The sequence below is a fragment of the Varanus komodoensis genome, unplaced genomic scaffold, assembly GCF_004798865.1.
Source record: "Varanus komodoensis strain SLA01 unplaced genomic scaffold, ASM479886v1 scaffold3, whole genome shotgun sequence".
In the NCBI taxonomy this organism is placed as follows: domain Eukaryota; kingdom Metazoa; phylum Chordata; class Lepidosauria; order Squamata; family Varanidae; genus Varanus; species Varanus komodoensis.
This window is the reverse complement of record NW_025335761.1, coordinates 45,128,256-45,272,434: the sequence shown is the minus strand read 5'-3', so window position 1 is coordinate 45,272,434 and position 144,179 is coordinate 45,128,256. Positions and strand designations below refer to the sequence as shown.

Below are 144,179 nucleotides of genomic sequence, written 5' to 3'. Positions count from 1 at the left end.
AATATATGGCTGGATACATAAGCAAAAATACTGACAGATCGATTGATCTCAGTGAGAGATTCAAGTTCTCTATAACCTTGCATCTTTGTTTGTGTGCGTGTGTTTTAATGGACTGGGCTGTTTAAGTTACTGGTACTACTGTCCTTTTAAATCCAGTTTGCTACTTTAAGACAGACCCTTAGGGCATTTGGCCAAGGTGCGATTAATGTATAGCCTGATAGGCAATGAATTATTTACTACAACCGTCAAGCCAAAGCAGCTTTATTTTAAGATCATATTCAGCTCTTGATTATTTATGTTCTATACAGCTGGGTTATATTTTTCCAGTTTTTCTTTAATTATTTGTTGAATATATTTGCTTTCATCTTCACGTATTTGTATCTTATGACTGGGAGTAAACTCTTTGATATTGGATTTATCTGATTAACTTGTATACTGTGGCCAAACAAATCTGGAAATTTTAAACATAATTATGTTCTTTTGTCTAACTGCATCAAAGTAATAGTGATAAATTTCTGTAAGAGTCTGTCTGCCAAGCTGTTATTAAAATGTACAACTTTAATCTTTTGTTTAGTGTGTTTTGATCAAAATAGCACTGCCACATTCTCTTCTTTATTGTATTTTTCATGTCTCTAGAAATGTTTTTCAGATGTATTTGGCCGAGTAGTGAGATAACAGGAGTGCACTGAAACTTTGGATAGAGAGCAGAAGGGAGTTTGTTATGGAGAAGTGTTTTATTGATATCATGAAGTGTCATGGGACTGGTTAACCAAGCCGAATCGCTGTGCTGGAAGGCAGACCTTTCGGTATCTTGAGCCCAAGCTGCTCCTGGTTTCAGATCAGGTGAGGCAACCTGTAGCCTGCTGCACAGTTTGGAAAGTCCTCTGTGTGTAATCAGCCTGGTCCTCTAACAAGAATGATCAGTCTTTTTCATGACAGCCTTCTACATGGGAAGGAAGAAGTTGGCACAAGAGAGAAAAGAGTGGGAGAAAGGGAAAGAGAAAAGGGGTGACTTATCTTCTTTTGGTTCTGACCGTAACCACTGCTGGCTTTGGTCCTGGCATCCATTGATGTGTGTCCCTGACATACTGGCCATGAGGGAATGTGGCCCTTGACAGAAAATAAGTTTGCCCACCCCTGCTTTAGATGTTGTGAACAGTACTTTTGAGCTGAATTCAGGAACAAACCACCAGCCAGGAAAGAGCCTTTAATATTGGACAAATATGTTTGTAGCAAAATGTACCAGTTAACATTGTACCAGCCTGGCCATCCCATTCTTTATTGGCTGGACATTGTCAAACACTTTTCAAAGACAGGGTTATGTATAACACAGAAAAGTAATGTCGTTACTGCATGTATCACTATGGGCAGAGAGGTGCTGTCCAAGAAGTGATATAGCAGATGTACCAGCCAAAACTTGCAAAAGGCAGGGTGGCTGTCTATGGGTAGCCTGTGCACCGTGTAGTGAATTTCAGATCCACTTTGAAAGGTAGTTTGACCACAATTGGTTACATTTAAGATCCCAGCACAAACACCAGAGTGGGAGAGGAGGATAGTGCAATTTTGTGACTGACAACTCTGGCTGTTAACCAAGTAATTACTTTACCAACCTATCATTTTTATGCTTAATCATCCTGCTTTTGGGAGGCATGTGGGAGGTGAGAAGTATACATGCTTCTCCCTGAAATAACAAGAGGACCGCACTGAGGATTTTACAAGCAGACATGGTTAGTGCTGGATGAACAGTTGCATGTTTGTTCCTTATGTAAAACCACCATGATGAACTGGACAACTTTGCAGCTCTGAATCACAGGATAAGGAGGAAGTACATACCTTCTCTCTGACAGGGGTGCTGGTGCTCTGAGGACTTTACAAGTAGGTAGGTTTGTACAGTTTGCCCCAAGCACTATGTTTAACACTACATGTGTGACTCTGCCCTGGACGAAAACAACGCTGCAAATTGCATGCAAAAGCTCAGAATGGGAGTAGGGCAACCCTGTTTGAAAGCCTCAGCTGCTAAAGCTCTCCAGCACAGACAGAGCTGCACTAAAGTGTCTGAAATTTGGTAGGCTTCTTCTCCCTCAAAGTGGCTAATACATCTTCACATTTTGAGCAATTCTGTGAAAAGCTACAGCCATTTATTTATTTAAAACATTTATATGCCATCCTTTGCAACAATGTTTCAAGGCAGCTTACAACATTAAAACAACAATAAAACATCAGTAAATAGAATAAATAAGAATAAGAAATAGCAAAAAAATACAATCAGATAAAATTAAATAAGAAAAAGACTGTTAATTTCTGAAATCATTAATTCTAAAATGACGTTCAAAGAAAAAGGTTTTCACCTGGCACCGAAAAGAATATTATTATTATTATTATTATTATTATTATTATTATTATTATTATAACATTTCTATGCCGCCCCTTGCCGAAACCTCGGGGCGGCTTACAACATGATAAAATACATTGAAATACAATAGCACATAATAAATTACCATTAAATATAAAAATACAAAAAATACATTGATTTACAAATATAAAATTAAAATTATAAAATTATTGTATAAATACAATACATTATTGTATTGCAAATTAGTAAACTACTGGCATCACCAGTTTACAACTCAAAATGCTATCCCCCCCCCCTTAAAAGCCATAGTCAGTTTTTGAGACTGAAAATGTGAGTGTGCAGACTGTAGGGGCTTGGCATGTACTGCAGCCGTACTCCAATGTATCTGTGCAGACAGATTCAAATTGTGAAACCAGATTCCAAACACATCTATTTGAACATATCTAGTATTCTTCCAGCTTTCAGGAACTATTCAGGTTTTCTGATAGCATAATTAGGGTTCTTAATTGTGAAGAGGCTTCTAAGCACATTCAACCTGATGTATTTCAGAGCTTTGCACTCAGTGTATGAAGTGAATGTGAAGGTCAGGTGTAGAATGAATGGACCTGGTTGCACGAAGAAGCTGTGGGCAAAGCAGGCCCAGTGCATCTCCTGGCACACTCCTGTTCTTCTCAGGCAATCTGAACAGGGCTAAAGGCTAGTGTGCATACTAGTGTGCACACCGCCTCTATGAGGAATTAGGAACACTGAAGAATTTGCACCATCACTTCACCTATTGCTAGCTTCACATAAATCTGTTGAATTCATATTCCCTAAGCTCTACTGGAAGAATGTAGAGCTTAGGGAATGTACATTTATGGTACTTCTGTGTCTGCTACTGGCTCTTTCTGTGATATGAGAAATGCGTCCTGTGTTTAAATAGATTGTTCTGAAGCAATTGAGCCATTCCTTGTGATGTCATCCTTATGGGTTTGGATTTCACCATTTCTCTCTGTCTTTTCTCCTTTAAGATAGCTCTTGAAATAATTCTGTAGCACTGTATATCTGGAAACCTGCTTTTCTGGATTTGGAAGGTAGAAGGGCTGGGTAAGATGACTCATGTTCATTCCATGAAGCTAAATGGTAGAGATTCAGTTCTCCTTCACATAGTGCATATAGTTAATCTATGGAATTCTTTCGAGGGGATGTTGTCATGGCCAACAAATTGTATGGCTTTAAAGGAGTATTTGACAAATCCATGGTAGATAAGGTGATAAGTGGCTACTGCTCCTGATGGCTATATGTTATCTCCAGTACCAGAGGCAGCTAGTGGGGGACACAATTGGGAGGCTGTTATTATAGTTATGTCCTGCTTAAGGCTTTTGTATGGACAGCTGGTTGGCCACTGAATAACAAAATGCTGGATTAGATGACCCTTGGTCTCATCCAGCATGGCTTACCTTGGTTGCTTAATGTACTGGTTTTATAGTGAGACACACAGAGTGATGATGCCTTGTGGGTATGTGCAGACCACTTTTTTAAGGATTCGCAAAAGTCTTGTTTGGGCTCAGAGTAGATGCTCCTGTTTACCATTAGCTGCTGATCTAATAAATGGTATATTTATTTATTTTATATCCCACCCTTTGCAGCGTCTCACGGCTGGAATAACATGAATAAATAAGACACAGCATCACAATAATATATAAAATCAATACTAAAAACAATACTAATGTTTAAAATGCAGGGAAAATAAGACTTGCCTGGTCCATTTTTCAGAGCAGTTCTCATTATCAGTCCAGTCAGCATACCTGAACATATCTCATGTTTTGCATTTCTAAAAAACCCATAGCACTGCCCTTATTAGGAAGTTGAGGGAGAAGGCCCTGACATAGTTGAGGTGGGTGGGTCATTAAAAAAAAGGGAAACACTTAAGACAAAACCAACACTGCATATCACACCTTGCCATTGATATTGCCATGTCAATAAAATGCAATTGTACCTTTTTGTCTCTGATATATCTAATTTGTACAGTACATATTCCTCTTGCTTAAAAAAACCTGCGATGCATGGAGTGTCTTCAGCTGCTGCTCTTGGCATGATGTTTTCTTAATAGCACAGTGTGTGTTTATATGAACATGACATTTTTTAGAGGTTTTCCCCCTTTGTAAAAATTAAGCTTATTTCCTTATAGAAGCACATTTTATTTAAAGGTATTTCCTTGTAAAACAGAAACTAGGCGTAGTAACAACAAGGCCATATGCTGCCAGTCTTATTCTTGCAAAAAGAAAAAGCTGTCTGTTCATATTTAGGAAAGGAAAAGTTAGCTGTGTTATAGCTGTGCTGCACAAAAATATTTAAAGTGTTTCATGGGATAAATTAGCTATGGAATTTTGGGGGTAGCTGCATGAGATCTTGAAACCACCAATGGTGGTTAAAAATGTTTATCATGGGTTATTCCTAGGCTGTCTGCATTAGCAAGCTGTCAGTCAGGCTCAAGTAAAAGGTCCATCTGTGCCTTCCTGACAGTGTTTGTTCTGTGTCTCACAGCAAGAATGAGAATGCTAAAGAGAGCTGTGCTAATACCAGGTTTGGGACAACCTAGTCTCTGCTTATTGCATTGTACCCCATTTCCACTGTAGACAGTTGAGAACTCACGCAGGCCAAAGATGGGCTATTCTGAGATAACTTTGCACATAAATGTTTCTCATGCACCCTTAGAGTAATTCCATATCTTGCATAGCAAGATAGTTCAATTAAATTACACTGGACTATTCTAGATGATATCCAATCAACCCTTCCCACTGATGGATCTTCTATCATTGGAACAAGGAAGTGATGATTTCTCTTCCTGTTTGGAGCAGTCCTCCAAAGCAGGTCGTGTCATGAAGGCTGCAGAATAGAAGAGAGATGGGGAAGGTACTGTTGCATGAGTGGATGTCCACTTGCTCATTATACGATTTCACCCTTTCTCATAAATATGTATAAAGGGCATTTGTATAGTCAAAATGTATCAAATAGCCCTAACATATTGGGTAGCCCACCACATATGTCAAGAAGTATGACTGTCCTTTGTGGCTTACATATTTTACTGTGGGAACCAATTTGGACAGCTTTAAGAAGGGATTGGACAAATTTATGGAGGAAAAGGCTATTAATGGCTAATAATCCTGATGGCTTTATGCTATGTCCAGTAGCAGAAGCAGTGTGTTGGGAACATGGGCACTCATGCCCTGCTTGGTTTGCCACTGAATATTGCATTAAGTGGACCTTTGGCTCGCCTTATGTTCTTATGGGAAACAGCAAAGTTATGAAGCATCCTTTAGGCAGTATTGACTGATTCATGACAGCAGGAATAAGCTGCAGCATTCCAAAGGATCTTGCCCAAAAACAATTGCCTATTTCACTGTATTTATTACATTTCTGTACTGCCAAACTTTTGTAGGTGGTTCACAAAGATTAAAAACCTTAAAATACAGTATTGCACATATATAAGAATTACATACAGACATGTAAATAGATCTCTCACACATATTTTTTAAAATTAACAGCAAGAAATTCCAGGACCCAACTGAAAACCTTATTGTATGCTGCCAAATACCAAAAGTAAAGGGAAATCTTAAACTGGAGCCATAAAGATAACAATGTTGAAGCCAGGCAGGCCTCACTAGGGGTACTCCTTTCATAATCTTGGGAGCCACAGTTGAGTGGGCCCTGTTGTTATCTGAAGCAGGGGTAGGCAACTTGTACCCCTCCAGATGCTTTGGCCTACAACTCCTATTGCCCTAGTCAGCATAGCCAAAGATGAAAAACTATGGAAAGTGTAGGCCAAATCATCTGGAGGACCATAAGCTGCCCACTCCTGATTTACAGTATATTACAGAAGTGAATACACCCCTCACATTTTGTAAATATCTTTTCATGTGGCAACCCTGAAGAAATGACACTTTGCTATAATGTAAAATAGTGAGTATACAGCTTGTATAACAGTGTAAATTTGCTGTCCCCTCAAAATAACTCAACACACAGCCATTAATGTCTAAACCGCTGGCAACAAAAGTGAATACACCCCTAAGTAAAACTGTCCAAATTGGGCCCAAAGTGTCAATATTTTGTGTGGCCACCATTATTTTCCAGCACTGCCTTAACCCTCTTGGGCATGGAGTTCACCAGAGTTTCACAGGTTGCCACTGGAGTCCTCTTTCCTCCATGACAACATCATGGAGCTGGTGGATGTTAGAGACCTTGCGCTCCTACACCTTCCGTTACAGGATGCCCCACAGATGCTCGATAGGGTTTAGGTCTAGAGACGTGCTTGGCCAGTCCATCACCTTTACCCTCAGCTTCTTTAGCAAGGCAGTGGTTGTCTTGGAGGTGTGTTTGGGGTCGTTATCATGTTGGAATACTGCCCTGCGGCCCAGTCTCCGAAGGGAGGGATCATGCTCTGCTTCAGTATGTCACAGTACATGTTGGCATTCATGGTTCCCTCAATGAACTGTAGCTCCCCAGTGCCGGCAGCACTCATGCAGCCCCAGACCATGACACTCCCACCACCATGCTTGACTGTAGGCAAGACACACTTGTCTTTGTACTCCTCACCTGGTTGTCGCCACACACGCTTGACACCATCTGAACCAAATAAGTTTATCTTGGTCTCATCATACCACAGGACATGGTTCCACTAATCCATGTCCTTAGTCTGCTTGTCTTCAGCAAACTGTTTGCGGGTTTTCTTCTGCATCATCTTTAGAAGAGGCTTCCTTCTGGGACGACAGCCCTGCAGACCAATTTGATGCAGTGTGCGACGTATGGTCTGAGCACTGACAGGCTGACCCACCACCCCTTCAACCTCTGCAGCAATGCTGGCAGCACTCATTCATCTGTTTCCCAAAGCCAACCTCTGGATATCACGCTGAGCATGTGTACTCAACTTCTTTAGTCAACCATGGCGAGGCCTGTTCTGAGTGGAACCTGTCCTGTTAAACCGCTATATGGTCTTGGCCACCATGCTGCAGCTCAGTTTCAAGGTCTTGGCAAACTTCTTATAACCTAGGCCATCTTTATGTAGAGCAACAATTCTTTTTTTTCAGATCCCCAGAGAGTTCTTTGCCATGAGGTTGAACTTCCAGTGACCAGGATGAGAGAGCGAGAGTGATAACACCAAATTTAACGCACCTGCTCCCTGTTCACACCTGAGACCTTGTAACACTAATGAGTCACATGACACCGGGGAGGGAAAATGGCTAATAATGCCCAATTTGGACGGTTTCACTTAGGGGTGTACTCACTTTTGTTGCCAGTGGTTTAGGCATTAATGGCTGTGTGTTGAGTTATTTTGAGGGGACAGCAAATTTACACTGTTATACAAGCTGTATACTCACTATTTTACATTGTAGCAAAGTGTCATTTCTTCAGGATTGTCACATGAAAAGAAATAATAAAATATTTACAAAATGTGAGGGGTGTACTCACTTCTGTGATATACTGTATAGTTAACTTATTTTCTAACTAAGTGGGGTGGAGAAAGAATACACTGTCTCTGTGTCTTACTGTTGGCTACCAGCAGAAAGAGGTGAGGTATTCATTTCAAGCTCAGTACATTGTGAACAAACAAAAAAAGAGGCTTGCTAGCACTAGTGTGATATTTAGAATATCTAGAGGAATATTTTGATTGGGAAATCAAAGCAAGCTGTCTGTACAGACATATTTGCTGTGAGTGAGGCAATCCTATCAGGGCTAATGTAATGGGAAATCTTGGACCCTGCCAAGGACTTGTACTGTATCAAAGTCCCACTGAGAAGAGACCCTGGACTTGCTTTTCTTCTTCAGTATTACAACCTACTTATTCTCTTGCCTCTTACTGTGGCCTTTCCTACAGGGAGAGCTGAAAGCCAGGCAAGTCACGGTACTTTTTGGGATGTCTGGTTTCAAAGTGGGCTACAATGTGCATTTTTTTAAGCCAGGAAATTTATGTAAATTCCAACCACAATTTGCACACATTTCCCTGGCTTAAAAAACCAGCTACAATTGTAAGGCCGCATGCTGGCTAATATGCAACTCCCATCCAGAATAGAAATGTCATTCAGCATTTCTAGCAATAAGTATAATTGAGTTAAGGACAGAATGTTCTGACTTAGATCCCCCTAAGTTTTGCCTGAGGCTTTAAAAGAGTTAGTTATGGACACTGATCACTAATGATTAAAACATAGTGGGTAGCAGTGAACAGGGAACCAAAGGAGAACCATTGCATCTGGAGAAAATACGTACTGTGGCTTGCTGGCTACTGACACAATGGCTTTCCCACGAGAATGTCAGTCTTGGAAGGGGATAATAAGGCCATCAGGACCCACCTTTTGTTCAGAGCAGAATTCTTAAGTTAATGCATCCCTAACGGGGGGCTGCCAAGCTGCATCTTGACGGTCTTCAGTGTGGGAGAGCCTACCATATCTCTGGGTAATTGGTTCTATTGTGTTATTGTTCTAACTGTCCAGATGTTTTTCCTGATGTTTGGTTGGAATCTGGCTTGCTCTAACTTATGCCCTGCTGGTGATTGAGAATGATTGAGGATGATCAAGAAGAGATTCTGGTCCTCCTCTGGGTGACAACCCTTTCAATACTTGTAGAGTACTATCATATCTTTTCTCAGTCTTCTCTTCTCAAGGCTAAACATGTCCAGTCCTTTCAGTTTCTCCTCATAGGACTTTGTTTCCAGTTCCCAGTTCACCTTTGCTGCCCTTTTCCAGCTTATATGCATCCAGTTTATCTGCATCTTTCTTAAACTGTAATACTCGGAACTGTTCGCAGTACTCAAACTAAGCTCTAACTAGGGCAGAGTAGAGGGGAACTAGTACTTTACATGATCTGGAAGAGATATTTCTATTAGCATTTGCCTTAGTAAAATAACAGGAATTACCTAAATTAGAATGTCTATCTGCTAGATCTTTGGAATAAGAGATAATACCCACTGTTTTTAAGTTTTAATGATATAACCAACCTTTCTAAACAGCCTTCATCAACCGATGTTCTGTTTTTTGTCACTTTGGTAGTCTATTCTTGTCTCATATTTGCAGACTTGACAAGGAGAGGGTGGAGTTCTCTCCAAGGTATACATAATGATCTCTTAGCTGGCTGATTTTCCACTAATGCACAGCAGATGATAAAAACACATAGTTTCACTGCAGAAGCCTGCTGCTTAACCCCAACTGCATGCAAGCTGCATATGCTACCACTGAGCTACAGCTGTAGCATAGATAGCCCTCAGGCAGATCTATTTCCCAGTGGGAGGAGGAGAGTGAAGAGGGGAAAGATAGATTTATGCTCTACTTTTAGCTTTTGGGGCTACTGAGGTTAAAGAGAATGAAAAGGAAGCAGACCAATGGCCTCCTTCAGTACCCCTCTCATTGGGAAATAAAGAATGCCTGAAGAGCCTTTGCAGTGTTGCCATGATTTTAGATGAGTCTCCTGTTTCCCAGTGGGAGCAGCAACAGAAGGAGCAGAACACAGGTCTCCCATGCTCAGCTGTCTTTGCTGCCTCTTCTCAACACAATTCTCCTAGGAGGAAATGTCATGGCATATTTGGTCACTTGGTGTGCCCTCTACTGAACTGAGCTGTGGCCTCTGCATTTATGTAACCATGCCAATCTCTGTTCAAGTTCAAGTTGCCACCTGGAGCTGCCTCTCTAGTTTTGAGGTTTAAAGCCTCATGCATCAGTGACTCTGATATGAAAGTAAAAGGCTTTTCCAAAGTTTACTGCATGTGTGTTAATTTGCTGCTAGGAATTTGGACAGGCGCTGATGCTGTTCTAGTCCTGCTAGGCAGAGAGAAAATATATAGTACATTTTCAGTAAGAATCCAGTTGTTGTTATCATAAAATATTCATAATGTTTCCAGATGTTCCCTTTTATATACTCTTTCGAGTAAATTAAACAGATGTTTTGAAGCTTGCATGCTTTTGTGTGTGTGGATGACCCAATTTCATATAAATTATGTCATCTATTTAGAATATGATACAAGCAAAAGACTAGTGCGTGTGAAAGCTGACATGAGATAAATGGTTGCATGAGAAATCTAAATAAAAAGATGTGGTATCTTGCAGTGTGCATGGTAGTACCAGCTGGTAAGAAAATCTGATATTAGTACCATTGAATTCTTCAGATTTTGAGGACTTTTATAAATGTATATTGGTTAAGAGGAAATTCTTATTAGCAATAAAAGGAACATTTCAATGATGATGCTAGCAGGCACTTTCACACAATAGTGGGTTGGCTTAGCATGCTAACAAAATATATTAGTCTGCATTTCCATGCCGTTTGTGAAGGAAGAGAAAGCCATCTCCATGGCCCACATGGAAATACAGGCTGCTGCCTTCCTAACAGCAGTATTTGCCTTCCACCAAGCGACATAGCAGCGGAGCAGGCAGAGTGATTGATCATTACCAGCTTGACCAGCCCGTTATGATCCATCCTGTTCTAGCTTGTTTGGCTTCTGTGTAACTCATGAGGGACGTGGGCAGGCCATTTTCCTAGGGCAGCCAAGTTGTTAAATACAAGACTGTAGTAGTAATTTTTGGTACTTTTCCATTGCATGAAAATTTGCGATGTAAAACCACAGTTCTATAGCTCTTGCTAAGACTCAGTTTGAGATGCTTTTTTAAAAAAATAGCTTAAATATATTTCCTAAGTTGGGAAGATCTGTATATCTGCAATATGTAAAAATTGTTTCCAAGGCTAGAATGGAGACTCATATTCAAAGTGAATATGGGAGGAATCATTTGTCAGGAGCACCATAGTGGGATGTTACAATGGGCACAGAGACTTGGAAAGAGGACAATATGAAAGTTTTTGTTTGGTTTCTACAGGCTTCAGGGCATGTGGCTATTTTGCCCCCCGCCCTTTAATTCCCTTCATAGCTTGAGACACACTTATCTACACACTCCCCCAGTAGATTCTTTCCCGTGTGAACAGGTACCCTGCTCAATTATTACCTGAACTCAGTAACAGATAGGGCTTTTTTGTAGTGATGGTCCCTTTGCTGTGAAGCAGCCTCCTTAGAAGGTCAGTTAAAGAGCTTCACCTAATGGCTTTAAGAAGTAGCTGCAAGACCTGACTCAAAAGGAGTTGTGGTCCATTGTGCCAAATACTGAATTGCTATTGTTGGGGACATGTTATATTATTGTTTTGTTTTGCTTTTTATACATTTTTTAATATAATTTTAAAATCATGTTTTCAAGTCATGCTTTTTGAGTTGATCTGACATATTGTGACCTGAACATATTACAGTGGTACCTTGGCTCACAAACTTAATCCATTCTAGGACTCTGGTCATGATCCAAATTGGTCATGAGCCAAGTCAAATTTCCCTATGAGGTTCAATGTAAATAAGGTTAATCTGTTCTGTAACTATTTTTTTAAACACAAAAATTTGAAGTGGGAGCACTGGGTGGGGGGGAATCTCCCATCTCATCACCACCACCAGCGTGCCCACAATCGTCACCCGATGCAGATTTCGCGACCTGAGGCAAAATGTTTCAGAAACTTCTGTTCGCTACCTGATTTGGCTGTGAACTGAAGCGTTCATGAGCCAAGGTACCACAGTATTTAAATGTGTTTATTAGTTAATGACTAGTTTGTGGGATATAAATAAGTTAATAATGACGAGATTGTACTTAACATTGTCCTCAGTGAAGTAAATGCCACCCATCTTGTTTTATTTCAGGTGTCGTGCTCCTAACCACTGAACAGAACAGTATACAAAGTGGGGGAAATGCTATCAAAAACAAAGATTTCACCTAAATTACTGTATTTTGGATTATTAATTTTCAGGGCTGATTTCTACATTGGTTCCTTGGCTGTACATATTCCATCTTGCATTAGAAGCAGTAATGGCAACCGAATGCATCAAGAACTGTTGTAGGGCATGTTTGTGTATTGAGAAAGAAAAGCATGATGGTGAGTTCAGCTAAACATCATATTTTGAAAAATATTTGAATGGACATATTGGTATATACTGTAAAACAGCAACAAGGAATGAAGGAATTAGCTGATGAGTACTTTGTATGGAAGACTCCACTCAGAAGGCATTGTACAATTAGTTGACCCCCCCCCCCCCACCCCACACACACAGACACATACCCACTGTATCTTCTGTGGTAAGAAAAAAGACAGAAGAAATGGTAGGGAAACCTGGAAGGGTTACAAGGGGAAGAAGATGTCATCTGGATCCCCACTAAAATTCCATGAATGAGGTAGGGCAATGGCACAACAAAGGCCTCACCTAGAAGCACCCCCTGTAGAATGGGTGATTATCTAGTTGTCATCTCATGATATGTGATCCTTAAAATGCAGAGCACAAATTATATATACATTTAGGGCAGTAGGCCCAATTCAATAAATGGTTTAAATTAATTGATTAAGAAAAATTTCCAAGACATTATCAGCAACAACAACCGTAATAATGCAGGTGGGATGCATTATGGTCATTCTCACGTTCTGCTGCAGCATGTAATAGTTACAAACACTTGAGAGGATACTGTTTTCTTAAAAACTTGTGACTAAGTTAGTGCAGAGGCATACAGATATGACTGACTGAGCCATCAATTGATTCAAATTTTTTTGATCATCTGAAATTGCAGTGTCAGCCCTAATACTAGTGTAGCAAACATTATTATCCTAGGATAGATAGTATTTTCCCCATCTGCTAAATCTGATGACTGCATGTAACTGACATTTTTCTGGTTTACCTACATTGTCATAACTGCTGAACTCTCATCTGATCATGGTTATTCCATTCTGTACCACTGAGGAGTTGAACTTATTTCAGCTCAAGGACTGAATTCATTTCTGAAGTTCTTGGGGCGGGGTCATCGTGGGGGTGAGTGATGTGAAGACAGAAAGAATGGGGTCAAATGCCAAAGTGACAGGATTCAAAATGCAAACATCTTTTAGCTTAAGTTTTCTTCTGCCAGTAACTAAGCCTTAGGAGAGATGTTTCATTCTTTCAGAATTGAAAGAAAAACCTGTGTAGAAAAACAGGGAAGACACTGAACACCCAGTGGTCATAGAAAATGTGGGGAGTCATCCAAGGAATCCCCAAGGTTCTGTACCCTAAGTCAGGATTGGGATGTAGATCAGTTATAACAGGCTCACGAATTTGAAGTTCAACACTCCTTCTCTACATACGTGTGTGTGTGAGAGAGAGATACAGAGACAGAGACTGACTTGAAATTGAATTATTTAACCCCAGTTATTGAGTTACTTTTTCAAAGACCTTTTGTTATTATAAAGGTAAGAATCATGTTTAGTGCTTGTAATTTTGAGTTGATCAATAGCTTACCTTTATTAATCACCATCCTAAACCTTACTTGAATCAGCTGCTGTAACTGGAAAACACAATTGGGATACAGTAGTTTACATCTAGTGCTACTGTTTTACTTAGTATCTGCTGCTCCCTTTCTCTTAATGCAACAACAGGATGGAACAACCTATTTGTCCCTGATCCCATTAAAACACAAAAGATCATTTCAGGCTGCTCATTGAAGGCTGAATGTGCGTGTCATGCTTCTTATGTTTAATAACAGTCTCCCTGGAGAAGGAATCTGAAGTTGCAGCCAAGTACAGATCAAATATTGTGGAGAAACCTCCCTTGTCTTCTGCATCAGTGAAACTTCAGGTGGGCTGTTCAGAAGATTATCTTCTTTCCAAGCTTCCACCAGCTGGCAAGGAAGTACCCTTTGTGGTTCCTCAGTTCAAGCTTGCCTACATTCAGCCCAAGAACTTTGGTAGTGGACATCTTGGAGGAATTCAAGGTAAAGAACCCAAAGAACTGTTTGGTAGCTGTCATTACATGTATTTGTACAAGGATGGGGGATATCCATGTTTCTTCTGAGGAAGTTAATGGTGGTGTTGTCCTAAGTTAGCCTACAATTGCAATGAATTTTAGTGACATATTGGAGAATCAGTGAAGTCCAGGTCATCAGTATTCTCTTGCTGCCGAACATGAACTTTTTTTCTTTCCAAACCAAAGTGTGTTCATTTTTAAAATGGCACATTCAAAATGTGCAGTCTTCCCTAGGTGCAAGTAGAAACATGCACATTTTTAAAATGTGCAGTTTTAAAAATGCACTTCTTTTAGATAACATTTTTAAATGTTTATCTTGAAAATTACACTCCTATTTGCATTTGTTTTCAAAGCTGTAAATGGGGCAGATTTGAAGTAAAAATGAACAAAAATACCATTCTCAAATATCACTGATATCACCAGGTTTGAGCAATATATTCTTGTGTATTGTTTTAGATTGCTTTGTAGGCCACTTCATGCCTTAAAGGGCCTGTGCAAGACACACAGCTGTAAAGATAACCACCTTTCTTCTGGTTTTGTGACAGTTTGCCTCAAATGAAAGCTTCTGACTTTTATTGGGATTGGTTTTAGGTTTTTCAACTTCTTTTTCACCTCTCTAAATATGTGAGCCAGTAAGAGTATGAAGTTAGGTAGAGTTAGATCTATTTTTCAGGCCATCATTCAAATTTCTACTATTATTTCCACTAGCTAGTTTGGATTGGAAGGTACAGCCAAGTTCTTTTTTCAGGCAGATAAAGTTTCCATGACAATGTGCTCTTTTGTTTGTCATTTTTAAAGTTCTAGTTCTGGAATTCTTGAGTGAGAGAACAGTATCTTATTGTGAAATTCATGCACCAGTCCTCAACCACCCTCAACCCAGGGTGGATTTTGCAAGACAGAAGTTTCCCTGTGCAGTGCATTCCTGAACTTGCAATTGAAAACCAAGCCAAATGTTTTGTTGGACTAGAAAACCCTGCAAAATTAAGATTATATATCAAAAAGACATAATGCAGTTGAAAATTTAGAAAAAGAGAATGCTTGGACTTTCTTCTTGTTGCTGAAACAGATCTAAAATGTTTAACTACACTTTAGAATTTGATTCTTCAAAAGTGGCCACACCGGGACAATGAAATCTCAGTTTAATTAGCTGACATATGAGGAAACTTGTGTAACCATACCCAGGCACTTTGTTCCTCTCTTCATATAAATGGAGAAAAAAGCCAGGGAGCAACATTAACTATAGCTTTATTTAAAGCTATAACCTGTAACTTAAAGATTATTGCAGTCCAATTTATCTTAATGTATTTGCATTTTAGTACAAGATCCTATCCATTCCTATAGATAGTATCATCTGAAGTAAAGAAAGGACATTGTACAGCAAGAGGCTCACCCATCAGAAGTGTTCTGTTTGTGTTTTCATGTTAGGTTGGATGCAGATTTAGGCATCTGCAACTGAATCGATTGAATAGATTTCCCTGCTGCCTCCTTAAAGCACCCTCTCTGGAAATGCTGTACAGAGGCTCTGTTTGCCCATAATGCAAAGCAGTGATGTACGGTTAGTGAGCAGCATGGTATCTCACCTTGTATCCTGCATTCATACATTCATGCAGGATACAAGGTGTAAGATGCGGTTTGTAAGCATGCAAGGCTTCCACGCTTCTCTGTCTTCCTTCCAAATGGCAACTGGTATCACCACTGTGACTCAGCATCATTGTACCGCTCCTGTCTGTGTTGCCTTCCTCTCTTTCATTGGCCCGTACACTTCGCTGGACATGGCTCAGGCAGCTGCCTTTTGGGGGTTTTTTCCCTCCTCCTTCTGCTCTATGAAGCAACTCTTGCTTTAAAGGAGCACTGCAGGAATGCTTCCCTCTGCTGCCTTGCTCTGTGGCAACATGCAAGCACACACCTGTCACCCAAATCTGGGAAACCTTGTAAGGCAGTGAGCTTGCCTGCTGTGCCTGACCAGTAACAGATCTGTGGAGACAGCATCTTCAAAAGGAGGCAGCTTTCTTCAGGAATAAAGGGGACTATGCACACACAAGCAAAGCAAGGTTCTCGTGCTAACCCCACCCAAACTACACAGGGTCCTAACTTTCATACTGCTGACTAAACAATCTGTTCCCCTTCCCTCTGCCCCTCCCATTGTTCTAGCGACATGCTCTAGCTCCAATTGAGCCTGGCTAGCACTAGCTTCAGCTGTGCCATCTTTACGTATCTTGGCATTTGGGAAGGACTGTTTCCCTAATTCACACAGGGATTGGCTGTCACTGAGTTTGTGGCAAATTGGATTGCCTCTGAGACTGAAGGCCAATGATTACAGCTAATTTGTCTGTCATACTCACACAGCCACCTCTTCCCCCTCCCTTGCTACGCACAGGGAGGTCTATCTCCTGTGTGCGGGACTCACACACATGGCCAGGGGTCACCTCACCTTGCACCCAGAAACACAGATGGCTTCTGCATGGGCACCTGTTCCCCTGGACAGAGGGAGCACGTGCTGCCAGGCAGACTTTCCAGAAGGCACCTGTCTGGGCCAGCTTTCCTGGGCCTCTGTCCAGGAAAGCTTTCTGGCAGACTATTAGGACAGCGTTTGTCCAGCAGCTCTTGTGGGGAGGGCTTGTTGGCAGTCCTCGGGAATGCCAGGGAAAAGGGAGGCATGGCAGGGAGGATGGGAGAGAGAGACAGACCTGGGATTCACAGGGCAATGCCCTTGTACAGCTCTCGTGCTCCTCTTGTGTGAAGCCGCCTTCACAAGAAGGGAGTGCTGGCTCCCCAAGTAGCACAAACCTGCAGCCTTCCCAAGCACTACTGCACAACCAGACAGGAGCACCGAGTGTGGCCGCTTCCACAGTTACTGCTTCTGGAAATGGTGTGGTGTGATGCCCTGCTGCCACTGATATTCCAAAGCTGTGGCTGGCCATTGGAAAGAAGCACAGAGAGTGAAAAAGCGGCATCAAGCACCCAATCAAATTGCAGCTTCAGCTGCCTCAGCAGTTGCTAGGCAGAACAGGATGGTGAAAAATGGATGCGAGAGCATCTGTTCCAGGCATTACTGCTCTTGCCACCAAACTCAGGAGCAGAAATGTGGAAACCACATGGTAGCATTGTAACTGGGTTCACATGTAACAACAAACCATGGTGAAACATGAAAATCTTAAAGCAAACCATTGTTTCTCCACAAAGTTTCATGGAAACCGAATGTGTTGTCCTTTACCAAGGATGCTCAATTTGGACATAACAACAAGCCATGTCTGTGCCGTTCCCAGTATGGCTTGTCACTAGATGTGAATACAGTCAGAAAGTCAGAAGACCCTTGGGGTGAGCTGTTCTGTTGGGGGAAAGCAATTCTTCCCAACACAGCAGATGCATTTTCCAAGCTCTTCTGCCAGTGGGTGGCAGATGGTGTATCTTTTTTGCAGGACTGTTTCCCAGCTCAGCTGCTGACCTTTACACAGAAATGCAAAGGAAAAGGAAACATCTGTTTTTTCACTGTTGACCTCCTGCTCATACTTTATGGAAGATTTAAGTAAAATGCTGTGCTTCCTAATAATATAATTCATGCTTTGCAGGTTCTGCTATAACATCTTTTGGTAATCGAAAAGCAGAACTTGCCAGTGCCTACCAGCAAAGACCCGTGGTTGATGTGGTGTATAACCCATTCTATATGCAGCAGCAGCAGCCACTGCCTGCCTCTCCAGATCTGACCCAGTGTCGCACAGAGAAATTGGACAATAGAAGACTATATGGCTCAGGTAAACATTAGGAACACGCCTTTTATACTTACTTACTTACTTACTTACTTACTTACTTATTTATTTATTTATTTTTGGCTATTTGTCTCCACCTTCTGCAAGTGGACTAATGAGTAGTAGGACATCTGATACAGCCCAGAGGTTCATGTTGTGTTTGCATCCAAAAGACAAGACTCTGAAGTCCCTGTTTGGGCATGTGCTGAGTGGGCCATTGGGAGCAGGTCACTCTTTCCATGCTCATTAAGCAGGGTGGCTGTGATGAAGTGATGAAGGAAGATTGCAAAACAATATGCATATGAAACTCTTACGGAAAGAGTAATGGAAATTCATGGAATGATGATCTTAGTGTGCTTGGTGCTTCTGTGCCAGAGGGGGTGGTGTATGCTGTGTATCTTGTGTGCATATTTTAGTCTTCACTTCTTAAAACTCTGTGTGTAGTTGCTTTTCTGATTCTGGGTGTTAATAATTTTTATTGTAGTTCAGGCATATTGCTTTGAGAGCTTTGGCTATCAGGTGACTACTAAGCAGAGTGACTAAGCAAAATGACAGTCACACTGTTCTGTAAATATAGAAGCCATTTACAATAGACACCAATGCTGATAGCTACTCATTTTGCATTCTGGCAATTTTTTTCAAGCAGGCAGACTGAGTTTCCACTCAGATGAGGAAGTAGAAGGGAGATCAAATAGTACTCTCTAAGTACTAAAGTGTGTCCTTTGTATGTTTGTGTTTTATTCCTGCACTTTTACCATACTCAGGAACTTGGATGATACATGGTCCCCAGCTAATCTGTCCATCTAGGCAGTTTACACATCCATATCAACATAACTATCTTGCACATTTTAAGAGAGTTGTTCTATCTGTGTTCAGTCTTAAGGCAAAAATTTCAAGCTCTCAGCTGCTGACAACACTGATCAGGGGCAGGACTTTGAAGGAAAGCAGTCCAGGTTAATTAATGGATAGCTTTACTAAGCATCCGACCTATTTGGCTATTAGGCTGCACTGCTATGGATTGTGTCTTCGCTGCTTGGAAACGTCTGAACATAAAGACTTCCAAACTCCTGTGCCCAGTTAAACTGAAAGCAGCAAGGCAGGAGAAGCAGAAGCACTGATCTTTCCTTCCACATCTCTGATGTCCAAGGTTTTTACAAGAAGGGCTTTTCAGCCTGTCTAGTGAGGGTACTTTGAAGCAGGAGGGAGGAGTCTGGCCTCTTTTTCCTACCCTTCCTGAGTAATGGAATTGCCCCCCCCCCTTTCCCCGCTCCAAGGTCAATTTTCAGACCTTGGAGAGGCAGCCAGTGCAGTTCTTTCACCACTGGCTGCAAGAGAACAGATTCAGGGATCTGATCTCTTACTCACCCTTCTGAGGTCAAAGTGCTGTCTCCAACTTTGTCCAGGCACCATAGAATTACTCTGTTAGGGATACACAGTTTTCTGGGAGTCAAAAGGAAAGGGTATTGCCTTGAGCCAGAGACCATATTTTAGAAATAGTGGTTAACTTGGCTGCTAGAAGTGGGAAACGAACAGATGTAGCTTGGAAGGCTCTTTGTTTTGTTCAAATGACCTTGTTTGTGGAACTCACACCCCTAGGCTGACCTTCAGTCAATGAACCAATGGCTGTTAAGCAAGAAATAAGAATTTGCACAAGGGAGATGTCCCACTGTGTTCTTTCTCCTGAGCCTAAGAACAGTTCACATGGCTTAGGAAGAAGAAACAAAGCAATCATAAAATACTCAACAAAAGGAGCATTCCCCTCTGTGCGGATGCAAATCAGTATGAAGAGAACTACAGTAGGAACATGTGTGTGGCTTGCGTTCATTTTAACAAGGCTGACAGGCAGCGTTCCTACTGGATTGTGTCGTTCTGGTCCATAATCAGCACACAAATTCTGAATGAGCTGAGAGGCAACTGGCCATCCTTAGGGTGTTACTTGCTTCTGAGTCTGATATCCTAGGTGAAAGCTGTGCAACTGCTTGTGATGTTCTTGAGATTTCAACTTGAGTTTTTCTTTTTCCAGTTTGTGACTTAAGGAGTAGCACATTGCCAGCCTCTGCTTCTCTAAGTCATTCTATGTTTGATCTTACAAGTCCACCCCACCGATTTATTCAGGTAATTCTTTTAATAATTAAAAAGGCTGTCCCCACCCAGAAATGTGTTGTCACATTGTGTATAATGAAATGCTTAGGTTGTTTACAGTTTCAAGCAATATTAAGAATGTTGTGTCACTTATGAATCACTTTAAAAATTAATCCATCCTCTTGCACATCCATTGGTCACAAAACCATTTCATATGCAAATGTTTGAGGTTAGGGTAGCAAAGATATAGGTAACGAACAATTCATAGCACCTAATGTTCAGTTCCTAACAAGGATTAAACCTAACAAGGTCTTTCCCTAGAACTTATTTTGATCTGCACTGGGAAAAGATAGGGCTTGCTTGTAGTCATAACACTCAGTGCCCCAAGAGAAATGCTAATTGGTGCCTGGCTGGACTGGATGGGCCTCCACAGTGAGGCCCATCTGGCACCATTCTTGTTATCTTTTTGGCAGCAGCTTAGAACCTACTGCTTCTCTCAGGCCTCTGGCAACATACGACAAGATTTTAATCAGGTCCTGGATTTTTCTTGTTGTGAACTGTTTAAAATTATTTTAGATGTGTGTATGTCTCTCTGTGTTGTCTGTTTATATGTTTGTAAGTATACTGAATAATGCATTTTAAGGTTTTTATTCTTTGTAAACTGCCTAGAGAATTTTGGCTATTTGGTATACATACACACCTAAACAAACCCTAAGGTTATCTACAGAGGTCCTTCTCTGGGAGCAATTTTTACAAGAAGTGAGGAAGGTGGCCTTGAGGGGAAGTGCCTTCTTGGTTGTGGCACCTCAACTGTGGAATCAATTCCCCAGGGAGGTGTGTCTGGCACCAACTTTCTTTACATTTTACAAAACTGATTTATTTGCCTGGTATTTTAACTGCTAAATACTATCATTCAATTTTACACTGGTTTTTATCTAGATTGTTACTGGCATACTGTGAATTAGTTAGTATTTGGTGTTAGATATTATTATTTGTTAACTGTTGGCACTGTATTGTATTTTGGTGATCTATTGATATCAAATATGTATATTGAATTTGGTTTTACATGGTTTTTATCTCGTGCACCATTCTGAGAGCTTTATAAATTGAACAGTTTATGAAAGTTTAAATAAATATAAATAAAATGTAATAAATGAAATTCTGAAAGCATAAAAGGTGTAAACATTGGCTACTCCACCTGCTGGATGGTAGGCAGTTTGTTATGCTTAAGGAAATCAGAATTTCATCTAGTTCAATGATTGCTGCTGATGAACTATCCCAAATGCTCCTGCAACATATAGCTTCTTTTGAGACACGAGAAATTACTAGTACCTATAGATAAATTCTTCCCTTCCCACTCCCAGCCTTCCCTGCCCATGTGTTCTTTGTGTACCAGAAGCAATACACACATTGTGGTTAGAAAATTTAAGGCAATAATATGGCATGCAATTGGAGCCTCCAAGGTTCCATTTAGATGCCAGGAAGTACTTCCTGATAGTTAGGACCCCGAGGGTGTGGAATGGGCTTCCACGGGAGGTCGTTGAGGCCTCATCGGTGCAGGTGTTCAAGGATAGGCTGGACATGCACATGGTGGGCATGTCATGAGCGGAGCCAACTGGTGCCGGAGGTCAGACTAGATGGCCCGGGAGACCCCTTCTGACTTGCTCTGTTTCTATGGATGCTGCTTGTGATATTGTTATAGGCAGCAATCCTGAATATAGCAGCTTCTCTCCCTTTTCCATAGCATTTTGGAGTGGAAAATAGCCAGTTAGTTAAATTAGAATTTCTTTCTTCTGCTCTCTTATTCTTGCTTTAGCAATTTTTTTTAGGTCAGGAAAAATGCAGTAGTTAATGGTGAAAATGAAAAAAGCACAACTTCTCTCATCTTGTTAGGCTAGTTCACTACACCACAGTTCCACACATAAATTATGTAGTGGAAAAGCAGGCAAAGAAACACTCCTTGTGTAGTGCTTCAGTCTCAGTTTTGCAGGGAAACAGATACAGTGGATTAGCAGCCTCACATGGAAAAGCTCCCTACATAAGTTTGCATATGTGATGCTTTTTTTCTGTTCACTACTCAGCCACATTTTCGATTTTAATTAATTAATTTATTGATTGCAGAGATATGATTCACTTTCCAGTGTTCCAAGCAGTACTTCTTCAAGGAAGGACTCACAAGGTAGCAACAGGAGTTTAGGTAATAAACACAGCTTACTTGTCTTCTTCTGAATCTGGCAGTAAATTGGATTTGTAGGCATGACCTTGAGAATATCAACATTTTATTAGCACAATTGTAGAGCATATGTATTGAGGGCTGTTTCTGTAAGGCTCACCTATTCATGATGATGCATAACAATGCAAAGTCAGAGCTAATCATACAGTTAATTGTTTCTGTAGCTTGTGAGTTGCAGAACCACTTCAGAGTCTTTCAGTATGCAAATATTTTAAAGACATTGACTGTTCTAATCCCTACCTTACATTTTGTAGTATGGTTTTATTTAAATAAAAAATTTCAACCTAAAAAAAAATTCAACCTACCTTACATTTTGCCTTCTGTCAGAAATAACTGTGCTGATCAGGTTGCTCAGACTGAAGTGTGAGTCTCTCTCCTGCTTGAATACTGCTATTGTTTTTCAGTTCTCTTAATATCATCACATCAATGGATTATAGCATCAGGCTTGTATTTTCTGAAGGAGGATGTTGAGGGCCCAGGTAGAAGGTAGATAGTCTGATCTTTAAATTTTTTTGTACCCTTTGCAATCTGTCTTTTTAAACAAGTTTATCATAATACTGTGCACTTATCTCATTAGCACCTGATATTTTGAGTCAGTATTTCTTAGCCAGGAATGTTGGTGCAGCTTTCTGCTGTGGTTGTTATTTCTAGCTTTCTTCCAAACGCATGTGCTTATCATTCCACTAGTTAATAATATTCCAATTAAAGTCAAACTTTGGGTGGGGAGAGAAGATACTGGTTGAAGTTTAGTTATGGATCAATCTCAGTTTTAAGCTCACAAATATAAAACCCAGCTCAAATATGTAAAAACAGCAAATGCCAATTAGATCTATTTTAGTTCCTTACTGTAACACACAAAATGTGGAAAATTCAAAGGATAATGAATACTTTTCTAAGGCACTGTAACTCACAAATAAACCTATCCTGAGGTTGACCCACAGTTCTCAAACTCATTTTATGAAACTAGAAATGTATATCTGATTGCATATTCTTGGAAACATTTAGTTTAGTTTACTGATATAAGAAAGAATTCACACTTGAGTGCAATTAGTTGGATATGTTTGTGGCAGAGACAATTCTTTATTTAAGGGAAAAACACAAATGTTCCTTCATAATGAAAATAGGATTACCCTGTTGTTGTCACCAGTTTTCTGACACACATTTTATACCATAACATTTTTACCATAGCTTTTACTTGCCATGGAGGCACAACAGCAGTGAAAAGGTTCATCAGTTTTGGCCCTCTAATTCAGATACTAAAAGCTAGAGAGTTCTGGCTTGAGGGAAAAAGGTTGCAACACTATATCGTGTTAATATAATTCTGAGAATTCTTCTGGGATATGCTCATGTTTGGATTAATCACAAATTGTTGAAACACTAATAAAAACACTTGTGTTCCAATACTTTCTATTTCGTTGTAGGTTATAATTACTTGGATCCTAGTAATTGCAAGTGTATGATGAATTCTTAATGGAAATTCTTAAGCAGTGAGACAGCTCTTAAAACTTGGCTGATTCATTGGATTGAATGCTTTGCAACTTTTGAGAACAAGTTCTAAAAGAGTTGTTGTTGGATTTATCCCCCAGATACTATTACATTATCAGGCGATGAAAGAGAATTTGGCAGGCTAAATGTGAAGGTGTACTACATTCTTCCTGTGGAACAGATCTGGATCACAATCTTGCAAGTGAGTAAGCCTAACTGAGCCCACAGTGGATCTTGAACTGGTGTCATGATGGATGTCGGGCTGAGATTTTGCATGTGCAGCCTGATCCGTCAAAAGGTAGGGGCCATTGGAACATCAGCAATGACACCTCCTTCCCAACAAAAGCAAGAATAAATAATATTGATCCCTTTCTACTTTTGTGTTATCCTACTATTAACTGTGCAAATTAATTGTTTGACCCAAGAGAGAGATACATTGATTCCTACAAAGTCTGCAGCTACAGACTTTCTACAGAAGGGGGAGGGGTAGAATGTCACTGGAAAAAGGGATAAAGTAGGCAATATGGATCACCTTTTCTTCTGAAATAAAACAGTGAAAATGTATTCTTAAGATAAATATGATGTACTACTTTTGATATCACATCCTGTTCCAGTTTTATTACATTCTTTGTTTTGTCTTTACATTAAAAAAGTACATTTGTGAGCACACACAGGCACACTAAAAGGTCCTCTAGTTATTCTTCCCACTATAATCCTACATTATACTCTTACCCGGGAGTAATACCCATTGGGCTTATACATAAGATTATTTTAATATCCTAGCTACAATTTGGTATTGGTGGTGGTGAGCATAACATAACATAACAGATGTACTTTATAGAGGAATACTATAGGATTCCTCTAACTCGCTCCTATGTATCCTGAATAGCAGTAGCCTTTTCTAAACTTGCCTTGTGAGATCCTTTTAAATGGGGAATTGATCCTAGGACATGGAAACTATTTACTGAACCATTTACAGACACCCTCCCCACCCAGTATACATTATTTTGGGAAGTAATATTTGGGGGGTTGGAATTCTACTGGCTTACACCAACAAATACCCTGTGACAGTTTTGATGTTGTGGTAAACCATGAATCTAACGTTGACTACCTCAGTTCCTTTTGTGCACTACCATGGAGGTCTATGAATGAGGGTTCTGTGCTACCAGCATCTTAAAGAGACACCCTTGCCTCAGCTAATAATCTGACTTGCTAAACGTGACTTTTCTGTTTGCTTGAGATTTCATGAGGTGGGGTAACTATTTTTGTAACAAGATGGCAGTTCATACTATGGTGCTTTGACAAGGCTTTTACTGTACAATCATACTGCCTCTTTCACATAATTTTAACAGGGTCAGTAGAGTCCAGATGTTATCATCTTCCATTTGTAACCCTCTCATCTCTTGTCAAGGGTACTTGCATCTTTTTTCTTGTTACAGAAAATCTGTTAAGGGGAAAAAGGTGGTATAGCTACACAATGTTGTTAGCACTAAGAGTCCTTCATCTAGACACACTTCTATTCATAAGTGGAAGAGAAAATGTAAGAAGGTAATAAGGTAAGCAGTTTGGTTGCTAGTTGACTAAATTTAGTTTCATTGTTCAATTTTCAGTGCAAAGATCTGAGCTGGCCATCTAGCTTTGGAGAAAACCCTCACATTTCCATCAAGGGAATCCTTACCTTACCCAAGCCAGTGCAATTCAGGTCCTTAGCAAAAGAAGCTTCCAGCGTAAGTGACATTAAAATAAAAGCAAAATAAAAACCTCAACGTTTTTCCATATGTAAATAACATGAGTCCTATAAGGTAAGGGCATATAAATGATAGTGAATTAAGTGTATTTTCTTTGAGAATTTACAGAGACAACAGGGTTCTTTACCCCTCCCTTCCTTTCTTTACAAAGTTGGGCGAGGTGTTCCAATTATCAATGGAGATGTGACCTTTAGCTAGGTAGGACTCAGGGTATCAACTTGCAGTCCAATCTGTGTAGCAGAAGTAGTGTGACTTTGGCAGGTCAGTGTTGGATACCAACATGATTCTGGGGGGCTACCAACTCTACCTGGCAGAGTTTCTGTATCTTTAACTGTCATAACAGCTAACACTGTTTCTTATTTCTAAATCTTTGTGGCAGAAAAAGCTTTACCTGCTGGTTTCTGTTAGATATGTAGGCAACCTGCCAGGGGTAAAAAATTGGCAACCATCCTGTTTTTCCACTGTTGTTTTTCTGGAGTTCTTCCCTATGTGTGTTAAAGCATATTGTGAAACATGGGTGTGATCTTTTTGCTTTGCTTTCTGCTAAGCCAAGGAGAAGAGTCAACATCTGTTAACTCCAGTTACATCTGCCTGTCACAGTTTGTCATGTGCATTTAAATTGTGTTTTATCTCTTTCTTCAAGAGGCTTACTGACAGCACTAGACTTTCTCAGTTAGAACTATCAATAGCAGCTTGTTCGCTATTGACACAGATCTTTTATCTGTACTTTTGTCTGTGCAGCTATTAAGGGAAGAGTCATCAGGTTCTTTAAGTACCACTTTCTTCATAAGTACAATTCACTCCTTTGGGGACTTCCTACACTATCATTTCAGTACATTACATTTGCCAGTATCAATGTTGCTGTTTCACACATGCCTGCTTAAGTTTTAAGACTGCTATCAAAAGACCTGAATTCTCTCCTATAATTGCATGTGATTGGATGGGTGCTAAAAGAGACAGAACAATTTTGATGGTTTGAAATGTCTTCCCAGTAAGGATCTACCTGTTGATGGTGCCTGCTGATGACTTACTTTATTTCAACAGTGAGCTGCTTTTATGGATTTGTGTGGACTGCTAATCTTCCATTCGCATGTCTCTAATATGTATGTGTCTTCCTACAAAAGGTTAGATCATTGCTAATGGAAAAACAGCACTGAAAAGAATGTCTGCCATTAATTATACTTATGCTTGCACTCATGGGTAGCTTCTATTAATTAATTTTCTAACTGACATTGCCTTTAACATAGTTGTATGTGCCTTGTTCGGAAGAGGTAACATTTTGATTGATCTACTTTACTGTTATCATCATTTCTTTTAGGATATTGAATTCATGGAGACTTTTGTGTTTGCAATCAAATTGCAAGTCCTGCAGAATGCAAGACTACTGTTCAAAGTACAAGCTCAGACTCCTAGAAAGAAAACCATAGGAGAATGCAGCTTGCCACTGCAAGAGCTCAGCTCACAAGAAACTGACTACTGGTTGATGATAGCCCCTCCTTCGAAATCTTCAGTAAGTTATTAAGTTCCAGGGAACCTTGGAAGTTAGCGGGAATGGATGTTGAGTAGGACACATCTGAGTACTCCCTAGGATCCTGAAACAAATCCTTGATCAATACTACTTGAGCACCTGAAAACACCACAAAGCATAAGGTTTCACCAGTATTTTCTGTGAATAAAAGGGGCTCCAGATCAATGCTAATTCCTAGGGAACGTATGTATGTGCGGATAGGTAATTTTTGCTTATCAGCCCTTCCCTCTGCAACCCTCAGTGCTAGAATGTTAGTGGAGTGAAGATGTTCTTCCCAATAACATAAGCCTGATGAATCTCCTGTAATATGCCCAACTACAATTTACTGGATGTTGTAAACTTAAATGTCCCTAAATTCATAAATGTCACAGACCAGCATGACTTTGAAAGCAAGTGATATTTGGCTGATGGGAAATAATCAGCTCTCCCTAAAACCCTAAGACCCTTTTATTTCACCTCAAATAACTATTCAGAATGAATATTTCAAGTTCTTAGTAGGGTAGTTAAATGCTGTATCCTTACTCTTTTATTTTTTAATGCTGTGTACTCTGAAGTGAAAGTTAGGGAGTAAACTTCTGCAAGTTGTAGTCAACAACAGCTGGTTGCTAAGAGGTCTGAGAAAAACATTATAAAGCTTTGACTAATTTATGGCCTATGCTAAATCTGAAACTTGGTACAACTGCAATCAATGAATGAAATGACCAATTTTCAAAACTCTCCTTAGAGAGGATTATAGTGTACCAGACTCATTTTCTTGTGATCTAAAAATAGGGAAGCTTGCAGTAACATGTAGACAGGCATTTCTATGGAATGGATGTAGGGGTGCATTCAACCTAATAGGCAGTAGATGGATTTTCAGTATGCAGGATTTGGTTTTGTGATTTCACAAAAAGAAGTCATGCTGTGGCCTCATTTATTAATCTCGGATGGAACAGGATCCAAAGAAACATGGCATTCATTCCATAATCTCAGGTGGGGGGGGAGGTGTTTGTCTCTTTTGAAAGTAGCCACATTGAGGACAGCTTCAAAAGCTTTGTTGATATGGCATGAGAGTCCTATTAGCTGAGAAATGTTAGGTGTTATAGAACTTTTTATGTCTACACATGCATAGAAGTGCACCCTAAGCTGGAATACTTTGTGTTTCAAAACAGAAAGTAATAAAATCTGATTTCATTCACCACCACATAATAAGCCCTTCTTTTTCTAATTCATGCAAGTTGGCTCAGATGCAATCAGGAAATACCACTGCACTCTCATTCTCTGCACAGGTGCATCCTGCCAAACTGAAAATAGGTACCTGTTTTCAAGCAGTAAACAGCCGGATCCAGTTGCAAATTCTTGAAGCCCAAGACCTTCCAAGCTCATCCACACCATTGTCTTCAAGTAAGTGATGCCATCTCTGTTAGGGCAATAAATCTTCAGTGGTCAGGCATTGTCAACATTTTTCTGCACAAGACTGTTCATTGCTGTATATTGCCATAGCACTGAGCTTTGAGCTGTCAGCAAAGAGCACTTTCCTTCCTCCTTTTCTGCTATGCAACTTAGGTGGAGCTGTGCTGTAGCAAAATAGCACAAATACATACAGAAAGTCAGTATCATTTCCCCCATTCTTAAAAAAAATGGGGAAGTGCTCTGACACTGGAGGATCATGATGTCACCTAAAGAGCTCAAAAATAATCATGAACGAGGATGCTTGAATGCACAATAAATGCCTTACACAGAAAAGCTAATAGACTGCATTATGGAGTGCTAACTTAACTTTTACTTCTCTTGCTAGCATTAATTCCCACTTATGTCCTTCTAGGTGTGAAAAAACATCTTTGCATGTTTCTGCTTTTCTAGTTGATTACAATACTATTGATTCTGTCATGTAAGAAGAGTATTTATACTTTCTGATCTACCTGGGATGCAATTCAGCCTTGTTCTGGGACAGAAAGTATGAGTGATAAAGGAAAGCAGTTGTGCTGTTCTTGCAACTCCAGTCTTGTTCACTTTTATGTTAAAAATCCAGTTTCCTACATTTTATTTCTCTCTTCCACAAGTGTGATCAAATAGGGCTGTGTAGATGAGAAGCCTGATTTTGCAGATATGAGCAGGTTCAATTTTCAGTTACATTAAGTCAGCTTTATGAGACAAGGTAATCAGAAAGGACTGTTGTGGATAGTGGGGAAATTCTGGCTGGGGAAAGATTTAGTTTCTATTTCAGAGATATATTTATTTATTTAGAAAATTTCTATGCCGCCCCATTCGCCGAAGCCTCGGGGCGGCTCACAAAACATCAATTAAAATATAATACACATATATGTCTTTCCTATATGAGTATGGTTTTCATTTAGATTAGGTGTAGCCAATCTTCTTTTGGGCCTATGGGTATATGTGCATTTTTTCCTGGATTCTGTGTGTCCTGCCCTCTCTCTGTAGTTCCTGTCTTTCCTGCCTCCCTTTCTCCTCCTCCTTGTCTCCACTTAGGATTTCCTTCTCGCACCACCTTTCCTTTCTTCTCCTTTGCCCCTGCTACCATGCTCACCAGCCTCTTGCCACCCACTTGTTTGCTTGTGTCTTCCACCTGTCTCCCTACAGCCAGCTGCTTGTGCCCCTCCTACCCACTTGCGCACTTGTGTGTGTCTTCTCCTCTTGTCACCCCTCTTACTTCAGTCATTTCTGTCCATCCGCTGCCACCTCCACTGCCATTGTGTGCCCCCAGCAACTTCCTTCTTCCCGGCAGTGATGGCAGGAGAAGTGGTGAGAGAGTGAAGGGCTGAGGAGGGGGTCCTGGTGGGTGCTGCCAAGTGTCTTAGTGAGTCCACTGTGCCTGGAGTCCTTGTCCAACCCTGATGGGCATGGAGGGTGAAGGAAAGTGCAGCGCTAAGGTAAAACATTATGTTCGTAGCAGCCTCTCCTATTGACAATGGGTCCCAGTTTTCACTGTGAGGAATCTGCGGAGAGGTGGTACAACATGGTTCCTGCAAGATGTCCTTTTCTCCAAGCCTGCCTGCCATAAAGAAACTAACCATTTTAATGATCATGGGTAAAACTTCTTTTATTTATTTATTTAAACCATTTCTATTTATTTATTTAAACCATTTCTATGCCGCCCCCATCACAACAAAGCCTCGGGGCGGCTTATAGTTACCAGATTTTATCTGCCCATGGTGAATAAGTTTTTAAAATAACCGTTGTATGTCATTTTTCTTTTCTAGATTTCTTTGTAAAGGCAGCAATGCTTAGTGCTGAAGGACTGGTTGATAAGAAGAAGACTCGGCTACTGAAATCCAGCAATAGCCAAGTGAAATGGGGAGAAACTATGATTTTTCCAGTGAGCCAGAATGAACATGGCATCAACTTTCTTATCAAACTCTACAGCAAGAGCTCTGTGAGGAGAAAACACTTCCTGGGACAGGTTGGTTTATTTCCTCTACCTGACAAAAATAGAAGTTAACATAACCCCCGGATAGGTCCTAAGTTAGTTAGGTCACAGCTCTGCTTTGATTATGCTTTTTTAATCAAGAAAAATGCCATCTATGTTGATAGATAGATAGTATAAATAATCTATATTAATAGATACCTTTCTTACTGGGATAAAGTATTTTTCAGTAAGTTTCTATGGATTTCAGCTTCAAACTGCATCAGGTGAAGTATGTTAATGAGAGTTACCTTTCAGGATAAATCATCTCATTTTTTGAACCTAGATTTGAGTGGGGTGTGAACTTTACAGCTAGCACTTGGGCAGAGTCCACAGCCATCATTCCCCTGCAAAAACACTTGGGCCAGCTTAGTTATCTGTCCTACCATGTTTCTCCTAACAGGGCCTTTTCATCATCAGAACTGTTTAAGATCACCATTTGGGACTATTAGGCCCAGGGCATCTTCCAACCCACTCCCATATAACCCTGTTCTTTTACATGGGATGTTATCCAAAACCCTCTCATCCATAAACATTTTGGTCAAATATTTTAAACATATGTCAGAAACATTCACTGACATTTTGATTAATATCTGATGGCACAGTGAGTCCTGTATGTCATAACAAATACATTTCTTGTTTACTAACAGCAGCATGTATTAGGTAGAAAACCAAGTAGTGATATAGAGTCCTGGGGGAACAAACAAATGAGAAGCTCATTCATTGCAGTAGATGGATTAGGGCTGGTTGTAAGCATTAATTTCCAATTGTTATGTTGCAAGTGTTTATTGATAGAGTGTGTGTGTGCGCGTGTGCGCAGGGGGGGATTCCCCCAGTTCTAGTCCCATCAGCTCTAAACAAATCTACTATTTTGTCTTTCTACACCCTGTGTCCCAGTTTCACCAAACTCTGGCTACAAATGCTGGCAAGCCACAGATGGCATGCATTGCCCTGCCTTGTTTCTACTCTCGCACTGCTTTTTCAATAAGGAAAAGGGTGGCTAAGTGCTTTGGCATGACGTAAGGACTATTGGTAAATCACTCCTATGTCTCACTGAGGCACTTGTTTTCTGCCCTGATGATAATCAGTGAAAACGGTTCACTAATTTGTGTGGAATGTGGCTTCCTGTGTGGAAATTTCTATAGCACCTGACTGCAATTAGAGAGCAGGAAATGTCAACTTGTATTGTTATTTTTCCACCAGCTACATAGAACAAAATCATATTGTAAAGTACTGCTTCCTGATTGTATGGTCAGTAGGGTCCCCAAATGCTCAAATATAAAAAATACTCTCTGTGAGATGGCAGAATTGCCTTTTCCCTAATGCAGCTAGTAAAACACAATGTTTTCACAAGTGGGTTTTGCATGGACATATCTTCCTGTCCAAGCACACACCCTCCCCATCATTGCCATGTCAAAATGCCATTTTAAAGGTGAAACAGAGTTTTGACAGCTAGTTGTCAAAGATAATTTTTCCCTCAAAAGGCATCCAGAGTCTTAAAGGCAAGTGTAAAATGTGTATCACCCTATGCACTATTAGGGCAAAGAAAAGCAAAAAGAGGATTTTGCTGCAAATGGTGAGTGAATCCTCCCCCACTCCCCGTTTTCAGCAGCAAAGATCACTTGTGCCAAAGGAAAACAAGGGGGGGGGGGCTTTTTGAAGCTTCTGTGAGGCAATGTCCAAAGTTGGTGCCTGCGGCATCTTGGCAGAAGGTATCTACTGGGTCAAGGCTTCACATTTTTGCAATTGCACAAATGCAGATATTTGCCCCCCCCCCAACACACACACACTTTTTAACAAAACTATTTGTGGATATTGGGTACCCAATATTGGGAACTTCAAAGGGGCTGATTCCCTGTACCCATGTTGATGTGTTCAGATGACATGATATCCAGTTGTGTGTACAGCTACTAGAGGAATTCCTAGGTGACTTGATGTAGCCCAGGCTTATGCAACATGACAGCCCATCATATGTAACAATTTATGATGGATTGTCATGTTGTGTGAACCCAGCCACTGATTGCAGCTTTCAGATCAAATGTTGCAATCATTTGGAAATTACCAGTTACAATTTCATGATTGTATGCTTTGAAGTATAAATTTTCACTATTTTCACTTCTGCACAGTATCTTCATTTCTGAAGCTGAGTTTTGATTCTAACTTCCTTCAACGTATTGTAACACTCTTTTATAATAACTTCAGTTTACTTAGGAACTTCTGCAAGGCTGAGGAGTGTTCCAAAGATGCCAGTGAAACTCATGGCATCCAGCCAAAATTCTGATAATCTGCATCCTCAAAAGAATATAATCAACACAATGTTAGGCAGGTGTTAAAACAATCTCATTGAATTCAATGAAAGTTTTGTGTTCTTAATTCTCTCCCCTACAAATTATTGGTACTAATGATAGCTTAACTTTGACTTCTTTGTTAAGAACCCTTAAGTACCATCCCATATACAAACTTTTCTGATATGCTCCTTGGTGATAAATGCATTGTGTCCATTTGCACAATAGATTTGTGCAAAATGCAACTTTAATGTTTCTTTTTGCAGACACTTATAATATTGTCCTGATTTTCAATATCCATTTGTTTCTGTCATAACAGAATGTGCATGACAGAATGGGCTTCATGCAGTGGAGATACTTAAAAAAAAAGTTAAGCTGTTTAATAGTGCCAGAGCAGAACTAATCCTTGCATCCCATGTGGACTTTGTCAATTTTTAAAATCTATCTTAAAATATTACAAATACCATAAAATAGATGCTCAGACAACATAGCCATTAAAATTGATAAAATATAAAACCAGCAACATGATCCATTTTTTTAAAAAAGGTCATATTGTCTAAAATGTGTCATAACCTTTCTGTTCTTCATTCACACTCTGCAGTTATGTACATATTTTGTCTATACAGTGATTGAGATAAACTTCAAGGATGACTTTCAGTGAGATCCACAAAATGATTCCCGCTGTTTTCCTTTCCATGCAGGTCTGGCTAAGCACTGATAGTAACAGTACTGAAGCTGCTGATCAGTGGAGAGACACAATTGCTAATCCAGAAAAAGTTGTTGTTAAATGGCATGACATCAGTCCAGCATGATGATGCTTCAGACAGTACTTTTGGTACTGTGCTGGACTTGATCCACGAGTCTTCTGCATTTATTTAAAATAAACAGCCATTGAAGAAGAGAAGAGAACATAAATGCCTACATGGACTGTGTACAGCATCACCTCTGAAAGAAAAAACAACAGAAGGAGCAGTTGTGCTGCCAAAAGTTAAGATGTCTGTGGAATTCAAAGGCCACCTGACTGACAATTGACTATAGCTTTTATTCTCTAGAAGGATTACATATAAAACGTTTATTTATATAAATCTAAAAATAAAACCTCACCCGATGCACTCTTCAAGATTTCCATAAAATATGACTTGGTGAGCTTCTTCTCAGAAAGACTTTTCCTTTTATCAGATGAGAACCGTGCCTCAGCTACCATTTGTCTTTCTGAAATTATTCTTCATTGTTGTAACTTAGCAAAAGAGGCAAAATAGTGTTTTAGTATTTAAAATTTTGTAAGTTTTTGAAAGATGCTTACTTATTATAAAGGGTGTTGGACTTTAGAGAGAGCTTATAAAGATCAAAAGACATTTCTTGGCAATCTTCCCCCAGCCCTTCCCACCAGAGCTGAACTGTGAAGTCTCCATTCTTACTCCTTTCTCATGTGGTTTAGTAACGGGTACATCCTAGTGGGTTGCCAATGAACCCCCAGGGCCAGCAGAAGATCAATGTATGCTAAGGCTTCTTTTAATTTTGTTTCTTTTCAAAAAGCATGTCTCCAAGCAAAATGTTTTGGTCCCATCCTAATCAGTCATTTTGTGAGAAATGAGTACTCCCACCTTCCAGAGCTTCTAGATAAACCAGTGAAGGTTTCATTGTGGTGGCTTGGGGGCTTGTATGAGTGTTCCTAACTCATGGGCAGCCAAATTATATGTATACTGGAGATCTGCAATGCCCCTGAACTGGATCATGCATATCCACTGACCTCATTATGGCATAATCATGATTATGCTCCCCCCGCTGGTTTCCAGTTCAGTTATTCTAAGCAACTACATTCATTTAGCAGAGGCAAAAATTCTCCAAGGCACAAAGGATTGTAATGTACACTAGAATGAAGCTATGTTCTACTTCACTGCTTGACTTTGATACATTTGCCTAAAAGGTTGGCCACCACTGGAGTAAGCTCTAAACAGGATCATTCACCCAAGACTTTGATCAGTGACATTTGAAATCAGCTTTCATGGAGCATTAAATGGAGTATCTTTCATATACGTGGATCCGTAGCACCTCTCATTAGATCAGCAGCTCATGCTGAACTTTAATAAAGAGAGTTCATTTTGCTATAAAGCTGCTGAAGGGGGCATTTGACCTAGTGTGAATCCTAATGCTGGCTGCCTCCCTCACAGATACTACTTGTGTTTCTAGGTAACAAGGATATGCAAGGTGCTTATATGCAAGGATCACAATTGTTTGGAGCATTTGAAATGTTTTGCAACTATGGACTATTTGAAATGTTTTGTAATTACAACTACTGCAATTGAAATACTATCTATAGATTAAATTTCACAAGCTTTGTCAATAATATGCAGAGTTCTTATGCTTCTAAGGAGACAGTCTATTTCACAGTTTAAAGTCTCCAGTTTAAAAAAGGCTAAGGGCTTTAGCAGATGGCAAAGAACAAAAACAAATACTTTAAAAAGTTTGTTTGCTTGAAATATGGTGCATAATATTTTCATTATTGACATCTGTATTCCAAAAGCTGAATTTCAGAGAGGGACTACAATGTTCTTTGGGCATCAGAAATCTGTATTGCAACTTCATATTCAGTAACTGAAATAAAACTGGCATCTATTACTCTTGCTTACACCAAAATTCGTGATGATGTACTCATTTTGCCAACTGGAGTGGTGATTAAATGCTGTTCATATTAAACAGCTTATAGTGAAATCTTGTCTGTTTACTCAGAAGTAATACTGTGTTCAGTGTGGCCTTCTCCAAGGTTAGTTTGTGGGCTTCCTACCTAAATGGGATAATCCTAGGCCTGTACCCAATATTAGCCAGATTTGAATCACCTTCATTTAATTAGGTTTACTCTAAGTAAGACTGACACTGAATGCAACATCCTCTGTTACATGTGTACATATTTATCATATTTTGGTGATTAATTTGGAGACTCTCAGTGCTATGTGCCCTTGACACATTCTGAATCAGTACAGGGATATTTTGCACTGGCATGCATAAAGGCAAACACACTGTGTGTTTCAAATTACCACACTGTGGTTCACAATAACAAAACTGCACCTGTATCTAAAGTATGAACAAGACTTCATGTCTGGTGTTTGTGTTCAGAGCAGAGAATGCCCTAAATGGGTAATGAACCATGAGAGCGAGCAAGGTTAAAGTGCTGTTCACTGGAGAAATCCAGTAGTTTATGTGGAAAATAAGTAAAAGATCGTGCAGAATGAGTCACATTAGCTATAGAAAGACAGTTTAGAAGGCCAAGAGAGTCAATAAAAGGGATGACTAAATTAGGACAGAGAAAGAGGTATGGGGCAGAATTAAAACCAAAAGCACCAGCTTGTAAAAAAAATACTAAAAACTAACAAAAGAAAAGAAAGTTGGGCAGTTTTGTTCTAGATCTCAAGAAGCAAAGTGAAATGCATTTTAGCTTACAGGGTAAAGCAGAAGCAGCAGCATAATTGGGCCTTTTAAAGAGAAAGAGTTGGGGTAAAGTTAGTAATCAGTCCTAGGTATCTGCAAGTGCAGAATGAAACATTCTCTGGCCTAGATATTGAATGGCAGTTGGCAAAGCTTTCTGCTTCTCACCAAATATTTAAAAAGGCCTGGAGCATTGCAAATGTAAAGGAAGCAAAATATGGACACTGTGCAGTGTCAATATAGAATGCCCTAGGCCTAAAAAAGAAGTTGTTGCATTAGGAGAGCTCATTGGCAATGAATGGAGGGTTTTTCCCAGCAAAAGATACATACACAACTTTCCATTGTCCTCTCTTCTCTTCTTTCTCCTAAGTATTTCATATGTAAGGGAATAAATGCAGGAGTTACTGAGGAATTCAACAAGTATTAGAAATCTTCAGGTGAACTAACCAAAACATGAGAGTATGAAAAGATTTGGAAGTTTTGTTCATTACCGCTTCAACAATAATGTACATTCAAGGAAAAAGTAATCACATATCAACAGATGCCTCTGCCACTTGGATTTGACCCTGGGCTTGCAGTTGTAATGATACTGCATATGCTGCTTTCCTAACTTGCAGGGATAGGCTTAAGGACAGTTATGTGTGAATTAACTATGATGATACTTTACTGAATGAATTATAAGACTTTCGCTGAGTAAAAGCAAAGATTTTTCATCCTCAGCTTCCTGCTGCCAACTGAGGCTTTCCAGCAAATCTTAACTTGTTATGCAACACACACAGCCCAAAGGCAGTGCTTTGTTTAAGAAGGGTGTGAGAGAAATTATTCAATGAAATGGTGATGCCAAATGTTAACAGTGACATCATGTACACACCTGCCACATGAATAATCCCGGATTTACACACAGATGTGCAATATATCTGAAACCTCTTTATGAACTTTGTTGCCTATAAAACCAGCCAGCACCCTTCATTGCCTTGGCATTCTATGAAAGGTTGATCTGTTCGTTTAAGTACAGTGGTATCATATAGGCTGTACTACTTCACTATATAAAATCCTCCCTCCTTGAAAACTAGTATACTAGAAAAAAAAAGGTTCCATAATCTTGAATTACACATTTGTCCTGTACATTTTCTTAACTTGCTGCCCCAGTACCTGCAGCCCCAAAACATGCTTTTCATAGAATCATAGAACAGTAGGGTTGGAAGGGGGCAAGAAGGTCACCAGATCCAACTCCTGATGTTGCAAGACAGCAATTTACACCATCCCACTCACATGGCTGCCCAGTTACTTTTTAAATATTTCTAGTGTGGGAGAGCCCACAACCTCTCTAGGCAACTGGTTGCACTGTCATATTGCTCTGACCGTGAGGAAACTTTTCCTGGTTTGTTGCAACTTGAGCTGATTATTCTATGTCCTACAGTCTGGTATCAGTGAGAAGAGACCTTGGCCTTCCTCTTTGTGACAGCCTTTCAGGTTTTATAGAGTGATATCATCCCCCCACCCCCAGTCTTCTCTTCTCAAGGATGAACATGCCCAGTTCTCTTAATCTCTCCTCATAGGGTAATGTTTCCAAACCCTGGATCGTTTTAGTTGTCCTCTGCTGGACCCCTTCTATTTTTTCTTCATCTTTCTTAAATCTTGGTGCCCAGAACTGGACATCATATTCCAGATGGCGACTGACTAGGGAGGAGTATAACGGAACTACTACTTCTTGTGATTTGGAAGTAATACTTGCATTAATCCATTCCAAAATAACACTTGCTGTTTTGGCAGCTGCATCGCATTGCTGCTCATATTTAGCTTGTTGTCCACAATAACTCCAAGGTCTTTTTCAGTTCTGTTGAGCCACATATTCCTCATCTTGTATCGATGTGTTTGGTTTCTTCTCCTAAGTGGAGGACTTGGCACTTGTCCTTACTGAATCTCACTTGGTTGCTTTCAGGCCAGCGTTCAAGTTTATCAAGATTGTCCTGGATCTTCATTCTGTCTTCTAGAGTGCTTGCTTTCTCATCCAGTTTTCTATCCTCTGCAAATTTGATTATCGTTCCTTGTACTTCTTCATCTAAATCATTAATAAAGATAATAACGATATTGAAGAGCACTGGCCCTAGGAATGAACCCTGCGGCACCCCACTAGTTATCTTCCTCCACTTTGAGAAGGTGCCATTGATGAGTACTCTTTGTGTCCGATTTAGCAGCCAATTTTGGATTCACCTAATAGCTTTCCTATCCTATGTAATCCACTTTTTGCTGGTTTGCTTATCACGATGTTGTGGGATACTGTGCTGAAAGCTTTGCTAAAGACAAATTAGATTAAGTTCAGTGTTTCTGCTGTCCCTTTGGGATATTACCCAGTCAAAAAATGAGATTATCATTTATCAAACTTATATTCTGCATTAATAGACTGGTAGGGCTCTCTAGGTGGATTACAAGATAACAACAGTGAAACCACAAAATAAAACTACATATGCCAATAAAACAACAATGGAAAAGTGGTATACATGATATAATAACAATAAAATGTAAACACTGCACAACAATATGCAGCTGAGAGTTTATGGCATGACAAATTAAAACAATATAAAACTTTAGTAAAATGCATACAAAATGAAAATTAATTATTAAAATACCTCAAAAATGTTGTTTCTTCCTGGCACCAAAAATATTGTAATGTAGGTGCCAGGCAAACTGCTCTTGGGTGGCTATACCATAGGTGGGGCACAACCACAGATTAAATTAGTCTGACAGGATTTGTTCTTGATAAATCCATGCTGGTTTTTATTAATCACTGCATTTTCTCCAAGGTGCTTGAAAACTGATTTTTTAATAATTTGCTCCAGAATTTTTTCAGGGATTGATGTCAGATTAACTGGTCTGTGGATCCCTGCTTCATCTATTTTCCCTTTTTTGAAGATGGGGAAAATGTTAGCTCTTCTGTAGTCATCTGGTAGTCCAGCCATCTGGCACTTTGATAAAATTCCTGTTTTCCATAATAGATAATATAGATAAAATATAATAGATAAAAGATAATAGTGTTTCTAAGAGTTCCTCCATTAGCTCTTTCATGACTCTGGAATGGAGTTCATCAGACCCTGGAGATTTGAACTCATTCAGCCCAATTAAATGATCCTTGACCCTTTGCCTACCTGCCAATCTTGAACTGCCATGATTTAATTGATGATATGATAGCACTTTTCAAATACTTGAAAGGCTGTCACAGAAGGCCAGAATCTCTTCTCAATCATACCAGAGCGCAATACACAGAATAATGGGCTCAAGTTAACAGGACGCCCGACTCCAGACAGACATCAAGAAAAACTTCAGGACTTAAAGCACTATAGCAATGGCACAAATTACCTAGGGCAGGGGTCTCAAACTCAACTTACCTGGGGGCCGCTGGAAGTACAGTCTGGGTGAGGCTGGGCTGCATCAAGTATTCCACCACCACGGTGGTGGTGGGCCGCTCATCCTGCAGCCGGCCCGGGCGCCGCCGGCGCTTTGAAGGCCGCAGGGCCCCTCCCCCATACCCCGCCCGTCCCGGCAATTGGCCCATGGGCCACGAGTTTGAGACCCCTGACCTAGGGGGTCATGGTCTTGCCCATACTGGAGGCATTCAAGAGGCAGTTGGACAGCCACATCTCAGGGATGCCTCTGAAGTCATAAATTGTGGCCTTATAGGCCCCTTCCAAACTTCCTACCTTCCTAACTCTACCTTTCTATAATTTTATTATTCTATGATCACTGACCAAAATACATTTTCTTAGAAGAATGGCTTCACATAAATAGTCAGGGGAGCCCCGAAAGATAACATGATTTGAGAATTCTAAATGTGAGTCAACATGCTTATTTGTCGTGCAGATCACCGAACCATTGAGAAAATCTGTATTTGTGAAAATGTCATCACTGAGCAAGCACTTCAGCTTTCATAATCCTTCCAACACAAATTTAAATTAAACTTTAACTAAAGTGATAGAACCGTATGGAGAAGATCAGCACTCAGTCTTACAGATTGCCAATAAACATTTGTTATATTCAGAAGTACATATGAAGGGTCAAGCACCCAAAGCAGAGGAAATGTTTATTTGCCAAAATCTAGTCATTTTCCAACAATATCATTCAAATCCCTCTTTCAAAGGGACAAAAACAAGGAGAAAGAAAATACAATCAGCAGCTGCTGAGTACACACAGACAAACCAGATAGTGACCAGTGTTGTGTATATGTACATGTGCAAAATGTTCCACAGCTGTTTATTCTGGCCAGACTTCCAAGGAGTCCTGATAGAGCTCAAATGGATTAAAAATACTTCCCTGAAGGATGAACAAAATCTGAATATGCAAACATCAGTACAAGAATAGACAGAGACAAGCCTTCAATGCAACCACAAGAGGGGCCCCAGCTGATGAGGCATCCCAGCTGAACTGACAAAGCACTGATTAGTAAAGCATTATTCTTATCTTATGTCTATACACCCCATAGCTGAAACACTCTGGGAAGTTTACAACTATCACTACTACCCATTTATTTAACTTATTAATCATCAACTGAAGCTTAAGAAGGTTGTAGCAAAGGGAATGCTCTGGGGCAAATTCTTATTTATTGTATTCATTCCTTTCAAGCAACTCAAGATGGCTTACATAATTCTTCACCTCCTCTCAATCTTATCCTCACAACAACACCCCTGTGTGGTAGGTAGGGTTGAGAGTTTGTAACAAAGTCACCCAGTTAGCTCCAGGGCTGAGTGGGAACTAGAACCCAGGTTGCTTGTGTCCTAGTCCTGTGCTCGTTACCACTCTACCACACTGGCTCTCAAGGGAGGGATAATTGTGTAGAAACATTGTAGTTCTACTCCAATGCACACGATTTGAGTGGCTGCAGTAAAGCTCAACCAGAAACTTAGACCAAACTCAGTTTTGGAAATACTACAATACATTTTTTCAATGACAATGTTCATAGTACAGTCTTAGCTAGACAAATGCAGTAAACAAAACATGCAGGACTAGCATTTGATTCCAGTTTAGTATAGACTCAGCAGGCCATGGGTCTGCTTGTCAGGGACCCACTGGCAAAGATCCCTGGGGACTTCTGTTTTCTCTTCATCATGGATAGCTGCTGGTTCATCTGCTTCTCCCGCTGATCAGTCATTTGTAGGCGAAAAGGCAGAGTCTAAAATGCCACTGTCTGACTTGCTCATTGCCAATCAAGCAAGCCCCCTCTGCCTGAATGTGGGCTCTCTACCCACATTCAGCAAGTAAGCAAGCAAGCAGAGATACTGAGAAAGAGACTGAGGAGCAATAGCAGCAGATGGCATTGGTTGTAAGAAAACAAACTTAGGGTGGGGCGGGGGGAGGGAGGTCTGATCACTGAGGGTGTCATGGCCCAAGGGCTCTCAAAGGCCTGGAGCTATCACTGAGGCTTTGTGTAGGTTTTGAATGCAGCTTGCAATACAGAGTATAGGCATTTATTTTTAAAAAATCAGCATTTAATTTGATTTTAACAACTAGGGAGCATTTCAAAAGTGTACATTGAGTCAAACCTATGCATTCCCATGGGGACCAAACAGAGCCCTTCTTTTAAACATAGAAACACAGAACAGAGCAAGTCAGAAGGGGTCTCCCGACCCATCTAGTCTGACCCCCAGCTCCAGCTGGCTCCGTTCATGACATACCTACTATGTGCATGTCCAGCCTATCTTTGAACACCCTCACCGATGGGCTTCCATGGAAGGCGGTTGAAGCCCCATTCAATACCCTAGGTGTCTTAACTGTTAGGAAGTACTTCCTGGCATCCAAATCGAACCTTGGTTCCTTTAATCTGCTCTCATTGTCCACTCCCCTGATAAAATCAGAACCCCTGGAAAATTCATTGGACAAAATCCCACTTAACATTTCCGCTCACTAGAGTCCAATGCAGCCCTGTAGTTGATCCTTGCCGTCTTAATCTAGGTGACTGCAGCTGAAGTTGGGGCGAAGCTACTTAGGAGTATAAAATAAGGCAAGTTTCCAAGAGGTGGGAGGAATAAAACACCCCTGTTCTGCTCAGGTCCATCATGCCTGGATGAGCTCTTTCCATTTACTTCAAATGCCAGTTATGTCAAAATTTTGCACTCCAGGACAATTGTGATACTGTGCCAAACTGCTAAGGATAAAGATTTGGTGAATTCCAAAGCAAAGCACCATGCAGAGTTGGACTATGACAGCTAGATTTCCTATTTAGTTCCCTGTGATTTCTTCCAAACCCCCAACTTACATGGTAGAACTTCTGTTGGATAAATAAAGGTTGGATAAAATGCGCAAGATACTTTCATTACCTAATCTATTTCTATTATATTCAAACTTAACCATAATATAAGTGAAAACAGAGTACCACTATTATGCTGCTAACTAGCCATGTTTTTATTTCTATTTACACTGCCTTAAAAGTAATGACCCTTCAAGGTAAAATTAAATGAGAAATGCAATCAGAATAGTAGCATAAAATATTTTAAAGTAAGAACAGACAAAAGTAAAAATTCCCTTTTATCCTATAAAGATTGGCATCCATTAATTTAATAGAATACTGAAACATGTACTTCTTTAAGACATATAGTTCTTTAAACCAGCTGGAGTCTTTAGGAGTACAGGAAATTCTTGAGAAGGGAAAAAAAGGCTGCACTTTGCTGCCACAAGGTGTCTGGAGTAGAAAACAGCACTGTTGAGGCACTATATAATATTTTCACCCCCAGTCATCTAGGATTATCTTTGTACTGAAGCATTTTATACATGTGACCTCTGCCAACTCCTATATTTGTTTTTGTATTTATTTAATAGATTTAAATCTGGTTTTGCTAGAGTCCTGAAAGTGGCTTACCCTGTTAATAAGATACAATAGATACAACACTAACAACTTGCTCAAGAAAGAAAATTGCCCAGTGCCAAAATAAACCCTCCACTTGAGTAGGCAGCATCACCACCTGATGTTCCTTCCTGTAATGCAGTTGATGGCTGCTGACCCTTCAGGTGTGAGGGGCATCCAATGGAGCAGGCCTTGACACTCCCTTCATCCACCCAGTCAAGGGCATTTTGGTGGAGTCCAGAGCCAAGATCAGCAGCACAATTGTATTCCCAATCACTATGTATGGGTGTGAAAGCTGGACAGTTACAAAAGCTGACAGAAATAAAAGTTATGCATTTGAAACATGAGGCTGGAGTAGAGCCTTGCAAATATCCTGGACTGACAGAAAGATGAAAAAGTGAGTCCTAGAGCAGATCAAGGCAGAGCTTTCTCTAGAAGCAAAACCCACAGAGCTGAAGCTGTCATGCTTCTGGCAAACCATGACTCCCTGGAGAAGACAATCATGCTAGGGAAAGTCACAGGCAGAAGAAAAATGGATTGACTCCATAAAGGAATTTACAAGAGCTGAGCAGGCAGTTGTAGATAGGACATTCTGGAGAACTCTCATTCATAGAATCACCAGGAATCAAAGATGACTTTGACAACACAAAACAACAAAAATCCCAGCGACATGAAGGAAACTGGACTAGAATGAAACCACCCATTTTAGAGTAAAGGAATACTGTCCCAAAAATAATACTCTTATACTTGCCCCCCTCTCTACACACATTAAATGGGCTGCCAGGGGCCTTCCTCACCCTTGCTTCCTTCAAGCTAGCCTGGGCCACATACTTGGCAGGGAAACAGAAATGGGCTTGTTAGCAAAAAGGATTTGAATGAGCAGTAATGTCTAAAGATGGGGCAAAGTGATACATGAGGGTATGGCTTGTCCTGGCTTGCTTGAGTGTGTCTGAAATTCTTGGCTCTATATTAGATTTCTGGAGTGTACCTGCATTTTTGCAGGATCCAGATTCTCTTGGATGCACATCCTCCTTTGGGTTTGCACTGAGCTAGAGGAATACAAGTAGAGGTGGAAGGAGGATAGGGGCTTTTTACTGTTTTGTGTTGAAAGGTCACAATGCACTGTGGCACAGTAAAGACCCACAAATTTATGGGAGGACTGCAATGTACTATACATGGGGCTTCCCTTGAAGATGGACTGGATTCTTCAAATGAACCAGGACAGGGCAGCACAGCTGTAGACAAGGAACAGTTCTTATGAACATATTACACCTGTCCTCTGTCAGCTGCACTGGCTGTCTGTTCCTGTCTGGGCCAAATTCAAGGTTTTAACTATGACATGCAAAGCCCAAAATGGCTTGGGACCCCAGTATCTCAGGGATCACCTTGCTCCCTATATTCCTGCCTGTTGTCTATGATCTTTGACTGGAGCCCTCCTATGAGTTCCTCTCCCTAAGGAGATTAAGGGGGAGGCTGCAAGGAGGAAGGCCTTTTCTGTGGTGGCACCCCAATTATAGAACACTGTACTGCTAGAGATTTGCCAAATGCCTATCTTATTGAGTTTCAGGAACCTGGCAAAAACTTTCCTTTTGTGGTGCACCTTTGGCATCATCTAGACTATTTATATAAGTGCATGGTTTTTAAAAACATATGATTGTATATTTTTATTTTATTTTATTATTTTATTTTATTGTGATTGTATGTATTATGGTATATTAAGTGTATTTTATTATTTTTTGATTTTATACTGTAATGGCTGCCCAGACAGCATGTTGCTAATGGGAGGCTTTTAAACAAATGTTTTTATATATATATATATATATATATATATATATATATATATAATCCCACCCTCTCTCAAGTGCTAGGCATTTTACTGGCACTTTCTGCAGAAAGTAAAAGATTTAGAGCATGGATAGCTGCCTGCATCCCTTGGCTTGCACACTACCTGGCAAATCATGTAGTGTGCAAGTGTTCCCAAGGTTACTTTGGCCTCTCACATTCCAGAAATCAGTTTCAGACTTGGGCACTGTGGCAGGAGGTCTGTTATTATAAGTTGATTTCAGTGATTCCAGAAAACCAGATTGTCTAACTAGTGTGAAAACCACTCTGACTATTTTTGTACAATGAATTCTGACATGAATTTGTGAAAGCAGGGTTACCACTGGTGTTGAAGCCCAAATATCCACAAGGGTGGCTATCACTGTGTGCTCTTGCCTTGAGAACCACATGAAGCTCCACACCCACCCCTTGTTTGTTAAAAGGTATGAGCAAGGGACCCCCTAACACTTCGCATGGCCCATAGCTGCAGGAGTTGGTGAACTAAGGACATATACATGGTGGACAAGGTTCCTGTACTGTTTTTGTGTCATAAACTCTCGTTTGCAGATGTGGGGTGGCGGTTCTGCCATCGGAGCATGTAATCTGCTCCTGCTACACAATTTTCTATCTCTGCAAATTTATTATCTCTAAACCCCACAAAGATTTCTGTAGTTCGATTAGTTCCTGATATATTTCCCTGTGGGAGGAGTGGAGAATCCCTCAACAGCCATCCTTTGGAATCCAAGGTAAAAAACAGTTGAGTGGCTTTTTGGAAGTAAACAAAAAGCCTGTGGTACTAAAGCTATGCAAGAAGGGCCCTGAATGAGGGACAGGTGGAGAATTACCTTTTCTGGAGGTAGAGCAGCCATGCACTAAAAGAGGGGGAAGAAGACAAGGACAGGCAACAGGGTAAGCATGAAGGGGTGTTTACAAGGAGTTCGAGATAATGGTGTTGCGAACAGCTGGAGTATTTGCTTTCTTGCTGAGGGCTGTACAAATTCATCATCTCCACAGCCCTCAGATGTGGGAGCTCCAATACTGTAGAAAAAGCTAAGGCAGTATTTCTGAAGAAAGGTATGAGGTCTTATGTTTTATCTGGCCACATAACAGAAAGTATTACCTTTATCACCTTTTGCAGGCAAGGCCATTTCTCAGCACTTCTCACCTATCTCAAATACAGTTTTGCTTTAGGGATGAGGCTAATTTCGGGGGAGCAGGGGGAAGGGGAAAGAATCAGTTAGCCATCATTTGTTTTTCCCCAGATAACCATTCTAATATTTTTTTGAATTTTGGAAAATTCCAGATGGCTGCTACTCAATGTGGGCTACCGTTATAGTGGACAACACTGAAAACATAACCAAATACAGAGTTTAAGAGTGCATGGGTTGTTCTCCAGCAGCTTGTTTTATCTGAGAGGTACAATGTTAAATACCCTTCCAAAGAGTGGATAGCAATTGAAACAACTTGTTAAATATGTAAATTCACAGCATGCTTTTCCATATGACTGCTTTTAAATATAAGTGCTAGGGGAACTGCTGTATATCTGGATTTTTATATTCATAAAGTATTTTGTAAAAAATAAAACAATTATTGATTGATTGATTTGGAATATTTCTAACTATATTTAATAAAAATATGATTTTATTTACAAGCCAAAAGTTTAAAGGAATCCACTGTGGGGGTGGATCAGAGATTAACAGCATAATTTTGTAGATGTCTAATAAGACTTAAACCTCACTAAGTTCAATAGAATTTCCAAGTAAATATCCTGGAGAATCAGATGAATTATTCTGATAAACAACATTTGGGGAGGGAGCATGTTACAAACACGTTTCTTCTTGAGTTAATTTCCTTGTTTCTTTAAAAAACAATCCTGTGCATATTTCAACGGAAAACAAGGCCTTCATGTTGGGAGTTGTGGGCCTTCTGTCTGAATATGCAAAGGTCTGTAAATTAAAATCACTATTTGTCCTCAGAAAGAGAGGAGGGTGTTTCTAGGCCTGGGCCTATGTGGCTCTGGCCCCAAATGTATTTTCCAAGGCCCAGATTATATACCCAGAGCCCTGAATGATTACTAGTGCCAGTAGAAATTTCCTCCAGTCAGCATAATTGCTACAGGGGGCAATTTTTCAAAGGAGATTCCAGCTGGAGAGGTAAAGATTAGCTTTCTTTACTCACAAGATACAATAACCCTGCACTGAATGAATATTAGTAAAATCTGTTTACATTGTTTTGGGATTATCTAGGGCAGGGTGACAATTAACTGAAGAATTTATCTGTAGCTATTCAAATGACTACTAAAAAATTTAAATAAGTGATGGTCATAATGTTTCTATATTGGGATATCCAGATATAAAGAAATTTTAATGCAATTGTGTGATCCTTGAGCTTGGATCTCTGTTATTTTAAGTGCCTAACAATACATAGAAACACAGCGAGTCAAAAGGGTCCTCCTGGGCCATCTAGTCTGACCCCTGGCTCCAGCTGGCTCCGCTCATGACGTGCCTACCATGTACATGTCTAGACTATCCTTGAACACCCTCACTGATGGGGCCTCAACCACCTCCCGTGGAAGCCCATTCCATAGCCTCGGGGTCCTAACTGGCAGGAAGTACTTCCTGGCATCTAAATTGAACCTTGGTTCCCTGAGCTTTGCTCCATTAGAGAGCGTCCTGCCCTCTGCAGGGGAGAACAGGTCTCTACACACCTCCATGTGACACCCCCTCACATACCTATATGTTGCCAACAGATCCCTTCTGAGTCTCCTCCGGGCTGAAAAGGCCCCGTTCCCTCAATCTCGCCTCATACAGCTTCCCCTGCAATCCGGCAACCATCCTTGTGGCCCTACACTGCACTGACTCTAACCTGGCTATATCCTTCCTGTAATGAGGAGCCCAAAACTGAACACAGTACTCCAGTTGCAGGCGCACCAGAATCGTATAGAGTGGTAGAATACTCCTGCTCATCAATTCTATTTATAGGACATACTTGAGCATCAATAAGTTATTGAGATCTATTGATCACACATACATTTTACATTAAATACCCTATTTTGTAGATACTGCAAAACAGAAGGATAAGCATTAGCAATGACCATCTTATTTTATAGGATACACAAATACATTGAGTGCAAATCAATGGTAAAATGACAGAGGTTGATTGTATTTGGAAAGTTATAACTTTGGAGATACTCTTGCTGCAGTGCAATTTAAGTACTGAATCTGCTAGTGTTTGATCTTCAAGATCAGTTGTGAGAGGATATCACAGCTAATACAGGAAAACTAAAATGGTGCTGTTTTCCTGCTCCTCATCCCTGTCATTTCTTGCCACTACTGTAGCCAGTGGCCCAGAGGCATTCATGGAAGAGGAAGGCGGTGGCAGCTGTAAATCCTCACTTTGCTTTGAAGTGATCCCAGGTGGGCTCTGATTCTTGTTCAGTGCATGATGCAGCCAAGGACTTCTCTACAGGAGACATTTATTATATGCTCATGATTCCTCACTTGGGCTGGTTTGTGGGCATTTCACAGGAGGTTGTCATTTTCTAGGCCACTCCCATCCTTTGCAACCATTTCTGAGGTGTTTTTGGTTCAAGGAAAGTGTGCTATTATTTCGAAAGGGTGGAATGAGAACCTGGTGTATTTATGGAATGAGACTTTGGGGTGGGGGTTGTGTGAAAAGAGCTGATCTTAATCCTGCAAAGAATTGAGAAGCAGAAAACTTAGTAAAGGTAGGTTAAAAGTCCCATGAAGAGAAATCCCCTTTGTTGAGTCACCTTGTGTATACTTTGAAATATATATCTGTTGTTTTTCAGTACAGATGAAGTTATTGTGGTTTTGTATTGTGCTTGGAGCTGTTTTAAAACTTTCATCAGGAATTACCTACAATGAACGAGGCAAGTTGAGAATTCCAAGGTACTAAGGATCTAATGTCCTGTCCAGTTTGTTTATACTGTATTCAGGAGCTTTGCTTACTCGCTATTGCATGGAATACTCCCAAAAATGTGTGTTGCAACCATGTAATTTGCATTAGCTATAATATATAAAGGCCTCCACAAAGTAAAGAATGCTAATTCTCATAGTAATTATATTTCATAGTCTCTGCATTCAAAAGGAAAATATACACACTTTTTGGAATGATGTGCATTTAAAGCCTTCTGCATTTGGCTTAGAACCTTGAATATTCTTCAGGAAGTACTGTACTATGCTTTAATTGGTATAAATTATTTTGGATAATTAATTGAGATAAAGTTAAAATACTTACACTTAACTGGGAGCAACTAAAATTGAAGTTAGTAAGATTTATTTCTGAATAAATGTTTGTATGTGCTACATGCATCCCACAAAAGTTTTTTTCTGATGTTACATATAATGTCGTGTAGCTTTCTGCCCTGAACATTAGCCAAATTTGGCAGTCTGGTGGCTTCACCAGGCAGGAGAAGTGCAGAGGCAAACCTCCCCTCTGTGCTCTTGTAGCTCTGAATAAGGCATTCTTAATTCCCAGTACAGAGTGTTACATGCATTCCCATAGGATTGCACCCTAAACTACTCAAAAAAGTTTATGGTATGCATAAATATTTTCAAAAGTATTATAGCTTTTGATTATATGCTCAAAAATATAGGGTATTATAAATATTTTCAAAATAAAATTTTCTTTAGTGGAGACAAATTCAAGTTTTGCCTGCTACACAGAAGCTTTCAAGAATGATACTAAAAAACCTAAAGCAATTAAATTGTTCCTTCTAAAGAAAAATTTGGTAAGTTTCCAGCTATGCATTTCTAGTCAAAATTTATAATTCATATATATGTAAATAAGTAAAAATATGTTTGGCACAATGCATATGAAATATACATGAAAGAAAAATGGTATGTTTGGCAAAGTATGGTTGGGCATATTCCTATCAGTTTGGATAAGAAAGGGCCATTATCACATAATAGAGTTATTTTTATTCACTTGAAGACTTCCCTAAGTATGCAGAAGTACAGACATTTGTAGATTAGAATATAAACAAAACAAAATAGCACAATACACACCTTCAAGCCTGTGGAACAATGAATGCATAGAACTAAGAATAAATGATCTCATAATCTAGAGAAATAAACTTCCATATTCACATTAAACATCAATGTATGCTGAGAAGATCTGACCATACTGCTATCTTTTCTGTTGGGAGACATTGCTGCCCATGTACAGCTATGTTAAAATTTGGATTTTTCTAATTCTCTGAGGTTAGCACTCCCACCCTGGGAGCAGGGGGGGGAGGTCAACAGGGTCTAAAGGAGCCAGTCTTTCAGAGACTGCACATTTAGTCAGTAGCTAAGAGGAACTGAGGTATGAATTGTTAAGCTGAGTGAAGAAATAAGACAAGGAAGAAAAGAATTGGCTTACTCAGGCCCCTAATGATTTATAAAGACTATCCTGCAAAAGTGGGGGATTATGTTTGATATAGGGATATCAAACATCTATTGTTTTTGATATGGGGATATTTCAGAAGAACAAAACAAAATATATTTTCTCCCTTTCCCATTCTCCAAGAGCCAATTTCAAACATGAACTGTTCTGTATTATATAGCACATTAGGGGAAGTCCTTGAGTGGAGCATGCCCTTATTGAGAAGCCTAAAACATATTCAGTATGTGAGGACAACAGCACACAGCAGACTTCAGGTTCAGTTCTTTATTATTTATAGCTGACTGGGGAATAACTCAGGGATAGAAATATAAATAATGTAAGCCCTGTACTCCTGAGACAGGGACTGGGACTCAGGAGATCTGGGTTCTAGTCCCCAGTCAGCCATGGAGCTCACTGGGTGACTTTGAGGCAGTCATAGATTCTCAATCCAACCTACTCACAGGGTGGTTGTTGTGAGATGTAGAATTAGGAAAATTTGCCGTAAGCCACAATGAGACCCCTGTAGGACTTGTAGGTAGCATAGAAATCTAAAAATAAATAAATAATGCAAGCTGCCTTGAGTTCCTTGAAAAAAGGGGTATATGAATAATAGAGATACACCAATTTTTCTGTTTCACTGGCTCATCGGCCAGTTTCAGATGAATGGACAACCCAAACTGATGCAGAAGGTACACCGTGTTTGAATGACTTAAGACTGCATGATGTGCCTGACAGATGGTTGAATTGCAGGTCTTCTCCCCTCACAGGCATCCCAGGGAGACTTCTCCAAAGGAAAAAGTCTTCCACCCTCATCATTTTCAAGGGTTCTGATGCACTTTTACCCAATTCCACACCATTTTATCATGTACCGCTCTTCCAAACTCCCTTGCATTTTTCTTAATATGAGGCACTTGAACAGGGTGTCACAAAAAAGAAAGTCTCAACTCTGACAGAGTTGAAATGCAGCTGATCAGTGTTCTAACATATACTTGTCACCCCACCCCAAGTTACCTTGTCCAGATTCTCCCTTCACAGACCCTTTTCTCGAGCTTCATTCTCATTACTTTCTGGACATAGCTTATATATGGTACAACCACACTTAGAATGCAGTCCTAGTCATCACAACTAAAATAGATATTGTAGAGTTGGAAAAGAGCAGAAAAGGGCAACTCAGATGAGCAAGATGGAACAACTACCTTATGAGGGAAGATTACAACATCTGTAATTGTTTGGCTTAGAAGAAGGGTGGGTAAGGGGAGGAGACATGCCAGCAGTGTGCAGTATTATGCATGGTGTGGAGAAAGTGTAGAGGGGACTTTCTTCACCTTCTCTCATCATACTAGAACCTAGGACCATCCCATGAAGTTGATAGATGCGAGATTCAGGATAGATAAAAGGAAGGACTTCTTCACACAGTGCATAGTGAAACTATATAATGCACTGCCACAAGATGTAGTTCTGGCTATATGAAAGCACTACATAAGCTGAGCACCTGAAGTGCTACATCTTGAGAGAGTAATAGGAAAGTGAAAGCATTCATGAAGGATAAGGGTCTCAGTAGCTACTAATCACAATAGCTATATGATCCCTCCGGTGTCTGAGGCACTATCACATGTTTTGTATACTCCAGTTGCTGAGGAATGTGACCAAAAGGATGCTTCTGCACTCTGTGGGTTTCCTGTGCATAGGGTGTTGGTCACTGCATGAACACAACACTGAATTAGATGGTCCCTTGCTTTTATGGAGTGCTAAACAATCCCCATCCTTCTCTTATAGATTAATGCACTTACTATATCTTGGGCTTTTGAGATCAACAGCCTAGTTCATCAGATGCTTCAAATCATTTAAGGTTTTGATTATGCTGAATGTTATACAATTAGTTATTCGTACATTAAACTTGGTGTTTTTTAATATTGTTGAAGCAAGTCATTTGTCATTTGTATGACATCAATAAAGAGGACACCAAAGAGAACAGAAGGAAGAATCTACTTCTTTATACTTCAGCAGGTCTTGCTCCCAGCATACAGATTTTCAACAGTACTTACTCACAAGTCTTCTACTTCCAAATGATGCTGGTAGGACACTTTGGGAGGGCCCAGGGCACAATGGTAGATTTAAGACCCCGTGTTTTACATGCAGAAGTTTCCAATTTCAGGCCTAGGTATCTGCAATTTAAAAGGATCAGGTGGATTAGCAAGTGATCTAAAAGGCTTGAATCCAGAAGAGCCTCTGCCAGTCAAAGTAGATAATACTAGGCCAGATGATTTGGTGTAAATCAGTTTCCTGTTCCTATTATGCTAACAGGTTGACAAGGAACAGCAGTTACCAAGTGCTGGTTCCACTCAAGATTCTTCTTCCAAATAACATCTTAGAGTCCAAACCTGTGAAGTGAACACATGGGAACACAAAACCCATGTGAAACTGAAGAAATATTAATGAATTGGGGAAGAATCTTAACATATTAATTATGGAGCTTTTCCTGCAAATTCAGACCTCTCAAAATAGTACTAGAACTCAGGTACTTTACTGTGTATCACTTAATACTGGAGTTGCTGCTCATCTGCTGCTGCTTTTTAGTGGCGTCACTGCAGATGGACAGGTTGAGTGTGGCATTATAGTTCTTGCTGCAGCAGGGTTTTTGAAAAACGGCCAGTGGATTGTACCTGCTCCTATAAAGCTTCTGACCCTGGCCTGTATCCCCATTCCAAACAATCCTGCGTAAGCACAAGCAAGCACCCTGTGTGCCTGCTTTCCACCCAGACCATCAAACTGGTGGACATACAATTTAAGCAGTGTGACAAATCTCTCAGCAAATGGGTGTTTTGCTAGTACTTCTGCTTAGTAGTAAGCAGTACTAGTAGCTTGAAAGAAAATGTAGCATTTTATTCACCATGTGGGGTCTCCTTGGCAGTGGATGAGTAGGGAATAATAGTAAAGATGTGGGATCTCTGGCCCTTGAAACCTCCTCAGCCCTGGGTCCCATGGTCAGCAACCACTGCTTTAGGCTGCTGGAAGCCTCTTGATGCAGCACTTGTTTGCCTTTGCCTTTTCCATAAAGACAAATGAAGACTGGGCAAAGCCAAATCTGTGGGAATCACCCTTTCAAGGCACACAGGATATTGATGTAATGGTTCCCCAAGGGTGAGGGCTGACCTAAACAATCTGATGCACTGGTTCCATTGAGCAGAAGAGCTCTCTGGGGGGAGTTTTATGCTGCTGTGTGTGAGAGAGACAATATTGTGTGAGAAATAATGGGATGGTCTTTACTTTACACTCTGGTCTTGCCCATTGCTGGCTGGTGACGCTCAGGTGACAATTCAGCCTTGAGATCAAAATAGTTTCTCATCTGAAACAAAACATAAATATGAAAATTCCTTTATTCTAATTGAATATTTCCGTTTCTTGTGCATTTTCCTTTTCTGGCATGGGAACTGGACTAGCGCTAAATATTTCAGACCTTCAGATAATTGCAGGATACAATGTCAGGATTTGCTAGGATTTTGTTTAAAACCTTGATTTTGTTTTAAAATCAAAACTAAAGAACTAAGAGAGATGGATGACTATAGAATAGGATGTGTAGAAACAGAAGCACATCTGTTTCTTGATCATGGAGCAAGACTGTGACAGTTAGCAGAATGACAACAATACAATTCCTGTGACAGTACTGTTAACCCAACTGGCTCAAGGTGACCCAGTAAGTTTCATGGTTGTACAGAGATCTAAAGCCATCTCTCTCTAATATTTTCAACTATACCATGTTGTCGGATATGAAAAGATCAGGCTATATAATTTACCTAAAATGTGTGTCACTTCAAGTTTTTAATACTTAAAATCTTTTGTTACAATTTCTTGAACAAAAGGAAGAAGATGTGGATTCATGGTCAATTGATATCCCCCGAGAAGAGCTTACTTATAATACAGGTGACAGATTGTTCTAATTGTTATTTCTCATCATAGGCTACTCATATTCACATCATTCATTATAATTCAGCATACAATGTGGTGGCTCCATCCTTTACATTTCTAAAACAGAGTCATTTGTATATTGTGTACTTTCACACTGAATCTGCCCTTTGGCTACCTAATTTTATATTTAACTTTTTGGGTTCTTCTAATTATTTAGATCTAATTATCCAATTAATTATTATGAGAATCCATAGTAGAGGCAGTGTCATGCTTTAATAACTCATGAGAAAGCATAAATAAGTTCTATAGGTAATATATTTATTTTGCCTCATAAGATTTTTTTTTCAACACCTGCCCTCCCAAACTGCCATATTTGGGGAAGGGGCAATTTACAAGGTGGAAAATACAATACCATCTTTTGTGGTTCCTGATCATGCCAACAAACTTTGTGGCATTTTGGAGACGCCTGCATGCTACCTAAAGTCTTAAGAAAGCTTGCCATCATGAGGGGGAGACAGGCCTGTGGAAGCCTCTTCACTTGTGGTTTAGGCTCAGTCAACCAGACTGCTAGTGCTGTCCAGCCAAACCATCCTACCCTCTCAAAGTAGTGTTTCTTCTGCTGGTACCTTGTCATGCAGCAAAGTCAGGAAATACAGTTTTCATGCAGTTCAGATTGACCACTTTCCCTGGTGTATCAGTGTAAGAATGTGTACAGAAAAATTGTGAAATTGTATATATCATAATTTTAACAGATGGGTAGAGAACCGAAGAGGGACATTGAGGCCCATCTAAGGAGGAGTTAGCATGATCAAAACTGGAGACATGGGAAAAGTGGGGTACTTCAAGAAAGATTTTAACCACCTGCTAGAAATGGAAATCTGGCTTCAGATATAAGCCTTCACTCAAGGTTTCAACCAGGACAGAAGGCCCCAAATGAGCTGACAGCTTGAAGCACCAAATATGACATGGACAGTTAGGCCAACTCCTTATGCCCACCCCACGTTTTGTTGATTTAAGAATGCCTGTAAACTAAGCTGTGGCTAATTTAAACTTCAACACACTGCCTTCTGCCTTTTTATTACCAATGCAATATCTGAGAACTCATGAAAGGCACCTCTTACAGGTGTGATTGTTGGATACAATCAAGCATAAGATGGTGACAGCATATTGGAAATGAGGAAATGTCAGTGACTGTGTTCACACATATGCTGATATGCATGCTCTGCTGCCTCACAGCTATGCCCAGACTATCCACCTTTCCTACAGCTTCCCACACCATGCTAGCATGCTTCCAACCACTTGAGTAGGTGCCCTTATTGACAGTCTCAAGGAATGCCAGGGACAAGATAGGAAAAGAAGAGAGAGAGCAGGAAACAGAGCAGGGGATATGAGCTTTTCAGGGTGATTGCCCTGTTGGCAATGAGAACCAGTATGGATGTAGTGGTTAAGAGCACAGCACTGGGACTTAGGTGGCCTGGGTTCTAGTCCAACTAGGCCATGAAGCCAACTGGGTGACTCTGGGCCAGTTGCAGGCTCTCAGTCCAACCTATTTCATAGGATGGTTGTTGTAGGGATATGATTGAGAACAGGGTGATAATGATGCAGGTTGCTTTAAGTTCATAAGAAAAAAGCTAGATATAAATCTAATAAATAAAAGCAGTGGCAGAGTAGTTCATGAACAGTGTGTGAACTGCTCTGCTGCCAGTGGCATTCCAAAGCTGCAGGAGGACTTCTGGAGGGCAGTAGAGAAGCCACAGGCAGGTGTTGTCATGGAACAGCCAGTTGAAGTACACCTGGAGCTGATGGATCAGTTGCTAAGAAGATCTGGACAGTGGAGGCTACAGGCCTCTTCCACCAATGGCCACTCTTTCCACCAGTAGCATAGAAACCATGTTTCCAGATTCACATGATTGAATGAGTCGTGATGAAGTGTGGAAACCATGCAACTGACCATTGTTTCTCTCTGTGTTTACTTGGAAACCAAACATGCTATGCAGGAGGTGCCTGACTGGGTTCAGGCAACATTACAAACCATTCTATGTTGCTTTCCACCATAACTTGTTCAAACATAGCACAAAGGAATACAACAAAGTTGCTTTTCTTATCTTGTGTCCTGTCTTTACACATTCACAAGGTAACTGTCATGAGTAGTTTGCCTGCATCTTCCTTTCAGATGGTGACATGCCCCCCATCAGCCCCTGCCCCTGGGTACCAATCCCAGCATGCACCACTTCAGGCTGTGTTGCTTGCTTCTTCCTCATTGGCCCGCATGCTCTCCTGGGCATATTCTCAGTTGGCTGCTGTTTTTTTCTTCCCTGCAGAGTCCCTGTATATTCATTAAAGTAGTGTGGTGACCCTGTAGGCAGGAGTGCCATGCATGGCTGCCCGTACAGTCATTGCTGCTGGAAGTGCTTCCTGTCCTCCTTCTCAGCATGTGCTCCCCAATGCCCAGCTGCTGCACTGCTACCATGCCCACCACCTGGTCAATTGTCCAACTTGTGAGCTTTCAGGCACCCTCACAACAATTTTTGTTGTATACAAACCTTAGTAGAAGTAAACATGCCATACAGTGGTGGATCACATATTAAAAGAGCATGCAAGCATAATTGTTTATCTTTGTACATGCTATTGATGCAGACATTGCTCCAATAGAAGAATGGTTTGTGAAATTCAACATGCATCATGGATTAAACATGTTCACTACTGGAGGAACATTATTGGATGTTGCACGAGGTAAGTCATCACTTATGTACCTTTGCAAATAATTTGTTTTTGGTGGCATTGCAGCATGAACACTTAATTCAAAGCCTACTGGATGTATTCATAAATTGAGTAAGTGGTCTTATTCTTACAGGCCATCTGGGACATTTATCCCAGTAATTCAAGAACACAAGGTAGTTTTCCTGACACACAAATTTCCCGAGCACACAAGATAGTTTTCCTGACAGCTGAGACATATTCTCAAGAGCATTTTAGTTCTGGAGAATAGAAAAAATGAATTAAGATTAAACAAAACAGGATGAGTTAGAATTTTGCAACTGTCCAAAGTTGCTTAAAGACAGATGCACCCTACAATTCCCTACATGGCTGGCTGAGGCATGGGACTTCTCGGACTTCTTTCTGTCTAAACATTATTTGGAAGGCCATAGGATAGTACTGTGACCTTGGAAAAACATTTGAAGGTTGGAGTGGAGACTTCCATCTTAGAGGTCCTGTCTTCTGCCCTTGCAGCTGAGTAGCTTTTTCTGTATTGTCTGGGCTCCAAAGACCACCTCTGAAGCTGGTGTGGGGTCTCATTCTTGGAAGCAGGGAAGGGAGGAATATGAACTGCTGAATCTGGGTGGTGCCTCAGCCTCTCCTCCTTACAAGGAAGGGAAAAACATTTAAGTGTCAAACACCTAAATGTTTTTGAGGATGCAGAGAGCATGAAGGGAAACCAAACATGCATACTTTTCCTGCTTTGTATTGGATGCCCATAATCCTCCACATCTGAAGCATATTATATTTTGATCCTTGGAATATGACTTTCTTAAAACAGTAAGTGTAACAAACATGGAATACCATTGTCAGAAACATAGAAACAGAGTGAGTCAGAAGGGGTCTCCCTAGCCATCTAGTCTGACCTCCATCTCTAGCCAGATCCATGTGCATGTCAACCTATCCTTGAACACCCTCACCGATGGGACCTCAACCACCTCCCATGGAAGCCCATTCCATACCCTTGGGGTCCTAACTGTTAGGAAGTACTTCCTGGCATCCAAATTGAACCTTGGTTCTCCTGAGCTTTGCTCCATTGGAGAGCATCCTGCCCTTCTCTGCAGGGGAGAACAGGTCTCTACACACCTCCGTGTGACACCCCTTCACATACCTATATGTTGCCAACAGATCCCTTCTGAGTCTCCTCCGGGCTGAAAAGGCCCCGTTCCCTCAATCTCGCCTCATACAGCTTCCCCTGCAATCCGGCGACCATCCTTGTGGCCCTACACTGCACTGACTCTAACCTGGCTATATCCTTCCTATAATGAGGGGCCCAAAACTGAACACAGTACTCCAGTTGTGGGCGCACCTGAGTCATGCAGAGCAGTAGTAATACCTCTCTCAATCTAGAAGACATGCTTCTGGCTATGCAACCAAAGGTGGCATTCCCCCTCTATCTGACCGCATCACACTGCTGACTCATGTTTAGCCTGCAGTCAACCAGTACCCTGAGGTCCCTTTCATAAGTGCTGCTCTCCAGACACTTGTCCCCTAACCTATACTTATGACACCCATTCCTATACCCCAAGTGCAAGATCTTGCACTTATCCACATTGAATGCCATCCTGTTGTCTTCTGCCCACTTCCATAGTCTTGTCCAAATCCTTTTAGATCTGGAGTACCTGCTTCTCAGTTGTGGCCCCTGCCCCAGTTTTAGTATCATCTGCAGACTGATCAATTAAGACATTGATCAATTATGACATTGATCAATTCCTAAAAGGAAGCCACAGCCCTGAATTTACAAAAGCTGAGCTGGGCGGTCAAGGGTAGGACATTTTGAAGGGCTTTCATTCATAGGGTTGCCATAAGTTGGAGATGACTTGACAACATATAACAATAACAAATAACAAAATTCCTGGTTAACTGCAGAATGGGAGTTCTGGCTCTTATTGACCCATACTGCTACCTGACTATTGTACAGAAGTAAAGTTGCATGCATGCAGAAGTAAAGTTTCAAGCAAAAGTTGGCTTGAAACTCAACATTAAGAAAACTAAGATCATGGCATCCGGTCCTCTCAGTTCCTGGCGAATAGATGGGGAAGAAATGGAGGTAATGACAGATTTTATTCTCCTGGGCTCCAAGATCACCGCAGACGGGGACTGCAGCCAAGAAATTAAAAGATGCTTCCTCCTGGGCAGGAAAGCTATGGCAAATCTAGACAGCATACTAAAAAGCAGAGACATCACCCTGCCAACAAAAGTGCGTATAGTCAAGGCTATGGTTTTCCCAGTTGCAATGTATGGCTGTGAAAGCTGGACCATAAGGAAGGCTGAGCACCAAAGGATTGAGGCCTTTGAATTGTGGTGCTGGAGGAGACTCCTGCGAGTCCCTTGGACCACAAGGCAATCCAACCAGTCAGTCCTAGAGGAGATCAACCCTGACTGCTCTTTAGAAGGCCAGATCCTGAAGATGAAACTCAAATACTTTGGCCACCTAATGAGAAGGAAGGACTCCCTGGAGAAGAGCCTGATGCTGGGAACAATAGATGGCAAAAGAAGAAGGGGGCGGCAGAGGATGAGGTGGCTACATGGAGTCACTGAAGCAGTTGGTGTGAGCTTGAGTGGACTCTGGGGGATGGTGGAGGACAGGAAGGCCTGGAGGAATGTTGTTGCGGGGTTGCGATGGGTCGGACATGACTTTGCGACTAACAACAACAACAACAAAAGTTGCATGTCCCTGAGCTGCTCCTGCTAAATCAACATTGTTACAAGCATGGGAAGGAACTGATGGGGTTGTTGGTGGAGTCCTGGTAGAGGATCTGTTCAGGGGGTGCAGAAGGGTCTGCCCAAACCCTGCATTTGACATTGAGGTGACCCTAAAGCATCTCCCCAAAGATGCATATACTATACTGAAGCAAGTGCTCAGTTTCATCCATTAATGCCAGCAGCTTGTCTTTCAGCAAGCATGAAGTCCAGGCCCCTTGGACCATTTGGTTGCCAAAGAATACTAGCTTGGCAGAAAAGCTCTTGATATTGCCCTATCCCAGAAGCATCCCCAACATCTTGTTCCAATGCTTGGAAAGTTCAAAGAAAATCCAAGCATTCCATAGTGAAGAAAATATTGTCCAAGTGTTATTGATGTGGAGGTGGACCACCCTATCTTCTGTTGCTCAAGAAAGTGTTAAAACTCTCAGTAGCTGTGCAAACTATGAAGCAACGCATTGGCAAGGCCTTGTCAACTAAGTACAGGCTGTCAGATATAAGGCAAATAAGTTAAAGTCTAGGGGCTGGCTGCTGCTAAGTCAAAGGATATTTTTTTGTCATCAAAGCCCCTTTTTTGCAGACTAACTCCATAGTAAAACACTGTAAAATATACTGAGCAAAGCCATGCAAAGATGACATTAATTGAGCCCTTATTAGGGTAAGAAAAATGATGAATGAGTCTAAATGATATCCAAGTGATATCCTCAGGAGAGGAGTGCTTTTGAGGGTGCCATGTGATCTACTGTCTGTAGTACCCAGCAATATGTGCAGTTTTACTGCTGATAGTTATGTTATTGTGCTCTATTGTTACAGTTTATTGTTGTTTGATGGGATTATACTTTATTTTCACTGCTTCAGTATCTCTATTGAAAGAGGTATATAAATATGAATCTTCACCACCACCATGATCATCTTACTTGAGACAGCTTTGAGACCATGCCTAGTGCTGATAGCTAGAGGTTTGGTATAGGACGGAATGTATGAGGAATGTGGGGGCAGCAGAATCGCTAGCCACTTTGCTAGCATCCCAGTCCTTGTGTATCTCTAATCGCTCTAATCTCAGCTGCTTTAAGGTTAGTGTCTGTAGTTTTTTAGTGTCCTGAAAAGGAATTTAAAATCCATGAGTGAACCTCAGCACGAGTAATTTCCCAATGCCCTGTCTGGGTAGCAGTCAAAGTGGGGGCATAAGGAAGAGGGACGACCTGGAATGTGGGCAAGCTCCATGACCCCTGTGCCCATGTCAGATAGCATACTTTTTTGTATGATGTGGTGAAACCAGGGATACCAGTGCCTTTAGTTTTTCTCACTATTGTTTGCTTCTTCAAAAGAAGCCTGGCTAGCTGCCATTGCCCCTGCAGTCATGAGTCCTATGATAAGGGCCCAGAGACTTATCACGGTCATGGGAAAAGCTTCAGCTTGTTCTCTGACATTTCCCCTGATTATACTTCCAGCAAAATTTATGAAGGCTATTCTTCTTGGAGGGCAATGTAGCAGAACTGGCACTATTAGGCTTGTCCTTACAAACAACTTCCATGTTTTATGAGGACAGTCCACTGGTCTTAGCACTGTCTAAGGCCCTTCTGCAGCAAGTTTCAATGTACCCAATGGATTGTATCTTCCTAGTGCATGGTCCCAGGTGGTTTGTCAGGAGCCAGCCGTATGTGGATACCTCTATGTATATTACATAATTCACTAGCCATTTAGAAAAAGATCTGCCTACCTCCTTCTCAAGCTTAAAAATCTTCCCTACCCTCAACCACCTTTTCAGTTTCTTAGTTCAACAAGGAACAGATCCACAGAACATATTTCTAAGCTGCACAAAATGGGGATTGTGAAATTCAACTATGAAGTTGACTTCCATGAACACTGGAAAAAATATAAACTGCAAAAAAGCTGCAGCAAGCCAAAATGGACCCACAATTGCAACATTGAGTGGGGAGACAACTCAGCCCTCCTGTGGTACCTGGAGAATTGAGGAGGACAGAGTGAGTGAACAGCCCATGGTGAGCGTCAGTTGTCTGTCAGGCTCACTGTGGATTTTTCAAAGAACAGTCAGTTCATTATGGCTTATTGTGCTTGGTATGCTCACTGCTCTATCAAACTGAAGAAGTCATTTTCTAACTCAGCATCACACATTTCAGTGAGAGAACCAAATATTGTAGCTGCTCATTTTCTTTTTAAGTTACAGCACAACATATTTTTGATTTCTTACAGTCAGACTTCAATATTTTCTCTTCTGTAGAACCTATTCTTCAGTGGATGTACTCACTTGGAGTTCAAGTGAATATTACAGAAACAATACCAAAAGTAATAAATGTCACAATAACAAAGAGTCCTTGTGCAAGTGATGCAGCAATAATTGGTCTGATTTATGGAGCTAAAGCTACAGGTAAGTGCAACATCTTATGTTTGTACATGATGAAATAAGTGAAGGCAACAGCTGCCAAACTTACAGCTTCACCTTCTTATCAAGCAATCTTATGCTTGTTTACTTAATCAGCAGTGGGAGTAAGTCTTATTAGCTTTCATGTTTTTCACTTCTAAATAAATGGGTAGGATTTGTTATGAAGCAGCTCAGTTAGACTGAACCAAACAGACTCCATTTAGGCGCAAGGCCAATAGGCTGGATGCTTTCATCTCTTGCCAGATGGGGAAAAAACAGATCTATTGTGTGTGGGTGACTAGATGGAGGATTGACAGTGTCTATTAAACCATATACAAGCATATGTCTCATGGCCCAAATGTGGATAAAATAGACAAAACATATGTGTACATACTATTAGTGATATTTCCCCAGAATCTGATCAAGAACTTGCAATATGCTCCAGGTTTTGCAACCCAGCTTATGCATGTATGTGAGACATCTGACTTCTGCAAGCATCCTCTTTTTTATGGAGGAGGAAGAGCCATCTGGCATTTGACAAGCCCAGCTAACAAGCCCCAACCCAGGTAGTTGATGCTGCAGTGCTGCTTATAGTCAGTCTCTACTCAGCTCTGCCTGCCTTGTTAGTTAATAGTCTGCAGAAGAGTCTTTGGTATAAATGGAGGCATCAGAGAATGCTTCTCCCAGTCTCAGCCCACTCAGACACTTCAATCTATATCTGAGGCCTTCCTCCAGCTGCCTCCTCCAAGGGTGCCCTGGAGAGCGGGAACAAGGGGGAGCACCTTCTCAGTAGTGCTCCCACCCTCAGTTATGGAATGCTCCCCCCATTGATACTTGCTTGGTGCCAAGGTTCTCATCGTTTTAGCACCTGGTCTTCCCTCTGCTCCCAGATATTTCATGGCATATAATGAGACTAATACAACAAAACACCAACAACAAATTGTTTTGGTTTGTTTTTCACTTAACTAAAAGTTGCAGTCTACAGGAAAGGGCTTTACACCAGGGAAAGTTACTCTTTGAGGTCTTTCTTCAAAGAGAAGCTGCCTGCCTGCCTCCATTCTCTTTCTTTGTGTGACTGGGAAAATATTTATAGCAATTTATTATTATTATTATTATTATTATTATTATTATTATTATTATTTATTCCCTGTATTTATAGTAATTTGTATCTAATTTCTTTGAGTTAGCATTTCAGCAACTTTCATGCAGCATACAAGTTTGGTAGGGACGTGGCCCTTTTAAAGTTGATGCATGGGTCTTGCCTGGGTCACTCTTCCCCTCATAACTCCACAGAGAAGGCTTGAAGTACATAGTGACATTGCAACCAGTGTCCATGTGAGTGTTTGAGGCTTTGGATAGAGTTCCTTGAGTGTGAGTTATTGGGTTGTCTGAACCAGTTACTGGCTTTTATGAGTTGACTCCAATTTTCATAAGCTGGCTCTAGTTTAGTGCCAATCTTTGTTCTCAAATGGTGTTGAAGCCATTACACTTTTACATGAGATTATGGATAAACTTTAGCAACATTTTTAGGTTTGTACACTGGAGAAGGAAATGGCGACCCACTCCAGTATCTTTGCCATGAAAACCCCATGGACACTACCAAAAGGCAAAAAGATATGACCCCGGAAGATGAGCCCCTCAGGTCGAAAGGTGTCCAATATGCTACTGGGGAAGAGCAGAGGGCTAGTACTAGTAGTGCCAGAAAGAATGAAGTGACTGGGTCAAAGCCGAAAGGACACTCAGTTGCAGATGTATCTGGTGGTGAAAGGAAAGTCCGATGCTGCAAAGATCTATACTCCATAGGAACCTGAAATGTAAATCAAGGCAAGCTGGATGTGGTCAAACAAGAGATGACAAGACTGAACATCGACATCTTAGGAATCAATGAACTAAAATGGACAGGAATGGGTGAATTTAATTCAGATGACCATCAGGTATACTACTGCGGGCAAGAATCCCTCATAAGAAATGGAGTAGCCTTCATAGTCAATAAAAGAGTAGGAAAAGCAGTACTGGGATACAACCTCCAAAATGACGGAATGATCTCAGTTTGAATCCAAGGCAAACCATTCAACATCACAATAGTCCAAGTCTGTGCCCCAACCACTGGTGCTGAAGAGGCTGAAGTTGACCAGTTCTGTGAAGGCTTACAACACCTTCTAGAATTAACACCAAAAAATGATGTCTTTATCATCATGGGGGATTGGAATGCTAAAGTAGGAAGCCAAAAGATAACCGGAATGACAGGCAAGTTTGGCCTTGGAGTACAAAATGAAGCAGGGCACAGGCTGGTAGAATTTTGTCTAGAGAATATGATGGTCATAGCAAACACTCTTTTCCAACAACCCAAGAGATGACTCTACACATGGACATCACCAGACGGTCAACACAGAAATCAGATTGACTATGTGCTCTGCAGCCAAAAATGGAGACGCTCTATACAGTCAGTAAAAACTAGACCAGGAGCTGACTGTGGCTCAGATCATGAGCTTCTTGTTGCAAAATTTAGGCTTAAATTGAAGAAAGTAGGGAAAAGCACTAGGCCACTCAGGTATGACTTAAATCATATCCCTGACGATGTACAGTAGAGGTGAGAAATAGATTTACGGAATTAGATCTGACAGAGTGCCTGAAGAACCATGGAAGAAGGTTCACAACATTGTACAAGAGGTAGCAACTAAAGCCATCCCAAAGATAAAGAAATGCAAGAAAGCAAAATGGCTGTCTGAGGAAGCTTTACAAATAGCTGAGGAAAGAAGGGAAGCGAAAGGCAAGGGAGAAGGAGAAAGATACACCCAATTGAATGCAGAATTCCAGAGAATAGCTAGAAGAGATAAGAATGCCTTCCTAAATGAACAGTGCAAAGAAATATAAGAAAACAATAGGGAGGACCAGAGATCTCTTCAAGAAAATTGGAGATATGAAGGGAAAATTTCATGCAAAGATGGGCATGATAAAGGACCAAAATGGCAGGGACCTAACAGAGGCAGAAGAGATTAAGAAGAGGTGGCAAGATTACACAGAAGAACTATACAAGAAAGAGCTTAACATCCCTGATAACCACGATGGGGTGGTCATTGACCTCAAATCAGACATCCTGGAATATGAAGTCAAATGAGCCTTAGAAAGTCTGAGCAACAACAAAGCAAGTGGAGGTGACAGTATTCCAGCTGAGCTATTCAAAATCTTAAAAGACAATGCAGTAAAAGTGCTACACTCAATATGCCAGCAAATTTGGAAAACTCAGCAGTGGCCACGGGATTGGAAAAGGTCAGTTTACATTCCCAAAGAAGGGCAATGCGAAAGAATGTTCAAACTACCACACCATTGCACTCATTTCACATGCCAGCAAAGTTATGCTCAAAATCCTACAGGCTAGGCTCCAGCAGTATGTTGACTGAGAACTACCAGAAGTACAGGCAGTTTTTCGAAGAGGGAGAGGAACTAGAGATCAAATTGCCAACATATGCTGGTTCATGGAGAAAGCTAGGGAGTTCCAGAAAAACATCTACTTCTGCTTCATTGACTATGCTAAAGCCTTTGATTGTGTGGATTTCAACAAATTGTGGAAAGTTCTTAAAGAGATGGAAGTACCAGACCATCTTATTTGTCTCTTGAGAAACCTTTATGCGGGTCAAGAAGCAACAGTGAGAACTGGACACAAAACCACTGATTGGTTCAAAATTGAGAAAGGAGTTCAGCAAGGCTGTATACAGTCGTCCTGTCCATTTAACTTATATGCAGAGCACATCATGAGAAAGGTGGGGCTAGATGAATCACCAGTTTGAATTAAGATTGCTGGGAGAAATATCAACAACCTCAGCTATGCAGATGATACCACTCTCATGGCAGAAAGTGAAGTGGAACTAAAGAGCCTCTTGACGCGGGTGAAGGAGGAGAGCACAAAAGTTGGCTTGAAACTCAACATTAAGAAAACTAAGATCATGGCATCCGATCCTCTCACTTCCTGGCAAATAGATGGGGAAGAAATGGAGGTAGTGACCGATTTTATCTTCCTGGGCTCCAAGATCACTGCAGATGGGGACTGCAGCCAAGAAATTAAAAGACACTTGCTCCAGGGGAGGAAAACTGTGGCAAATCTAGACAGCATACTAAAAAGCAGAGACATCACCCAGCCAACAAAAGTGCATATAGTCAAGGCTATGGTTTTCCCAGTTGCAATGTATGGCTGTGAAAGCTGGACCATAAGGAAGGCTGAGCGCCAAAGGATTGAGGCCTTTGAACTGTGGTGCTGGAGAAGACACCTGAGAGTCCCTTGGACCGCAAGGTGATCAAACTGGTCAGTCCTAGAGGTCAACCCCGACTGCTCTTTAGAAGGCCAGATCCTGAAGATGAAACTCAAATACTTTGGCCACCTAATGAGAAGGAAGGACTCCCTGGAGAAGAGCCTAATGCTGGGAACAATAGATGGCAAAAGAAGAAGGGGACAGCAGAGGATGAGGTGGCTAGATGGAGTCACTGAAGCAGTTGGTATGAGCTTAAGTGGACTCCAGGAGATGGTGGAGGACAGGAAGGCCTGGAGGAATGTTGTCCATGGGGTTGCGATGGGTCGGACACGACTTCGCGACTAACAACAACAACAGCTTGGAGGAACTCCTGCCTCTACCCAAGGACTAGAGCCAGCAAACCAGTTATTAGCAGGTGGAGGAAACATCTATTAAGAGGAGGCTCTTTAAGTATATCTGTTACAAAAACAGTGGATTTTGCTGCCTTTGTAATGTTAAGCTGTGCTGCTGCCTATGCAGTACAGTATTTTTTTTATACAGTGGGAAATAAAATCAGATGCCTTAAACCTTTTGATTATCTCTTTATCTAAAGGAAATGAAAATGCTAGAACTTTCTCACTTTTCAGGCAAGTGGGACTCATGTAACATTATATTAAGTGTTGCTCAGCTGGTTTTATATCATGACTGTGTATTCATGTATGTATACTTTTCTTTGACATTAGTAGGAATAATTATAGGAATCACTAAAAATGGATTTATGACTCGAGATACAGTATGGCATAACATGACAGATACAATTTGTGCAGCCCTGGGAGATGGTAATTTCTTCTTCTTCTCAATATTTTAATTATAATGTTTATATTCTTTTGATGTTATGCCCTGTTCTATTCTAAGGGTTCAGTATATATAGCAGCTTTTGTAGAATGTTTTATGGGCCTCAGAGTTAGAAGCACAGTCATGACAGCACTCCAAATCAAGGGGAAAGTGCTCTAGGATCTAGAGAACCTTCTCTCATCAATGGCCAAGGAAGTGTCTCTTCCTCAAAATACTAACTGGCAAATCCAGGTGCTCCTTCCATGGAGATGAGAATGTTCTTTCAGCCCTCCTAGTCCTCTTACCCTAGGTGGTATCACAGCTGGAGTTCTGTAGTCTGATGAAGGGTTTCATCTGATACTGGCATATCTGTTGCCTTCCCTCAAAGTGCCCTCTGATCATGCACTTACGTATCCTACCTGATCTGCAAGGGACAGCTGTTTCAAGATAGATATCTTGTTCTTGTAGCTGGGGAGAGACAGGAGGTGTTGTCACTTGTCACTGCCCTTTACCGTCCTCCCTGCTCCACCAGTCATCTTAAGCATACTGTTCACATGCTTAAGTGAAAATGTACATTTTATGGGGAAATATGTACAAAATAGCGTATTTTTGTGCATTAAAAATAACAGAAAATGGGACAGAACAGATTTCTGATTGAACACATGTGAAATGGATGTCGCTCATAAATAGGTCATCCCTACCTCTTCTCTGCTTAGCCGGTGCAATGTTCAGAGCCATTGCACGACTGCACACCACTGCTCTCTTCGCTTTGTCTGTCTGCCCTCACCAACTCAGCTTCCAGAGGGTTTGTCACAGAATTCAAAGCTATCTTGGTGGTCACCTAACTCCTTCTGAGCTTAAAATCTGCAATGCAAGATGCAAATGCAGCAGCCTTCTAACTCACACTAACTTTTTTTTTTTTTAACTAACTCTCGTTCCATCCTCTACTTTCTACTGACTTGCAGAAAAAGGTTATCTGCCATGCATGGCAAGAATTTCTTGGAGGGGCCACTTTTGGCAGAATTTGTCTCCCAACAGTTATCTGGCAATTTGGTTGACAAAACTTTGATTCTCATCTTCTTCATTGGATGGTTAGTAGTAGACTCCAACTGTCATGTTCCAGTCATACCTTGACATTTTTAGACCCAGATGCTCTCAATGGGGCTACCCGGCTCATCTTTCTATATTTCTGTGCAGGATTGAATAATGCAACTCCACCTCATTTCTTATTTCTTCTGTTCTTTTTGAACAAATTAGACCCTTCATTTGTTACATTCCAGTCATCAGACCGAATTTCAGTAATACCTATCAAGTTGCATTTGCCTTCGTGTATTAGGAATTCTGGGACTGCAGGTGGTGCAGTGGTTTAAACCGCTCTGCTGCTGGGCTGGTAGATTGAAAGGTTGCCGGTTCGAATCTGCACAACGGGGTGAGTTTCCGTTGCTCTGTCCTAGCTCCTGCCAACCTTGCAGTTCGAAAGCATGCAAATGCAAGTAGATAAAAAGGTACCACTTCGGTGGGCAGATAACAGTGTTCCATGCACTTCAGTGTTTAGTCATGCCGGCCACATGACCACGGAGACTGTCTGCGGACAAACTCTTCGGCTAGGAAACGGAGATGAGCACCGCCCCCTGGACTCAGGCATGACTGGACTTAATGTCAAGGGGAAACCTTTACCTTTACCTTATTAGGAGTTCCAGTTCATTCTGCTTGTTTCCTGTACTCTGGACATTAGTAGATAGATACTGAAGCCCTGTGCTTTATGGTCTGGCTTCTTTCCTCTGAAGACTATTTGGGGGTACTACTAGAATTCTTCTCTGTGTTATGGTGCATAAGTCTTCTTCTCCCATTGTCTCCACATCTCTCTCCCAAGTAGGATTCAATTTAAAGCTCTCCAGGTGAGTCCATGCGTCATCATAACACACTTGGGATTTAATCCCATGTAACAAGGTGTCTCCCATAACAACTACTTTTCTTTTTCTTGGTCAATTGTCTTTTTCTTTGCTCTGTATTGCACAGATTCCCTTGCAATTCTTCCTCTGCAGTCTGTTCCCTGTCTTCCTCCTCCAATTAAATATATCAATTCTCCTGGCAGAATTCCTAGGAGCTGGGGAGAATCTTTTGGGTTGATTTGATGTAGGACTCACTTGTTCATCTTTCTGTTGATCCCAGGTATTTGCAAAGCTGGCCTCTAAAGCTGTCCAGCATCCTATTTCAAACTGCATCTGAAACCCTCCTTTAACCCTGACAGACTTCTATTATTCCCAGGTCTGTTGGATCAATATGATTTGGCTGGAAAAGGGGGAATTAAATTACATGTTTGAAATAAGTTTGTAATTTGCCTTGCCTTTAGAAAATAATGATGCAACACTGAGAAATAAGCGAAAAAATGCCTGACATTTCATTTCTTTCCTACAGATTGCGCTGGTCTTGCTCTTGTTGATATCATTTTAATAAATACACGTTTAATAATGCTTACTACACTAGGATTATTTATTAGTGAAGATTTACGTTACACAACTGGAGAATTGCTGAAGGTACATATGTTTCTTTTTGAATATACCCTTTCCTATCTGTTGTTATACAACTCTTAATAAATATACTGAAGTAATGTTCAAAGTCACTTCATTATGATTGAAACTGTAGTCCTAAGATGCCACAGTCAATCCCATTAGTCTTTCTGTTCTTGTCCAGCATTATCTTTTGTTGCATGCATGCTTCAGACCGGATAGCCACAGTCCAATTAATATTAGTTATTTCATTTTTATACTATCCCATAGCTGAAACTGGCTGGGCATTTCTAAGATTTAGAACTTGTTCAGGCAAGTAGGACATCTTTGCAAAGGAGATTCTGAAACCCAGATTGAAATCAGATAAGGTTAGCTTGACACATGGAGGAAGGAGCCTGAAGGCAGAGTCCACAGTAAGCAATAACTTACTGTATAAAGAACTGAAACGAAGCCTACCTCCTGAGACATTTCTTATGTCACTGAACAACACATGAGTTTATTCTAATTGAACCAAGTATAAGAATGTGTCTGCTTTTGCATTGCTAATCAAGTGTAGCAGCTGAACTCCTTAGGTGAACTGCATCTCATGGCTAAAATATTTGAGAAGCCAGTGCTAGTGTGAGTGCATGACTAAAAATATTATTATTTCTTTTACTCATTATAATATTACAGGGGAACATACTTTGAAGCATATTGTGGATAAACATTGTTCATACTATATATTTGAGATCACCTGTTTATGGTGATCTTCATTACCTGTTTATAGTGATCTTTATTTTATTTGAATTGTTGTGTTGATTGTGATTAGATAGATAGATAGATAGATAGATAGATAGATAGATAGATAGATAGATTTGGGGATTTTTTATTATAGCAATTATGCTTTTTGCATGTATGTGTGGGAGAGTGAAATCCCCTTACACTCATAGCAGACATTTGTGAGCCTCTGAACTTTGGAGGCTTAGAAACACTTGATACAATGTGCAAGGAGTGTCAGCAGCCACCTCTGTTGCTGTCACACCTTGAACAAGGAAGAGGGGGAGTGAAGGTGGCTGATGTGCTGATTGGAATCAGTGCAGCTCTACACCTCCTTTCCTCCCTGCTGCCCAGCATGCCCCTTATTGCAATCTTCAAAGCCCTGCTGCAGCCTTGTGGGCAGGCAGCTGATATGGTTCTTTTCACACTGTCTGTATGGGGGCGGGACTTTGCTGCTCAAACTTTACAAATCCTATGGTTTTCCAGATATGTTGAGGGAACATAGGATTGTGCCCTAAGTCATTTCCAAGATTTTTTTGTGGTGGGAAGCAATGCATAAATCAATAATATCAAGGTTGAGTGTAAATAGTAAATGAATATGCAACATGATGTCTTTGTAAAATTGCAGTTGCCGGAAAGAAAGTCATGTTTTATTTATTTTATCTGATTTTCTTCCAGTTCAAGAAACCAGTCTTATGTGGTTTTGAAATGGTAAGAAACTACTTTTTTTTTTTTTTTTTTTTGCTTCTCTCCAGGTTCAAAAACAAAAAAGTCAAATTGTTGAATGAAGTCCTATGCCAAACTGGAGCCTTTCCTGACCCTTACACCCACAGAGCTAACTGATCCCACAGCTTTTCTCTTACCCTCCAACACCAGTACTAGAAAAGTATTATGTCCTTGATGGACATAATTCACAGTTTGATCATCAGTGGTTTGGCTCTTTTTGTAGTGGTGAATCCTTGCTATATTTCTCGATGGAACTTACCATTCCACCAGTCTCCTTGCAGATGTTGATCGGTTACATAAGAGGTCCTCAAACTTTTTCAACAGGGGGCCAGTTGAATGGTGCCAGTGGTGGGCACGGGCCAGCTAGGGGGCGAGAGCGGGGCACGCTTGTGCGGTAAGGTGGGGTGGGGGTGGGCTGAGGGGAAAGGAGGTGAGGTGGGGGTGGGGGCGTACGGCGAGGGGAGGGGAAGGGAGGTGGGGGCGGGGCACGCAGTGAAGCAGTGGCGGGTGCACAATGCAGCGGCTTGCTCGGTTGGAGATTGTTTTCTATGAGCAAGTCCAAAAAGATCTCCGCGTGGGCAAGTTGCCACCTTCCCATGCATGCGGTGAGGCGGTGGTGGGCACGCACGGGGTGAGGTGGGCAGGTGCGGCATGCGCGGCAAGTCCAAAACCTCAGGCAGGCCGAATTCAGCCTGCAGGCCATAGTTTGAATACCCATGGCTTACAGGATCCTTGGTAACATCTTCTGAATCCTCTAGGTTCTTCTACCACAGTTCTGACTTGCCCATAGAGAACTATGGCTACCTCTGTCACTATTATATGATTTTTACTATTATTAAAACCCAGGATATATGGTCATTGCTGTGTTATTGACCCCACCTACTATTGGTATTGACAATAGTATTCATATCCAGAAGTCTCCAGATGGGCCGTTATGCATAGTCTTTAAACCTCCCAACACTCCATTACCTGACAGTTTCTCGTAAGGCTGCCACTTGGCACTCTTGCAGAAACCCATTAAGTCCTTCACCCCTGCATGGGAGCTACTCCCATTCTCCTCTGTTTTATTGGCTATTGTGGGTTTCATGTAAGAGTAAGGCCATAACTCTTTCTTCTATCAAAGTCCGTCTAGCAGCAATCTCAGCTTAATGCAAGCCTATCATCAGAGTAACCATGTTCTCTCATCCTCTACACCAAAAGTTCCTCAAGGGCTCTACCACTGTATATCTTTTATTTATTTTGTAAGCCGCCCCGAGGCTTTTTGCAAATGGGGCGGCATAGAAATGTTCTAAATAAATAAATAAATAAATAAATAAATAATATCTGCCAGCTACTGCCCCCGTTCTTCATGGAGTCTTTCAGTGGTTCTAGTTAACCTCCAAACCCTTCAAGTTGCTTACCACAATAGGTCTACATCTCCTAACTATGTCTTTCTACATGTACCTGGAACTTTGTGTGCTCCAACATGACACACCTTTCCTTACATTCCACAGGATAGGGTTGTCCTTCAGCCTGACTGTTCATTTTTACTTAAGTAAGATGGTTTAGATTGGTTTCCTGCAACCTCAGGGGGTCTTCATGACCCCTTCCAACACTTCTATTCTACGATTCTATGATTCTCTGACATTTGGCACACCACAAAGTTGTTGAGGCACTATGCAGTGTCTAGGAAGTGATCTAGTGAACTATTCCAGAATCTTACCAGTTGTACCATTTATTTCACATTCTGTTTTTCATAGGATGATTATTTCAGAGCAAGAATATGGTATAACCGCCAATGTCTAGCTAACAGAGAACATTATGAAGGTGAGGAAACCAAATTTGCAAGCAGTATAGGCATATAATGCAAGAAGGGGAATATCTGAGAGGCACATCATTACTGGTTTTTAAAAATGTTATTCTTTGCAGATGTTGAGACATCCTTTAACATAAATCCTTTATAATTTCTACTGCCAAGATCAGGACATGTTGATTTAACCAGCTATATAAATTAAAGGAGCATAGGGGTGCCTCTTTATTTAAAATGAGTTTTGCGCGCGCGCGCGCACACACACACACACACACACACACGAGTTGCCATTATAAACCTCAAAATTCTATTTGTAAGGATGATATTTTGTCATGATGTACCTGGTGCGGTCTGCAGTTATGCAGAATTTTAAACCAATCTGATACAGATAGCCACAGCCACAGCAAGTTAACTAGTGCTGAAAATTGGCTTTTTAAAAAATCTAGTACACCTCAGTATGTCATAGTTTTCTTATAGATTTTACTGAAAACTACTGCAATAATTTTTTCAGACTTGTTGAGGAGGTGTACCTTAAATTAATTTATTGAAGCTCTGATTTACAGCTCAAAACTGATCAAGTTTGTGTTCTCCCATGAAAGGCTATGGCAGTAATTGCTGGTGAAGTTATGTCAAGGATGCTCATTTTCACTCTGAAGCTAGAATGCTCTCTGTATGACAAAGTTTTCAGAAGAATTGTTTTATAGAGAATTTCAGTGTGCAGTACCTATTCTTTTAATTACAAAATGTGTCCTCACAAGGTGAGAGCATCAACTGTATGTCACTATGTAGAGTAGGGTCACAGCATGGAAGGCTAGGGAGACTTTAATCTTTTGATTACCTGCTGTGGTCCCAACTATATCAAGGGCATTAGGATCAGGCTCTGAGAATTCCATTGTGAAAGGTCAAATAGGTATCTAGTACTAATTTTAATAGCAGTCAAAGGGTTAAATCTCTCTATCTGCCACTCTATAGTCCTAATCCATATTTGGTCCAATGAATTAAATTTTAAGAGGAAAAAAAACAAACCCCCAACCCAGCTACATCTTTGAAGTCATATACAGTTTGCCCTTCTATGAACTAGCCTCTTCATATAGTGCATCTGTTTTTACAGAAGTATTGACAGTGCACTAACTTACTTTTATGTGAGAGAGAGAGAGAGAGAGAGAGAGAGAGAGAGAGAGATATGACACTTGTATTTGTTTTGGTATTAATAAAAATTAATTAAAATACACAGGGCTCTTTTCATATGGAGACACTTGCATGTACAAAAAAATTCTGAAAGAACTTTAAGTTACTTTTAAGTTACACATCTCTCATCTTTGTTAAATCATGGTGCAAAAAGTGGCTGAATTCTTCCACTAATTCCACAATAGAATCTGATTATACATATTGAAAGAAAGCAGGGGCTTCTTAAACCTTTAGAACCTCTGTGAATATTAGGAATGCATTACAACAGAGAGTGTTGATCTTTAACGATGGCCAAACATTACAATCAGCTCCAAAGTTATAGGCTATATAGATAGGCTAGCTAGTTTTATTTATTTTATTTATTTGTTAGATTTCTATCCTGCCTTTTTTTTACAAAGAAAAAATTAGCTTCCATTATTCTCTTCCTTCTGCTTTCTTATCCCCACAACAACAGCCCTGTGAGACATGTTGGTCTGAGAGTCTGTGACTGGCCCAAAGTCACTCCATTGACTCCATGGCTGAGTGGGAACTAAAACCCAGATTGCCTGAGTTCCAGACCTTCACTATTAATCACAGCACCACACTGGTTATCTTATTCAAAGCTTGATAAAAAGTGTAAGGTCTTAGCTAGTCTTCAGTGTGGTTAATAGCACTGTTGATGTAATTTGTAGTCATTGGTAAGTTCAGCTGTAATTCATGCAACAGAAGGTATTTCGTGTGTAGCCATCAACTGTATTTTTATACCTCCTGGTGTATTTATTTATTTATTTGATTTTTTTATTCCACTTCATTAGCCAGAAGGCCCCCTTCTATCTTGTACAAGCTTATATATTTTGAAATGTATAACAAAAATGCCTTTGCGCTCTTTGCAACATAAAACTAGGTGGATACATTTTGTGAACTCTGTTGTAGCGATACAGGCTGTAACTTGTGAGTAATATATTTATTATTTTCTTCAGTGGACTTTGTTGGTCTCTCATTCAACAAAGACAAGACATTGAGCCAGGTAAGACAAATAGCATTAAGGCCTGATAATGTTTAGTTGATTATAATCAACACCTGTTTTGTTTAGTAAGAGTCTGACTTCCTGATAATGGTGGCAAATAAATGTTCAGAAATAAAGAAGAGGTTTGAGCAGAGACTATATTAGATTCAGCCTTTCCATAGAGAGTTACTGTAGTTTGTAGCATTTCGGCCAGCACTGATACACTGGAGTTTCTCTTTCCAGTTTATATAATGATGTATAGATGATTAAGGAATGGATAGGAGATCTCAGTGTGATGGCTACCCTAAATAATTAGGAATGTGGGTGAAGGCATTCCTCAAATTCAAGGAGGAGTCAGCCTATCCAGAAGGATACCATGGTTGATGGTATTGAAAGCCACTGAGAGGTCCAGAAGAACCAACAGGGACGCACTCCCCCTGTCCATCTCCTTGCACAGGTCATCATACAGGGCGACCAAGGCAGATTCAGTACCATAGCCAGGTCTGAAGCCAAACTGAAATGGGTCCAGTATACTTATCATGTTTAGAGTATCTAATGCCATCTCTGTTTCCAACACTCAGATGCTTGGGATTTATGGGCTTTTATGTCTATAAATGTGGCTTTTAGGGGCAAACTACTTGTAATGTTCTTCATGCTTTTAAAAAAGTGAGTTTTATTCATGTGATGCACAGTTTCTGACTGAAAACTATATCAAAGGTGCTGCTGGGGAAAATAGAAGTTACAGAGGAGCTGTGTAAAACCAGTGTGGGACCATAGTCTAGATCAGGAGCACATTCTAGCCTACATTTTCTTCAAAATATTGGTGGCCAATTTAAGCACACTTTTAAAAAGGGACATGATATGCAACTTCACCCTTAGTTCCTAACTTTCTGCACTTAATTTCTTCTTTGTTTTTGATTTGTTGGAACCATGATGTATTCATAAGGTTGCAATCCTATCAGCCTGCAGCTCACTAGACAGAGCCTTCCAATCTCGGAGACCTTCAAGTGTCCAGGCTTCCATCAGGCTGCTGCCAGCAGGGCAGGAAGAACAATGGAAGCATTTTTCACTTTCCTGTTCTCTGTTTCCATTAGATGAGCCTTTCAGCCCATCTAAGAGAATTATGCTGAAGGAGTCCCAGGATACAGCATATCTTGGCTTCCCCTTCTCTCCTCACCTAGTAGAATATATCCTTTGTTGTCTTCTTGTACTTGTTTGAGATTTTGACATGAACCACTGTTGAACTTTCTGCAGTGTCTGGGATGGGGTAAGGGGTGAAGTGGCCCCTCCACAGGATAGAGCCCTTGGTCTACTACCCGTATATTACCTTGTACTTTAAATCTCTCTCTCTCTCTCTCTTATTTTTAACAGGAATCTACATGTTTCTATAGTAATGATTCATTTATAAAATGGCACAATTGCTTGCCTCACAGAAGCAAAACTGAAAAGCAGGTTTCTAGACGGGTAGTTTCTTTTATTGTTGACTATGAACAGAACACAGGCATTGCTATTTTATCCCAACAGGTACAGCATGTGAAAAAATACCATATCATAAACTAACAGAGTGTATGCAGCATTATTTTGCTATTCAGAATGGATTCAGAATAGAGCAGTATCTGAAGCAATGTAGGTTCTGCATTCCTCAGTTCCTTGACTGTCCTAGTGTCAACATTGTCTCTTACAGCTGTCTCAACCCATCCCCTTGCCCCCAAGGAGCTTATAACAATTTAAATATTTACAGTAAAATCAATTTCAATCAAGAATAGAGATTTAAAAGACACAAACAACAACAATTCCTAATGGCTAAACAATAAAAAAGATGATGATGAAACAGGAATGAATTCACTGCTTTCCTGAAGGCCAAGAGAAACCAAGATCCAACTAGGCTTCTCTAGGGCAGGAGTTCCATGACCTTGGTACTGCTCCCATGACAATTGTCACATATCTCAGCCAACCGAATCTCTGAAAGTAAGGGGACAAGCAGGGCCTTTAATAATAAATGTAGTGGGTGAGCAGGCTGATAAAGAAGAAGGTGGTCCTTCAAATAGCCTGGTTCCAAGGCATTTATTTATTTGATTTATATCTCGCTTTTTCTTACGAACTCAAAGCAGCTTACATCATTCTCGCCTTCCTGCTCTCAGTCTTTTCCCTACAACAACCCTGTGGAGGTAGGTTGGGCTGAGACTTTGTGACTGACCTAAACTCACCCAGTTGGCTCTATGGCTGATTTATAAATTTAGGGCATTCTATGTAATTGGTGTCTTGAACTGAGCCCAGAAACATCCTGGGAGACAATAGAGAAGACACAGAGTGTACTGCCTGCATTAGAAACCACACTGGTTGATGTATTCTGTACCAGCTTTAGTTTCTAAACATGTTTTTAAAGTTAGTTCCATGGACAACACATTGCATTTTGTGGATGTGACAAGGGCATATATAATAGTGGCTAGATCTACTTTTTCAAGAAAAGGTAGAGCCAGTTCACCAGCCAAGGCTGTGCAAAAGCAGTCCTACTGACCTAAATAGGAAAGTGGAATCCAAGGGTATTCCACCGAATAGGGTGAAGTTTCATCCATAATAAGTCCTATACCTGAGATACCTGTACTTTTTACCAATATCATTTCTGTCTTGTCTGGATGAAATCTGATTTTATTAGCCTACACTCAGCCCATCACAGCATCCAGGCACCAGGTCAAACCCTCCACAGCCTTGTTTGCATTTAATTAAAAGAAAGCTGAAATTAAATCACTAGATGGTCTCTCCCAATAGTTTCATGTAGACATTGAACAGCATGGAGGAGAAAATGGAATCCTGAAGAACATCATAGGCCAGTGGCAATGGAGTTAAACTGCAGTCCTTTAGATAGCAATATCTGGAGGGGCTTCCCTCCAGATAGGATTAGAACCAGTTCCAAACAGTGTCTTGTAGTCCTGTGCTAGTCAGATGATCCAAAAGGTTACTGAGGTTCACAGTACTACAAAGAAGGCACCAACATGCTCACAGCCTGAGTTCACAGATAATGCAAATGGTTACTGTGAAGTTACCTAACTTACCTTGTGCCCTGGGTTCACATATTTGCGAGGTAAGTATTCATGAGTCCAAATGGAGGCATGTTTCCCTTTCCAGTGAGCACCAATGCTGCCTGTCCCTCCTGCCTCTTTCCCATTGGCCTGCAATGCCACCGCCCCCCCCCCCCCGGTATATTCTCAGCCAACTGCTGTTTGTTTCGCCTGCTGCTCCACAGAGCCCCCATTAGAGTAGCACCACTCTTGTGTTCCCTTCCAGTAGATATCCTCTGATTCTCAGTTGGATTGCCAAAATACCTGGTCTTTCCCACCTGGTGAGGCCACATCAGATGGGGGCATGGTGGTATAGCCATGCCAGGTGGCCGGCAAGGTGGGTGATTTGGCAAGGTGGTGGATGCGGTGGTCTCTTGCTGTTGGAAACTGGGGAACTACAGAAAAAATAACTGAACTGAATTCACACATGACAGCAAGCATGCTGAAATGCGGAAACCCTAGAATAGACCATCATTTTCCATGGGGATTCACAGTAACCGAATGTGCCATGCTTCCTGGAGTTACACATAACAACAAGCCATTTCTGCTGTGGTTTGTCATGTATAAATTCAGCTACCATATCTAGTAGAGATGTATGATAATTCCATGGATGGAGTGAAAATAGATTTTTCTAGTTTGTAGTGAGTTTATCCAATATGTAGATCGCTTTTTAAGTTCAGCATTTTGCGCACATTTGATTCTTTAAAAGAAAAATTGTGAATCTTGAAATGTGCAAATGGCTTTTTTGTTTTAATTTCTCCCTGTTATTCACAAGTGTGCAACAGTGTAGATTCAGCAGTTCAACATGTGTAATCTTGTCAATTTCTTTATATGTATGTATCACCTTTATATGTGTCAACTGCAGAACCAAAATGGAATAGGTAATAAAGAAGTGACAAGGCAAAACTTCATATAAGCTAATATGCACATATTTCAAAGAACCAGTACAAAAGAATGATAAGATAAAAAAGGAACCCCTTTGCACAATTCAGAAGTGTAGAAAAAGAAAAAAAAATGTGATCATGGGAAGTGGTTCACCAAAGGAATGGGAGATGTTATCTTCCATTGTAACCCTGTTTATAATATGTGTTGAACTGACATTAGTGTTTCATCAGTCCCCTGACCACTTACTGCTGTTATGCAAATTTCCCCTTTGTTTACCATCCAGCCTTTAAATTTGTTCAGTTGCTACCACTATTTTTTCCCAGCCTCTACATTTGTGCTAAAGTAAATGCTGGCAGTAAATTGAGGAGAACCAGGAGAAACCACTCTGAGAGGGAATTACAAAAAGAGTGGAAAGCCACAAACTCCCAACTCTGGGCTTGCTGGAGACTTTGGGAAGTATTGAAAGGGCCACTGATAAGTGTCAGTTCAACACTTAAGAAAATTATATTGCAAAATGTGTGATACTGTTTCTCTCCCTTTGGTACACTGGTATTTGCATTTTTCTATGCTTCTGATTTTCATAAATGGGTTCTTCCTTTGTCTTAGTATCATTTTCCCCTTGTCATTTGCAACTGTGCACAAATTAGCCTACACTAGAGTTGCTTCATCAGTTTCTTTGTATGTTACCCACTCCATTTGATGTTCCTCCACTTTGGCACCTGTAACAGACAATTTACAAGGAAAAATTCTACACAATTATTTAAAGCTTTTATATCCTGCCCTTCACTGTGTCTCAGGGCGGTAATACAATAAAGTAGAACATAAAACACACACACACACACACACAAACAGTAAATAAAACCCAGTCTTAAAACAGTATGAACATTTAAAATAATAGGAAATTAAAAGGGTTTGGCCTGGCACTGAAAAGTAAAAAGTATCAGCACCAAACACACCTCTCTCAGGAGCATGTTTCATAGCAGGGGTGCCACCGCAGAGAAGACCCTTCTCTGGGTAGCCACTCTTCTGATCTTCAAAGAGGGCTCCATTGACCATCCATATTGACCAGTTGATTCCATGTACTTGTGAAAAACAGGGAATTAAAGAAGAAAGACACCATTTGCACAAATTTGCAGATCCACCCCTGCAATCCAATTTGATGGAATCTAAAAAATGCACTAAATGTTTCCAGAACTGGAAAAAGTATCTGCTACAGTATGACACTGCTTACCAAAACAGAGACACTCTACTACTTCAGCATAGATGGCAGTTGTTACTTCTACAAAGAGGGGTTCTCAGTCTTCTTCATATAAGTGAGAAGTCCTCTTCTGGCCAATTTAATCCATCAGAAGAGGAAGACCATTTGGGTGATCTTAAAGCTCTGAGCAGCTTGTCCACATATTCAGGAAAAGGGATCAAACCTATTCAGTAAAACAAGGTAAGCAGATTCTGCCCTGCTAGTGGAAATTTCGGGAAGAATTTCCTGTCTTCACACAAATTTACTTGACATGTTTGTTTCTGGAAGATCATTCTTTCTTCCTGATTATGTACAAAGTTCTGCAGTTAATTTTTTTTCTTTTCTCTGTTCTAGAACAAAGCATTGGTATCTGTGCATTCATTAATAGACAATGAAATGAACAAAAAGAGAAAATTTCCAGCCTTCTGGTTTCGCGATCGTTCCTTTATTCCATTTGGGATGTTCTTCCATCCAAATAGTCATTTTCTGTATGTGTATGGAAATCAGGTGTGCAAGATAGGTTGTTAACTTTGATGAGTAATTTCATTGACATTGTGATTACCATTATTAAGGTCCCTAACTTCTTTTGCAAGCCATCCACATGTGATTGAAGGAAGGAGGCTTGAAATGTCGTAGGACATCTTATGCCTATGTGCCATCTAGTTGTCTCCAAGGCAACCCTAGGAATGAGCGCCCCCTGCCCCCGCCAAAAGTCCTGTTCTTGATAGACCTGTCTACATAAAATCTGCTTTGCTGATGTCTGTATCATTTTAGTTGGGTAGGATTTGGTTTGTCTCCCTCTTCATCTCTTTCTGTGCTGCTCTTTCCTTGCACATTTGCTGTTAATACATATGAAGAGACGCCATCCAATGGAAAAGAAACAGTGGCTCTTTCCAGGCAAAAGTATTTGCAACAATGGAGCAAATTTTAAAATGCCACCTATTCACATGTAACATTTTAAAAGTTGAAAAACTGATATTTTAAAAGCAAAGGAGAGGCCCTAGCTCAGTTGAAAATCATGGGTTTTGCATGCAGAAGGTCCCAGGTTGGATCCTTGGCATCTCTAAATAAGGCAAGAAAAAATCCTGCCTGGAATTCTGGAGTGCCTGCCAGTCAACATTGGGCTGGGTGAACTGATGATTTGTCCCAGCATAAGGCAGCTTCCTGTGTTCCTAAATCCCCATAATATTAGCTGTTCAGAAATATCCCCTCCATCCCTGTGCCCCTAGTCTTTTCATTTCATAACATGAATAGCGTGGAATGTGGGCAAGGAAGCATTTCTTCATCCCATTTATCTCTTCCTTTCTTTTAAAATATATATACTTGCTTCAACTTTAGAGTGAACACATGTGCCCTTCTGTTTAAAAAGAGAAGAAAAATTAAAAAGCAAATCTCCAATGCAGCTTCAGAATGCAAGCAAATCTCAACCCCTTCTTTCTATCTCTTCTGGATTCTCCCCTCCCTCTCCAGATGCAATTTCTGTTCCTGATGCCAGTATTTTTAAACACTGGCATGGAGTCATGCTATCAGTTATGTGCCAATGGTTTAAAACAATCTACAGCTCTCTGTGGGAGGCAGAGCAAGTCAGGGATTTATTTTTTTTATTTTTAGTACAATGCAACCAGTGGATCATAAGATAGTTAAGACAAATGAGATTGTCAAACAAACTGACAGCTTATAAAAATTTTTGGAGGTGGGATTAAAAAGAGGGTGGAGGTTATTTATAAGGACAGTGGTTTATTTTTAATACTAGAGTTAAAACTATTTTTTAAATTTTAAATGAGCAATGATCTATTTAGTTTAATGAGTTTTATAACTTTAATTGCATTAATGTATTGCATAATGAAAATAATTTAATTTATAAATTTATACAATTTTTAACCGTTAGAAAGGAGCTTAACCTCCTAGGAGAAACACTAGCAGCAATGCCAGCAATAGGAGTATAGGCAGCAGTAATCCAAGTTTCCCATTTAGTCCCATTTTAAAATCCTGTTTAAATTGGTTTTAAATCCCCATAGATAATTGTGTTGGTGATGCCATAACACTTAATATAAATTATAGTTAAGGCAGGAGGGAAGACTTTGCTCCCCAGAAGATAAATGGCAATGCAAAGTAATTGGTAATCCTCCTGTCCACTCATAATTAGTTGCAATTAACTCTATTCGTTGCAATTAACAGCGCATCTACTCAGATTCTTGTGATTCTTGTGGTAGTAATATTTCATAGCTGTGGTGTTGATTTGCTGATGCTTCGGGCTGCAGGGAACTTGTGTTATTGAATTGTACTGAAGGTAATTTCAACGGTACTTAGATGGCTTTCTGTAAGGTTCAGCATATGAGCAGCAGGTGACTACAGTCAGGACACTGGGACCAGTCCAAAATGCAGGGTGGCAGCCTGCCATGGGTTTAGAGGACCTGAGGCAGGAGGCAGGTCTTTGAACAATTCAGGGTCAAAAGCCAGTGATACAATAAGGTCCAGAAAACAAAAAGTTCAAGAGCCTGAAGTCCAAGAGCACAGTCCAGAAAGAGAATCACATTTTGAAGGATGGTTGTGGTACTTGGTAAGGCAGGGTCAGGCTGGAGATAAGGATGGAAGCAGGAACAGGCCGAAGCTGGGCAGAAGTTAGGTAGACAGGAAGACAGGCAGGAACAGGAATGCAGGCAAGGGCTGGGTGTCTACAAGGGTGTTCCTGGTTCTGCAGGCATTTGCAGGGCCACTCCAGCCCTGATCCTGACAAGTAATAAATATTGGTCTCCTTATTCAATATACTATGATGTCTAGCTATATTTTAAATTATCCTTCTTTATATTCACGTTTGTGCATTTTTTTAGGTGTGGCTCTCTGTTGATGGAGGCAATTTTTTTTCACCAATGATTAAACTAGAGAAAGAAATGGTTGTGAAAGCAGACATGTGTGTTTACACCCAAGCTATTGTGTTTGTGACGAACAAGGGGAATATTTTCTATACCAAGGCAGGTGAGAATGTTTCTAAAACAGGCTTATCTTCAGAATTTGGGCTTCTCTACATGAGGCATTTAATTTGCACACATGACCCCCACTCTCAGAAGCTAGCAAGTCATTTTCATGACACTGTCATTCTCCAGGGCTTCTCCCATTTTTCCAGGCATTTTCAGCAGGTTTTTTTTTTTAAAGAGAGAGTCAGCTAAAATTTAAAATAAGTGACAATCTGGAATGAAAGGCGTACATACTGTCATAATTCCACTATACTGCAGCTATACCACAGTGCCATCTTGTGTTTACATAATAAAATACTCTGGGAGGAAAAAAACACTATAAATGAAGAATATGCCTTGGTAAAGTGGTGGGCTAAATGCCCCATATGGAGAAGCCCTTTGAAGCATTGGGAATATGAGATCAGACTGATTATCAAATCCTCACTGCCAAAATCAAAACACAAAGTAAGAGCAAACATTGAAATGAAACAACTTCAGCTACTGGGCAGTATAGAAATTAAATCAGTAATAATAATAAGTAATAAAATGTCAACTAGAGAGAAAGAGAGAGAAGAGGGAACATTGTGGGTTATTTAATGTTAAAAGAGATGGCTTATGCAAGGGTTGTTTAATCCCTACATAATTCATACTCATTGAGTTCATATGGCATGACAACCCTTGAGCAGTGTTTGCATATTAGAAACAAAGGGAAAAAAAAAAAAAAACGAGTCAGAAGGGGCCTCCCAGGCCATCTAGTGTATTCAAAAAGGTGGCTGCATGAACACCATAAATTATGTCATGTGAATATCTCCAGTGTAGAGATGCATCAAGCCCCCTTTTTCCATCATATAAACTGGATGCACAGAGAGAATTTCTACTGGTTTACGGAACCCTTATTATGATCAGGGAACATTGCAGAAAAGGATTGTCGCTGAGCCATATACAGGCTGCTGATTAAGTGTCTTACTGTAGTATCTATTTCAGTCTTGATAGAAGGGTTAAACTCCTCAGGTCACTCCTGTTCATCTCTGAAAAACAGGCTCTATAGCAGACCACACATCGCATACTCCATCTGTTTTCTGTCTGTTCCAGTGAACAACCACAAAGTGGCATAGCGGTATAGTTACAATATAGTAATTTGTAGCAATACATGAGGCTTTTGTTCTGGAACGTTGCAATTTAAATTTTAATACTAGACTGGCCTCACTCTAAAGAAATGAAAACTGGAGGTCTGGAAAACATGGGAGAGGCCACAGAAAACAATGATGTCATGAAAAAGTATTGCAAATTTCCATGAGCTGAGGGATCATGAGCACAATAAATACCTTGTATAGGAAAGCAGAGAAAGAGCGAGGTTTATTTGACTCCTATCCACACAGTTAGCAATACATCAAAGAAGTACGGTGTGATCAGTCACGACTGAGAACCAGTGGAAGGAGGCTATGCTTGCTCCAGATGCTGAAACTGTCCTGCTGGCAGGATTGGGCAAGCGCATCATCTTTCATTGGATTTAATTGGACCTCAGTATCAGACTTGGTATGGAACAGTAGCACCTCGCTACACCATGCTCACTTGCCATGTTTGTCCATAGTTTCTCAAGGTCTAGGAGATCCTTGTCAGATTACTGGCTGTTCAGAGAATGCCAATAGCACTATGATCATTGGTGAGATTCAGCCTTGAGGACCCCATTCGCACAATTACTCTTGTCCTCTTCTTACCAGTACAATTGCAGGTATCTTGTTTTATACTCAAGATACTATTCATGGCTAAGGTTGAGATGAAACCTAGAAGAAATCTGTCCCTCTAGCATTTGCAGACTTTCTTGTGCTCAACTCCAGCTTAGAAAATAAGCCAAGCTGAGAAGAAGTCTGCAAGTGCTTGTGGAGCACAGCTGGTACAATCAGCAACCGTCTTCCACTTCACCTGCAACAGCACACATGAGCACCCTTCTTCCATGTCAGTGTGGCAAGGCTGCTGCACATGCTCAGCTCACAGTGGGTGGGACTTTATCGACTGACAGCCTTCTACCATGAAGTCATGCTCTTTATGCTGGCATGATTATCTGCATAGCCATTAATTACATTGTCTTTTGATTTTTCTTGTAGGTTTACAAGGATATGCAAAGCTTACAAGTTTGCCACTAAGTATCTTCAGCATGTACTTTGACCACCTAGGAATTTTAAATAGTATCAGTCTGAATAATACATTTGAAGATAAGCTAGCAGTTTCTGAAATGGATGTGAATACTTTATTGAAGGTTTGATATGCTTTTGCTATGCTAATAGAGAATGTTTATGAAACTTTAATTATTATATGAAAATGATCATCTCCAATCTGTTACATCAAAGGAAGAAGATGGTGCTAGGATTGTGATTGTATTACTTTTTAAATTATGTCTCATAATAACTTTAATTACTTGTGTTATTAATATTATGTATACTATTTATAACATGCTAACTTGATCTCAGAGGGCTCATCATAGTAGTAGGTTAGGGCAAAAAAGACAGTGCTATGATTCCTGAAAAGTAATCTTTTTGATGTATGCCCATTTGATTTCAGTGAAACTTATTTCCAATCAAATATGATTAAGTTGGAAGCTAACAAGTGTTCTATATGATGAACTGTCATTAACAGAAATATTGGACAAAACATAGACTTTGGCCAATTAAACGTGTTCTGCAATATATTAGTTTTTATTTAACTATCTATAGTTCTTTTTAATCACAGTCATGTGGCCAAAATTCTCCTTTTGCAATGAGTGGGACTTAAAAAGTATTTAACTTAAACTGAATCATATCATTTTTAAAGTACTCTGAGTAATATTGGCTTTTTAAAGGATAATCTTATACATGTTAAAAATGTTAAGAGAAACTAGATATCTATCATGGACTTGATGGTGCTGCCTAAGAATATCAGTTGGTCATTGGGAAGCCACTGAATGTCTTTGATCTAATCCAGAAAGAAGGTACTGACCTGGTTTATATACCTGAGACCTGTTTGGTTTCAGTTAATGGAGGATATGGCTATGAATAGCTACAAATCTGGATGGCTATGTGCTGTCTTTGTTATTAAAGGTAGTATGCCTGTGTATAGTAGAATACCAGAGAATATGAGTGGAGGCTGTTCCACTCATGTCCTACTTACAGGTTTTCTACAGGCAGCTCATTGGCCACTGAGTGAACAGAATGCTGGAAGATAGACACTTACTCTGATCTAACATGTCCCTTCTTATGTTCCTATATGAATGGGAAGGTATTAACCAATCCCAGATGTATCTATCAGGACTTCAGCTGTGGTACCAATTTATTCCATGGAATGATTGGGTAACATAGGCAGTCCTAAATGCTGTTGACCAACTTACAGAGTTGGGTTGGCTTCTTGCTATTCTGAAGGGCTGAATGCTAATTTTGCATTCTTATTTTACCTGTGAACCACTTTGAGGGGGCTGAAAGGAGGTATAAAAATGCCTAAAAGAATAATGAAAACATAGACCATTTTAATACTATATTAAAATCAATAATAATTGTTGAATATACAGATTTGCAACATATTAATATGTTGATACCATCAGATTTTTCATGTCTATGAAGACTTATTAGCAATTGTAATGATTTCTCTTCTTACTTTATTCCAGGAAGATGACTTAGGTTTTAATGGTGCTTTGTCTGCACAGTATATCACTGAAGAGCAAATGATCCTTTTAAACCATCAGCCATTGACCACAGGAGCAGCTGTGACAAAATTCAGTAGTCTACATGTAGGCAAATCATTAGTATATAGGTAAATACCAATAACAGCAACTGGTTTAAGAACAATCTGTTAATGCCCCATTGTTCTAGATAGTCTATTTCATACATTGAAATAAGCTGTGAATTTTTAAATATCCCATTTTAAGGGATAGAGCCCATAAATATCTTCCAGTGTTAGGAGAGGTGTCACAGATCTCTTAAAAAATAAATTACATCACTTTTGTGATCAGTGAGACTGACCTTTTAAAACAAAACCTCTTGTAGTGATGGCAGTTTGAGAATATAAATTCCCTAACAGAATTGATCTATTTTATTCCAATATAACCTTTCTTATTTTGCAGTATTAGTTCTTTTAATAGTTTATCTTATTTGATAGAAAGAATATAGAGGAGCAAAATATTTCTGTTTGCAGGAGAAGAATGACAGTTTTAAAATGTATTTTTGCATCTATGTTGAGTACTATAGCTGTTAATTTCAGAGTCCCACTTTCCAACAAAGACTATTACCAGTGCAGTTTCTTAGTAGTAATTCCTCTGGAAATAAATTGGTGGTGGCTTCTAGTCAAAGAAAAATAAAAATGTAGCAATCAATCAATGGGAGTAAGCTAGAGCATGTTTATATGCTTACATATAAGCAGTTAAACTATGCTTACATATTTATTAGATTTATATCCCCCATTAGCCAAAATGGCTTTATTTACTTATTTATTGTTTCTCTTTATTACATATAAATGGGTATATGAAAATTTAATGCAAAATATTTCTTTTGCCCTCTTTTTGGGCAATGGATTTCTGCAGTGCACTGATGCCCATACTACAAATACTTGAGATTGCAAAGTATATATTCCACCAGAACTTGGGTCCAGCTCATAAAAAGTGTACTCACTCTTCATCAACAGAGATGCCCCCTTGACATTACCACTGGTAAATGGGAAGGAAACAGGGAAGCTTTACTGGGCTCTTCTCAGCAAGGAAGATTAGCTATCCAGGACATCTAACATCCATATTTACCACTCAGACTTCCTTGAGAACTGGATTTCCCTACTTTTCAAGCTGCCAGGAAATAAAGAATATAGGAAAAATTCTTACTGAAAAGGCTTCAGCCTTTCTGTGGTGGTGTTTAAGTCACATAAGGTTAAGAGGCTTCTCAGGGCTTCCATGTCAGAGTTTAACCACACTATTCCAACTTAATCTTTCACCATCTGCTTACAGCTTTCAGGAAATAGGAACCAACTAAACTACATTTCTGTGGCATGCCTAGCACTTACCTGAGAACACTCTATTCAAAGTTAAACAAAAATAAAACAAAAATGATAAAAGATAAGAAAAAGTTCAAATAGTAATAAGTATATCTGGGATTAATAGTACTAACTGGAAAACGGGCCCTAGCTGGTTCTGCTTCAGGAGCATCAGCTTTTAGTTGAAGAAAAACCATTTTAAATTTTAGAGCTTCTTTCAAAAGGAAACTGAGGTTGGCATTGCTGAGAGAAACAAAGGAGGACCTTTTTCCTTCCATAGACCCTGTGGGATTCCTGCATCAATGGAAGTAAAATTCCATGGAAGTGAGCCCTCCTGTTCAAGAGGGAACTCTGATTAGCAGAGTAAGGTGGGTTCGGATGTAGTAAAAATTCCACAAGGACAGTGGGGGAGTAAATCTGCATAGGATAAATTTGGAATAATTAACACGTGACTTGCTGGAGAGTGAAGGACAAGATATGGAGAAAGCTATCAGTTCACACAGGAGAAAACTGTGGCTGTTTGCCCAAGCACACACATGCATGTGCACATACACAAACGTATGTACATACATGCATGCTAGAACAAGAGCATTGAAATTAGGCCTTTAGCTTGCCAGCATGGAATTTTTGTGGTCAGAGTTTCTCAGGAAATTGCGTTCTTCATGTATTCTATCAATACAGTTACAAATATTCTCAGAAAGGAGGAGGAGGAGCAAGGAAGGAACAAGGAACACAGGGAGATATTCAGACCCTGTCATGTTTGTTTCTTTGTGTATTTGTGTAATATATTTACAGTGTAGAAATTTGTACCTCAAATAAATTCCTAGGGCAGCTTACCATACAAAATAAAGATACAGTAAATATATTTAAGACTTCAGAGTCCAAAGCATCTCCTGACTTCTTCAATAGCCTTCTTTGTGGTGGCTAAAATCCTGTCTTCTTGTGAGCAAATTTTTATCATCTTTTGGATGGTTATCTTCTTCTGCTTGAATCACTCAGGAGGAACAAGGTGTAAACATGAATATTTATGGCCAGACATATTCTAGGATTTGTAGGTTATCACACTGATATTTATCAATAATGGCATATAAGACAAACTGTAACCATGCTATTAATTAATAGCATTTAAAGTATAGTTTGAAGTTATCAAGGTAGTGATTGTTTGTTTGTTTTTCATTTAGGCCAGGGGGATCTGGTATAATCAGAAAGGTTTTTCATTATAAGATTCCTCCAGAATTTGTATCGGGTATTCGTATAGATATTTTGGATCGGTTTCCAGTTGAAACGAAAGCTAACAGCCCTTCTATATCAAATTCTTTAACCATTTTGCCTCCTGCTACTGGCACTACTAAATATAAGCTTCAACTTACAACTGCAGGTTTGTAGATAACATCATAAGAGTTTTTGAAAGGAAGTCTTTTGATTAACTGATCTTCTAAATATTTCTTTTGATAACAGTGTTCCCAAGGCTCTACAGAGCTCGACCTCTTTTCTTTTCTTTTCTTTTTTAAGAGAAAGCACACAATACAGATCATTAGGACAGTGCATGAAGGAACTGCCCTGAGGAGTACTTCACTACCTGGATCTCTAATCTGGACGTGAATGCTAAGAGAGTTGCCCCCAAAGAAAGGACTCATTTAGAGATAAGTAGCCAGCCTCCTCTGAGGTTGACTATTACAGTGACATCCCTTCACAAGGAGTTACTGAATTATGCAATTAGATCTAATGAAGAAAGAGGAAAGGCCAAAGCTGTGAAGTCATATAGAGGACACTGTAGGCAACAGCTGGTGCCTACAAGAACCTTTATTTATTTTTAATCTCATATCGCCACACGGTGGGAGTTCTATCATGCACTGTCATCAGTATGTCGTTAACAGGAGCTCTCTTTCCCCTTTTCATCATCAACAGGTGAAGTTATGGGTGTGCTAAACCATTGCCTGGCTACAACAATGGACTGGATGAGGGCTTGCAAACTGAAGCTCAATCCACAAAAGACTGAGATGCTGTTCACGGGTGGTTCCTTTGATTGGATAGAGGGTATTCAACCTGTCCTAGACAGGACTGTAGTCCCCCTGTAAAGTAGATTTGTAGATTTAAGTTTTTATTATGTTAAAGCAAGCCAGATAACTGGCTTTGTAACACAAAAGCAAACTATTGCAGAAGTCAGTAACAGAAACAAGTATTAAGAAGCTATGGCTATGATAAAAAGTTGATTCCAAACTAATTACCCTTCCTCACTTCCAAACCAAAAAGACGTTAGCTTGCTCTCACCCTTGCACACATACCAACTTGCTCACCAAACTTTCCCACAGAAACTGAAACTCATTCTCAGTGACTGCCTGGCTTTTCTCTGGGTCTACTGACTTTGGCATTTCAGCTGTGGATTCTGGCCCCACTTCTCTGCTTGGGAGCTGGTTCTGCAACCACTGACACCTCTTTTATAGGAAGAGTTGGCCCAGTCCCTGCAGATGTGCAAGGTCATGGTCAGAAAAAGACACTTCAGCATTCTGAGCAATGTTAATGCTTAATGTTATATTCCCTCTCAGTTTATTAATTTATCATTCAGTTATATATTTATGTTAAGTTGTTGTTACTATTATTAGTTGTTGTTTTTATTACTATTCTTTTTATTTATACTATTGTTTTATTGTATTGATGAATTTTATTATGATTGTATGTAAGCTGCCGAGGGAACCTATAGCTAATTGGGAAGCATATAAATCAAATAAATAAAGTCCCATACTTGACTTAAACACCAGACAAAAGGTTGGTCTGATTATATACAGAGATATAATCCAATCCTATATTTCTAGGAACAAAAAGCCTTAACTTTAAGAGAAGAGTAAAGGTGATTATAAATTCAGCTACAATTTTTATAAGTATTCCCTCAATACCTTCTGGGTTATCAGTAAAAATGTTGAAGAGTCAGATCCTTGACCAAGGCACGCAATTTAAAAACTCCCTGTAGTTTGATGAGGAACTATTGATCAGACTGAGTATTCCAATCATGTTTGCATCCATTTGATTGTATTATCATCTAGTCCACATGTCAGTTATTCATTAGATGCTTTGTCTATTGAAATCAGATAGTTAAAATTATATCTGAATATACACTTTCATCAACCTTTCATTAATACAGTTTAGGATTCTTGGATTGTAACATCAGAGCATTTAGTGTTTGTTGAGTTATCTCAGGTCTACCTAACTTCTGAATCATTAATCCAAATGCTTCCTGAGAGCCTGCATGAAATGTGAGAAGAATACCTAAATATGGCATATAAGCGATCCTAACACTTTTTGAGGATCAATCTCACACACACCAAAATGACGCTGGGGGAGTGAATTTGCTGTTTTGTGTGTGGAGGGGCAGAATTGCACCACAGAGAGAAGGATTAACTTTAGCAGATTATGTAAGAACATCATCTCTCCCGCACATTTTTTTGGTTTATTTTGCTTTTGCTTACAGCTATCATGGCAGCAACAACATAATTCTGCTCTTAGAACTTGGTCACCATGCTCTCAACTTCAAAATGACCCAGTTGTTGCTTTGGAGAGTTGGGGCTTCCATTTTCTCCCCAATTTCCTGGAGGTCACTTTGGGACAATAAAGTGTCAGCAGTGCAAAGATCCATGGAACTATATTGCTGCTGCTGCTACCACCTCTTCCAGTGTAGAAATAAATTTTGTATGGCGGGGCAGAGAAAAATTACACTTGGTACTAAGGGATGAATTTGGCCCATTCATTAGAATAAGAGAAACATTTTCCAGATTTGCAGCCCTTGAGTCCAGGGACGATTTAATTATAGTCAGTGTAGCATAGTAGTGACAGTGTTGGACTGAGACTTAGGTAACTTTGGGCCAGCCATTGACTTTCAGACTAGCCTAACTTTACAGGTTTGTTGTGAGGGTAAGATGGGGATGGGGGAAAGAGTATGGAAGCAGCTTTAGTTTCCTGCAAAAGGAAAAAAGGTTGGATATAAATACTGTTTATGTACATGTGCAATTATTTAATTAATATCTATACTGCCTGTTAGTCAAGAAGACTTATGCTTTATGCCCCCCTTTTTTCTTACAACAAATTCAAAGAGGCTTACATCACTCTCCTCCTCCAGCTCCTAATCTTACCCTTACAATAACAACCCTGTGAGGTAGGTTGGGCAGAGGCAGTGACTGGCCCAAAGTCACCCAACTGGCTCCATGGCCAAGAAACAACTCAAATCCAGGCCACTTGAGTCCCAGCCCTGTGCTCTTAACAACTACACCACAATGGCTCTCATATATGATGAGAGAGAGATGTATTCATTATTATTTCTGCCATCTCAGGCAAAGGGAAGCTTATTGAGACCTGGTGGGCCACCATATGGTTTGTGGGTTGCAATTTGTTTAAGGTCACACAAATTCTGCCAGTCTGTCATATACCAACAAGCAAGATGTTAACTCTAACATGCTCTATCATTACAGTTGGTCTTGTTCCCTGAATGGATATGGCTTTGGATCAGTTTATTTCTGAGTACATGAAGGACATTTATATCAATGTCAACATGAGAAAATACTTTTTGGGAGATATATCTAGTAATGTTTTTCTATGCTTTTGTATTTTCCAGGTACAGATGTATTTGTGGCATCTGATGTTGAGAAAACAGTGGTGATTCCAGGCTCTAGCAGTATTTTTATTACTCAGGTTGTGGATGACCTTAATGCTTTAGGAGATCCCACTATGCCTAATCAAGTGCTTTTGAATGAATCTATTCCAAGTGGGCAGTGGTTTTTGTATGACTTTGGCACCAAGAATGGAAGAAAATGGAGAATTATTGTTGATATGTGTAGATATACAATACAACAGTTTGATGAGCTACCACTTAATGCAATTGCATACTTGGATCTTGGATCACAAGTTCAATTTACTTTCCAAGTAACTCCAGTGAATACAGGTAAGGGCCTCAGAATCCTGCATATGTGTGTGTATGTGTATTTGTCTACATGTCTTTCCACCCTCAATTCTCTGTTAGATATGGAGCTTCTCTACATGAGGCCTTTAATCCACTGTATCTGCTTCTATTTCACTGAAGAATTGGGATCTGAATACTGCAGAAGGAGCTTTTCCTTCCATGCTTTCCTGCTATATAACCTCTACATGACATTGTAATATAACAGAATAGTGTAAATGCACAAAAGAAAATCGCACTTACTTTCACATTCACAATTCAATACTCTATTTTCCCTGCTGTAAAAAAGAAGTCCATAAGGGTTTTTGAAAAGATATGAATGGAAATATAATTTTCCTTAAGTGTGCATTTCTTGGAACTTAAGTGAAAAAGAAATTCTCTGTTTCCATTGCCTCCTCACAATGCTGTCCAGCGGAGCTTTTTTTGGGTGGTAAAAGGGCTGGTTCATCCCGGTCCTAAGAAAGATCCGGTACCACCCTTGAAGGCCCACTGTGACAACTTTGCCAAGCATTTTAGGGAGAAAATCGCTCAGATTTGTCACGAGCTGGACTCCACTAGTGACCCAGAGGCTTCTGGGAAGATACCAATGTCGCCGTCTGGTCCAAAATTGATGGATGAGTTTCAGTTACTGCGGCCTGATGATGTGGACAAGGTGCTTGGACGAGTACGTCCCACCACTTGCCTATTGGACCCTTGACTATCTTGGCTAATTAACAACGTCAAGCATGGGATAGGGACCTGGATCCTGGAAGTGGTTAACACCTCTCTGAGGGAGGGCCGGGTACCTGCCCCTTTAAAGGAGGTGGTAGTCTGACCAGTCCTGAAGAAGGCGTCCCTGGATCCAGAGATGGCCACTAATTATAGACCAGTGGCCAACATCCCGTTTTTGGGCAAGGTGTTGGAGCGGGTGGTGGTGGGACAACTCCAAGCACTCTTGGAGGAAACTGATTGTCTGGACCCATTTCAGTCCAGCTTCAAACCCGGGTATGGTACTGAATCTGCCTTGGTCACCCTGTATGATGACCTGTTCAGGGAGAAAGACAGGGGGAGTGCGTCTCTGTTGGTTCTCCTGGACCTCTCAGCAGTTTTCAGTACCATCGACCATGGTATCCTTCTGGATAGGCTAGCGGGATTGGGGGTCGGAGGCACTGCCTTGCAGTGGTTCCGCTCCTATCTCAATGGCTGATTCCAGAAGGTGGTGCTGGGGGACTATGGCTCTGCGCCATGGCAGCTATGCCATGGAGTACCGCAGGGATCCATTTTGTCCCCTTTGCTATTTAACATCTACATGAAACCACTGGGAGAGGTCATTAGGAGGTGTGGGCTGCGGAACCATCAGTACGCTGATGATACCCAGCTCTACCTTTCGTTTTCTACCAATCCAAGTGAGGCAGTAGCTGTACTGAACTGGTGCCTGGCTGAGGTAATGGGCTGGATGAGGGCCAATAAACTGAAGCTCAATCCAAACAAGACGGAGGTCCTGTTGGTAAGCAGATCAGGCTTCGGGGAAGGGGACCTGGACCTTGTCCTGAATGGGGTTGCACTCCCTCTTAGGGACAAGGTCCACAGCTTGGGAGTGCTCCTTGACCCAGAGTTTTCACTTGAAGCTCAGGTGACAGCGGTGGCGAGGAGCGCTTTCTTTCAGCTTCGGCTGATCCAGCTTCGGCTGGTCCCTACCTGGAGAACGACTGCCTGGCAACAGTGACACACGCGTTGGTAATGTCGCGACTAGACTTCTGCAACGCGCTCTGTGTGGGGCTGCCCTTGAAGGCGGTCCAAATACTTCAATTGGTTCAAAACAGAGCTGCCAGGCTGCTGACGGGGACTGGGCGTTATGTTCACATGACTCCAGTCCTCTGTCAGCTTCACTGGCTCCCCATTGAAGTCCGGGCCCAATTCAAGGTGTTGGTTATTACCTATAAAGCCTTTAACCGTTAAGGCTTAACGGCTTGGGTCCTGGCTACCTAAAGGAGCGCTTACGTCCATATGTGCCCTCCTGCTCCTTGAGATCAGTGGGAGAGGCCCTTCTCCGGGAACCCTCCGTGAAGGATATTAGGAGGGTAAATACCCAGAAGAGGGCTTTCTCTGTGGTGGCGCTCAATCTATGGAATGCGCTCCCCAGAGAGGTCCGCCTGGCACCATCGTTATTTGTTTTTCGGCGCCAGGCCAAGACCTTTTTATTTAAACGTCATTTTAATTGTTAGCTTTATTTATTGATTTTATATCTTCGGCCAGGACGTCGCCAATTATATTGTTTTTATATGTTTAATATGTATTTATTTGTTGTTGTGAGCCTCCCCGAGGCTTTGGCAAATGGGGCGGCATAGAAGCTTACTAAAATAAATAAACAAACAAACAAACTTACCTGAGAAGAAGTAGCAGTCAGGTGGGTAGTGTCAGAGTTAGGTTATGTTTAACCTAGCATTACAAACAAAATATCCTGGTTCCAGATCATTCCTGCAAAATATACATAGATTTTTCATTCTCATTTAATATTTTGAGATGTATCTCTTTACAGAAAATTGTATTGCAATCAGCAAAGATATTGAAGTACTCCCACAGAGAGTTCTACAGAAAGGAAAATAGTGAAAATATGCATAATTTTTACTGTTGCTATATTCCACAGCCTATCAAGTGTTTCATTTGGCTCTAATGAAGGTAATAGTTGGAAGGCCTTCTCTACTGGAAGTGAATGCAGAAGATTACTGGGATGACAATTACAGTTATATCATCAATATCAGTGTTCAAAGCAAATTTTTTGAACAGGTAACATGCAGCCCACCTTGTTCAGGATGTCTTGATAAAATGCAAGCAGGTTTTATGTGCATCTAGGTTCAAAATGTTATCCCAGTCCTGTTTTCCCCAATACATCTATCAAAAAAATGTGATTGTTTTAAAACCAGTTTGTACTATGGTTTCCTTCACAAAATCCTGAAACTTTCCAGTTGGTGAGTGTTGTAAGAGACCTGCTCCTCTCTCCAGAATTACAGTTTCCAATGCACTCTACAACTAGGGACTAAATATTAAACCAGTTTATATCTAAAAGATAGAGGTATATTCAGTGTGGATTAAACTGTGTAGAATGCATATGTGGGCAACTTAAACTTGTGTAAAAAGGAAACAATTTAACCCACATTGTTTGTGTGTTAGATTTACAGACAGCTTTTTTCTTTTAAAGAGCTCAAGTAACTTACATCATTCTCTTCCTCCTGCTCTCCACCTTATCCCCACAACAACCCTGTGAAGTAGGTTGGGCAGAGAATTAGTGGCTCGCCCAAAGTCACTCATTTGGTTCCATAGCCAAGCAGAGACTAGAATCCAGATCGTCTGATCCCCTGTCCTGTGCGCTTAACCACTACACCATACTGGCTTCCAGTTGTTCCAGTTGTAGGTACAATGAATTGTATCCAGAACACTCCTTATTAAGCACATTACAGTGCTACAGTTCTTCCACTGAAGTCACTGATTATAAAAAGTGTATTACAAGAGTTTTATACAACTGTATTATATTTCATAAGCTTCAATGTACAAAGTGTTTTTCTGTTGTCTGATACAATTATTTATTTACACAACTCATTGTAAGATAATCAGGAGAGACCATGGCACTTTAAGATTCAGAGGGATGTGAAAATAACAGTCTTAATCTAGCCAAAGTAAACTTTGATTTTGTTGCAACTTTGTACATAGTTAATCCCACTGAATGCCAAAAAGAATAGCTTTTAAAATAAAGGGATGTGAGTTATTAATTAGTAATGTGTTCTATTGTTACCAATGCAACCTAGTCATTTCTAACTTTAGCTGGAGTGGGCCTGTTGCCTTGGCGTGTGTCAATAATCTCTGTCAAAATTATTTTGGTGTATAAAAGGAATAGTAGCTCATGGAGGAGGAATTTGTCAACTAAGAAGATTCTTGAAGATTCCAAAGAAAAGTCAACATCTGGATTTCCCCCAATGTACTATATACATATGTTCCTTGTAGGCAAAACTTATGTTTAAGGATTACTTTAAAAACCACATTTTCATAAAGAATACCATATACTAGAAAGCTAATTGTTCAGAAGATAAATTAATGCCATGGTTTTAATAAACATCCCTAGGGCAAAAGCACCATAGCTGTCATTATTACATATGGATCCCTGCTTTGTGATGTCACAACTATTGTCTTAACACTGAAGAATTCCTGCTCTTACCTTAAAACAATGCACTACGTTCTACCTATTCAAATCTCTGAGACAGACTGGCTATCTGAAGAGCCCAGTGTGGAGCACAATGCCTCATTTCTTTCCAGAGTTTTAAAGAACCTGCCGGTAAGGATCCTAAGCCCCATTTGTTAGACTATTCATTTTAGATTCTCTTCCTGATCTTTCCTCAATGCTTTCAAAAACGAGAAGAGCAAAAGTGTTCCAAGGTATGAAGTGGCCACAGGACACATTGCTTCAAAGCCAAGTCCACACATGGCCTGACTAAACTGTGGCCCATTGCAGAGTGGCACTAGGAGCATCATGATACCCTTCACTGCTCTAGGTACTCTTATTTAACTGCAGGGTCATAAGGGAGGAGTCCATTCTTTACCACTCTGTATTTCAGAATAACCTCAAGGGAGCAACTCTAGGAAATTTATGACAGTGTTTCCCGAACTTCTGATCTTGGAGACACCACATTTTCTTTTCACTTGCAGGCCTCAATTGTGTCTAAGAGTAAATATGACTCCAGCTCAGAGAAGTTCACTGCTTGTGTGTATGCATGAGTCAGGGATGCTCTTGTGTCGCCTGACTGATATGAAGCAAGGTCAAGTACTAAAGCATACAGATATGCAGCAAGCAGTTTCCTCTTTGGATGGGGAGTTGGGTCTCATCAGAACTTTAATTCAGTTTATTTATCATGGCATACACTGGAAATGATCCATGTATGGTCACTCCAAGTTTATATGAGTCTGATAAGATAAATGTACAGTGGTGGGGAAAAGAGACATTGGTAGTAAAGAAGCAAGTTCTTGAATGCTTTTGGCATCAAAGAGATTAAAGCGTAATATCCTATGATGAATGCAAACCTATAACAGCATACATGGGAGTAAGCCCCATTGAACTCAGTGGGACTTACTTCTAAGTAAATGTGTAGGTTTCCATTATATGCTGCCACTGATACTTTGACAATGAAGGAAAGGGTATTGTTCCAGTGCAGTCTTGAGGCATGGAAGATAGGTAGGGAACAAACTCAAATTAAAATGCAGAGTATATACATTTCTATATAGTTATAGTAACAATGTTTAAGATTTGCTTTCCCTGCTTTTCCTGAGTAAAAATTTGCACTATAAGTGTAAATTTAGCCATACATTATAAGAGAATGGCAAAGAACCTTCAGCATAGCTATGACTGCAGTAGTGCTCTGCACTAGCTTGTAGTGGATGGGAATGTAGGTCAATGGAGCCCTGAGAGTGAATATTTTGCATTTAGGGGAGCAGATAATGAGGCAATGAGATGTTGGAGGGCACAACATGCAAACAGTAAGTGATTTGGGAAGGGATGTATACCGGGCTCCTCTATGTCTGATTTAAGAAAGCATGTAGTTTGAAATTACTTTTTGTGAGTTGTTAAATTATAAGCTAAACTCTCAAAAATTAGGATGAGTCTATTGCTGAACTTCTATGAACTACTCTAAGGCATAAAAATCTGAGCCTACGCTGAGCCCAAGCTGAAGCTAACAAGCACATCTTTGTTTATAGGCACATGCTTGCACTAGCTAGACATGCAGAGTGGCCATTGTCAGTATAGACCTGTGTATTACTTTTATTGCCATTTGTAAATTTGGCTTGAGGTGGTTGAGGCTCCCTTCACTCACTTGGGAAACTTTGTTAGAACAAGGTTCTAAGAACTTTCCATTCCTGCTGGATTTTGTCTGAGAAATTTAACTCACAATTTCACTTTTGTAAAGTTACCCTTCTGGAATTACATTTCCTTTGTTGGGCCCTAGTTTTGGCTTAATCTGAAAATTTTTGAGATTTAAATGGTGACCTAGAGTAATCTAATAGATAAATAGTATGTAAATACCACTTACTTTCTTCTTACACGACGGCTTAATTTGCTTGTGTATTGACTCTTTTTCGTTGGGGTTCCTTGCTCTCTGTGCCTGAGGTAATCCATCTTCTCTGATACTGCATTTTCTTGTAACCTGCTGTAATATAGCTAAACTTATGTTACTATAACATATCCTGAATGTATAGGATTTGTTGCTAGTTGATAACAAGGATATCTCTGATATTATGTAACATGCCATGTATAGTCAATATCTGGAATGAATTTCTGGAATTCATATTTCAGTGAAATTCCAATTTAACCAGAGTAATTTCACTGAAACCACTGGGACTAGTAAAAAATAAATGGGTGAAGGATTATGAATATGGTCATGAGGAGCTACCTGTCATAATTTTCATCAGTGATCTCTTCCATGCAGGTGAACTACAGGCCACCATCTGAATTGGGAATTGCTGTTCCCCTTACAAAAAACTTTTATAATGCTGACCCCAGCAAACCTCGACAGAGAGATTATTTTGAAGGATCAAAAGTAAGTCTGCTACTTAGCTGCTCACTTAGAAACTTTGATGTGCTTTTTAAAAAATGGTTACTGATTATACATACCCTGCTGTCATATTTTATCATTAATGCTAAACACACAAACAAATCTATGTAATCAAAAGAGATATCTAAAAGGGTGGATAATTTTGTAATTTGTCTAATGTCACAGGCCCATGTAAGTTCCTAATCTACCTGAGAAATAGAAACATAGAGCGAGTCAGAAGGGGTCTCCTGGGCCATCTAGTCTGACTCCTGGATCCAGCCGGCTCCACTCATGACATGGTCGGACATGCTCTGTGGGCTGCAAACATTTTCTTTTCCAAGGCCCACCCTTTCACCTTTGGGAAAAAATGCTCATGTTATCGCCAGTTTCTGATCAGAGAAAAGGGAATTCTCCCACACTTGGAAAGTCATTTGGCATCAGGCTGAGACCCTTATTGCATAGCTTACATCCCAGTTGGGATATCAGTGATGAGGGAAAGAGGCACCTGATTTGACTAGTGCTTGGCCTAATGCTCTGTCTATCAAAACTGTCCAACCCACTGATCTACTGTCCTCATGGTTTAAAGAGAAAAGCTGACCTAAGACCTAAAGAAGTTGCCAAAACTCGATCTAGATTAGTGATGGTGAAACATTTAGAGACCGAGTGCCCAAACTGCAACACAAAGCCCAGTTATTTATCGGAAAGTGCCAATACTGCAATGAAAACTGGAAACTGAGGTTTTAGTTTAGAAAAGACAACTCACAGCCAATCCAAGAAATATATATACATATATCTAAAGGAACACTTGTGTCCATATATGCCCTCCTGCCCCTTGAGATCAGCAACAGATGCCCTTCTCCGGGAACCCTCTGTGAATGATATTAGGAGCGTAAGTACCCGGAGGAGGGCTTTCTCTGCGGTGGCGCCCTATCTATAGAATGCGCTCCCCAGAGAGGTCCGCCTGGCGCCATTGTTATCTGTTTTTCAGCACCAGGCTAAGACCTTTTTATTTAAAACTTATTTTAATTGTTAAATTATTTGAATTAATAGGATTTTAAATTTTTAGCTGAGAATGCACTGGGAGTTTTTAAACAATTTTTAAAAAAATGTTATATTGCTATTATTTATGTATTTATGTATCTTTTGTGAGCTGCCCCAAGGCTTTGTTGCGATGGGGGCAGCATAGAAATATTTTAAATAAATAATTAAATAAATAAATATCTCTGGAATTGGCCATGCAAAAGCTCGGATGAGTCACAGCTCATGAGTCATGGCTCGTGATGTCATTGCCTGGCGTGGCTATGCCGTTAAGAGCATGCACTGGGCACTGTTTGCGCTCTTATCCGCTGCTTGGCTGCTGGTGCGATGCTGGGGCGACATCGTTCGCGTGCCAACAGAGAGGGCTCTGCACAGCTGCTGTGGCAAGCGGGCCATAGGTTCATGGCCATTGCTCGAACCCTACCCTGGTGCACACCCCTAACCCTAAGGTAGGGCTGAAGTTCCATTGAAAAGAGGGCGATTTTGAAAAAGCCTCCCTTGCGGAGCTTTTTCTGCACAGCTCACCATTTCTGCCCCTTCCAAACACATTCCAACCATTAAAATTTCACCAGGACACCTTACTTTCCCAACCCGAACCCTAACCTGGTTCACTCGCCTAACCCTAAGATAGGTCTAAATTTCCATTGCAAAGAGGGCGATTTTGAAAAAGCCTCCATTGAGGAGCTTTCTCTGCACAGCTCACCATTTCTGCCCCTTTCAAACACATTCCAACCATTAAAATCTTACCAGGACACCTTGTTTTTCTAACCCTAACCCTAATAGAAGTCTAAAGTTACACTGAAAAGAGGGAAATTTTGAAAAAGCCTCCCTTGCGGAGCTGCCAGAGGCCAGGCTGCCAGAGGCCAGGTGAAAGAGAATGGCCTAATTCTGGTTACCCACAGCTGGCCCAGGCACTATCCCCTCCTCCTCTGAACCCAACTCCATGTCTGAGGCAGAAACAGGGGCAACAGGGGCAAGATCCCACAATTTTATCCTGAAGTACACATTTAATGTAACTGCATTCTTTGAGCTCAGATGTGCATTGCAAAGTTTGGAGAAAAGCAAATTCCAAAGGATAACTGTTCCAATACACAAGCTTGTCCTAAAGGTGCAGTTCTGGTCAATTTGTATCAACACTGGCAAACACTAAAATCCTCAAGCACCCCTAGCTGGTTCTCTGGCCTAACTTACTGACCTCCCATTGCTTAAGTGCTTACAGGCATATGGGATGCTCAAGTGATTGCTAACATGATACAATCAAGAAACTTCTTTACTTTTTGGAGGAATCTGAACCTCCAGCATCAGAGCTACAATTACATATCAGATCTTCTTCCTCTGGGTATGTGCCTCTGGAGATTATCCTGCAACAGACACTAGACACCCTTAGGTAGAGTCTTGCTGATCCAACTCTGTAGAGGTCTCTTTTGCAAGGGGATGACTTCTGAAACAGCCAGTGCCTAGGTCAATGCACCAATATGGTTCAGTTCAAATTGGGAAATGCTTGAGTAACACACAATTGTTCAAATGTCCATTCTTCCACAGACAAGTGCATGCACACACTTCCCTGGAGCAATATTGCTAGTAGATCTGCAATTCTTTTTCAAACGAGATGAAGAATTAATATCTGAAAAGTTATAAACTTAGGCCTTTTAAAATACTTTCTCCTACCCCCATCTGAGACATGAGGATCAAGTCAACTGAAAAAGATTATTTAAGATTCTAACACACTCTTTAATCATAAAGGAACTTGGGTGTTATACATATAATTTAAAAACAGATAAAGTATTAAAACAAAAAGAATGGACTATGGTTATGTAACAGATATATATTGGGAGATATATATTTGTTGTAGTTCTAATATTTGGAATCCTGGGGATGTTGCAGATGACTGAACAGAAGGTGCTAATAACTGTGAACGATCCTGATCAATTACTTATAAATATGTGAGACCCAAGCAGGGTTTTGCAAAGCCCATGCCTTGATTCCTGTTCTTCATGTCGCCTTCTCTTTCTTTCCCTGATTGCCCACACTCCACTCCCTAGCAGCATTGATGGGACAACGATGGCTGAAAGTTTTACTCAAATCATTTATTATTAGTTATTGTTGTTCCCACCCCTGTAAGCAAAATTTAAAAAGTTTGCTAATTATTTGCTTTCAAAATCTCATAGTAATGGAAGAAACTGAGATATATTCAGTTTGCATATTTGTATTTTTCCCACAGGCTACTGGACGCTACAAGCAATGTGCTAACAAGTCAACTCGAGCTGAATGTGGATGTACAACAAATATGAAGCTGTCCTTTGCTGTTGCCTTTTCAGACTGCAGGGAGAAAGTAAGCGTTATCTGGAACAAAATATGGATTCATTTATTATTTATTTAAAAGATTGTCTACTGAAAGAAATCCCTTCCTGATTATTTACAAAGACCAAATAAATTTCAAAAATAACCAAATTCAGTAAACCGTTCTATGTTAAAATAATGCGTTCCAAAGGTGGTGCTGGCGGTGCACGGGGGCCAGTGAGGGGGTGGGGGGGCGGGCATGTGTGCTGAGGTGGGGTGGGGCACGTGGCGAGGCAAGGCGCAGGCGGGCAGGTGTGGGTGGTGAGGGGAGGGAAAGCAGGCGCACGAGGCAGCAGCTTGCTCACTTGGAGATGGTTTTCTCCAAGCAAGCAAACCGCTGCCTCCCTGCGTGTAGGGCGAGATGGGTGGTGGTGGGTGCACTCATGGGCATGGTGGGTCCAAATAGGCATGGCGGGCTGGATCTGGCCCCCGGGCCTTAGTTTGAGGACCCACGCTCTAAGGTATCTGGACCAAGCCATATAGGATTTAAAGAGAAGTACCAGCATTTTGACTTGTGTTTGGAAATGTACTGGTAGCACCCATATACAAAATGTGCAGTTCCAAGAAATATACCATTCCAGAAGAACATAGCTGCAGGGCAGAACTCAAGCCACCCACAAGTTGCCTTATTACCTTATAAAAAGTGGCTGATAGAGTAGAAAGCAAAGTGAGTTGTGCAAACCCATTTAGAACCTAGGGCCCCTGATCAAGCATACACATTTCTCTTCCCAGTGCTAAAGACTCTTCCCACAAACTCCATTGTTACTCTCTAGAGTTGCCTTCCCAAACTGGGGGCCCTTCAGACATTTTGGATTTTAACTCTGAGCAGTTCCTTCTCTGTGTTTTCCGTCCCTCGCCTCACACTCTGCTGAGTTTCTTCCAAGTTGTGGGGAGGGTGACAACTCATGTTGCTCCCCATTGGTGTAGTGGAGGGGGCCCTGGGGGGTTTGGAGTACCCCCTCTTATTTTGGAGGGAGCCCTTGGGGGTGGTCACTGGATCCCTGTCCTTCCCCCACCACCTCTCAAGAGACTTGAGCTGCTACTGAGTTGCATCCTGAATTTAACTGGTTAAAAAGCAGGTGTGCTTTTTCAAGTTTCCTGTCCTTTTCCCCTTGCATGCAATGTTTTTAGATAGTAAGCCTGAGGACAGAAACAGCTTTATTACCTCAACATAAACCACTCTGGAAGCTTTTTGGCTGGCAAGTGGGATATGAATGCAATTTTTAAAAGAATTCATTCATAATAAATAAGTTAATGAGAAATAACTTCTAGAAGCTGTCATTGTTTCACTTCAAAAAGAGATACTCTCATATTGCATTCATTACTCAACAGAAATCCAAACAAAGTGACAAAGATAATTTTTATTGCATAATCATGAGTTGCATAATCTTGGAAATAGGTATGGCTTCGGGGGACATGGCTCTGACTATCATGAAGGACACCCCCGCTCGCACTTCTGAATTTACCGCTATACCACTGTTGCCCAGCAGCAGTACTGCTTGCTTAACGGAGGCCTCCACCAGGCAATGGGAAGGGAAAAGTTGGAGAGCCTTTGGCAGCTGCTCAAAAATCTTGCTTGGGCACTTTTCAGCAGCTGTCATTCCCCCTTTGCCCCTCACTGTGTTCTAGAATGCATGTGGAGGACCAACTGGGAAGGAGGGTGTACCCTACCTTGCTGCGTCCAATCATCTGCATGCCTAAAATCCCCCAGGTTTTAGGGTGTTGTGAGAGCCTTCCCGGTGTTTTCTAACTTGTTGGTTTTTTGGCTGGAGTTAGCTGAAAATAGGAAAACCTTTTCTTAAGGGGTGTACAACTTGCTTTTGGAGGTCTGTTGCTTGCTGAAGGAGTGCATCTAGAATCTCTGCTTATACATTGGAAAATAAAGCATATATTATAGACATCAGATCTCTCCTGTCCTCTCTTATCCAAAGGAAATGAACATAATCTGCCCCTAAAATGCCTCAATGCATGGCAGAGTAGGAGTTATTGCCTACTTTAGGGTAATGCTAATGGAAGGACAGTCCTGAGACAGGCAAGAATAGCATCAGACCTCCTGTTTAACAGAAATAATCTACATTTATTTATTGTATTTTATACCACCTAATATCTGAAGTTCTCTGGCTGTTAGAATATGTTAGAAACATAAAATTTCATTCATTTCAACCTATTTTAAATCCATAGAGGATGGAAGTTACACTGATAATGTGTATCATTTGTTTAATATCAGTCATTTCTATGTAACTTGTATCTGCAGGTTCTGCGAATGAAATTTCCAGTAACAAAACTTCCTCTCTATTTCACCATTAAGGAAGAGGGTCGTTTTCAAAACCTTACATCTCCTTATTTTATCACAATAACAGAAGTCAACAACAGAACAAAATGGAAAGTTTCAGGTAGGAAGCAGAAGAATTCAGAACTATCCATCCTCCCTGAGAAATTCTGTTAGAAACGTTTATCTCTTCAGCGTAATTTCATGTTCTCTTTCTTGCCATGTAGTGACTGGGTTCATACAACAAGACAATATAGTGTGGGTAACTAGCCACTGAAGAGTGTTGTGTGAACCTGGTCTGCTTCATGGAAGATGGCTTGTTTTTGGACAACACATTGTCCTGACAATCCATTCTTGTTCTTGGGGTTGCTGCATAATGGGTTTTTGTGTTGACTGAAATGGTCAACACATGGCAACTGACCTTGTATGGGTACAGGGAAGTAGCTTGCAAGTCACTCAGGAACATTTTTTTCCCTTTTAGTACTGTTGGAACATTATATCTGAAAGTTTGTCTTACATTTTGTTGTACTGGAAGAATCCCAAGATACCAGGGACAGATACTTAAAACCTTCTGCATTCTAAGCATTCACTAAAACTGAATTTAAAACAAATACCATCAGTCTACAATTACCTTGACTTTTCTTTCCCTCCCTCTCAGTTCCTTGTCATATCTCTACTACAACTCCCAATGTGCCATTAATGTACCACAATATCACACTTTTCCTCCATGTCCTGGACTCTAAAATTCCAATGGGCAGTCCACTGGACACAGCTCAGGAAAGCTTCCATTACTTTGGTGCTAGGGGGATCTGCCAGGAGGTTGCTTGGTGAAGATATCCCAGCTAGCTGAGCTAAGGCTTAGGCAAAGTCCCTTTGTACGCTTACCATAGGCTTAAGTGTACCATAGGCCTTTCTATGCATTAACATTTGGGGGGAAATGGAACTATCCCTCACAAATTGTTTTAAATGTTTTTCAGGTATCAATTCAACATCAAGCACATTAAAAATGAAAAAATATTTAGAGTCTCAACTTAAAACCCAACTATATAACCCAGATGGCCTGACTATAACTATAACTGTAAGTTTTGCCTTCATATAAGAAATCTAGCATAAGAGATAGTCTTCCACTCTGAGATAGTTTTCAGTGGAGATTCCCTGCCAGTCCATGTGGGGGCTGCATCCTGCTCTCTGCAGACTGGTGTGGGGTCTGGCTGTGCTCCACCAGCTCTTCCTCAGTTGGCATTGCATTTGTGGGAGTTGCACCGGTACTGCCAGGGGAGAGAGGGGCCAGGGAGGGAAGAGATGGCTTGGTGGGAACTGGCTGGGAGCCATGCTGCACCAATTTCAGTGTTTTGTTCTTTTGTTGGCATTTTTGTTGCTTCGTTTCTGATTGTTTTGGAGAATTTCCTTTTTTTGGGGTGTGGGTATTTTCTTTGGAAACTAATACACAGAATACTGTATTATATGTATGGTGCTTTTTGTTTCTGCGACAGCAGTCCCCAAGGTGGTTTTCCTGGTTTTGCTGGTCCACAGCTCTGGAAAGGTTGAAAACCACTGATATATGCAGAGCATTTCTTGTATGGAAAATTTGAGGGTGCATTTTTAACTCCTCCTGCAAAAGTTGTTGGTTTGCCTTGTTTCTGTCTTCCCCGTGGAAAGGAACAAGGCAAGTCAGTCTACTGGAGGCCAGCATCACAGTGAGCTTGCTCTCTTTTTGGTATAAATGCCATTTATAAAACTAGCAAAACCAGGTGATAACTGCATATCACATCAGCAACATGATGAGCAATCTTTTTATGACTTTTAAAAATGTAATTACTTGTTGCCATGGGGGTGAAATGGTGAAGGACTGAGATAAACTCCTATTGGCAACAGTGGGATTTTTTCCTATTGTTTAATGCTATGCTGAGGATGGAGGTGTAAACAGGTTTGCAGCTGGAGGGGAAAGGATTAACCCTGTGCTCCACAGATGGTTCTTCATGAGTTACAACTCCCCAGTGGCTTATTTGCCAAGCACCACCTCTTGTGTCTTATTTTTATTTGCTCAGAGATATTTTAAGGGTACAGACCTCTCAAGGTGGCTTATATATGAAAATCCAATACAAACAGAACAAACCAAATGAATTAAGCTCCTGTAAAGAATAAACAAATAACTCAAGATTACCGAAATTATTGTAGTGAAGCACTTATCCAAATAAAACACAGTTCTTGACTACTAAATTAAAAAGTTTTTGCCTGTTATAAATGGAACAACCATCTTTAGTTGAGGTATAGGCAATTTTCAACTTCCGGGCTCATGCAAAAGCTCGCAAGAGATCAGTTCAGAACCCTAGAAAAAATTATCTCTTCCCTGCTTAGTGCTATACAGTGTGGGCAGAATGTGGAGGGAGAGGGAAAAGGAGGTGGCCCTGCTCACTTTTGACTTTGGACTCTCCCCCTGACCTGCCCAGCATGGGACTTCCAAAAGATTATCCCTCAGTAAATGCAGGAAATGTGTTCCTCACCCCTGATCTAGGCCATATGGCATCCTGTGCTTCAGTCAGTCATTTGTAAGTTTTCACTCAGTAAAAATGCAAAAATGCAAAAATGCTTGCTTTTGTCAGCAGTCAGATCCCATTAAATCACAAAGGCATGCACGTACATTTTAAAATGTTTGTAGAATGACATTAAATATTACTATATATTTGTAAAAATTTTTTTTTCTTTTCTACAGGGATCTGAGCTTTTCCATTTCAGGGTATCAACTATTCCTGGAGTCTCCTTTTGTAACTTATTTGATGAATTTCAGGTACAGTTATCAGCTGTTAAAATAATAATGGAAAAATATAGCACAGCATATCCATAAAACAGAGGGTTTTTTTTAAAAAAACTGGAATATTCCTCATTTACTTCAGCAAGTATATCACAAAATATTATTTGTATCTTTTAACATTATGAAAATTAATTCAAATTAGTGGGACTTACTCCCAGGCAATCATGGCATAGGATTCGTACCTCAGAGCCTGCATTGCCAAGATTGTTCCAGGGTGTGCAGGCTCTTTTTTCCCCATTTGTATTTGCATCACACGGCAATCACTGTAACTAACAGCAGTTCCAGTGTGCTGTCAATCATAACTTAGTATTCAAGTTCTGAAGGAAAGGAGCTTTTGGAATGATCATAATATTTTCTTTTGCAGATTTATGTTGATGATTCTCCACTGGCTTTTCCAGGACAATATCTTATCAGTACTTTTACAGCTGTATTAATAGGAGGTATTATCTTTGTGGCATTTATTCTGCATGTGTATGAAATTCAGATAGGAAACATTTTGAAGGGAAAACTAAAAAGAAACAAAGTGGCTTCAAAAGTCTCACTTTCTACAGGTTCAGTAACTTCTTCTGAAACGAATTGAAATTTGACTGTCAATAGAGTAACTGTGTTTCTCTTTTCAGTTATTATTAATTTTCTGTAGCTATATATTGAAAACTTCCATTTTTACTTGTCAAAAGAGAATTGCATATTTATTTGTTAGGAACTTTTTTTGGAGGGGGGAGATGATGCAAGGAATTTTCTTTTTCCATTTATTCTAATCTGTGTTTGTCATGACTTTTTGGAATTTTTTTGAAGGGAAAGGAGCATTTATGTATTTGTTAAAGTTATGGCTGCTTTTCAGAAATTGTAGTCAAAGAGATATACAATAAAACATATATTAAATTGATTGTTAAATACATACCTATCTGCACCTCTTTATCTCTCATGTGTCAGTTATTTCTTAGAGTATTTCCTAACCTTTTAATAGGCATGCTTCTGTTGAGGGTTATGGCTAGCATATTCTATTTTTCAACTCGTACAAAGCAATTTGCTGCTATTGAGAATTGTCAGTCTACAGTTGACTATTGAAAGAGTTGCCCCCTCTTCATTTTTTTTTTTTTTTGGAGGGGGTTGTTTTTACTTCTGCAAACTTTGGGATTTCTCTAAACATGCTGGTTTCTCTTTGGCTTTTCTCCCCCTTGGTTTCTCTTGACATTTACCTCTTGAGTTCACAGTATTGGAGGGAGTAATTTCTTGGGCTATCAAATGGTTCACAAACAGAAGTTTTTCTAATCTCTCATTCAAAGCGTAGTTTTGGATGTCACTGTCCACAAGTCACAAGGTGTGGGTCAATTGCTTAAGCCACCATGATGTTCCAGACAGACACTCAGAATCATTGTGGGTAGCAGGCCTGCTTTGTGTCACTGAGATTGAAAGGGTTGCCTAAAGGGGGATGTTACGGGGAGGAGTGGATGGATTGGGATCAGGGCATAACTCCCTGCATATATCTTAGTCAAACTCCGATGATCTCTTGACCCTCCCCGCTTTTTAAGGGCTCCTGTGCTGAACTCCAGAAGCTTTCATTAAGAGTTTTTCCTCAAGGAGAAGATTTTGACTGAGAAGACCCTGCAGTTTAAAACTGAATGGAAAGATGGGCAAGCATTACCATCTAGTGGCAAGTATACAAACTACAGTCTACAAAGATAGACTACTTATTTTAGATGTTTAAATTAAAAAACTGAACACATCAAACCTTCAGACAAGCAGAAACCCTTTCAAGCACAGAGTATTGCGATTCAGCAAGAAAAATAGAATGCCCTATTTTCATGTAGATTCTAAATTGTATGTGGACCCTGCAGAACCTCACATTGAAGAAATACAGGGCTAAGTACTATCTGCCAAGCACCACCTTCTGATCTGCTCAATAGTCGTGCTCTGGAAAGGGACACGTTGCACCAGCCTAAAATTTTGAGGTTTTCCAACTCCAGGAAGCATTTCTTCATAAGTAGTCTTACTAACACCTCTTTTAGATAACCATCCCCTCTCACAACAAGGCATTGATAATCTCCATGGCCCAGCCAGCTGTTCCCCCTGTGCCAATTTTTATAAACCTAGAGAGGCAAGGATGCAGTATAAATGTAGCTGCACAAACCTGTCAGAGCAAATTGTCAATGTCTTTGAGTTGGACCAGCTGAAACACATCCAGGGACAAAACTGTCCTTGGGAAGGTCACCTGATCCACATTCTGTAACACTGGAGTATAAGTCCTGGCAAATGGAATTATCAGGGAAGTGCCTAGCATGCATGTTATAGCTGGCCTCAGATGGGTGCACAGCATCCTTAGGTTCAGAATGTAAAAAGCCTGAGAAACCTCTGTGGGGTGGCACACAGAGGATTCCAAAAGAAGCAAGAAGATACTGTTGCTTTGTTGGACTGCCCCTGAATATACCCACTGATGTGTTTATTTTATATATATATATACACACACACACACACACACACACACACACTGCATTTTTTCTTTTTTAAAGAACTCACAGTGGCTTACAGCATTCTCCTCCTGCTGCTTTTAATTTTATCCCCACAATAACAGTCCTGTGAGGTAGCTTGGACCCATTTGGCTCCATGGCTGAGCAGGGATAGAGCCCAGGTCACCTGAGTCCCAGTCCCATGCTCTTAACCACAACACAATGACTCAAAATAGGAAAAAATACACTATAAAAATTCTTTTAAACATAAAATCTGAGGAATGCACATAAAAGTATTAAAGCCTCATGGTGAACTGGATCACTCCTGTGAATGGTTTTCTGATCACAGAATACTTTGGTTTACTGAAGTGGGAGGCTGGGAGTCAATTTGACAATAAATAGAATTTGGGTAAAACATTTAAGGCCAAAGGCAGATGGAAAGCAAAAGCAAATCTAAAACTGACCTGCCATGCAGTGAGGCATCTTTGAGCAGAAGCATCTTGTATTCTGAGTCATCTTTGAGAGGTGCAAATGACTAAAGTATATGAGAGACCTGGTGAGTGTCTTATCAAAGGAGGGTGTCATTTCAGGCCACCAAAATGAAAGACACAGGGCTGTCAGGGAACTGTCCTTACCAGTAAGCACTAAGCATGAGCCAGATAAGCTTTATCTTGCTGGATCGGGAGAAGAACTTTTGACTGGAACATAATGCCATTAAGTTCAAGAAAAACATTTCTATGTTCTCTTCAGATCAAAACATTAAGTAGCTGGGAGCAACTCCTTTTCTCTGCCCTTGTATGATATATCCAGGACAGGAGTGCACAGCCTTTTGGCTGTGAGGACCACATGTAACACTGGGTCAGAGAACATATGCAGATGCACCCATGTGCACAAATGTACACTTACAAACACATGCCTGCACAGCACATGTATGAGGATCTCTGGGGGAGAAAGCAAAGTATACAGATAGATGAGATTTGTCTGGTGATGTGCAGCCCTGGTCTATGTTCTTAAAGTGTGTCATATCAGAAATAGCACAACTTTAGAAACCTGTGGAAATTGAGTTTCGTTGCAGCCGACATACCAGCAGTGATTGTTTGTGTTATTCTAGTAATTGTGCGATGCTAACAGTTTTACTTCGACCACATCCGATTTCTGTTTGGACATCAAGTAAGCTATGCAATTATTGCCAAGAGTACTTCTAAGGGGAGAACAGTTCCCATGGCTTTAAGATGTCAGACGCATGTTCAGTATGCTATTTATTTTGGCATCCTAGTGGTCATCTTGGTGAACTAGTCCATCTATGATATTGTCAAAACATTTTTGGAATAGCAAAAGTTGCCACAATTCAGTGGTTTTTCAGAAATGCTTCTTTTTTAGCTTTTATTAGAGGTACGTTTAGTACCCAAAACAGGCAGAGGAAATGATCAAAGGCATTTCTACCAGCTCTCAAATAGAAAATTGGGAAGAGAGAGAATAACAGCAATAAAAGAAGTGGGATTCTTTAGAACAAACAATATGCAAATATCTTACTCTGGAATTGTCAGTCATATTCTGTGTGACTCAAACCAGCCACACTAAAATTACTGTAATGAACACTGATACAATTTTGGTCTACTCGTAAGTTACACCTGCCTGACCTCTGAGAACCCATCAGTGTACTTTTACAACAATCTTGTGGCATCTTAAGGACTAACACTTATTTTGGCTTCTAGTCTCTGACAGCTTATGGTTGTTTTTGCTGCCACAGATTAAAATAACCACTATTAAACTTGAGGAGACCATGCTAGCTAGAGAATTTTAAAATGCTGCAGCATGGAACATGACACTCTTGCTGCCACAGAGGATTCTCCAAGGACTCTTCTCATGTTTTGCATACACAGATGCAACAAGAAATACATGCACATCATTACATTCTGACACATGTTGGTTTTGTTTTTCATGTGAAGATGCTTGGATCGACTTAGTGGACCCTTTTAACTTATGAGGCTGCCAGGTTTTTGCCTCAGCCAGCAATATCTTTTGACTCATGTTTGGGACTGTGCTTAGAGGGTGGAAACAAACACCTGCTGTTAAACTCAGTGGCTTTGTTCATACATAATAATAAAGAATACCATGAAGTTACCTTTCTTACCCTGTGTCCTTTGTTCACACATTCACAAGGTAACTACTAGTGAATAATTTCCATGTGCCTCCATTTTCCCTCCAAATGGTAGCACATATCCCATCAGCCCCCATGGTTGGGAACCAATCCCAGTATGCACCATTCCTGCCTGCATTGTCTGCCTTTCCCGCATTGGCCCACATGATCCCCTGGAAAAAAGTGCTTCTCCCCCCCCCCCCGCCCCCCCACCCCCCACTGCTCCATGGAGTCCCAACAGTCGCTACTGCTGGAGGCAGTCATAGAATCACAGAACAGTAGAGTTGAAAGGGGCCATGAAGGCCATCAAGTCCAACCTGTACTGTTGCAGGACACCAGGTTACACCATCCCACTCAAATGGCCCTGTCCCTGTCCCTCCTGGCACATGCTCCCTGAAGCCCAGCTGCCCAGCTGATGCCAGGCCCACCCCTCTGCCCCCTCACTGGTTGCTGCTCTCAGGACAAAATGAGTGAAAGCTTTGCCATAATATGGCTGCTAATATCCTGACACTGTAAAAACAGCTTTAGACTTAAGATGGGATTCCTGATCCTACGACTCTTATTTCTCACATATGCAGGCATGCTAAGGTTTGCCCGCCCTGAACGTTCTTCTCTTTGCATTGCCTTAATCCTATTGCTTTATCCTAGTGTGCCTCTAGCATGCTGTGTACCTGATTCCCCACCTGATCCACCACCCTCTTCCAAACTGTGTTCATAACTGATAGGTTATAAAGGCAACTGTACAGACTCCATCTTTCATTCCCTTTGGGGGCTATCTACATGTTGCATGTATTTCCTATATGTCTGAATACACTGTAAATGTTCTTTTGATTGTATCCCCAGAGTACTTGCTCCCTGTTTTTTTCTTGCCACTGTTGTGCCAAACTCACGAGGCCCACTCGCCCACCTCACAAGGTGCACGCTTTACAAGACGGGCATCTCTCTTGCACGTGTGCCTCACAAGACTGGCATGGCAGCAAGTGGCCAAGAGGAAAGATTGGCATGATGGCAAGCAGTGAAGCAGCAAGGGGGTGGAGCGGTGGGCATGCTGGCGGCAGGGCATCTGAGCATTGGGGAGCACACGTCAGGAGAGGTCACTGGGAGGGGGACACAGTCAATCCATGCCCTGCCCACTGGCAACTTAGCTAGTGCTAGGCAAAGGGCAGTGGAAAATGGTGGCTTGAGCCGCTACAGCCACTGAGCTCATAGGCAGCAATGGAGAAACTGTGGAATACTGGTTGTAAGCAGCTTCATACACAACAAGAAGCAATGGGGATATGTGGAAATCTTAGACCAAGTCTTAGTCAGCAGCACAACACCTTTAATGCAATACTTGGTACAGGACAGGAGGGCCACGTGGCCACTTCTTACAGAGGCTTAGCTGAAAAGGAAGCCTCCTCTTTAACTTCAGTCATGCTCCTGACTGTCCTGGCGAGGGCAGGGAGTGGTGTCTTCCCACCACCCACCAGTGCTCCCAGGGGCTGCAGTCAGCTTCTCCAGAGCCTCAGCTTTCATGTTGACAGTCCCCTTCTCTGCCCACTCCTTCCCATGTGCATGCACAGCAGGACAATTCCTTTTCCCTCCACCAATGCTCAACTGTCTGTTCTTCTCCCATGCAGGCACTCCTCTTTCCAGAGGGGAAAGGTGAACTGTGTCCACCATTAGACCCCTGCCTCTGCCCCAGACTGTAGGGGTCAAGGTCCTTTCCTGCCCCTAAGTCCAGTTTTCCTACCACCTGCCAGGATTTGCGGCAGCTTCAGGGCTCCCCCTTCTGGCCAAAGGCCAGAATAGCAGCCCTGGTAGTCGCAGGATTGGACCCATCGCTGCCAGGACACTTAGGCGCTCCACCTGGGACCCCTGAGGGAAGAGCTATATGAGCACTGGCTATTCCTTGCAGAAGCTGCCTCAAATTCTGACAGTTTCCCTGCTGCTACTAATTTCCTCTCTTTTCCCACCATGCCCACCTCCTCCCCCTTTCCTTGCTCTCTGCTGTATCTCTCTGGTGCTACACCACCTCTACTCTCTCCCCCAGGTGTTCCCTTCCTAGGGAAAGCACCTGTACGCCTGGGTACTCAGTGTTGGGCTGTGCCCAAGGTCTCATCTCCCCTGGCTCTTTGCTCCCCATGGCATACCCCCCTTGGCTGACTACTGAGTAGGAGATGTTGAGCCCCACCGACACTTCACAAACTGGTTTGCCATGGTGAGTCACAGTAACCAAGTGTGTCCTGTTTCACCATGCTGCTGGTATTCATACACTGCGACAAGCTATTCTTGCCATGCATGTCATTATGCGTGAATACAGACAAGGAGATGTTGACACTGAGGTTGCAAGGTTACTGCAACTTTTAGAAGGGTTACGGTTGAGTGCTGAAATGTCAAAAACTTGTTCATTCTGGATTTCACATACAAGAAGAGACCATCTTCTTGTGAACAAGGTTTTAGTATGTGATGATGTTCATCCATCGTTTTCGATGAGGACCTTGACATCTAATGGGTTGTGAGTTGTCCACGGTGTGTCCGCAGGTGGCTGATAAGGCTGATACGGGCACAGAGTGTTCTGCCACATGTCAGGCAGACATGTGTGGGCACCACTGTTGCAACATTTGCAACTCTGGCTTTACTGAGTGCTCGCTTCTCTTGTGCTATGGTTGTCCTTCTGGCTTCAGAAGTTTGGCAGCATTGGTGGATCAGCGTGCGCCATGTCGATCGGTCTTGTGCCACGGTCTCCCAGGAGGTGGTGTCGATAACCAGGGACTTGAAAGAGGCTTTCATCGTGTCTTTGTATCGCTTCTTTTGTCCCCCGTGCAATCACTGTCCTTGAGACAGCTCACCATTGAAGAGCTGTTTGGGGATGCGGTGGTCTGGCATCATTGCAACATGGCCTGCCCAGCGTGTCTGGGCTTTCATCAGCAGGGTGTGAACTGATGGCAGGCCTGCTCTAGAGAGGACCTCTGTGTCTGGCACCTTGTCCTGCCACCAGATCCTCAAAAGTCTGCGGAGGCAAGTCGTGTGGAAGTGGTTCAGTTGCCTAGCATGCCTCCTGTATACTGTCCAAGTCTCACTGGCATACATCAGGGTAGTTAGCACTACTGCTCGGTAGACTTTAAGCTTTGTAGCAAGGCTTATTCCACGGCGGTCCTACACTTTGGTCTGCAGTCTGCAGAATGCAGAGCTTGTCTTGGTGATTCTGCAGTTGACCTCGATGTCAATTGTCACTGCGCGGGAAAGGGTGCTGCCAAGGTATGTAAATTGGTCCACTGCTTGCAGCTTTTGTCCCTTCACTGTGATGGTGGGCTCTTGGTATTGGGCTTTCAGAGTTGGCTGATGCATCACTTTGGTTTTCTCTGTGTTGATGAGGAGGCCGAAGTTGTCGCATGCTACTGCGAATTTGTCCATGCTGGCTTGCATTTCCTGCTCTGATCCAGCATTCAGGGCACAGTCGTCAGCAAAAAGGAGGTCTCGTAGCACAGTCTCCTTTATCTTGGTGACAGCCTGGAGTCTTCGGAGGTTGAACAGTTTCCCATCGGTCCTGTATTTCAGGCTGACTCCCAAGGAGTTGTTCTGAAAGGCGTCTGTCAGCATGGCTGAGAACATTATGCTGAACAGGGTCGGGGCCAGCACGCACCCTTGCTTGATGTCATTTGTGACGGGAAAGGCCTCTGAAGCTTCTCCGTCATCCAAAACACGAGCTGTCATGCCATCGTGGAACTGACGTACCATCAGGATGAATCTGCCAGGGCACCCAAACTTCGACATGATGCACCACAGACCTTCGCGACTCACAGTGTCAAAAGCCTTGGTGAGGTCCACAAAGATGGTGTACAGTTCACGATTCTGCTCTTGACACTTCTCTTGGAGCTGTCGGGCTGCGAAGATCATGTCCACAGTGCCATGCTCTTTGCGGAAGCCACACTGTGTCTCGGGTAGTAGACCCTGTTCCAGGTGGTCAGTCAGGCAATTCAGTAACACACGTGCAAGGATCTTGCCTGTGATGGAGAGTAGTGATATTCCTCTATGATTATCACAGACTTGTCGATTTCCTTTCCTCTTGTAGAGGTGCACGATGGACACGTCTTTCAGTTCCTAAGGAATGGATCCTTGATTCCAGAAGGACTGGAACAGCTGAGTGAGTTTGTCGACAAGCACTGCACCACCTTCCTTATAGACTTCCGCTGGGATCGCATCAGATCCTGGGGCCTTGCCACTGGACAGCTGGCTGATGGCCTGTAGGGTTTCAGGCTTTGATGGTGGGGCATCCAGGCTGTGGTTGATATCCGTCCGGGGCATTCTGTCAATCGCCTCGTTATTGATGGAGGATGGGCGGTTCAGTACGGATTGGAAGTGCTCAATCCAACGCTGTAGAATCAGAGTCTTCTCAGTAATGAGAGCTGCACCATCTGAGTCCAGTAGAGGGGAGCTCCCTGAGGGCTGAGGTCCATACAAGGATCTGAGGGCTTCGTAGAACTGTTTGGCATTGTTTCTATCAGCAAACTTCTGGATTTCATCTGCTTTGGCACTCAACCAGGAGTCCTGCAACTTGCAAAGCTTGCTCTGTACAGTCCTGCAAACGTTGTTGAAGGTGTTTTTCTTCGCTGTTGACAACAGGTCGTTCTGATGAGCACAGTGAAGGTGGTACATTTTGGCAAGTAAGCCCTTGATCTCTTCATCATTTTCATCAAACCAGTCCTGCTGTTTCCTGTGTGAGGGTCCAAAAACCTTTAGTGCAGAAGAGTGCACAATATCCCGGAAGCGTTTCCAGTCCTTCTCAGCATTTTCCTCTAATTGCAGCTCTGAGAGTTGGTTGTCAAGATCTTCTGCTAGTGAAGCTGCTGCGTTGGGGTTCCTCAGTCTACTGACATTGATCTTTTTTATCACAGTTTTGTTTCCCTGCGGATGTCTCTTAGGCTTGATGTGAAGGCTTAATTTGGAGATGATGAATCTGTGGTCAGTTCAACAGTCAGCACTCAGCATGGCCTTGGTCACCCTTACATCCTGTCTGTCTTTCCTCCACACGATGACATAATCAATGAGATGCCAGTGCTTGGAGCGTGGGTGCATCTAGGATGTCTTTTTGCGAGTGGGCAGGCAGAAGATGGTATTAGTGATGATCAGATCATGAGCTGCACATGTCTTCAGTAGTAGTAGCCCATTGTTTCTTTTAGTATGTGATAGCATCATGGATTTATGATGAAAATTGGCCCTTCTTCTATGTGTTTATGCAGAAGGATGTACGGTTTTCGCTACTCCTGTACTCCAAAAAGTCAGGTGTGGTTTGTGCTGCTGAAACTGAAATACATTCTGAGGAATCAACATTGTCTCCTTCATGGAACACAGACTAAGTGCTATCCCTATTTCCAAAGGGATAGTTGCTAGTCTATACTGCAAAATCAAAAGAGACTCATGGTACCTTAAGACACAATCCTATGCAATTTTACACAGAGAAAAAAGGCTACAACTCTCAGCATATGCCAGCCAGCCAGGAATTGTCCGCTGTTTTTCTGGCTAAACTTGCATAGAAACGCCCCCTTAGCGCCTTAGATATGTTTGGAGGGGAAGCCCTGCAATTCCCAGCATTCCCCAAGCAGCCATGCCCACTGGGGATTGCAGGGATTTGTGGGACTTTTTTTCTATTTTAATCTGCATGGAATGGCACTCTTATTCCGGCATAAATTTTCACGGACACTGCCCACTTCATCAGATGCATGAAGTGTTATCTCAAACCGACGTTATCTGTTCCTGCTGGTATGGCCAGTGTCCAAATACTCTATGCCAGAATAAATTTAGTTCCACTTTAAGGTGCAACAATTAAACGATTCAGGTCTTAAACGATTCAGGTTCCCCGTAAGATCACTTCAGAAATGACGCTGAATAATATGTGTGATGTTTTGTCTGTGTATAATTACATAATGACTCCCTGCGTCGTGGAAATGTTTTTACTTTCCTCACACTAGGAAAACTTTTACTACTAACTCGAAGCTCATCAGGTGCGAAGCACGCCTTTTCGCCGACCTCCGAAGGGTCCCTCACCCCAGCAAGGCTGCTGGCCCTTTAAATGTTCGCGGCCGGCCCGTGCCGCCTTTGGCGAGGAGACCCCGCGTCTACAGTGAGAGGTGAAACCAAGATGGCGGCCGCGCAGTGACTGAGGTAGAGACAGAAGGACACGAACGGCCAGCGCTTCGACCACCCAACCCTCCCACGAAGGGATCCCGCTCCTTTGCCGGGTGCTCGGGACGTAGCAGGCGACGCGGAGCGGGCGAGGAAGCTTGGGCTGAGTCCTCCACGGCGGCGAGAGGAGCGGGAGCTAAAAGAACATGGCGGCAGCGCAGTTGGGCTGGGAGTGCGGTCGTCGCTGCTCGTGAGGGGAGCTCATGGGGGAGACGGGGCGCTGAGACCGCCTGCGCGCCCGCCCCACAGGGCCCGCTTCCTCTGTCTCCCCGCCCCCGTCCAAGCAGGCGGCAGTGGCAGCGTCCCCCGCCCCCGGCTTAGGCCGCGGCCTTCTCTGGGAAGAAGGGGCGGCTCCGTCGTGGTCCCTTAGTCTGACCAGCGGAGAGCGAGAGAAGGGGCCTCGGGCCTGGCAGCTTCTTGCACAATAGGGCCGAGTAGAGGACGACCTGATCCCCTCTCCCGTTGCTTCCCTCTGTTACCTTTGCTACCCTCATCTCTTCCTGTCACTCCGTCACTCCGTTTCCCATTACGTCCCAATTTTTCTTCGGAATTTTCCTCTTCATTCACTTGGCAGTTTCACTTCTCAATTTGTGGGGTATTGTGACTTAATTCTTTATACTTACCATTCCTGTCATTGCACGATCTGCTGCTTCCTTTCTCCTTCCTGAGTATCCTGCTCCCCCCTTATTAGTGCCAGTCTACCCCACCGGCGAATTCCGTCGTCCATTCTTTTTGCTACCTATGTAAAGTAGGCCCTTCTCTAGATGTTCTAGCTCGTTTTTACACTATCCTTTTCTGTCTCTTCTCTGTTTCGTCTACTACTACTCTAGCATTGCTACTTCCTGTTCGGCTGTATTTTGCAAGGCTACTGTTACTTTTTCACTGAAAAAGTTAGCTGCTTCCATACAACTGTCTCCTGTTTTGCATTGGCTCCCTTTTAGCAGTGGCAGTAAAAGCAAACTCTTTGGGGTATTGTGTGGGATTCTTACTCCCTTTTCTGCTCCCCTTTATTGAGGGGGGCAAAGCCCCCCCACTACACCTCAGCGCCATCAACGATTATACACCCTTGTGGCAAGAGGCAGGATGACTGATACCCGGAGGAGGGTGAAGGTGTATACTCTGAATGAAGATAGACAGTGGGACGATCGTGGCACTGGACATGTGTCCTCTGGCTATGTGGAAAGGCTGAAGGGCATGTCCCTGCTAGTCAGGGCAGAGAGTGATGGTAAGCATGTCTGTGTAACCATGTGTATATCAAATGTATTGAGTTTTCAAGTTGTATAATGGCACATGTGGTGGTAGTTGCATCTGGGTGGTTGAATTTCTATATTGTATAATTTGAGAATCTGAAATCAGGTAAGATTATTATCCATGTGTTTTGTTGGCTGATATGACAGAAGATTTCACCATGTGCTCTTGTTAGTAATATTACAATATGTTGTAAATCTTGTTAAAATAACATAGACTGTAGATAGACATTTTGACCACAATTTCTTTGGATACTGTAATATTTAGATTATAGAAAATAGTGTTAATTACTATATTTTGCCTATAAATATGCTTAAACTTCTTAAGGCTTATCCTGCAAAATTTGTTTTTATTACTTTATAGGCTTTACTTTTTTGACATGTTTGTCAGATATTCACATTAAGCATTAAAATGCATTTTTCAAGGAATGCCAAATAAATATTTCTGGTATTCTTCAAATCAGTTGTGTCACAGCCTAATAACTTTCTACAAACTCGTCTGAATAACTTAGTTTTCCCTATGCCATGGAGTACATCTGTAAAACTTTCATTAATTTTAATGAATGTAGATACTATCCTGTAGAATTAATCTCTCAAATTTAACAGATGGTGAGTGGGGAAAGGCTATCTATGCACTTTCAATTTTTTGTCAGCATCTACTTTCTGCCTACATAATAGGGATCCATAGAATATGTATACAAAATGGTTTGGAGCACATCTCTGTTCTAGAATAAAACTTCTTTGATTACCTCAGTGACATACTTCATGCAACTGTCATATGAAATCAGTCAGTTTTTCTGACTTGCAAATTAAACTTCAGATGCTGTCTTGTACTGTTAATAGTGTCATTTATAATGGTATTTTTTGATCTTTAACTCTATAGTTGTTTTTTATTTTTCCTATTTTTAAGGTTGTTTAATGAAAACTTATTTTCTCTGTGCGTGTGTGAGAGGAAGAGGTGACAGTAGGTCAGACAGCAAACCAGTAAGGCTGATTTACAGCCTGATTCTGTACCTGTTTGCTTGAAAATAAGTCCTACTGCCTTCAGTGGAATTTGTTTTCAAATGTGTACGCAAGATTTCAGTCTGATCCTAACTATATTTACTTTGAATCAAATCTCATTAATTTATTTTACATGTACACAGTGATAGCCTCATGTTGTTAATGTTAACTGCAGGTGTGTAGTGAGGGTCTGAATAGAATTTGGTATTTTAAGTGGATGAATGCAGTTGGTGTCCAGAAATGTAACTTGTATTGTCTGATCTTTTAAGTCTATTTACCAAACTTTAAAAATGTAGTGAACATATTTATATTTTTTCAGACTTGTTAATACAGAAATATCAATGGCATGCAAATATTTTTCTATAACAGCTGATATGCAGAAATGTTACTGATAGTACAATAAATTAAGCCATGTGAACTCCTGAGCTGAATACAGTCTGTTAGCTGCATCTTGGATTACAAGATGCTTGAGAACTTCTAGCAGGCATCAGAAATAAGAAGCCTATTGTACCTCTGGTGGGGTGCTATATTTGCCTGGTGGGCTGAACTTCAATGTTGGGCTCATCATTTTTGCTCTGTTCTAGATTAGAGTAAGCTTTTCCTATCCCAAGGCATTGCTTTGTGATCCCTACTAGAATATCCTCAGATTTGCTTTAGTGTGTTATTGTATGTCACCTTGTGTGTTGTCAGACAAGGAAGTGATAAATATTTTTTATAAATAAAAACCTTTGATAGTTCTTTAGAGGACAAAGCCTGGTGTATTGCAAGGTATGCTGGAACCAAGTGGGTCCTAGAGACTTAAGCCATGAATATACTCTTACACTTTTTTGTATTTTGTAGCTGTCCTTTTTCTTATCTCTTAACTTTAGTATTATGTTGAATGGTTAGCATTGAGGAACAAAAATAGTTGTTGAAATGTGATTTTTTTTCTACCTAAAAAGGGGTTGGTTCAATATGGTGAAGTTAACATGGTCTGTTTCAGGGTGCAAAGGACATGGGATGGTCCTGGGATTTGGGCCCAGGTTCCTGTATTTAAAAAAATCCTTTCTTGCTTGCTTGTATGCATTATTTATTCATTAATTTTATAGTCTACCTTTTTTCTTATGTAAGGCAATTAAATATTTCTATGTGATTGTGGAAAATGAAAACTGGAAAGCAATATGCCTTACATAATTCTCTTAACAACAACCCTGTGAGATAGGTACAGCTGAGAGTCTGTGACTGGCCGAAAGTCATCCAGTTGTCTCCATGGCTGAGTGGGAGTAGAATCCAGATTGCCTAAGTTCCAGTCCCACACTCTAAACCATACACCACACTGGTTCTTGTGTGTGTTTGGGAGTGTGTTGGGTGCATGCAAACTGTTTGAGTGGAAACTATCTTGTAGGTTTTTTTGTGCAGTCATCTTTGTGGGTATCAGGCAGGAAAGTTCTATACATGGCATCAGCCACCTAGTTGGAAAAGTCAGGTACCCCTTAACAGCATGCTATATCCCATGCTAAATTGGTTACCATAGTACTGGTGAAGGGATGAGGAGCCAAGCTACGGCAATGGGATAAAGAAAGAGAAGGGTTCTAATCCAGCTTGTATATGTTAGATAGAGGCTTAATGAGCTTTAGAAATAGCATAGTGCTAGCCATAGTAGATCAGCGCAATAGACCATATGTTTATGTTTATTTGATGGTGGCCAGGGAGTTTAAAAAATGCAGCCCAGACAAAGGAAGGCATTTGGCCAACCTGATTCTTGAGCATGAGATGAAACAGAGCTGTCTTATTTTTCCCAACCCTGCTACTTTGATAAATAGGCTGTATAATAAAATTGACAAGAATTTAAAGCCTATTATTCTTTTGCTATCTTTATTGTGATACTTTTGCCAGTTTATAGTCATTTGTAATGCAATCCAGTATGCATGTTTTCAGAACTAAGTATTGTTGAGTTCAATAAAACTTACTCTCAGGTGAGTTTAGGATTGCCCCCTAAGGGTATCAAAATCTCTCTCCAGTCTCATCTATTTGAGCTAGATTCTATAGCTATTATTCATACAGATCATTTTTGTTGGAGGCATGACATGTGGTTCTAACATTAGTTTCTGTTTAATTGCTAATAAAAAATCTTCCCATGTTTTCAGATGAACTTTGATGAATCTCCTTTATCTTTGTCTATTAAGAAAGTAGCCATAACTAAACTCAGTTTCTCTGGTGAATCATTGAAACTTGCATAGGATTGTGCCTTAAATATTTCTATGTGATTGTGGAAAATAAAAACTGGAAAGCATCACTTTATAAAAATATGTGTATTATTCAAGATCCAGTAAAATGGTAGCCATAGACTGCTTTCTCATGTAATAGGACTCCCCACCCTCACTTCCTATGGAAGTTTGTTTCCCCTGGTGTAACCCAGTTACTTCTTCATTGTTTAATTGTTCAATTTCTTGTCTGTAACCCACTAGCTTCATCAGTTATAGATCTGTGCTTATGGGCAAGAGAAGAGTCTTATATGGGGCAGTCTACTTCCCAAACTACTATTGTTTGTATTTTCCATATTTTCTATCTAACTGGGCCATACAAGGCTAAATCAGTGTCGTTAGCTGGGCTTCCAGTGACTTATGTATAGAAGCTTAGAACCTTGGTACTGGGGCCTAGAAATTTAACTTGGGATGATTTGAAGTAGTTTTCCAACCTCAGTGTCGAATACAAAATTATCTCTGTAATAGTGGATGGCTGGTTACTACTTATCTCACTGTACAAAATATTGGCAGCTTTTCTATTCCTCCTGGTTTCATAGTTTGTGTTGGTTTCACTTCTAGGATTTTTAACAACATTTAATACCTTGAAAACTTTGAGGGGAGAGGAAAGTGTTTAGAATATTAATCCAGGAAATTTTGTTTTGCATGTTCTAGCCTTCAGAAAATCAATAGCACATTGACATACTTTTGCTGAGACTAAATAGTACATGATTTCAGTACTTAACATCTCTAGAATACTATTTGCAGGATAACTGTTTGCAGAATCAGTAATGAATTTCTGAATTATTTTTATTATACTCTTCTTCACTTCACTTCAGGTTCTCTTCTTCTGGAGTCCAAAATCAATCCAAATACTGCATACCAGAAGCAACAGGTAACATTCTAGTCAATTATATATCCATGTGTAAATAAGATTTTTAATGGAAAATTGAAAACATCGGACCTTGTTCCTATCAGCATGAAAAGTGTTTTCAGTCTGATGCTGCTTATGTTATTGCAACCTGGTTTGTAATGTGCTGCTGAAAATGGGTCTTTTAATGGTTTGTTGGTAATATTGTAATGATAACATGGTAGTCGTTTACATTGCCAGCTTAATTTCTGATGATTATAATACCAATATGCTTCTGATACCTTAGAACCTTTTGATATATAAACATTTTTAAAGTTTTGATTTTAGTCATCTGCACCCAGTGTAGTCCAGTGTACTATAAATAGTGGCAACGAAAGCTAGTGATGTTTATCAGAAACTTTATCAGAACAATTGTTTATGGGCAGAATTTGATTACTTGCCCTCTGCCAGTGGAAGGCTTATATCAGCAGAATTTTTTGTGACTTCTCCTTCCTGAAGCCTCATGTAACCTATTCCAGATTGTTAGGGCTATGGCTTGTGACGAACATTAGAAGAGATTTGGCTATTGAGTGGTACAGAACTGTATGTTAGAAATAAATAATAAATTGGTCTTGGTTAAAGGTGAGAGGACTCTGGGGGATGGTGGAGGACAAGTGAGCCTGGAGGAATGTTGTCCATGGGTTCATAATGGGTCAGACGTGACTTTGCAACTGAACAACAGTCAGTTTGGTTAGCAGTTATTGTATGCTAGGAGATAGCATTGTAAGGGCATTGCCATTGTGCTGTTTACATGAATTTTGTGTGCCAGGCACTGACAAACCAGCATGGGAATTCTTAGGTTATGTTGCTTTGTTGGCACCTCAAATATAATAAAACATGCAGGTGAAACATTTTTGCCCTCAATTTTTTTTACATTCAAGTAATTTATTTTCAGAAAGTTCTAAAATGTCAAATATAATGCAACTAAACATAACTTCTAATCTTTCAAGGACACGCTGATTGTGTGGTCTGAAGCAGAGAACTATGATTTGGCACTTAGCTTTCAGGAAAAAGCTGGATGTGATGAAATATGGGAAAAAATATGTCAGGTAAATATTTTCTCCTGAGTGTTTAAGCATAGTACATGCTAGTTTTTTTTCAGACATTTTGAACTTATTTAGGTAGCACTCCCATGCATAATTAGATAGTAGGAAGTTCTAACTCCCAGCATTCTCCAACACGCCATGCAGCTGGGAATGTTTGGAGTTGTAGGACTTTTTCTGTCCAAACTTGCATAAGTTTCTGCCCTTAAACATTCTAATATTTTTACTGCATTTTCAAACTTTGATGAAATTGAAAAAAATGTAATTGGACTAACAAAACATATGAGCAAAATATGTAAAACTCTTGCTTATACATGAAAAAATAGTTCCATGTTGTATATTACTGGACAGTAAGATAATATTTTGTTTACAAAGCAAGAAGCACTAAAATTCCAGTACAAAATTTATACATTTCACTTTTGAGAACCAAAATTAATTTTTAGCTTTTCGTACATAAGATTGTGAGCAAGAAAATTGGTATTACGACCTAATTCAACTTGGAATGGAAGACTTGATCAGAACATGGACAACTGTTAAATGCCTAGAGTGGTTTGTTTAGTTCCTTAAAATGTTAGTGTGCCACATACCATGAGGATTGTTTTAAGGATGTTTTACAAAAATTAAAACTACTATGCAGTTTGGAAATATAAAACATTTATATGCAAAGAGTAGGTAATAAAGTAAAGGTGCTTGCCTGGGCATACTGTGAATTGAAGGTTTGGGCTGAGGAGTCATCAGCATGCTGATGATACCCATCTCTACCTCTCATGTACATCCAACCCAGGTGAGGCAGTGACTGTTCTAAATAGGTGTCTGGAGAGTGTGATGGACTGGGTGACGGCCAATAAATTGAGGCTTAATCTACCTAAGATGGAAATGTTGCTGGTGGAAGGGCCAGCTGTTCACTTCCCCTCCAGGACAGGGTACACAGCTTGAGAGCACTTCTTGACCCTGAGCTATCCTTGGAATTCCAGGTGGCATCTGTGGCAATAAGTATTTTCCTTCAGCTGAGACTGGTACATCAGCTGTGTCCTTACTTGGACAGACAGGCCCTAGCAACAGTAACTTGTGCACCGATAACCTGCCACTTGGACTATTGTAACACGGTGTATGTGGGGCTGCCCTTGAAGACATTGCAATTGGTTCAGAATAGAGTTGCCAGACTGCTGACGGACTGGTGGAAGAGAACACATCACAGCGGTTCTAAAAAGTTAAACTGGCTACCAGTTGAAGTCTGGGCAGGATTTAAGGTATTAGCAATATCATATAAAGCCTTAAATGGTTTAGGGCCTGGTTATCCAAGGGAATGTCTCCTTCCCTATGAGCCTGCCTGGATCCTAAGATCCTCAGCAGAGGTATTCCTGCAAGATCCCTCCTTGAGAGAAGTAAGGAGGATGGTCATGAGGAGAAGGGCAATCTCTGTGATAGTGTTCTTATTATGGAACTCTCCCCTCACAGAGATGTACCTGGTGCTGACACTTTATTTTGGTGCCAGGCCAAAACCTTTTTATTTTCCCCATTTTTAATCAATAATGTGTTTTAATTAGTTGAAGCAATTGTGGGCACTGAGGAGTTTAACTACTTTACAGAGGTAACATGGTGTTAATATATACTTATTTTTTCTGGCTTTTTATGTAAACTGTCTTAAGATTGTATAATCAGAGGGTATTTAAGAAATTTTAAATAAATAAATTGTAGGCCTTTTCTGTTGAAACAAACACCCATCGGATTGCTTTTTAAGCAATCTTAAACATGGTAGGAGTCTATTGCTGCATTAGTTTTTGTTAGTGGCCACACCAAGTATTTAAGAACAAAAGGTATAACTTAATTATCAATCTAGGGCAGCGTTCCCCAGCATGGTGTCCTTAATATGTTTTATATTTCTATTCCGTCGGCCTTAGCCGGCATGGCCAATGAGCAGGAAAGCTAGCAGTTGTATCCAAAACATGTGGAGAGCATCAAGTTGGAGATGACTGGTCTCAGCTGACAGCATCTGAAGACAACTTGGTGCTTCTTGCATTGGGATGCTGAGTTGCCTTACTTTGGCTTTGTTTGTAGCTGATCCCCTACTCTACCACATCATCCTCTTATAGAAGTTTCTAATAACTGAAAATATGTATGCAAACCATTGGTCCTTCCAATTCCCATGAATTAATGCAATTTTCTTGATCTACAACTTTTAAGATAAATTAATGATAATTTTTTATGGTTGATTGTCTATATGGTGGTAGCCACTGGCAGTTAAAGTTGAAGATGTGCCTTCTAGCTTTTTCTCACTTTCATAGGTTCAAGGGAAAGACCCTTCAGTGGACATTACTCAGGATCTGGTGGATGAATCTGAGGAGGAACGTTTTGATGATATGTCATCTCCAGGTCTAGAGTTACCATCTTGTGAATTAAGTCGACTAGAGGAAATTGCTGAACTTGTGGCATCTTCACTGCCTTCCCCATTGCGGCGTGAAAAACTTGCTCTAGCACTGGAAAATGAGGGCTACATTAAAAAGCTCCTAGAAATTTTTCATGTGTGTGAGGACTTAGAGAACATTGAAGGACTACACCATTTGTATGAAATTATTAAAGGAATCTTCCTTTTGAATAGAACTGCACTTTTTGAAGTCATGTTTTCTGAAGAATGTATAATGGATGTAATTGGATGCCTAGAATATGATCCTTCTTTATCACAGTCACGGAAACACAGGGAATTTCTGACAAAAACTGCAAAATTTAAAGAAGTTATTCCAATATCTGATCCAGAGTTAAAACAAAAAATACATCAGACATACAGAGTACAATATATTCAAGATATGGTTCTTCCTACTCCTTCAGTATTTGAGGAAAACATGTTATCAACGCTTCATTCTTTCATCTTTTTTAATAAAGTAGAAATTGTTGGCATGTTACAGGTAAGTCTGGGATTTCTTTTGCATTAATCCAGGACGTAGTGAACATAATGTTTCTAATTGGTGATGGTTCTTTGGAGTTTTACTGTATTGTGTACCTTGATAGCTTAGGATGCTGGGTCATAAGTGATTGTGGCTTCAACCAGAAATTGCTGTTATTTCCTAGCACAAGACTTTCCATATGCTTTTGACACTTCTTAACCTACTTTAAAATGTTTAGTATGGTGCAAACATACTGCATTCCATCTAATTTTCATGATTGAGGATCCTGATTCATATCCTATGCTGTGTCTTTATAATCTATACTATGAAACACCATTTATTTTCATAAAATGGATTTTCCAAGGGTTTCCTTACTTTAATTCTCTATAGAAAACACCCTTATTGTATCTATATATTGTCAAATTAAATCATGCCATATTCTTTCATATACCTTCCTATATTTCTAGGCATGTGGCTATACAAAATGAGTTTTATAACTTTAACCAACAGTATCAATGTGAGTCACATTGATAATTAATGATTCGTTACTGTTTTAAAGGGCTGTGCTTGTAAATTAAAACTAGTGATATCTCACTTTTCAAAACAAACATGAAAGCAGCCAAAGCACTGATTGGGTTTGTGTGATATGGCAATCCATCATGGATAACTAGCTGTGGTAGGTTGCTATCTTCTCTAAACCTAGCTCACTTCCAGCAGGGTTGGTTGTTTTTGGCCCAAAATCAAACCTTCCCGACAACCAATGACTTGTTCTAGAGGTTGCTCGGCTCACAATGGGTTGCTGTGTCATCTGAACGTAGGAGTCAGAGCTCTTTATGGGTCATATGGTAAACCCCCTTGCCACGCTTTGCAATCTTGCTTGTCCCAGCACGGGTGACATCCCACAAGAATGTCTTCACCAATGTCTAGGCAACACTGTAGAATGACTGTTGCTAATTCACCACCTTAAAAAACATTTTAGCACCAGAAATGTGAACAAATGACTTTGTAATTTCTAAAAATATATATTACTTCTGTTAGTCTTTCAGGGATACAAGCATGATTTTTCACCCTTTCAGGATATACAGTCTTCCCTGGTTTATTATCTTGCCAGTTACAGCTGTCAAATGGTAACAGAATAACTAGGTGGGACTGCATATTGGCTAAACTATGAACAGTTCACAGCTTTCAAGTACTTGACTATCAGTTGAAATACATCAGCAAACAGGAAAAAAACTGCAAAGGTAATCTCCCCCTTAGTAAGGGAATACACTAGTTGTTACTATTATGGTATTAGATTTATGTCCTGACTTTTTCCTGCAAGGAACCCAAGGCAGCTTATATAATCTTTCCCCGCCCCCCCCTTTTTTTTTTCTCATAAGAACCCTTATGAAGGTGAAGAAGGTTATGCTGAGAATCAGTGACTAGCCAAAGTCACCCAGTGCACTGAGTGAAGACTGGAACCCAGATCTCCCTACTCCCAGTCTAACACCCAATCCTTTCCACTGCAGTGGCTCTTCCCAGCGTCGTTCTACTTTCAGACACTTACTGAGTCTCCAGCTAATCCAGAAAAGGGAGAACTTGAGGCCACCCCTTTTGTGTAGCTCCTTTTGACTCACTTGATGCAGTTCCCTTGACAGCTGTGAAAAACACTTGACAAAGCAGTTAGATGGGATAAAATGAATGGGACCACATTGCTAGATGCACCCCCTTAAAGCTAGATCAGGTGTAGACCAGGCAGGGCTGCATATATTGGAAAGGTATTACAGTGTACTTGGGTAATACCAAGACAGACACCTTCTCCCAAAATGAGGGCCAAAACGAAATAATTACCAGTTTTACTTCTTGGAATCTCTGAAAGGGTGGAAAATTGCATTGTTTGTTTGTTTGTTTGTTTTTTTGTTCTCTACAAATAGAATGGTGGAGGGAAAGGGGTTATGACTATGATGAGAAAGACAAGATGGTTTGTGCCATGAGGGACACTGGGATACTTGGTGGAGGACTGAGAAGGAAGCAAAGGGGTACAACCAACTGTGAGCCTGATCATATGCTGGGCACACGTGGGTTGTTCTGTAAACAATCCATACCATGTAGCTTATTTGCAGGATGGGTGGTTGTACTATGCAGACCCATCCACTATATAGTAAAATACATGGTTTATGCTCTATGGTAAGCACTTAATCATAACCATTTTAGAGTGAACAAGGAAGTCACAGGAGCACTGTAAACAGACCATCTGCTACAATTAATGAATGCTGAAGACTTGTGGGCCCAGAAGCTAAAAGAAGACAAGATTTTTTAAAAAAAAAGAAGGAAAAGGATTAAATTACTTTTGTGGCTTTTCTTAATAAAAAATGTAGATGCCGATGCCCTACATATATTTGGACTTAAGCTTCTATCAGCCTTAGGTTGCATGATCAGTACAGTCCAAAATATCTGGAGGGCACTGGGTTGGGGATGGCTGCATTAGAAACATAAGCAGTGACCAGGAATGCAGTCCTGTAAGGATGCCCATAACACCAAAACTTGGAGGATTATAGGCATCCACTGCAGAAGCAGTGGAGTTGATCTTCACATCTCCATCTTCTTTTCCTGCACTAGATAAGTTTCTTTGCTCATCTAGATAGGGAGGAAAGGAGGCCTAGGTATGTGGTATCCTTGTCACTTAAGTTTCCTATTCCTTCCCACCTCCTGTAACCCTTCTCCAAGGTCTTTTTCCTGACCTTATGGAATGTTTTCCAGCAGAGTTTGATGGTGTGAAGCTACCTCTGACTTCAGAGCTGGGAAGCTGAATTAGCCTATGGGCCCCAGAGGAAGACAGGTGTACAGTATCTGTTCCTTTTGTACAGAAGTTTAAGGAAATTTCTAAACCTGTTGCTGTTTGTGAGGTGGAGGTAGAGAAATCTGATTTGTGGGAAAAGCTAATGAGCTATTTTGTTGGGAGATATGCATCTCAGGAATAGTAAACAGCCATCTTTAAGAAACTTTAAGGAATCTCAGCTGATTATTTGTAGTGACATTTTAGTCACTTTTGCAAATAATTTATATTATTGATATTTTAAGTCTCCATCAGTATTGCCAATCCTATGGATATTGCATAGGAACCAAGTTACTGACTTTCTTTTAGGTAGACAGGGCTTATTTTATTGGCAGCAGTTAAAAGATTTTATAGCTGAGGCAGCATTCCCTAGTGGTAAGGTCTAATTAAGAACTTTATTAAAAACTGTGGCAGTGACCCAAGCCTCAACATTAATTAAAAAAAAAGGAAAGAAACTTATGTGGGATAGCCCACATACTGTTTCATTGTTTCTGATAACAGTAGTGGGATAACCTGCAGTTGTCGTTTTCTGTTTGTCTCGCATGGATTTTAGATTAGAACCACATTTAATTGCCACCACATCTAACCAAAACAAACCCAGAAGCTCGGGACTCTCTAGAACAAAACCAAACTGTCAATAATACACATAATCTTTCCTATTATGATACTGTGATTCTACTCACGTGCTGGGAAGGTGATCATGACTTGGAAGATCTCTATGATGGCCATAGGAAAGTCCAGCGTCACAGCTCTGACCTTGAAAGCCTCCAAAGTTCGAATATTCTCCCTTCACCCTTGTGGCCTGCATGAACAGAACTGCTTGGGCTGTAACTCTGAGGTCACAAGGGCAACCCTAGAGATAGCATTTCATGGACATGCTGGAGTAAGGGGAGGGAGGCTTCACCAGCATGCGTAGTCTCCTTGGCAGTGGCTCACCCTCCCATCTTCGCATTCTGGGGCAAAACACTTCAACAGTCAAAATGCATTTTACAGTACAGGAAAAGCTCTCCATAGGTTGCCTATAATTCTCTACTTTTGGAGACTTATGGCACCCTTATTGGATTGTGCTGTAAATGTTTATCTGTAAAATATACATAAGATCAATAATTGTAATTAGGAATGGAAAAAATAACTGTTGGGAATCTTACAGAAAGGATTAAAAGTCCATTCCCCCCTATAGTTTCATTGTTTCCAGATGTTTTACATCTCTAGACTTTATACAAGATCTATCTTATTATTATGTATCTTTAGAAACCATTTGAGAGGAATAAAGGCTAGGTAACAATATAGAAATACTTTTTTAAGTATAAAAGAAAAGTTTTCACTTTTCATTTTTCCAATTTTCCAGAAAAACCCCTGAAAACAGTCCTTGGGGCATGCTCTTCCCCATATCTTTGAGGTTCTTATTCCAAGTTTTTGCATCTCTGCTTAGACATGGGGACAGGGAGGATATTCCAAAACTAACATTCAAAACAGGCAGAGTCAAAGAAACAGGGTAAGGATCTCTCTAGAAATCCCCTTGGTTTTTATTGCTGAAAGTTTGTATGGCAAGCAGAGTACTATTAGAAATATTAAATATTGAGATAGTAGAATTGGATATACTAGGGTGTTCAGGAATGCCATGAAAAGAATTATTTCTACACCAAATGTTGAAAATAATCATTGCTTTTCAAAACATCTTTATTTTGGTATTAATGAATGCAAATCAAGGACTAGATTTTTGAAATTTGGAATTTACTGAAATTTGAAGTTCATCATATCACAATAAAAGTTGGCAATGTTAGAAAAGATCAAGGAAGAAATATAATTTAATAAACATTGAAGTACTACACATATAATCCATTTTAAAAATCTATCCTTGAAGGATGTAAGTATATTTACTTTTAATCAAATAGGATTTATGTTGGAATGGTCATAATAAATAAATGGTGGATTATAAGAAACCTTCCATAAAGTAAATTTGCTTTTAAAAGGAACTCAAAATGTAATTGATGACCTCTTTCCAACCTGATAATGATCCTTACAGTACTACATATGAACGTGATTCTTTTCATCACTTTTATTATTGCTTTGGGTAATGGAGGTAATATACATGATTGTACATACTGAAATGAACAGCAAAATTATGGCAAATATATCAAAGAACAAGTGAAACATTGAAAATGGACTCAAATTGGAGAGCTAAGCAAGCTATAAAATTTAACAAGATCTGATACAAAGTTTTATGCTTGAGAAAGAGTGAAATGCTGAGACTATAGTACAAAATGGCAGGGCAATCTTTCTGGTAGATTCAGAGCGCTCCTGTCATGGAGCCTCTGACATAGCCTAAGCCCAGACAAGCTTATGCTAGGTAGGGCTCTCTTCCTGTTTGTGGGGCTTGCTTGACCTATCCTCATGAGAATCAGAGTACTTACATCAGCTCCAGAGTTAGCATAAATACCACCATGTTGACCATGTGTCTGTGGGGACAAACCTGATCAGCCACCTTTTAAACTTTGTTAATGTTGGAACTCTGATATTGCTGAGGCAAGGTGAATGATGTGACACTTTCTGTGTGCTGGGATGGAGGATCTTGGGTTGAATTTTCTCCTCTGAGAAAAATCCCTGCCATCCTTGGAGGGAGGGGAGAATCCAATAGGTCTATACATGGATTACAACCAAACCCATGGAGTTTTTAAACAGAAGCTAGGATGAATATTTTAAATAAATATGCTGATATGCAAATACACTGTCCACATCTACTTCAAACTGCATAGAAGATATTTATGTCAGAGAGTAGAATCCTAATCTCTGGGCCTCCCAGAACTACAATTCTAGGTTGGATCTAAAGTTGTAATGTGGCTGAGAAGCATTTGAAATGAATGACCATAGTCCATAATGCACAAGCCACTCCAGTGTAACATCCAGAGTAGGAACACAAGGAGGTAAAGGAATACGATCTTTCTTACAGAAGTTTATTCTTATGTGTTGAAATGTTAAGAATTGTTACATAGAGTAACTGCCAGCCTGATGAAACATAGAGCCATTTTTCTCAAGTTTTTTCTACTGTTTTATTTTAGTATAGATAGTTGAGCTTAAGGGAACACTTATAGATCTGAGGTATGCTCTAGGAAAAATTTGTTTTAGATGATAAACCTCATTAAAAGTTTTAAAAGCTGAATTTACTATTAAACCTTTTCAGATTGAACATCAAGGCACTTCCTCTTGTCTGTGTAATTTACAAGTATGTATGAAAGTGAAATGTAATTTATTGTGGGCCATCTAAAGTCAGTGGGAATTTTTACTTTAAAATGAGGTCAGATTTGCTTAATATGACTGTTAAATTCAGAGCATACAAGTGATGTACATAGAATAATAGAATTGGAAAGGCCTAGTAAGGCCATAGTGTCCAATCCCCTGCTCAGTGCAGCACTCCAAGATGAATTTCTAACAGATGGCTGTCCAGTTGATCTTGAATGCCTCCAGTGTGAGAGAGTCCATGACCTTCCCAGCTAATTGGTTCCGTTGTTGTACTGCTCTAATAGTCAGGAAACATTTCTTGATCTTCAGCTGAGTTCTGGATTCTTGTAACTTGAGCTTATTATTCTGTGTCCTGCTTTCTGGAATGATCAAGAGGAGATCCTGGCCCTCCTCCGTGTGACAGCCTTTCAAATATTTGAAGAAGCTTTCTCAAGTCTAAATGTACCCACTTCTTTCAGTCTCTTCTCATAGGGTTTGGTTTCTAGTTCCCTGATCATCTTTGTTGTCATCTTCTGACTCTTCTCCAGTTTGTCTGCATCTTTCTTAAACCCAGAAATGTTCTCAGTTCTCAGGATGAGGCCTAACTAATGTTGAATAGAGGAGAACTATACTTCATGTGATTACAATGTGATAGTTTTATTAATCCACCCAAAATAGCATTTGCCTTTTTTGTAGCCGTATCACATTGTTGATTCAGATTCCTCTTGTGATCTGCAGCAATTCCATCTTTGTTCCTTTGGATGTTCCCATTTGTACTTGTTGTCTGGGTGGCAGAGCACATATTACATACATTAATTTGTGTTTCTAAACAAAACATGTTTTTTAAATAGGAAGATGAAAGATTTTTGACAGACCTGTTTGCACAACTAACAGATGAAGCTACAGATGAGGAAAAAAGGCAAGAATTGGTAAGACATTTTTAAAATGTGCTTCTTCCTTTTAAATTACATTTATATTATGCCTTTTTCTCCCTTGCAGGGAACCCAAGGTAGCTCACATAGTTCTCCATTTTATTGTATCTTCTAAACAACAACCTTATCTTACAAGGTAGTTTAGTTTGAGAGTGAATGACTTAGTGCTTAGTAAGGCAGTTGCTTCATTCTGTTTCTTTATAAATGAATTCTTTTTTCTCTGTTTCAGGTAAACTTCCTTAAAGAGTTTTGTGCATTTTCCCAAACGTTACAGCCCCAAAACAGGGATGCTTTTTTCAAAACATTGTCTAATATGGGCATTCTTCCTGCACTAGAAGTCATCCTAGTAAGTTTCCAAAGTTTACTGCAAAATTTGTGCCTTACTTTTCAGCCTTCTACCAGTCCTTGACATTCTACTAATGCCATATTTGCAACTTGAATGTATCATTTTGGTCAGAAAATATCAGGGACAAATAATAATAACTGAATGAGCCCGTCAGTAAGGGAATAATCCACTATGGATGGCTGTAGCCCTGCAAACTTGGAGGATCACATGCATCCTACTGATTGTGGGAGGAATACAGAAATGAGAATTGCCTCTCCCTCTTCCCCACACTTCAGAAAGCAGAGATAACCAGTTTCATCTGTCTGTGTCCTGTGTTGCTGCTTGTGAGGAGGGGCTGAGCTACTTCCAGGATTTCTTGTATCCATAGGAGCTTCATTGTTGCTGTTCCTGTTTCTGTCCCTACACATGTGTGCACACACACAACCTGCCATCTCGAAAGTTGCCCTCATGACTGTGGAGCCACAGCTTATACAGAATGATCTGCAGGCTGAACTTGCCAGCTGCAAGGGTGCAGTGAGAGTGCTCCAGTGTCATAGAGTCCCAGCTCCAACTTCAGAACACATTTTCGAGGTTGGAGCTGGGACTTGGACACATCCTATGGCTGTTTAGATAGCATTTAGCACCTGTAAGATTGCTCCTTAAGGAGTAAGTGAAATATACATTTTAGATTATACTTTCCCACTATAGGTACATAGTGTGCTTTTGTTTGACTACAGGGTATGGATGATGCACAAGTGCGAAGTGCAGCTACTGATATATTCTCATATTTGGTTGAATATAACCCATCTATGGTACGAGAATTTGTTATGCAAGAAGCTCAGCAGAATGATGATGTAAGTAGCAGGACTTTCATGCCTTTATACATTTTATTTTCAATAATAATGAATAACAAAAGATATATTTAGAAAAAATTGTTTGGCTTAGGGCAACACTTTTTCATTATTAAGGGTTGTACAGTTTTATAAATCTATGGCAAATTTTGCACAACCTATAATGTTACATAAATCAACTGCGCTAGATACATTGCTGGCTCCCAGCAAACCACAAGCTATTTCCACCCAGAAAATGTATAGTTGGTGTATCAAGCTAAACTGATGAAAAGTATTTCTTCCACCTGTGCCTCCAGTGACAGTGCTGGGTCTAAGAGCTTGTCTGAGTTGAGTCCTTGCCTGTTTGCCTTCAGTATTGACACTAATACAGAACATCCATTACCTCATCTGAATTTGATGAAAAGTGGACAGGGAGTCTGGTGTCATCTCAGTCCACCTTTCCAGATTATTTATTTGTTTTATTGCTCTGCTGCCCAATAGCAGAAGCTCTCTGGGTGATTTACAACAGATATCCTCTACCAGTGATTCCACAGAGATGGAATCAGCATGTGAATCACATGGCATAACTGTCAAGAAGGATTTGATGGTCAGTGGTATCCAAAGCCACTGAGAGGTCCAAGAGAAGCTCATGACAAAAAGTTCTCATTATGTGTTGTGATGTGCTGTACTACATAACTGTAGCAAGGCAATCAAATAGTTACCACAAAGTATTCATTTTTATAAAACAAACTTTTCAGTAAATCAGACCTTATTGATATCTACCAAAATGGGACTGGATTCAAAGGTATGGAAACTTTCTTCTACTCATGTAAAGTGATCTCAGAATGTCACTGTTTTTGCCATCCTGCTGAGGCCCCCTACCACATCCAGGGTTCATCTGCAAGATCCTCTAATTCTCAAGTTATTTATTTTTTTATGGAGGGATATTGGGTGACTATAGGAGGTAGGAGAAGGCAGAAAATCCCCACTTTGCTTCTCTGGGTTCAGCCACTTAACTGTCCTAAAAATTATAATCAATACTGGAATTTTAATACTTTACTATTTTAAAAAATTCAAATATAAAGCATTTTTCTATCTATTTCAAATCCTGCCTTTAGTTATATGTCTTCTATTGGCTCTTCATTGCATAACTTGAGTTTTGCAGTTTCAGTGATTATGGATCATCTGTCATAGGACTGCATGTTTCATCTTCTCTACATGCATGTCCCTCTTGCCTCCTTCACAGAGCAAGTACAATGGTACCTCGGTTAACGAATGCCTCAGTTCACGACAAAATCGGGTCACAAACAGAAATTTTGGCAAACTTTTGCCTCCGTTCGCAAACTGCGCATTGGGTGACAACCATGATTGTGGCCATGTTCCCACACGAACACGATTGTGATCGCAGCCATCTTCCCCACACGAACACTCCAAACAATAACCTCCTCCCAACCCACCACGAAGTGCAGCCATAAGGGCGTGCTCACCTCGGTCAAGGCCTTCCTGGCTCCTCGCCACCATCCTGCTTTCAAGCCAGAGGAAGGTCCCCTCACATGCACTCACCTGGCTCTGGGAGGTGGAGCAGGAGTGGGAGGCCGGAGAGGTGAGCGGGGGCGGCTCCCCTAGCCGGGAGAGGGCCATGAGGGAGGTAAGGGATGCTTTCCACGGGCCGAGGCAAGGGACAGGGCCATGACTGGCTGAGCAGGGCTCCTCCCACCTCTCCTCGCTGTTGTGGGGAAGAAGCTTGGCGGCGGCAGCTTGCCCTGAGAAGGCTGCGGTGGAGGCGCGGGAACCACGGTGCCGCTCCTGCTCCGCCTCATCATGTCCGCCCCTGGGCTCGGCGAGGTAGCCGTGGCTTGGTGTGCAGCCTGGGGACGTGGCTCATATTTTTGTGGTTTAAAAAAAGTATTTATTCAAAACTTTTATATGCCATCCTTTATGTATAACGTAAAGTTATGGTTCAGAATGGATTAACCTTATTTACATTGAACCTTATGGGGAAATTTGACTTGGTTCGCAGCCAATTTGGGTCGCAACCAGAATCGTGGAATGAATTCAGTTTGTGAACCAAGGTACCACTGTCCTGGTGAGGAAATTTTGTGACTGTTGCTCAGAACTTTGTCCTCTCTACTCTCTGGATGGGAAAAGCTGTGTAAACTTTTTGTTTAGTCAGTGATGCTCCTATTAAGGACATCCTTCTAGTTTGTGCTCAGCTACCAAAAGATGCAGAATATCTCTGCTGTTTTCTGGGTTGGAATCATGAAGAAAGTGTAGAGAAACTTGATGTAGCATAGCCTCGCTTTCCTTTCTCCACATAGGCAGCACACTGGCAATTCCCTAATCCTCATAGTGTAACAATATGTGTATTGGAATTTTAAAATATATTTGTGCTATATTAAAGTATTTTACCAGCATTCACTTTGCTGCTTCAGGATTGTATCTTGTGGGAGTTTAGGTATTCCATCGCCCCTTGGATAGTAGGCTGCAGTATTTTAACCCACCCTTCCCTCAGTTTTCAGGTGTCGTTTACTGTCTAACTTGCTTATAGAAACATAAGTACACAATTACATATGATGCACAAATCCAGGACTTTATGTGGAATTGCCTATTGACTGCTCATTTTAATTGTGATTAACTTTTTTGGTGTTTTAATTTTATTTTTTAAAACCAGGATATCTTACTCATTAACCTCATCATAGAACACATGATTTGTGATACAGATCCTGAACTTGGAGGAGCAGTCCAGCTGATGGGTCTCTTGCGTACCTTGGTGGATCCAGAAAATATGCTAGCTACTGCCAATGTAAGCAAATGCCTATCTGTAGTTATATTGTTCTTGTTGATAGCAAACTCAGATTAATACACGTTAAGTATGATTGGTCTTATTTTTATTCCTTAGAAAACAGAAAAGACAGAATTCCTGGGTTTCTTCTACAAACATTGTATGCATGTTCTCACTGCACCTTTATTGGCCAATACTACAGAGGAAAAACCTAGCAAAGGTGAGACTTGAGGAATCTCTTGAACTGTGATTTCATAACTAGTACAATGACAGGTGGAGCATATGTGGTAAAAGGAGTTCTGTACTGCAAGGCCTGCTGTAGGCACATCACCCTGTTTCATTCCTATCGGTAAAATCCAGATTACCTACTGTCAGGGATGGAGGGCAGATTTTTTCTTAACCACATAGGTTAAGAAACATTCTTAACTTATATTTATATTTATATTTCTTTATAATGGTGAATGGCAATTATCCATATATATGTAGAAATTTACAGTGGCCCCTTGGCTCACGAACTTAATCCGTTCCAGGATTCTGGTCATGAGCCAAATTGGTCGTGAGTCAAGTTAAATTTCCCCATAAGGTTCAGTGTAAATAAGGTTAATCTGTTCAGTAACCATTTTTTAAATCAGAAAAATGTGAAGCAAAGTGACAACAACAAAGATCGTGGCCATCTTCCCATGCCCACCCCAAGCACAAGCGTGGCCGTCTCCCCGCCCCCCAGCATGACCGAGATCTCGCCTGTCATCCCTGTAGGCACCCGTCATCCTGGCACGCACTGGTCATCCTGGCACATTGTGGGGTTGGGGGGAGAGATGGGCGCAAGTGGCGTGCTGGGGGAGGGAGAGATGGACGTGATCTTGGCCATCTCCCCCGCTGCCCCCAGCACAATCGCAGCCATCTCCCCACCTGAGTGCATTATCACGGGTGCACTGCTGCAGGAAAGATGGGCGCAGCACAGCACAGCCGCGGGGCAGATGGCCAAGATTGCACCCGTCTTTCCTGCTGGAGTGCACCTGTGATCATGCACACCTTCCCTGCACGAAAAGCTACTGCAATCGTGGCCATCTCCACTCGGAGTGTGGGGGGAGATGGCTGCGATCTTTGTTGCCACCCAATGCGGAGTTCGCAACCCATGTCAAAATTTTAATGAAATTTTTGTTCGTGACCCGATTTGTTCATGAACCAAGGCATTCGTGAGCCGAAGTACCACTGCAATTCAGGGTAAAGCTGAAAAAGATCACCAACAGAATTACAGTGCCCAAATACAACTCTAATAACATTCCTGAGGAATTTAAAGCACAGGAAAAGCACACATTTTAAATTACTGAACTAATTGACTATAAACCAGAAGAACTGTGCATTGAAACCAGCAACATTATTAGGAAAGAATTTTTTAAAAATATCTTTAGCAAAAGGAAAAAAAATCCTAGTTGGACTCAAAAGTGCTAAGGGCAAGTGAGAAGCAAGAGGTGACAAAATAGGCTCAGAATCCTGAACACAACTTTTTAGTGAACTATCATGTAGGGACAAAAATGTGTTTCTATAATGAGCTATTACAATGACCAGTGCAAAGAAATAAGAGAGAACAACAAAAAAGGAAAAGCAAGACACATTTTCTACAAGATACAACAAAATCAAAAAAATTCAAACCAAGAATAAGAATGTTGAAAGGCCAACAGTGGAACATACTATCTGACCAGGAGAAAATAAAGAGAAGGTGGAAAACAATATCCAGAAGAACTGTACAGAAGAGATAAAAGGAACAGACTCCTTCAAAGAAGTATAATCCAAGGAAGAACCTGCAGTATTACAAAGTGAAGTGAATTGCTCTAAAAGCACTTGGAAGGAATAAAGCACCTGGAGGAAATAGGGTACCAGTAGAACTATTTCAAACTGCAGAGAATGAATTGGTCAAAAACCTAACAAGAATATGTGAATAAAAATGGAAAACAAGTGGCCCACAGAGTGGAAACATTCTGTATACCAGGGGTCCTCAAACTTTTTTACCAGGGGGTCAGTTGAAAGCTGCAGGTGCTGGGCGCGGGCTGTAAAGGTGGTGTTGGCAGTATGTGTGGGTCGGCACAGGGGCAGGGCATGCACACTGAGGCGGGGGCAGGGTGCTAGGCGAGGTGTGGGTGGGCGCATGCGGTGAGGCAAGGTGGGAGTGGGCATGTGCTGCGAGGCTGGTGCATGAGGCAGCGGCTTGCTCGCTTGGAAATCATTTTCTCCGAGCAAGCAAACTGCGCAGAGTGAGGTGGGCCGCGGCGGGCGCACATGTGGGCACGGCTGCACATGCAGTGGGTCCAAATGGGCATGGCAGGCCGGATAAATGGGCATGGCAGGCTGAATCCGACCCCCGGGGCCTTTGAGGACCCCTGCTGTATACATTCCAGGTCCTAAGAAAGGTGATGTTAAGGAGTGCAGCATCAAAATTGAGAAAGGAGTTCGGCAAGGCTGTATACTGTCACCCTGCCTATTTAACTTATATGCAGAGCACATCATGAGAAAGGCGGGGCTAGATGAATCACCAGCTGGAATTAAGATTGCTGGGAGAAATATCAACAACCTCAGATATGCAGAGGATACCACTCTCATGGCAGAAAGTGAAGAGGAACTAAAGAGCCTCTTGATGCGGGTGAAGGAGGAGAGCACAAAAGTTGGCTTGAAACTCAACATTAAGAAAACTAAGATCATGGCATCCGGTCCTCTCACTTCCTGGCAAATAGATGGGGAAGAAATGGAGGTAGTGACAGATTTCATTTTCCTGGGCTCCAAGATCACCGCAGACGGGGACTGTAGCCAAGAAATTAAAAGATGCTTGCTCCTGGGTAGGAAAGCTGTGGCAAATTAAGACAGTATACTAAAAAGCAGAGACATCACCCTGCCGACAAAAGTGCATATAGTCAAGGCTATGGTTTTCCCAGTTGCAATGTATGGCTGTGAAAGTTGGACCATAAGGAAGGCTGAGCGCTGGAGAATTGAGGCCTTTGAATTGTGGTGCTGGAGGAGACTCCTGCGAGTCCCTTGGACCACAAGGTGATCAAACTGGTCAGTCCTGGAGAAGATCAACCCTGACTGCTCTTTAGAAGGCCAGATACTGAAGATGAAATTCAAATACTTTGGCCACCTAATGAGAAGGAAGGACTCCCTGGAGAAGAGCCTGATGCTGGGAACAATAGATGGCAAAAGAAGGAGGGGACAGCAGAGAATGGCTAGATGGAGTCACTGAGGCAGTGGACTCCGGGAGATGGTGGAGGACAGGAAGGCCTGGAGGAATGTTGTCCATGGGGTCGCGATGGGTCGGACACGACTTCACGACTAACAACAACAATTTCCCAGGCAAAAAAGTGGTGCTCAAGGTGTTCCAAGAACAAATTTTACTCTGTGTGAAGAGAGAAATGTCTGACATTCAAGCTGGATTTCAAAAAGGAAGAAGCACTTGAAAATAGTATCTTAAAATGGCAACTGGAATGCACCAAATAATTTCAGAAGAGGATCAGTCTGTTCCTTACAGAATACAGCAAAGTTTTTGATGGTATGGATCACACAAAGAGTTATGGATAGTTTTGTAAGAAATGGGTGTGCCTCAGTACTTGATTGTCCTGATATGTAAATTGTATAATAGCCAAGAAGTGACTATTAGGACAGAGTACGGAGCAACAGAATGATTTCCTATAGACAAAAATGTCAGACAAGCATGTATTTTACCCCCTGATCTGTTTAATCTTTATGTCAAACATACGAGGAAAGCTAGATTAGGATTCAAGAAAGCAGGAGTGAAAATTGGTGGAAGACACATCAATATTCTAAGATATGGAGGTGATGCCATATTACTGGCAGAAAGCAGTAGTGAATTGAAATGACTCTTGAAGAAAGTGAAAGAAGAAAGTACAAGAGCAGGACTGCAGCTGAACTTTAAGAAAATTAAAATTATGATTACAGAAGGATTGCACAACTTTACTATCAGCACTGAAGAAACTGAAATTTTGGCAGATTCCATACCTTGGGTTTAAACAGACTGAAACCTAGAAATTTGTATATTGAGACTTGGAAGAGCAGCAATAAAGGAATTAGGAAAGATAATCACATGTAAGGAGGTTTCGCTGTAGATCAAGGTTAAGATCATCCACACTATTATTTTCAAATCAGTATGTATGGGTGTGAAAGCTGAACACTGAAGAATTTGAAAGGAAGAAAATTGATGTATTTCAAACCTGGTACTGAAAGAGAGTTTTGTGAATACCCTGGACTGACTGAAGGATGAACAAGTCAAGCCTTGGTAAAATCAAGCCAAAACAAAAATGTTGAAACTGAAACTGTCATCCTTTGAACACACGATAAGACTGACTGGAGAAGACAGTTATGCTAGGGAAAGTGAAATGGAGAAGAAGAGTGCCTATTATATTAAGGGATTCACAGCCTCGCATTTATAAGAGCAGAGCAGGGCTGTGAAGAACAGAACACAAGGCATTAATTCACATGGTTGCTATAAGTTGGAGACAACTTGAAGGCATCCAACAGCAGCAGAAATTTAATAGGCTACTGTAGTAGTTAAGTATTGGACTGGGAGGTGGGATGTAGTCCCTGTTTACCAATAATGCTCACTAACTTAGACTCACAGCCCAACTCAGCTCACAGGAATGTTGTAAAAATAAAATGGAGCCACGCAGGGTTTCTTGTGAGAAGAAAATAAGCAGGATATAAATTTAATGTGCTAATAGAAATGATGATGAAGATGATTAGGAATGTAGTTTATCTCTGGGCGCAGTGTATGATCTGCTGATGACCTTTATTCTAACCACTGAGAGTCAGTTCTATATCTGAAAGCACAGCATTATCTTTTTTGGTCATTCAGCTTCCTCATGTGCTCCCTGAATATATGAATTGAACACAGGGTAGGAGGGAGGTTCCATGGATGCTTATGTGTGTCTTGGCTGGTGGTATAGCCACGTTGCTTTCCTTCCATGTGTTCAAATGAGGTTGGAGTTAATTTTCATGTATATGCTCCCTATAAGATACCAAGCACTAAAGATGAATCTTTCTCATCTAGTAAAAGAACCAAAGACATCTGTAGAAAGGAAAAAAGTAAGTTAGGTAGTGATTTGTATGCTCAACAAACACAGAGAATTAAATAGCTGAACCTAGCTGTTTATTTTTGTTTGATTGTTGCAGGAAGTGAATTGGAAGATACCTAAAATGTGTCTCTCTGTGCGCCATAAATGAAATAGGCATCA

The 144,179-nt window shown here is 40.8% G+C and overlaps 3 protein-coding genes across 8 annotated transcripts in view; all 3 read left to right on the top strand.

Moving 5' to 3' along the window:
• Positions 1-35,383, top strand: part of TC2N (tandem C2 domains, nuclear) — a 47,572-nt gene extending 12,189 nt beyond the window's left edge. For 2 of the 5 annotated variants that reach the window (XM_044435959.1, XM_044435961.1), the window contains exons 2-12: positions 12,152-12,277; positions 13,906-14,133; positions 17,735-17,917; positions 19,935-20,026; positions 22,115-22,190; positions 23,813-23,913; positions 25,322-25,438; positions 26,778-26,969; positions 28,256-28,370; positions 30,188-30,387; positions 33,377-35,383. In XM_044435959.1, the coding sequence (XP_044291894.1) occupies positions 12,211-12,277; positions 13,906-14,133; positions 17,735-17,917; positions 19,935-20,026; positions 22,115-22,190; positions 23,813-23,913; positions 25,322-25,438; positions 26,778-26,969; positions 28,256-28,370; positions 30,188-30,387; positions 33,377-33,487 (1,482 nt within the window). In that variant the 5' untranslated portion in view covers positions 12,152-12,210 and the 3' untranslated portion in view covers positions 33,488-35,383. Of the gene's footprint in view, positions 1-767; positions 844-5,229; positions 5,249-12,044; positions 12,278-13,905; positions 14,134-17,734; positions 17,918-19,934; positions 20,027-22,114; positions 22,191-23,812; positions 23,914-25,321; positions 25,439-26,777; positions 26,970-28,255; positions 28,371-30,187; positions 30,388-33,376 lie in introns of those variants that run through there. The other 3 variants (XM_044435960.1, XM_044435962.1, XM_044435958.1) reach the window with 3 other exon arrangements.
• Positions 35,384-50,741: 15,358 nt separating this feature from the next.
• On the top strand, positions 50,742-108,561 carry CATSPERB (cation channel sperm associated auxiliary subunit beta). The gene is made up of 23 exons (XM_044435843.1): positions 50,742-50,828; positions 52,062-52,214; positions 54,000-54,060; positions 56,683-56,778; positions 61,748-61,894; positions 69,367-69,485; positions 72,680-72,746; positions 74,877-74,923; positions 76,274-76,426; positions 80,438-80,590; positions 82,915-83,059; positions 85,143-85,294; positions 86,672-86,817; positions 89,205-89,401; positions 92,627-92,953; positions 95,595-95,734; positions 97,065-97,274; positions 99,418-99,528; positions 102,782-102,892; positions 105,155-105,293; positions 106,147-106,247; positions 107,883-107,957; positions 108,346-108,561. Exons 1-23 carry the CDS (start codon positions 50,742-50,744, stop codon positions 108,559-108,561), a joined length of 3,153 nt encoding a protein of 1,050 aa, XP_044291778.1.
• A 10,113-nt stretch (positions 108,562-118,674) lies between these two features.
• The window catches only part of PPP4R3A (protein phosphatase 4 regulatory subunit 3A), a 38,067-nt gene continuing 12,562 nt past the window's right edge, over positions 118,675-144,179 (top strand). For both annotated transcript variants that reach the window (XR_006415296.1, XM_044435957.1), the window contains exons 1-9: positions 118,675-119,958; positions 124,044-124,099; positions 125,065-125,163; positions 127,443-128,060; positions 134,925-135,002; positions 135,235-135,351; positions 136,068-136,184; positions 138,832-138,963; positions 139,060-139,162. Coding sequence is in view for 1 of the 2 variants with exons in the window: in XM_044435957.1 (XP_044291892.1) it covers positions 119,817-119,958; positions 124,044-124,099; positions 125,065-125,163; positions 127,443-128,060; positions 134,925-135,002; positions 135,235-135,351; positions 136,068-136,184; positions 138,832-138,963; positions 139,060-139,162 (1,462 nt within the window). In the remaining variant the exon portion in view is untranslated. The remainder of the gene's footprint in view (positions 119,959-124,043; positions 124,100-125,064; positions 125,164-127,442; positions 128,061-134,924; positions 135,003-135,234; positions 135,352-136,067; positions 136,185-138,831; positions 138,964-139,059; positions 139,163-144,179) is intronic.

Bases quoted from the DNA above. Each gene is read 5' to 3' on its own strand.
- CATSPERB (XM_044435843.1), top strand. From the start codon at position 50,742: ATGAATAATAGAGATACACCAATTTTTCTGTTTCACTGGCTCATCGGC. The intron at 54,061-56,682 runs GTGACAGATTGT...CTATTGATGCAG, and splicing joins AGAGCTTACTTATAATACAG to ACATTGCTCCAATAGAAGAA. The intron at 97,275-99,417 runs GTAAGGATCCTA...TCTTCCATGCAG, and splicing joins GAGTTTTAAAGAACCTGCCG to GTGAACTACAGGCCACCATC.